Raw genomic sequence first — 144,179 nt, 5'->3', positions numbered from 1 at the left:
TAAGAACGAGCAATCTTTGTAACTAGGGCCCCTGCTTCCTTGAGTAGCTTGAATTTAATTTTCTCTCTCGAATTCACCAAGTTCCATTGAAATTGATCCAGCGGCTGTCTCAGCAAAGGGATTTCCGCGTTGTAGACGTATTTCATTAGGGGAAAGGAAAGTTGAATCCCGGAGCCAAAGCTTTCTTTAATACAAAGTGGTATTGGGCTGCTGAGCACGAAGTTGCGGGATCGAATCCCGGCCACGGCGGCCGCACTTCGATGGGGGCGAAATGCGAAACACCCGTGTACTTAGATTTGCGTGCACGTTAAACAACCCCAGGTGGTCTAAGTTTCCGCAGTCCTCCACTACGGCGTACCTCATAATCAGAAAGTGGTTTTGGCACGTAAAACCCCGTGATAATAAAAATAAATACAATGTGGAGTTATACGCCGGGCTGCACTTGCCGTAAAGTGAACGGTCTAAACGTTTTTCGTTCAAACTTCACCATAACTGGCCAATTACAACTCGTTTCGATTTCCCGCGCAAGTTTACTTCGCCTCTTCGAGAAATCCAGTTCAAGGAGTGGAATCGTGCTATCTACCACAGGTCGATTGAAAAAAAGAAAGACGTTTGCCAATATTTAGGGAAAAAAAAAAACAACGAAACAACCAAACACACCCGCTATGCTTGTGTCGCGCAGGTTGTCAGTCCGGGTGGGTGGGGTGGGGGATGGGCGACCTTGGAATTCGAACGATTCCGGGAGTTCCCAGACCCCCCCTCTCTCTCTCTCTCTTTCGTGACGCAATGATGACGTAAACGACTGCATAAAAAAAGAGGGAGAGGAGCAGGAAACACCCAGAAGAAGGCACTGCCGAGCAACGTGAGTCCGACGCGACATTCCAACGTTATCTTTCCAACCTAATGTCTGTTTTCTTTTTTCATCATTATTTAGTTTCATAGACGGCACGAGGGTGCGCTTCGCTTTATTGACAGTGAAACGATCCGCTGACAAGACAGCGAGGTGCAACGAACGAGCGCGCCGCGGCCTCACCAAGTCTGCGCATGCGCACGCACGAAGAAGACACAAACCGTAACACGATTATCTTAGCAACAACACGGCGGGATCAACGCCAGTGAGATAACGGAAAGACAGAAGGCATTCAGCGGGAACAAGAGGAGGCCCGAACGCTTTTATACTCATGCCCAACCACGTGCACACACACACACACACACACACACACACACACACACACACACACACACACACACACACACACACACACACACACACACACACGCACACGCACACACACACGCACGCACACACGCACGCACGCACGCACACACGCACGCACACACGCACGCACGCACGCACGCACACGCACACACACACACACACACACACACAACACATTACCAGTTCAACAGATTACCAGTTCAACACATAAGAAGCTTTACCTTGGGGCGAGGTCTGATTTCCGTACTCAAATACACATACAATAATAAAAAAAGAACATACAGAGATTTTCGTGGCATTATAGCACTGGACCGGTTTGAACGAAACGTGTTGCATTTCAGTGGAAAAGTTTAACTATAACAATTCTAGACGGGAAGCTTTTTATCTGGAATTTTTTTTAAGGAACTACCAGGAATTTGCAAGGAAGAAAAATGATGCACGATATTTACAAGTCCAGAACTCCGAGCCAAAATCAGATTTCGCTGTTTTGTAAGCTTCGGCTTTTAGAGCATAACGAGATTACAAACGTGATATGTGAATTTGCAGTTAACGTTGTGTGTTTACAAAGTCTCCGAGGGTTCTTCAAAAGTCCTACTCATAAAGCATAGCAGTACACTTCAGAGCGATGTACAACAAATCATTTTTGTCCCCTTTAGACGTATTATTAGACACTGTGTACAGAATTATTGCATTCTTTCTTTCTTGATTACCCACTCACAGTGTTACGAATTTCGTACTTCCGTCTTTTTTTAATTTTGCAGCTTTCAAAAATTTCGCACCATGAAGAAAGAAAACAGATGAAATTGAATTCAGACTCGACTTCGTGCACCTACATCTTAATTTCTTTTATATACAACAAATCTCACCGAAATAGGCGCAGTGATAGCCGAGAAAGACGATTTCTCCTTTGATATTGATGATGATGATGATGATGATGCATATGGTTTTGTGGTGGAAGGCTAGTAATTGCCAAAAAATCGCAAAGAAATAGTATGATATAGTCGATGGTGTGGCCAATGGCGAAGGGTATATGGAACATGGCTGCATAGTGGCCTACAAACATTAGGCTATAATTTGTCGTAAGATGTACACAATCCCTCCTTTACCATGCGCTTACACAGAGTCGCCAGAGCTAAAAATTCCCCTTAACAACACAGTTGGATTACCGCTTTGAAATAACGCAAAGACAAAGGCGTTCAGTTAGGACAGGCTCGAGACCGGAGCCTTAATTCACGTGCTCAAACGATCCTCGATTCGGGGGAAACTCTTCCTCCATTCCATGACGATGATAATATATTGGTGTCCCCTCTGAAATGGGGTGGTCAGAAATTCTCACCTAGCCTGCTCGAGCTGATGAGGTATGCTATACATGCTTTTCAGTCGATCATGTTTCCATCATCATCATCATCATCATCATCATCATCAGCCTGGTTACGCCCACTGCAGGGCAAAGGCCTCTCCCATACTTCTCCAACAACCCCGGTCATGTACTAATTGTGGCCATGCCGTCCCTGCAAACTTCTTAATCTCATCCGCCCACCTAACTTTCTGCCACCCCCAGGTACGCTTCCCTTCCCTTGGGATCCAGTCCGTAACCCTTAATGACCATCGGTTATCTTCCCTCCTCATTACATGTCCTGCACATGCCCATTTCTTTTTCTTGATTTCAACTAAGATGTCATTAACTCGCGTTTGTTCCCTCACCCAATCTGCTCTTTTTTTATCCCTTAACGTTACACTTATCATTCTTCTTTCCATAGCTCGTTGTGTCGTCCTCAATTTGAGTAGAACCCTTTTCGTAAGCCTCCAGGTTTCTGCCCCGTAGGTGAGTACTGGTAAGACACAGCTATTATATACTTTTCTCTTGAGGGATAACGGCAACCTGCTGTTCATGATTTGGGAATGCCTGCCAAACGCACTCCAGCCCATTCTTATCCTTCTGATTATTTCCGTCTCATGATCCGGATCCGCCGTCACTACCTGCCCTAAGTAGATGTATTCCCTTACGACTTCCAGTGCCTCGCTGCCTATTGTAAATTGCTGTTCTCTCCCGAGACTGTTAAGCATTACTTTAGTTTTCTGCATATTAATTTTTAGACCCACTCTTCTGCTTTGCCTCTCCAGGTTAGTGAGCATGCATTGCAATTGGTCCCCTGAGTTACTAAGCAAGGCAATATCATCAGCGAATCGCAAGTTACTAAGGTATTCTCCATTAACTTTTATCCCCAATTCTTCCCAATCCAGGTCTCTGAATACCTCCTGTAAACACGCTGTGAATAGCATTGGAGATATCGTATCTCCCTGCCTGACGCCTTTCTTTATTGGGATTTTGTTGCTTGCTTTATGGAGGACTACGGTGGCTGTGGAGCCGCTATAGATATCTTCCAGTATTTTTACATATGGCTCATCTACACCCTGATTCCGTAATGCCTCCATGACTGCTGAGGTTTCGACTGAATCAAACGCTTTCTTGTAATCAATGAAAGCTATATATAACGGTTGCTTATATTCTGCACATTTCTCTATCACTTGATTGATAGTGTGAATATGGTCTATTGTTGAGTAGCCTTTACGGAATCCTGCCTGGTCCTTTGGTTGACAGAAGTCTAAGGTGTTCCTGATTCTATTTGCAATTACTTTAGTAAATACTTTGTAGGCAACAGACAGTAAGCTGATCGGTCTATAATTTTTCAAGTCTTTGGCGTCCCCTTTCTTATGGATTAGGATTATGTTAGCGTTCTTCCAAGATTCCGGTACGCTCGAGGTCATGAGGCATTGCGTATACAGGGTGGCCAGTTTGTCTAGAACAATCTGTCCACCATCCTTCAACAAATCTGCTGTTACCTGACCCTCCCCAGCTGCCTTCCCCCTTTGCATATCTCCTAAGGCTTTCTTTACTTCTTCCGGCGTTACCTTCGGGATTTCGAATTCCTCTAGACTATTTTCTCTTCCATTATCGTCGTGGGTGCCACTGGTACTGTATAAATCTCTATAGAACTCCTCAGCCACTTGAACTATCTCATCCATATTAGTAATGATATTGCCGGCTTTGTCTCTTAACGCATACATCTGATTCTTGCCAATTCCTAGTTTCTTCTTCACTGTTTTTAGGCTTCCTCCGTTCCTGAGAGCATGTTCAATTCTATCCAAATTATACTTCCTTATGACAGCTGTCTTACGCTTGTTGATTAACTTCGAAAGTTCTGCCAGTTCTATTCTAGCTGTAGGGTTAGATGCTTTCATACATTGGCGTTTCTTGATCAGATCTTTCGTCTCCTGGGATAGTTTGCTGGTATCCTGCCTAACGGAGTTACCACCGACTTCCATTGCACACTCCTTAATGATGCCCACAAGATTGTCGTTCATTGCTTCCATACATCTCCTTAATATATATATTTTAATTTTTTTCCCTTCCTGAAGACTTCGATATATACCTCGTACCGTTACCTATACCTGTAACGGATCCAGTGCTATCAATCTCTTGCCTGCTTTTGTTCCCCCACCAATAGACCAAACGCTTCTTGCTTATCTCGACTGCTGACCGGTTAACGTTCCAGCAGATTCCAGCGCCGCGGCTCGGACAATGAAGAAGCATCGTTTCTCAGGAATCGCCATGAAATGCCAATGAAGCGCAGTAATTATTTCTGTCGAGGAAGGGTGCTGCAATCTTCTTTCCTCGAGTCAAGGGGAAGCAGGGAGAGCTCTAGAATACGCGTCCTGTTATACAACTGCCACACGTAGGGAATGATAGAATTGCATTAGCTGCCCGCTGCCATTTTGCTGCTCCAGCGTTATAGTTTCGATTTGTCATTTTCTCACATTACACGAAGAATCCGAACGCCCCAAACCTTGGATAACATCTGGCACGTGCCAGAGTTCCCTTCAGGTTCTGAATTTCCTTGCGTATGAGGTGCATTTCTAGTATTGATATCGCAAGAGAATGCAGGAATATAACCCATCAAAGCGCTGTGCCCCCAAATGTGAACGCCAAGACGGTGCATTTCAGAGCGAAATTGCATGGAAGGAAATAATACATTATTTAAGATGTGTCGGAAACACATTCAAACACTTCTGATTGGACCCGTGCTGCAAGTTTGAATAACATGCGTAAAGTGTTTTTTGTAAAACGAATTGGAATGTAGACTTTCTGGGTGTTTTCTCTCGGTATCGGTATGTCATCATGTAGCGGGCTCACTCCTCTTACTGTTTTGCCCAACGTTTACGTCTAGAATATATTTGAAGTGATCGGATATGTTTTTTTTAAATAAGCTAGCAAAGAAATAATTGATTTTCTCGCATCTGACGTTCCCGTAGGTACGCATTCTGTACACTCGAAAAAAGAAAAAAAAACATTCACTGAACGTTTGAATATGCTTAATCCATTCTGCAACAATACGTTTTTCAACATTTGAAGATTAAAAAAAAAAAGAACGCATGGTGAAACTAAACTTTCAATGCAAAACAAGAGAGAGGTTGACAGAAGATGAAAGCTCGAAGTGATGGACAGTGGTAGAACGAGGAATGTCACTCAAGCGAACGTTTCGGCAACAGAAATCGTCTTCGTCAGGGCAGCAAAGTCGGAGAGCTGCTACCCTGACCAAGGTAAGTCCTGTTCTCCAAACGCTCGCTTCAGTGACATTCCCACTTCAACCGGTGTCAGTCACTCCTAAACTTTCAAAGGATCAAATCGACTGGCACCCACAGGGGATAAGAAAGAAAGAAAAAGAAAACACGTTATTTCTCTTTGTAACTCGTTCGGCCAGAAATTTTTAGAACCTTCGTGGAAAGACTTTTCTTTTAACGGTCATCCTAATGGATTTCGAATCTTCCTGCAAGCGGAATGCGTGCGGAGAGATGGAGAGAAAGAAAGGCAACGGGAACGCTGTAGCGGGGCACACACACGCACGAGGCCCGGGCCACCACTCGGCCGTTTATTGATCTCTTTCGCGGACCCAGAGAACGACGACGACGACGAAGAGCGGGGAGCAGACGGCCGGCCCATCCGGCAGCGGGGGTAACTCTCCCGCTGGAATCCGGAAGTGGCTTGCGCAGCCGCCAGCCCACCCCTGAGAAAGCGACGGCCTCGCTTCGGACGAGGAGGAGGAGGAGGTGGAGGAAGAAGAAGAGGAAGAGGCCGGCTCCTTCTGCTTCGTCGGCCGCCGAACCACAGACGCCTCCCGTCGCTTCGTCTTCTTCTTCTTCGTCGTCGTCAATGCCGTTGCGTGTGCCCTTTGGAGCCTCGCGCGCCGCGTTCCCTACGCCTCAGGCTCGCTGACCGTCGGCGCCCGACGCCACTGTCCTTCTTCATCGAGCGGTCCACCGTCGCGCGAAACGCGAAGAGACGAACGACGAGGAATTGCCGGTCGCCTTCCTCCGCTTCTTCACCCTGCACTGCGGTTCACCCCTTAGCTACCGTTCTCGATTCGCCCAGCCATTTTTTTTTTGCTTCTACAGCCGCGCAATTCCCCTCGATAAAAAAACAAGGAACAAAGAACAAGGACTGCGAGAGACGACATACACTGCGCTGACTTCCAGCAATGTTTTACTGCGTTGCCTCATCACGTGTATACATACAAGAGGGGGGCACGCGCAGGAGATGAAAGGCAGTCACAAGGGGTGTTCCAACATCGTCATCGTACTAAGAACACGATGTGATCATGAACGTGATCAGGAACCCACCGCTGTGCGTCGTTTTTATCATGAATTAGGAACTAGCCAGAGCAACCACCCTAATTCCCTCGCTTTCAAAAAAAAAAAATCGCGAAATGTTCGACGACTATGGGGCAATACTGAAAAAAAAAATCAAGTCAGCCGGTTTATGGATCGCGTGCAGGCCACCATGCCCCAATATGTCCACTCGGGGAGGGCGAGGGCGAGGCGGGGGTGGCTACCTTGAATCTTGTCAAATTTCGCCGTATTGTCCGATTCGCCATCTTGACAGCGTCGTGAATGGCTCAGAGGACACGCTACGGCCTCTCTGATTGGCTCGCGGCGCCACCATTGCATAGTTTGGCAATGTGGCGCGATTTGACGGCGTCCGCAATGGCACATCCGTTCATTTTTTTGCGAATAAGCACAGTCATCTTCATCTTCTATTACACTTCATCCCTTGTATGCACATAGGTTAGGTTGGTTTATGTCTGGTTAACACAGAAAGTGGATAGGAAACTAAGGCCCGTGCAACAAGCGATGGAACAAAAAATGCTTGAAATTACGTTGGGAGACCAGAATACAGCGGTGCGGATCAAGATTAAAAGGAATAAATGGAGCTGGGGAGGCCATGTAGTGCGTAGGGCAGATAACCGGTGATCAATTAGAGCCAAAGGAAGGGAAACGAATTTCGAGGACGGCAGAGAACGTGGTGGGTGTGATGAAATGAGAAAATTTGCAGCCATAAGATTGGGGGGTCAGCTTACGCGAGACAGGGGTAATCGGACATCGATTGGAGAGGCCTTCGTCCTGCAGGGGACATAGATAGAATGATGATCATGATCACGACAGGTCATGTTAGGCCCGTTCTCTGGCCACTGATGACTTTTGGCGATGCAGTTCGCTCAGCGACTCTGTTGCCTATCAACGCTTACTTCATTGCATTTCTTGCCGTCCTACCTGCATGATCAAAAATGCCTGACATTACGTTGAGAGACATTGAGACAGCGGTGCGGATTAGGAAGTGAGGTAGCCGATATTCTAGTCAAGATTAAGAGGAATAAATGGAGCTGGGCAGGCCATGCAGTGCGTAGGGCAGATAATCGGTGATCTATTAGAGCCAGATGAAGGGAAGCGCATGTCGAGGACAGGCGCGAATTTGACGTCAGGAAATTTGAATAAAAACACATTGGAATAGTCTTACGTTATAGGGCTGCAGATTGCCGAAACCCTTGCAGAAATTATGGGCGACATTCAACTGAATTTCAACAAACAGTCTATTGAATGCAACATTAAGTCAATAGAATCAACATGCGCATCCTAGCATCGCACACATTGGCATTAACACATGTAAGTATATTCTGTTTTATTAAGAAAAAAAAGCTTGAAATCTGACAGTAGGAGCCCCGCTGAAAACTAATTTGGCCAGTCTGCGGCCAAATTCGGTTATACCTGGACATTTCCGTACAAGATGTCGTTACACAGATTATGTTGGATTCCTATTGACTAAATGTTGCATTAAATAGACTGTCTGTTGAATTTCAATTGAATGTCGCCCATAGTTTCTGCAAGGGTTTCGGCAATCTGCGGCCCCATAACGTAAAACTATTCCAATGCGTTTTTATTCCCATCTCCTGACGTGAAATTTGCGCAACCACCGACGCAAGCATCGGGCGGTGACCCGCAAGGTTGCCTGAACTGACCAACCAAACGCTCTCCTCGTTCATAGGAGGTCACTTTTGTTTGCTTGAAAAACGAATAACATTGCCTACACTGAGCGGCTTATCTTATCTAATCAGCTGACAAGAAGTGTGGAGCACACTCAACTGAAGAGGGGTTTGATGGGGCCGTGACAGTGTACTGAAAATTGATAACCGCATGAAGAGGGTGGTGCGGCGTCTGCGATTGGTCCGCTTTCCCTTATTTAGGTTGCGGTGGCTAGTCGAAAATCGCGGCGGCATGCAACGGAACCTTAAGAATGACGCTAAAACGGAATCTCAGCAAAGAAGAGTTGGCAGAACGAGGTCGTAAATGTGTCGAAAGTGCTCGAGAACACTACACGGCCACGCAAAAAGATTTATTATACGCAAATAAACCCATGCTCTTCTGCAGGTGCAAGAAGCCAGTGCCTGAGCGATCGACGGCAGCCATTTTTTATTCCTTTCGGAACGGGGCAGCCTGCGGTTATTCAGAAAAAAAATTCAGCTTTGTTATTTAGCATATTAATGCATCTTTAACGCGTAAACGTCACTTTGACGCCGTGAGTTTTCATTGTTTTGTGACGTCGCGTGACAAGCAGGTAAAGTGGGTGCGGCCCAAAAACTTTTGAGCAATAGCCGAGGGCTAATGGCGAAATGGCGTCGAATCAGAAATAACTGTCTTTATTTTGTTCGATCCAATCATGCATAATCAGTGTGTACACGTCATACCAGAAGGGGAGCTATCGCGGTTTTTGTGACGTCGCGTGACAGACAGGCGAAGTGGGGGTATGGTATGGTATGAAGAACTCTATTTAGGTCCCGAGGGATCAGTCTGGGACTGATGCGGGCCGCTCCCACGTCGGCACAGAGAGGCCGAGCCCCTCTGCCGTCAGACGGGCCCTCTGGACAGCCCTGAGTTGGTCCGCCAGCGCTTCACTGTGCATCATCCGCTGCCACCACTGTTCACCTCGAGAACCATCGCCGGCCAACTCCAAGCAGCGGTCCAAAAAACTTTTTGACCAATCGCGAAGGGCTGATTCATCATCATCATCATCATCATCATCATCATCATCATCGTCATCCTGGTTACGCCCACTGCAGGGCAAAGGCCGCTCCCATACTTCTCCAACAACCCCGGTCATATACTAATTGTGGCCATGCCGTACCTGCAAACTTCTTAATCTCATCCGCCCACCTAACTTTCTGCCGCCCCCAGCTACGCTTCCCTTCCCTTGGGATCCAGTCAAGGGCTGAGTGCAGAATTGCAATAGAAAATTTGGAGTAGCTTGACGTTATAGCGCCCCTGGAAACGATGCAAATATGTTGGAAGTATCCGAACATTCCGAACAAGTTTCTGTACTGGCTTCTTCACAAACCATTTCGGTTTCGATTCCGGGGATATCCATGTGTCGTGAATTCATTACCCGCAAGGTGGTCACGTGGAAGAAGACCATCGTGATGCTTTGGGGGCACTTGCCACGCCTCGTGTGGTCGTCTGTTATGACGTCACAGTGTCGCACGGTTTGACAAATAAATTGATTAATCGATGCATCGGTTGTGCTTCCCATGATGCAACAAGAGAGAGACCCGTTTACGACCCCAGAGATCCGAGAGACCCGTTTTGCGATCTCGATCTCTGAGTACTGTCAAACAATCGACATCGCGAAGAAGCTGGGTTGCGCTTGCATAATGACCGCACTTTTTTTTATTTTCTTTGTCAGCCGTTCTGGCTTGCAGATTTTCAGGACTTATCTTGCCTGCGAGAGCCGATAGAAAACAGTGATCTTATAACCCCACTCTGTATCATAACTATAACCTGTGCGATTGAAGGTAAGTTGCCTGACCGCCGCAACTATATATCTCGTGCGTGCCCGTGTAGAATACTAATAGGGCACGTTGGTTCGGCATTCTTCGAGGCACGTAACTTCAGGAGATTAACCGGTTAGAATTAATCGCCATTGAAGCGCTGCCTAATTAAGAGGAAAGACAACCGATCAGCGTTCGACCGGTATGGTTTCTGTAGAATGGAGGTGGCAGTGAGGAGGGGGGAGTGGGGGGAGCGCACGTGATCGGGCGGACTAATGCGACTGCTGGAGGCATTAAGGAGCTTGAGGCGAAACCTCCCCGCCGAAGATAAAGACGTTAGGAATTAATAGCCTTGCACTCGGGTGTACCGAGCTTCTGCAGACGCCGCTATGCCGACGAAGCGGCAAAGCTTGGTGCTGTGTGTGAACGCATGTTTCGAAGCGACGAGTAATAGTAGATCAGATGCAGGTAACGATGTGCAACTGCCTGTCTTACCCTTTTCTTCGCTTAACGATGAACCATTTCAAAATTTGTAATCACTGTCCTCATATCATACGTATCCTCTTTCAAGCAATCGTTCAAGTAAGTATTCAGGATCTAGAAAATCCATACAGAAGGGCGTCCCACGGGTGAATGATCCTATGGCTGTTTGTGTACTTTTAGAGAGCATAAATATATATAGGCATTAGAGCAGTGGTCCCAGTTGTGTCAGTTAGCATGCAATTGAGTCGCCAAGGTAAATTTCGAAATCTCATCATCATTACTTTAGACGTTCTACGGAAGGTGCGTGAAGAGTTGTCTACAAGGTCGATCAGATTGCCTAGTGCAGACATTTCGGCCTCATAATCCTGCCCATTTTTTGTCGACCAGAGTCTTTGCACGCATGCTGCAATGAACCAGTTTGCGCGTGTGAGTCGACGACCGTCAACTTCAAATGAAATGAGCTCAACTATTTAGAGAGCGCATATAGACCCAAACATTCGATGTTGTAACGACGCCTACGGCGTCATCAGTGACACCGCGCTAGATTACTAGTCGGTGCTTATGAGGTGCACGTTGGTTTCGACATTCAGTTTTTTTATTGCAACTCTTAATAAAGTCGCGTAAGTGTCGACAGAAAAGACGTTATATGCGAGTGAAGCTGGCTTAAGGAAAACAACAGAGGGAACTCCATGGCGTGCCTAAAATCCACGCGAAGTCACTTCACACTTGCAAGCTGAGAATGATAGACCACGGCTTATAGTACTGCGACGGCTCGCTGCGCTCTATTTCTACATTACTGACCTGCTGTAGCTTGAGCACTAGTGCGGATGTTGCCATCACGGTCGGTCAGTTACGAGGCCACTTGGTTTGCAGGTAGGCTGCATAGTTACCGCTGCGTTCTGTCTAGATTACAGGTAGGCTGTGGTGCCGCCTGCTGGCAGAGCAGAAGATTCTGGAACAATGAATGGTACGGACTTACATCCTGCTCGATACGCTCGGAATGCGATGTTGCTCCTGTTGAGGATACCGATGACGGTTACACGGTTAGCTGCTTGTCTTCTTGTACGTCTGAGCAGGTTTATTTATTTCTTCTTCCCCTACCTTCGGGTACATTGTGCATCCCGCGATAATCGGTGACCATCTGGAGCTTTGGTCAGGCTAGCCTGTGCACCTTCAGCGTTTGCTTTGTTCAGTCGAAATCTGTCTGTATGGCTTGGGTTGACGCAGACCAGCCTACTTAAGATGAAGGGGGAAATATATATATTTCTAGATATACTCTAGGAGGATTTCGAATCGGTTTGAAGCTCCGGATACTCCTCTGCTCAAGCGTTCGTTAACATGGACACACACACACAAACACACACACACACACACACACACACACACACACACACACACACACACACACACACACACACACACACACACACACACACACACACACACACACACACACACACACACACACACACACACACACACACACACACACACACACACACGCAAGTGGTAGTTAGTGGCACGATCAGTGCTGGTTGTATTATTAGCGCACACAATGTAAAGGCGCAAAGTCAGGAACGGCGAATTCCGATGATCCAAAATTATTGTTAGTGGTGCTGCGACCATTGCTAGCTGCAGCATGGTTCTAGAATGACTGAGCAGTGTTTCGTGTTACAAAACAAAGCCGTGAGTTTTTTACATGACTTCCAAAATAGCATCCGCGCAGGAACGCAGATGTTAGAGCCCGTGTTTTAAACGAAAGAAAATGACAGAACAGCTGCAGAAGCATTACCGGCCCTGAATTGAGAAAAAAAGGCAGATACCGCGCTATTTTCATATGGTTCTGGTTTGGCGAATAGCGGTACGTCAAGAAGGCACGTACCGCGTCACTATAATACACAAAGGGCGTCAGCATAAGTACAATCTATGTAAATGAGCCAAGTGTGTAGCTATTCGAAGAGGACGAAAGGTACACTCTAGGGGTTTGCTGAAGAAATGGGTAGTATAAGTATTGATACGCACGATGGTTGCATTAATTTTGTTCTCAGGCTGAAATCCTCGAAGGGATATCGGGGGTCTTTTTCATCAAGGTCGTGCTTACGTGTTCACAGTGTACTTTGACGGTGACTGCAATTAGTGACAGGTTCGTTGCGTCACGTCTGTCTCAAAAGTTGCTGTAATAGAACAAGGTATTCTTCCCTTTGTGCTGTCTCTACACGCCGAACTAGCGCAACGTTGCAACTGCACACGAAGGCAGAATAGAGCATCGGTGGTGTCTTCTTCAACAGCGGGCACTGGCGAAACGCATCTATAAGGAAGATTCGACTCAGTTGTACATTCGCAATATCTGGCTGTGAAATAAGCTTGGTAACTCATTATTTTTTTATCTGAGTCGGTTCAAACGGAACGTTCCAACAGTATCGCAACTTCTCAACCTTACGGCGAGCATCATTTTAATCGCGGAGTATAGCATGAGAATAGACATAAAGCAATCAAACTCAATCACAGGTTAAGAATATGAAATACCCTCACGAACTGCTCCAGGAATTACAAGTAAAAACAGCAACGGCGTCACTATAAAGCTTAAAGCAATAAGTGAGACGTCCAAAAGAATAACTAAGCATCGAGCGTCCACTGAACCCGGACTTGTCAGCTGACGACGACAGCCGCGCATCCGCCCCCGTGTCACTGCGAATGTACAAATTCACGACGACAGATCACGTGTCTTTTCATGAACGACGGTTGCATGCTATAAACGGGCTCAACGAGCGCACAAAGGGGCCCACAAGAGCACGCGTCTTTGAAGATGTCATCGGAAATGGACACCCAAAGGGAGAAAAAACAAAAAACAAATATTGGCAGGCTTGTGCGATTCCTTTGACTCTGCAGAACTCATTTACTGCAACCGGAGCCCATTCTCACAGCGGACGGCGCTATCCGTAGAGTTTCACACTACATTACCTAGAGGGAAATCTGGCGCTGCTGCGCTGTGGTATGCATGGGAATGCCGGTATATTGTGGATTCGGATTGGCATCGTTCTCGGAAAGCCAGGCAAGCACCGTTCCGTCTCTCACAATGATTAATTTTCTACTAAAAGAGCACGTCAAAAGCTGCTTTAGCTTTATTATTACACAAAAAACATGTTTTGTTTAACTATGGAAAATTGTTATTGCATGTACAATTATATGATACCTAAAGAGTATCAGCGGGCCGCTAAAGTTGGAGGACAGACGGCAAGATTCGCGCTCGCTTTGAAACAGTTTGTCGTCTGTTCTTGCTTTTCTTCGCTTTGTCATGCATTGTAGGTGAGTAAAGATGCAATTTGCGTGAATGGAAACATTTTATGAAGCTCTTACTTTAAGAACGCGTTATTTGTGTAGCCATATCCACGTTTTAGACGAAGCTTCTTACAACACCAGCCAACACAAGCCTCGCAGACACATATACCCTCATTCCCATGACGGCACGCCGCCCCTTAGGAAACTCCCATAGACGGTGGCGCCAGATTTCCCTCTAGGTGTAATAGTGAGAAACACTATGGCGCCATCCATTCGAGAACTTCTTCATCGCGATGCATACGGCAGTCGTCTTCACCATATTGCTTGCTGTGGCCTCCGAAAGGCGTGATCAGCACTGAACACTCTCAAGAGTCTGCGTGGCACCCTAATCCCAGAGGTGATTGACGAGCGCAAACGTTACACGATAGCTGCGTGCGAGAGGCATTCACTATCGTTTTTTTTTCCTTTCTATATCGTAGAGATTCGGTGTTCTTTCGGGAAATTCCGCCTTAGACACTTAGAAAAGAGGTGGACATTACTCCCTATTCAGGGTTTTCCACCATGTTAAGTACCTCGCGGACATTCGAACGACCGGTTTCATCTTGTTGGGGGAAAGGTGTCATCTAGGATGGTGCTGGTGGTGCAGAGGGGACGGGGGGACTGCAGGGGTAATTAGTGAACAAAAAATCGAATGGGGTATAGACGCCGTACCGGTGCAAGCCGAAATAAGGCGAACGTTGAGGTAGAGAAAGGAGTGTCCGCTACCTCAGCTTGTTGGGGCTACAGGGTCTTCGGACAAAAGTCGGCGGGGGTGTTACAGACGTGCAGACACCTCCAGATCTATACCACGGTCATTTTTTCCGTGAATCTGTATCGCACTTGTGCCGTAATGTGTACTCGGTGCAAGAGCACCTGCCATTGCGGGTGTTTTTCTTTTTTTGGAAGCAGGCGTCCTTCGGCCAGGTTGATGCAGGTCCCTGCTTTGCGTCTGGGTGTCCCATGCATTAACGAAAATAAATTAGGCCAGGGAGGGACGTATTCTCGGACAATCACTTTCGGAGATACTATCGCCCTTCGCGTGACGTAGTGCTCAAAACCAGCCAATCACCGGGCGCCCGGCGGCCGAGGCGATGTCATCGCCGAAAGTGATCGTCCCGGAATAAGCCCCCAGGCGTGTCTTTCCAGAGGGAATGCTGCTCTATTGCGTAGCGTGATCGAAACTTTCGGAGCCGTTAATTAGCGGCGTTAGCAACTGCAGTTGCTTGTGTTTTTTATGCCCAATTTTCTAACTTTCGTTGGACGGTTCAGCGGTGTGTGCGTTTTTTTAGAGTGTACATCTAAATGTAATAAAATAACCTTCGCTGGGCGTTACTGAAACAAGAGGTAAACCAAACCAGCTGATTCGTTAGCGCTTCCGACCCCACGCTACGCATCGCAGCAAGGGGCACGAATTCAATGTCCAGAGCTCGTGGTGGGCCAAATCTTTATGTTAAACAAAAAATATTATATATGGTGAAGACGGGGGTGGTGAATGAGGAAGTGGTCCGACCCCGACGACAGCGTAACGGACAAAGACGGAATCAATCAAGCCAGTTTCCAGCTAACCGCCATCACAGTACGTGAAGCAAACAGATACAGAAACACGGGAAAGGGAGAGAGAAGAATTTATTGAGTAAACGCAGAGGGTCGTCCTGAGATAATAGTCAGATGGGAGGAGGGGACTAGGAAAGAAAGAAGGGTGATGGTGAGAGTAGATCGACAGTATATCACGATAATATATAAACGTTCGCGTCCGCAGGGTACGTTCACAATCTTGAATATAACACTTTGATAACTAAACATTCGGAGAAAGCCTCGATGGTTCCCGTCCGGCTTTTTTTTTTTCTTTTTTCGTTGCGTCTGACTTTGCGCAGTGCTTCACTTATTCTCGCGCTTCTGTGCTAACCTCCAAGTTTCTGCCCCATATGTTATCGCCAGTACAATGACTGTACACTTTTACTTTCGACGACAGTAGTAGGCTACCAATCAGGATTTGGTAATGCCTGCCGTGTGCACTTGAACCCCATTCTTATTTTTACTGTAAATTTCTGTCTCATGATCGGGGTCCCCTGTGAGTAATTGATCTCGATCTGCCACTGCCTTCCTCATCACTCTCGCTATTAACCAACACTATATGCTTTTATTTCCTCTTTTATTCCTTTTCCCCCGCAAATTGTGACATTATAGCTCGCACGCTAATTTGCTCAAACCCAGTCCCACATCAAAGGAAATTACAACTTGCAACTTGTTCACCGTTCACTTCCGCTCATTAAGAGTACATCCGCGCAAAAGGACGATTTCTTAATTGGGTTAAAAACTAGTTGGTACAGTGAACAATTATTTCGTAATCTGCCTGCTCAATTATCCACAACTTGAGACTCGCTCCAGCGTACTAAAAGCGCTGCTGCGCGTTTCGCGTGCTTGTAAATACGACATTTGACGCGGTAAACTGAGCACATATAGCGTACCGCATTTCTTAAGTTCCGCATCGAAGGGCTAAGGACTCGCACAACAGCAACAAATAGCGGGCGTCGTGTATGCGCTCATCATGCGGGGCGGCTCTTTGCTCGAACATACGGTGCGCCTAAACGTCACCATTCATTTACCAAGGGCGGAGAAGCCATCCGGAACGAGTTCGTCGATTTTACCAAGTAATGCGCCGGAACCGAATGCCCCCCCCCCCCTAAGAAAAAAAGAAAGAGAAGGAAATTAATAAATAAGAACTGGCAACTTCCTGGTCGCATTTTGAATGTTTCCGGGATGTTCTACGCAGAACGATGGGTGTGTTTCACAGTAAGCTGCCCACGCGTGACATCTGAGTCGACTTGGTGTTCACCTCCAACGAGCCGTTTACGAGGAACCGCCACGTAAGAGTGAGCCGTGTGCAGAAGGACGCCTGCACGAATGTTCAAAGCTGCCGTCGTTACGCGGAAGCCGGTAAGGGCTGGTTGGGCGTCGTTGGCTTTGCTGGTTTGACATCGGTATACCATCAGTCGTTTATTCTCTCTCTCTCTCGAAATCGCAGAGAAACGTTACAGACCTCTAAGGAGTGAACACTCTTACGGGAAAAACGGTCATTTTTCTTTGTTTTTTGTTTATTGCCGTGATTAAAAGGAAAGTAACGGCAGACGTACGCGACCTTTCGTAACCACAGCCACGTTTTTAGCCAAGCTGTTCTTCTTCGCAGAAGTGTTAAGTAATATATATTTTTTTAATGCTTCCACTTAAAGCGCACAGTTTAAAATTCCTCGCCCGCACGTACCACCCATAGCATGGCCCCCATTCGCTTCAGGTTTAAACATGGCGTCACATTTCTTCCTACCCGCCGCGGTTGCTTAGTGGCTATGGTGTGGGGCTGCTGGCCACGAGGTAGCGGGATCGAATCCCGGTCACGGCGGCCGCATTTCGATTGGAGGCGAAATGCGAAAACTCCGGTGTACTTAAATTTAGGTGCACGTTAACGAAACCCAGGTGGTCCAAATTTACGGAGTCCCCCACTACGGCATGCCTCATAACCAGATCGCGGTATTGGCACGTAAAACCCGACAATTTAGTGTAATTTAAATTTAATTTCACATTTCGTTCTCCCAGGGCACCCGGAAGACATGCGTTCAGTGCGCATGCGCTGATGTTTCGAGGCAGGCAATAAGTCATTTACAGTAAAGGCGGTACTGAGCCGAGAAACCGTAAACGTTGCGCGCATACCATGCCATAACGTGCCGCCCGTTTCCACCAAGTTGGTGCTTCATCCAGTGCACCGAAGAGAGCGTGAAAGACGTTTTAGGCGGTACGCAGAACGCGCGTAGTAGTAACCTTAGGAGTGCGCGCATAAGTGTAAATTACTCCAAAGACGGTAATTCGCACGCATTCTAAACATTGTACACGCCTCACGCATCACCTGTCCCTTATTTCTAACAGGTTTTTAAGCTACGTGCCAGATTCAACTCTGCGATGACACCCCGCGGGAGGCTTTCTACACGCTTCGTGTAACCGACGGAAACGGAGGACGAGCATTTAGTAACTATCTGTGAAGCCAGTAATCAATCCGCGAACATTGAACACTGGCGGTCCATCATCCTTAACATGCCATCCGTACCCCCCCCCCCCTCCCTTTCTCTTCTCATTTCTACAGAATCGAACAAGGTGCCCCATTCAGTTCTTCTGCAACACTGGCAAACATTGCAGATAGCGGCTGCATAGTGGTTTGGAGCACTTGCGTAAGGATTTTTTTTTTTTTTGCGATACTAGTAATTAACTGACGCTTTTGAAACTTTTCCCGCTCATCCACAAAGGAATTTTTTTTTTCCCCTGCGATTGCAATCCCTGTGCATCATTCAGGAGCGTTGTGCAATATTTCAGGAAACCAGGCGGACATTCTGTGTGGTTCTTAAGACATTCTTCTGACGCTCTCGAACACCTGTGTAAGTTCTAAAAGGAATGTCTGAGCAAGTAGTTGGTGTATACGTCACATAAGAGATCGGTGGACTTGGGAGTGTTTTTCGCACCAGCCATTAATGCCAGTTTAATGCGGCGGACGCGTGTTTGTAGAAGCAACATAGCTGATTAAAATTGGGTGAAACAGTGTATACGACTGAGTAAAAGTATCGAAGGAAAAAGAAGTGAAGCGCATTTCTTGTAAGGTTTCTGTGGCCTTTAAGGATGTGAAAATACTTTCATGTGAGGCAAGCGACCCGTCGATGAAACATGACGTAGTAAGTGAGCGCACACACACGCGCCCACACACGCACACACACACACACACACACACACACACACACACACACACACACACACACACACACACACACACACACACACACACACACACACACACACACACACACACACGCGCGCGCGCGCGCGCGCCCGCACACGCACACACACACACACACACACACACACACACACACACACACACACACACGCGCGCGCGCGCCCACACACGCACACACACACACACACACACACACACACACACACACACACACACACACACACACACACACACACACACACACACACACACACACATACACACACACACGCACGCACGCACACGCACACGCACACACACACGCACGCACGCACACGCACACACACACACACACACATACACACACACACGCACACACACACACACACGCACGCACGCACACGCACACGCACACACACACGCACGCACGCACACGCACACACACACACACACACATACACACACACACGCACACACACACACACACACACACACACACACGACCCACAACCACCGTCACTACAATTGCATATGAACATATGGGGATCCCACATAAAAACCGCTATGTTGCCAAATACCAAATGGAGCACTACGAACATGGCAATACGAACACATAGAGATGCCATATAGGAAGCTGTATATTTACATATCCTCATCAGACGCGGAGACAATTAACTCAGCGGCATAATTGTTCTTCAAATCGGTTCTTGTTGCCAAGCGGTAAATTACGAAAGTGAAAAAAAAAGGCGCATTTCGACGCCATTAGAATTTCTTTAGGATACACTTCGCGCACTTTCGAGCGTGTCTCTAATCATTTTCCGACCATTTCAGTTCACTAAGTAGTTAGTGGTCTTTAATGGCATAGAGCATCGGGCCGGGGGAACCGGGATCCAAACCAACCGTGATACCAACTTGGGTATCTGGGTGTGCGCCACTGTTTATGTGCGACTATATTCAAGGAAAAAAAAAAGAAAATTCTTTCATGTTTCTCCCGTGCTAGGCGGAATCGATCTCACGTCGAATATATTTAGACCACGGGGCGCGTCCTTACTTCACGGCGGTGACGCCAGATGGCGCAGCGTGCCCAGAAGAGGGAGGGGGGGGGTTTGCGCGATACAGGATCCTAGGTGCACAAGTGTCTCATAAACTGCACGTTTGGACGTTGGCAATACAGTGTGTGTCGTTACGTTGCTTCAGTGTTCTTCTCGTTAACGCCGACATCTGTCCCGGGATGGTTTCTGCCAAAATATTTTCTCTTTAAAACGCTACGCTTATGTTCTGAAGGCAGAACCCCCCCGTACGCGGACAAAGCAACACTTTTCTCGCGTATCTCGTTTAAAAACCGCTTTTACTTGTCTGTATACGGAGATGAAGTTGAAACATCGCGTGGTAGGTTCTAATATTGGTATTGTGCATCTTGCGTTTTTCATGCCAACTCAAGGCTATTCGAAACGCGCTTCAGAGGTGCTTTTTGTTGTACGCAAGGACCTAACGGTATAAATAAAATTAGCGTCAATTTTCACGAAGACTGATGGCAGGAATGTAATTAAACCACTTCCGTGCAGCTTTACATGCGTCCGACTTTACATCCTTACCTTACGCAAAGTTATTTCTTCATATTTATTACAATATTACGCAAAGGTAATGTTTAAGACGATTAAAGTCATTACAAAATGAATAAGACATCTCACGAGGATATATAATACGGGAATATTTCATATGGTATTCTTTTCTTTCGACATGGCAGTCACAATGTGGCAGGTTACAATACGTTCAGAACCAGGCCATCCGCATTATTACTTTCCAGTCACCCCCATGTAGTGTATCTGCCCTTTTGCAAGAGCATCGCATTCTCACAATTCATAAACTATTTCAATTAAACGTGTCAATCCTTGTCTACAATTCCCTTCACTCAAACATTCCCCAAATAACTTTAAACACTGAACAACTTGCTAATCAAGATAAAACTCGATTTGCATTAGCTAACAACTTCTTATTACCTAAAATCAGAACTAATTTTGGTAAATTCACTTCTGCGTTCACAGCGATGTCTTTCTGGAACTGTATTCCAACGGACATAAAGCTGCCTCCTAGTATAGGCAGCTTTAAAAAAGCGTTTATTTTCGTACTTACTTAACTTGTGAATGCTGTGATGTAATTCAACATGTTCTGTTTGCTTCATTATGTGCGAACCATTATATCTCTTTAACATTTCACCGCATCTCGGCCCACTTGTTTCCTTGTGTCAGTACTTGTTAAAACTCTGCCTCTTGGCTACATTCTCACTTCCCCTGATTTGTTTTGTTTTTAATTCAGTACAATATGTAATTCTGTACAGCGTTATGCCATGTTTTCAGTTTACTTGTTTTTTTTTTTGCATTCATACATGTTAACAATTTTACCTTTTTCCTGTATTTGCAATAACCTGAATTGTTTTTTTTACTTTTTATTTGTTCAAAACGCAATTCTGTACACTATTAGATAATGTTTCAGTTCTTTTGCTGTCCAGTGTAATTACTTGTAGACAACTATACAATTTTGCTGCATTTGCTCTAAACTAATTTGTTTTGTTCTTTCTAATTAGAACAGGAGGTCCCCTTACATCCTAGAGCTTTGGGACCTCCCTCTGTATATCTTCTTACTGTGCTTTTATTTTCGTAATTGAATAAATAAAAATTCTTCTTCTTCTTCTCCTTACTCTATCACGCAGCCTCGACTGCGTTCCACAGATTAATCTCAGCGCTAAAGGCCGATAAGGTGATGAAAAAGATATAGAAACGCATCTATGAGATGTTCCAGAAGACCACATAGTAATGCCGTACGGGCACAAGTTGCCTAAACGGACTAGACTAGAGAACATGAGTATCCATAGTGGGGCGAAAACACCATTTTCTGCTGCGAATAAGTTTGAAGGTCTGCGGTTTCATGAAAAAAAATAAGTTGTCATTGTTGTTAAATAACAAATGCGAACGTAGGCTGCAGTGCAGCCGGCGCTACACCGAGAAATAAAGTTCAACCTTCGCTGGTAGCGGAGGTGGCGGAAGTGACGTCAGCACAGTCGGCGCAGTCTTTACCAGTCGCTACATTGAACTGCGGCAAAACGGCCACGCATCGGCCAAAGCGGTCGCTGCGTAAAACAAAAGAAGTCTGGCGGAGAATGACCCGTCGCAAAAGAAGCAATTGGCTTTTAGCTGAGGACTGCCGGGAATGAGGGGGCCAATTTGTTTTTGAAGACACAGGCAGCATCCTCGAGGCACTTCACATATAGACCTGCGCTCCTGGCCATGACGTCATGCAGAGGTTGCCTTCTGCAAACCTGCACCGGCCCTATAGCGGGTCCGTGATGCTATTGGTTCTGAGCAATTTATCGCCACACAGTGTAATCGATCTAAGCAGCAGATTAATGCAGCCATGAACTGAAGTGGATGAACGAGAAATAACTATAGTATTTATTTGCTGTTCTGTCAAATGCGCCTGCGCGATGGCGACGTCATGAGCTTCTTGTTCACAAACACGAAGCTTGTCTATAGGAAAGCTTAAGGATACATGTTACAGCCAGTCATCAGTTTCATTGCTACAGAAGAAAGAAAAAGTTGGCTCTTCTTTGAAGCACCTGTCCCTCGAGTAAGTCATTATCGTGTTGATCGACGCCTCACTTTGCGGTCGTCTGCGAAATTGATCACAACATGTCTTAGAAGAAGGGTTTCAAGAATGTTTTGAACGCTTGGATTTAATAAAAATCGGTTGCGAGTCTACGTGCTCCCGTGTCTGTCATATTACACGTTCGTGCCATCTTTAAAGAGACACTAATGAAAAATCTGGGTGGAGCCGTGTTTGTAAATTGCCCTTCTATGCACAGAGGCGGTGTCCCAATCCGCGTTCCAGCGACGGTTCTCTGCGCGTAAGTGAAACAGGACTCGAAGGCTATGCTCTTGGGAACTGTTTGCGCCGAAAGCAGTTTTGCAGCTCCAGCCCGCCATTAAGTCATGAATTTGGGCGGTGTCTGCAAGTACAGGGGCAACATTTTTTTTATCGGTAAATATGGACCACGCTATGATGCAAAGTAACCAAAGATGTAACTTAGCAAGCTTCGAGAATTTTGACACCGTTCATAACGATCCAAACACGAGAAAGACACGTTTACAGATGTGACGTACGTCACGATGACGTCTCTGACGCTGGGATTTCAACGTTAAGTTTACAAAAAATGAAACTTTTCCCTCTTCATTTCATCTTCTAATAATAAACGTATGCTTGAGATCAACGAAAGTAAATTTTTGAACGAATTAGCACTCTGACAGCACAAATCGACCTATGCACTCCCTCTCACAAGTCGTTTACGGCACTGCGGAAGCGGCAAGACTCCTTGGCCAGTATACCATAGTATGCACATACGTCATTCAACGATACTCCGCGGCTTCCGGCAGCGCCATGTTGGAGAACCTATAGGTCTATGTAGCCTATGCGCGCGCCTGTTGATAAGGTACCCCAAGATGGCGAAAGGTAGCAGAAGCCGACGACAGCAGCGGATGTGACGTCACGTGCATACAATGTATAGGAAGGCCCAATGCCCCTCGAGATGTGTTCATCCGCGCCGCGTCGTCTGCTCAGCGTCTGCTGCATTCGCGGCACACGACATGCGAACGCGAAGGTCGTAACCTGTCACTAATCGCTGTAATGCAACATGTACCAAGCAAAAGCAAAACTCTCGAATCCCGCCCTTAATCGGATATACACTTATATCCGGAACTGTATTTCGCCGCGCAAGGGGAATATATTGCCCGTGGACGCTTCGTACCTTCGGCAGTGCTGCAAACGGCTTGTGCCCCTTTAAGTTTGCAGTTTAGCGGAATGCACCCAGTTTCGGTACAGAAACTCGCTAGAGAAACCACGTGTCGACGAGGTCACATATCCTGGAGAACGTACGCGTCGTTGCAAGCTGTAGCTGCACACAAAGACACCAGTGACCGTAGCTATACAAAGCTCTGGCTGTTTTTGTTGTGAAGAAAAAGGCTTAGCGGGCACATTGAATACTTCGTTTTCAAAGCAGACAGCTGCGTTCTGTCTGAAGAACGCGTTGCAATCAGTGAGTTTAGAAAGGAAAATATTTTCGGGGAAAGTAAACTGAGAGTTTCGAGCGATTGAGAGCTTTCACTTTCGTGTTCGAAAATGCTGGGAGCCTTTCAGCGCACTTATAGAGTGTCACCGGTGCTGTAAGAAACTGCAGTCATTGCAACGAAGCGACTCGTTAAAACGAAATTCGTGGTCACGCACACTTTTCGTTATAAAGCACACGTCCTGGCTTCACCGTTACACGTTCTTGGCGTGTTTGAAGACAGCAGTCCACAGACTCTCCTAATGTTAAACTGATAAGCTTATTGAAGAGGGCACGTTCAAACACAGCTTCCTGTACTCCAACTGCAATTAAATCGCGATAACAACGATTTGCCACACTTTTCAACCAAAAGTCAACTAAAGCGACCTTTGCGCCTGTTTTCGCGACGGCAAAAATTCGGCTTGTAAACGTGTTCGGACCAAACGGAAACGACTAGGCTTTTCTGAAACAGCTGCAAAATGTATATTAGATTGCACGGCAATACTTGCTTGAATCCTCATAAGGTTATTTGGAAACGCAAGTACATGGTCGACATGTATGTTCAGTTTTCTATAGGAGTTAAGAACAAGTTCAGTAATTGTTCTGCGGGCCAGCGGCGGAATTCAAAAAGTATTTCTTTTTCTGCGTAAACTCTGTCTGACATTAATCGGTCACCTTCTATAATAACGTGTACGACGTTATGGGCTCACTGGTTGACTGTCCGTACAAAGAGTTCGAGTGTTAAGTACCTTTCCTTTAGAATGCGGGTATACGAGTCTCCATGCGCTTGCGTAGACGTTAGTAAATGAAAGGGCAAAGAAAAACGAAGGAGAGGGCCATGAATCCGAGAGAAGTGGCTTGAGCTAAAAGTCATCAACGTCACAGTAGTACGACCCGCGACAAGCCATGCCACTGCGAGTTCTGCCTCTTTAGAAATTGCCACCAAAAAATGCGAATTTAAAACACACGTCGTCGCAAACAACGCATTTTCATGGACGGTCGTCCCACGCCGACGTTCTACGCTCGCTGTTTGATTCACAAAACGTGAAATTAGTTAAGCGGCGCATCCTCGCTGTAGCGTCTCCGTGAGGTTAGCTGCAGACAACGCCTAAATTAACCAGCCAAATATCATTCCGTGACGAAAGAAGACGCATACTTATATGTGCGAGCTGTTACGCTGATTGGGTGATACAAAGCTTAATTGTATGGAATGTAGTTGCAAAATTATTCGGCTGGTTCTTTAGCGTCGCACAACGTCAAGACTCTCTACACGCCGATGAACGAAATCCAGCCCGCAGACGATGACACTGCAAGTTTTATTTCCCTCCCCCACTCGCCCGCCTCCCCATTTTCCGATATTCTTATATAAAATAAATCAATGAAGTTCCACTTCGCTGGACACGATGCATCTTTAGCAACCGTCATTCGCATGTTGTAATAACATTCTGTAGTAGCGTGACCTTCAGTGACCGGCCCTACTGCGTGTGACCTGTACTGTGTTCCGCTTTATTCTTTAGATTTGTCCTGTTGCTCATCCTTTCCTCTTTCCTCCCCTCCTTCCTATCTTCCATTTCTCTGTTGCTGTTACCTCCCTTCCGAAGAGTATAGGCAGGCGTTGTGCCCCTTCCGGCGGCAGTTGCCGGCCTGCTCCTCGCTTTACCTTTTCCGTTAATTGTATATATGTGTTCGAAACAAATAATAATAATAACGTTGCGGACTTGCTACGAAATCCATAAACGTATACGTTATAGTTAAGCGTGAGGTCATGGCTGACGCGTCTCCGCGGTTTGCTTCGTGCGACCTCTCAGTGAATTGATAAAATCCACTCAACATACCGAGCGCGAGGAGCATTCACGTGTGTTAACCGTCATTGTGAGGGGGCAGTCGAGCAGCGAGGTAATGGCACGGAGAGGGGTTACAAACTGTTTAGCAAGTTTCTAAGCGTGAGGCTAGTTCGAGACAGCTAAATAACGTCGCGAGCGGAAAGCCAACCAGCGCGAACTTTCGGGGCTCGTTTCGCGCCAACGCCACCCGCACGGGATCGCAGAAATGGTCGAATCAAAAAAGTTCGAACGAACCGCAGTGCCTGCAGCACGGTTCACCGATGAAATTCGTGTGGCATCATTTATACGCGTCACGTCGCGTCAACCCCGTTCCATTTCCACAAGAACGCCAGAGCGCGGCGCCCGCTCACGCGACAAATCTTTATCGGGACCGCGCCCTGCCGCTGTACTACGTAAGGCTCGCACTTTAACTATGCGTTATCGACGGCTCGTGTTATGGCAACATTTGGAAACTGACTACCGAAGCCGTGTGCCCGAAAACCACGCGAGAATGCTTGATCTTCGTCAACGCTGACAATTGTCGCCGCAAATCAGCGCACCTGTTACTTGTCTTTGAAACACGTTCTTGCCATAAAATACGGATATATAAAAAAAACGACACCACTATTTGATTAACGTTACTATCTACCGATATCATCATCGACCCCTGAAAGCACGGCATTCAAACTTAAGCGCGACAGAGGCGCGAAAGCGCGCGCAGTCCCTGCGAAGCGCGAGTACTTGTCGACGCGGACATTTTTACACTTTTATTTATTTCGAGAAGTCAACTAACGAGCGGCGATCTACACGGCGTAATTTAGGCGCACGTTAGACAAATACACGCATAACCTTCTCGTTTCGTCACGCTGAGGAATAAGCGCGGCAGTTCAGGTATACACAGAGCATCACGTGGTCCGTGGAGAACGTTCGCGGCGCGCTTAACGATACTCGCTGACACCAAAGAAGGAGTACTGTCGGCAAAACACTTCGCTATCGGTGCCTCTAACTTTCGCTTTCCAAAAAAAATATTGCATCTGCCGTTTCGTTCCACTCAAGCCATCGCCGCGAGGCTTAGAAAGCCCGCGGTTCCCCGATTCGCGCCAAAAGAACAGATTTCGCGCCAAAACTTTCCCGCGCGCGCGCCCGCTGTCGCGTAATTTCTTTCTTTTTTCTTTTCAAACGAAACGGCAGGCGATTCTTCGACGCTGCGCAAGAAGTTAGGTTAAAAAAGAACCTTCTCGATGGCGGGCTTCCGCCCAAATTTCGAGAGGCGTCGGTCGCGCAACTTACCGATCGAGGCGCACCTCCGGGTGACCACGTGACCCCGCGCCTCCACCACCGTCACCACCACGTGGCGTTATGGCGTGGAAAATTTCTAGCGCAAATTGGAGGACGAGAATATCGGGTGAACAGAAAAAAAAAAGAAGAAACGGAGTTCATTAACAAAACTACCTCTCTTATTTTTCCTCGCTTTCAAATTAGCGACTATAAATTTTCGCGGCGCAACAATGCCCCAAACTATGGAAATTTGTTGGGTGTGGCCTCGCACTCCGAGCAACGGTCACCGCAAGCTCCGTATTTTTTTTTCTTTCTTTCTTCTTGCTTTCGTTGCACTGACGTCGACCGAAGCCACTCTCGGCGAAGGACGCAGTGCATCGCAGGAGAGAGGCTATGTACCACGTGTACAGCACACGCATTCTTGCGCTTACAGCGCCACACCGACGTCGACGCTTCTCTTTCGGTTTCTTTCTCTTTTTTCTCTCTCTCTCTCTCTTTTTCTTTTTTTCGCGTGAAAGGCGGAGCTTCTTTATCAAGCGCATCTTGTGCGGTCGCCATTTTTAAAGACCTCCCGTCTCAATCGTTCAACACCGAAGCGCCTTCGACGTGTGTGCGGCGGCAACCTTTTAGAACCTCGACATAACGCCGCGGAATACTGCGAAAGCGAAGTAATGATCCGTCGGTAAAAAATCTTGGGTGACACTATACGTCTTATGAAATATATGTATTTTTTCGTGCTTTTTTTCAACGATGCTCGAAACTGCGTCAAGGAAACTCCCTGCGCCCGGCCTCAGCGCAATGTTAAATGAGGGGGGGGGGGGGGGACGGTGACGCAGTCAATTTTGATTTCCTAAATTTGGAATCTGCGTCGCGTCGTAGCTAGGAGCCCCAAATTTTGGCTTAACCGCTGCTATCAGAGTGGCGCGAAATGTAAACAAAAGTTTTGGCCGGAGCGTCGAACCGAGCGCCTTCGCTAGCCCTAGCAACCGTCAGCGACGATTGCAGACGAAACACTAGCAGAACTAATGGCGTCGGACATCTACGCTTCTTCTTTTCGTTTTCGTCTGCTCACGCTGCAGAGGGTCGCGAAGAACGAACGCGGTTTTCTCCGCGCGGCTGTGTACGATGCGAAAAACTTTTTTTTCCCCCGAGTTTTCCGCCGCCATGTCCATCCGCGAGTTTTCTCAACTTTCAAGCCGTCGTCGGGTTTTCCGAGAGCGTAGCGGCCGGCCCAAGCACACGTTCTGTCTGCGGGTCCTGCCACGCAGGATAACAATAGCATGGCGTCGCCCCTTTCCAACCTCCCACCGACGCCGTGAGCAGAAGCGTGCGTCGTCTGCACAGCGCCATTTGCACGCACACAGACGACGACGAGCGTGAGCGCGCACGTCTGCTGCGCCGCGCGCCGTCTGCTCTCGAAACGCGGCAGCGGCGGGCTTCCCGAAAAGAAGAGACACAAAAGAAAACGAAACACTCAAAAACAGCAAGCTGCCGGACGAATCGAGAGGGTGGTTTGGGGAGAACGAAAGAAGAAACTAAAAGCAAAAAAGAAAAGGTGGGACTCACCTGTGCACTTCGAAGCCCGAGGTTCGGGTCGCGCGGACGATGCGCATGACGACAGCGGCTGCGACGACGGGGGTGGTAAATAGCGAGTCAAGGACAAACTGTTGCCCCGCGCACCCAGCCAGCACACACACACACACAAACATACGCACGCACACACATACACAGAGAACGCCGCCGCCCCGCCGTTCGCGACTTTGAACGCACGACGCAGACGAAATGCGCAAGCGGAGAGAAGCAGACGACGGAAAGGCGCGCGAACGCGCGTGCGCGCCGCCGCCCTTGTTGCCAGCGTGCAGCCCATTTCGCCGCCAAGATTGACACATAAGACGACGGAGGCGTTGGCGGTTGGCTTGGGCTACACTTGCCGCTTACAGTAGCGAAAATTTATAACAGTTCCCGACCCCTTTCCGTACGCGACATCCAGGTCGTATAACAGACGTATGCGTCTAGAATCAAAAGGTAAAGCATTATGATCAATAATGTCGTTATTTTTGCTAAGTTTCAGTTCGATTAGATGTCTCAGGTGAAGCAACATCTTGCGAAACGCACAGCGGTTGACCAATTTTTACGTGTGCATTATTAAAGTAACTAACGCGTGGAAGCATATGAAGCCTTTCTCCACTTCGATGGTTGAAAGGACTAGCGCTCGAGATGTCACGAATTCTTGCTTGTTTGTCTTGTTTTCATATTCGAGGGGGGTTATCGACCGTAGCGAAGGCCCGAGGAAAGATAAGCGTGGGGATGCCAGATGAAGGCGGCTTCGCAGGACCCAGGAATGAGCACACTCGACGACTTCCAGGGACCACGCCGTGGAGGGGGCGCAAACAACAGCTGGAGTGACACTTGTCGCATTCGCTTTTCAGCGCGGCCAGAAGGCAAGGTGGGGCAGGAATTGCAATAGCGTAGAAAAGTGGGCCACTTGATAGACAATCTTGGCGGACCAGACGAAAGAGCAGACGATCGCATTTTTGTTCGTCTGCGGTTTCATTTGAAAACCGGACCACCTGTTCAACAAATCTTGGCAGAACATACGAAAGAACAGACAGTCTAAATTTTCGTTTGTCTGTCGTCCCACTTGTAAAGTGGACCAATTGGACAATGTTTGCGGAACGAGCTAACGAACAGACGTTCACGTTTTTCTTGGTCGTCTGTTCTTTTTTTTTTCATTTGGCAGTTGGATAATTTAATTTCATTCGTCTGCTCCATTCGCGCTATAAGGCATGAATGAGTCAAGAAAGATCTGTTCAAGCTTCGCAGAGCATAGAAACGCGAACTCCAAAGAAAGAATTAAAAGCCCAATGAGTCGTTAGTGCATTACGATTGGTATCTGTTGCATCACGTATCCATGAGGGCTGAGAGCAAACAACAAAATCAACGCAACAATATGCGCGCCAACCTTTCAGCTTATTTTATGTCTTGTATGCTCGGGGGGTGGGGGGGTGGGGCGGAGTTTCGAGGCTGGCTGTAATGAAAGGTAACTTAAGCCTTACTATCGCTGCTGATTAATGGTTACATAACGAGTAATGACTAATAACTGAACCGCTTTCTAAGTTGGCTATCGCAGGTTTCGCTCCCTCAGCAAGGCGAACAGTTGTATCCATACTGCGGAATAAATAAACTACCATGGTGAACTGTGAAAGCCGAGCGGTCCAACTATATGTAATTTGCTCACTTTCAGAAAAAATAAAGACAAACAAGAGAGACATAATAAAAGGGGTCTCGCCCCCCCCCCCTCCTCACTCCTCCCAAGGTGAATTGCAAACAATACCATGTTCTCAACAGCATGCGCGATGCTCGTGAACTAACGTTTAATTTGCATTTTGCGCATCACCAAGTTCCGACATTCTTGCTGTTTTTTTCCTTTTCCTCCCCTTCTTTCTGTGTTCCATTTCTAGGCTTCTACCTCCTCCTCGCTTTCCCTTTCCTGTCTGGTGTATACAAGTTTCTAAAGAAAAAGAAATAATAAACAAGACGTGGGAAGGAATGCTAATTAATGGGTATTATGCGAATGAATTTCTGGTAATGTAATCCCTGTCCTTCAATTCAGCACGGTCAAATATAATTTTTGCACGGTACTTGAAGAAATAAATAAAGGTCTGTAATAAACTGACCTCTCAGCCTTCTGCCGTGTGTTGTTACCTTTCGAAGTGTTATTGCGAGCCTTGTTCTATTGTGCCATATTTTTTTTTACAACAACGACAAATAGTCTAGTACTATGTCTTGGTACTTGCCAAATAGCGTCCTTAAAGGAACAACTATCTGTGTTATTTCTGCGAAATAAAGCGGTAAAACAATAGAAGTGACTAGAGCCAGAGAAAATTGCGGTAATGCCCTTTAAACTATTAGCGGTGCGAGTGCCTTTGCAAAGTGAAAAAGAAAGAACGAGAACTTTTGCGTACTCTCACTTTTAGGACTTGATATAACGCGTGCATATCAGGCAAACAATTGACTATATTGCATAAAAAAATATAGAGATACCAAAGGTAAACAAAATTATCTTCGCATGACACTCACTTGCTTCTTGTGTAGCCTGGTTCGGAAATATCGTATTACTTAATATACATTCCTACGAATAATATTATAATTTCGGTCTAGCATTACTTCAGAAATACCGGCGCTACAGAAGACATGCTCGATGGACTGAGCACTTAGCAATGCGTACCACGTACGAAGCAGCCAGTTAAGCTGGTTGGAAGACCAGGTTCAGATTACAACGAAGGCGCCAAATAAAACAACGGACGAAGAAAGGTAACACGGGACAACCACGTGTAGGCGCCTACGTGGTTGTCCCGTGCTGGCTTCCTTCGTCCGTTGTTTTATTTGGCGCCTTCGTTATAATCACGTATAACAAACTCGCCCAACAGGTTCAACCAAGCCTTTCAGCACACTATGCTACATTCGCGACGATTAAAGCCACTCGCCATTTGTGTAATAAGTATAAAGATACTGTGCTCGATAAACACTATTTTCAGCATCTGAAGGCGCCTATAAATCACATTCGTGGTAGCACGCTGGCGAAATTGTAGCTAAAGTTGGACGAAGAAAAAGGTACTTGACCATGTGAGAACGTTTGAGACGGGTTGAAGTGACGAGTGGAAATGACAGACGTTATTCCAAGTTAAGAATTCGTGGTAGTTGTTTGCCCGTGTCTGCTATTAACGTTTGCCAACTAATCCAGGCTACTATGTTGCTGTCAAACAATTTAGCAGGGATTGTGAAATTTTAAATATATAAAAAAAAGAAATTCGGCAGTTTCACCCATTGACAGGCGATAGCAAAGTTGATAGATGTAAGTTGAAAGATAGAGGTAATATCCATATCATAACCTTTGTCGCGTTTTCTCCTCCAGTCTTCTTCAGTGTATTCTCCTTGTTATTAATACATGTTACACGGAACATGTTTGAAACTCCACTTACTGTCTTTGTAAACATTATATGTAACATTTGTTAAACCTCATGGTACAACCGCATATGCTCGAATTACCGAGGGGATACTGGGCCTTTGTCAACTGTTGCAGAAGACTTTAGCCTAATCTTCGGCGGTTTGCAGTGTATACTGCGAACAGAAATTTAAACATTCACCGACGATTACAATACTCCCTAACGCCGATTTTAAGCGAAGCTGTTTAGGTGTTCGGAATTCGCGATACATTACGGCAAACAATTTGATTTTGAATGACAAGGTCCCCTCGGCGGCAGTGCTGAGCGTCTGCTCGGGCGGCTCGTTTAGCAGCAGCGGCAGACGAAGCATTCGCACCGGTTGTGTCGCTCATTGTTCACAAGGAAAGCGTGAACGCCGAAACGCGGGGCTCGAGCGGAGTGTATTCTATAGCGGCGGCGGCGCGGGTGAAGTAGCGCATGCGCAGGGGGTCCGAAGCCCACGCCAGCGCCTTGTTTCCATATATGGTATCGGTGTACGCGCTCGCTGCGGGCTTGGTTGCCGCCGCAGAGCACGTCTCGTGCGGCGCTCCGCTTTCCTCTCCACGCTTTCGCCATACTCTCCTCCTCCTCCGTTACTCTCCTCATGCTTCCACTGCCCCCTTCTTCTCCGCTTTCGTCCTCGCGCTTTGTTCGCTCTCGCCGTCTTTCATCGCCAGCTGCGCTCCGCGTTCGCTCTTTCATCCTTCGCTGTGCTCGTTCGCTCGGTTACGCCGAGTACGCCGACGCTGAACGCAGGAACGGGCGCCTGAGAGCTGCGTGCTAAATGTGTTAACGCGATAACGTTAAGGAGCCCGCATCGCGGAAAATCAGGCGTCCCGCGTCGTGTGTCGGACGTCGCGTCGGCAAAAATATTTTTTGAACCACGTATACCCAGGCGTTCCATAGGATGCAAAGAATTGACTGAACTAATCGAATTTTTTTCAAGCTAAAATACGCAGAAAAATCGTAAACTACGACTTGCGCACATCCTACAGACATGACAGCTCTCAGACTGGCACTTGACTATACGAGAAGACATAATTCTGTTACGTGAAAACTCAAAGAAACCCTTCACACACACAAACGGTCCGCGGCGTTCACAGACCGGCCGCGGCGTCCGCCATTTTGCGCGTGCCAGCGCGATGGGTGTCTTGGAGGCCACGGTGCGGCGCGCCCGGTTCCTTGTATTGACTCCAGCTGGCGCTCGCCTCTGCCGCATCGCGGCCCAAGCGAGATGCCATGGTTCCACCACAAAGCTCGCCTTCGTGCATAGCGTTCGCGGCAAGCGTTTCCCGGTAAACATTTCGGTTGCATACGCTCCAGTTGCCGGGAAGCGTGAGAAGCAGTCTGGGATCTTTGAATGCTATCGCGTTCCACTCTTAAAGGCGAAGTTTAAGCGTCCTCCAAATTTTTGTTGTTGCTTATTGTTGCACCTGCGCTCCTCGGACGGTGTTCAGGCAAGCAAACTCCTGCTGCGCAGAAGGAACATCGCCCCGGCACCCACCAGGCGTCTCATCACGCTGACGCAATGAGAAGTGCCGCGAGGGGTCACTGCAGGTGCCAATCTTCGGTCGTGCGCGCAGTGAGACCGAGCGGAACCCGTACGCTTTAGTCGAAACGGCCAGTGATATGCTAGACAACGTTAGCTTGACCTTTACTGCACACACCAGCGCATACATATACGCACGGCAGCTCGGCAGGAACGCTATAGTTTAACTTATGTTGTGCGAGCGCTCCACGTTCATGCCAGCGGCGGAAAACAGAAAGAAGCCCTAGTTCCACCAGCAAAGCCGCTCTCGAATAAGTGCTTTCGCAATAAAAAAATGGTCAGTCAGTTTCCCCAGCCATCTGCCATTCTACGAGTGTTCGTTCAGCTGAGCACTTTGTTCGAACGACGATCGTTCGAGTTGTATTTCCACTGTTACGTGAATAGCTTGCGAATAAGTTCATCACGGCAACGCTGGAACGCTTTGGATGAAGCTGAATGCAGAAGACCGCCCACTGCTCGCTTGCGCAACTTGATACACTTCCAGTGCCGCGGACGACAAAGCCGCTGCTGTGTCACGTCAGGAATTACAGAGGGTCGGCGCGCGGGCTGTCTGTATCTTCAGCTGCAGTTTAAAGTAGTACTAATCTTTTAGAAAGCGTGGTAAGATGTATTGAAACAGTCTAAACTGATTTAGTAATTTGAACGAGTGTGGTGCAGAAAGTGAGTTAATGAGAGATGATGTGAAGTAAGATGACTGTGACTATACAGTTAGATACAGTTCGCGGCTAACGAGAGTTTTCACAAGCTTACGCGCAACTAGCTTTACTGTTCAAACGTTCCCGGCGCTCGCTACCTCAATGCGCAGTGTGGGATTCGGGATAGCGTATTTGTGCAAGTATATGTACTAACGCCTAGCCCGGGACGCACATTATGAGACGGCTCAGTAGCGGCGAGGTGCCACGTTCATGGCGGGAAGCCGGCCCGGTCATCGAAACGAGCATGATGGTAAATGCTACTGCAAGGTTTGTGTGCGTCTCCAATGCAGATAGCATAAATTCATTCATTCATTCACCTTTCGATACTTGAAAATATTTCGTGTACGCCTAAAAGGAATTTACTTCTTTCACTGAGCATTCGCGGCAGCCACCGTATGCAATTCAAGGCGCCCCCCTCCCCCCCCCCCCCCCAGCAAGAAATTGCACATCAGTTTTCCTCATCGTTCTCTTTATTTCTTTTTTGTTACTGACACTTGAACAACTATCGCGGCGCTTATTGAGCAGTGCTCAATAGCGTAAAGTGAATAATTTGTCGTTTTACAGCTTTGTTTAGTGTTTTTTCCTCTGTACTCACTTAACGATCGACACACGTTTGCGAAAATACCCACGCTGCCGAAATAGCGTAAAATCACTTCATCATATCGTCCCTTAATCATTATGTGGAGAGCGGGCGAAAAAATAGTCGCCGACGTTTCTAAGTAGATCGAGACTGTTCAAGCGCTAGATGGATCGCTCAATCGAGCGATCAACGAGGATCGATCGAGCCGGACACCGCGCGTGTTTTCAGAGCGCTCAATGCCAGTGTCGTCTTAGTCGTCAGCGCTATAACGGTGGAGGGACAACCGTTTCTCTCTCTGTCTCTCAATAACTTGCCTGAAGAAAAGAAAACGGCTCACGTTAAGTTCGCAGCGATGCTCCGAATATTTCGGTGCATATTTCGAAGCACAGTCGTCGACGGCTCCCATGATCGTGACTCGAGACGGAGGTACCTCAGCCGCACAGCGCACAAGCCTCGCAGAGAAGCCAGCCTCTCCGTGGCACGAGGTGCGATAGCGCAGATGCGCGCGCGCGGAGTAACGCGAGTGGGACTGACGGCAAGAAGTCGTGACTGAAGTCGTCTGCCATCATAAGCCTCTTTAATGTCCGCTGCAGGTCGAACGCCCTCTCTCGGAGACACAAGAGTTTCCTCTGCATTGCGGCGGCTGACAATATCCCGTGGCTCCAAAGTTGCTAATCTCATCACACCATCGAATCCTACGCCGTCCTCGACCGCACTTGCCATCATTCCCTTGGCAACCATTCTGTAACTCTAACGGAGCGCCACTTATCTCTCCTAACGCATTACGCACCCTGCATTCGATTTCTTCCCCCTTGAGGTCGGCTATAGGGAATGTCGGCGATCCCCGTTTAGTCTAGAATACGCACGGACACCTCTGTGCGTATCTAGACCGTTACGCCCACACTTTTCATGTTCCATCGCTTACCGAGCGTTCCTCAGCTGTTTCTTAAGGCGTCTGATACAGCCCAGCCCTAGCTGAGTGAATGTCGCACTAGCATCTCTATAGTGTTCTCACTGTAGTGGTTTCCTTCGTTGTGTTCATTGTATATATATATATATATATATATATATATATATATATATATATATATATATATATATATATATTAGAGGCAGGCGGGAACGGTGGCCTCTTCAGAGGCCGTTGTCACACTGTATCTGATTTCACTATTTGTGTTTTTTGAAATAAATAAAGAAATAAATAGGTAATCGAAGGAACACGGGAAACAATGGAGTCGTCTGGACGCGAGACATACGAACAAGACAGATATGCTGTCCCGTAATCTCCGCATCTATCTTTTCGTCCCAGTGACTTGATCAAACACAAATCAATCAATCGGAATTTAAATCACGGTATTTACAACAGTCCCAAAGCAACGCACGATCTATGGAAGACGCCGTAGTGTGGGGGCCTCTGCATCGATTTGTACCCCCCTGCCATTGTTTTTTTCTTTTGCCACGCGCCTGCATCTAAGCGCACGAGCGTTATTATAGAGCTTTAGATTAGGGGACACAAGCTGGCTTGCGTCCCCTATTCTAAAGCTCTATAATAGAGAGCTTTAGTTTAGGGGACGCAAGCGGCTTGCGTACGCAAGAACTAGAGGCCTCCGTACTGCGCATGCGCAGACCCCTACGTCTGGGTGTGCACATGCGCAGTACCATGGTCCCAGTTCCAGCGCACGTAAGCTGCTTGCGCCCCCTAAACTCTCAATTGTCCCGAGCCGCCCCATCGAAACGTGGTCGCTGCGGCGAGGGAGTCGAACCCGCGTCCTTGTGCTCGACAGCAGGACGTCGCAGCTACTGAGCCCATCGCGGCGGTTATAACGAAGTAATTAAATGTCGCCAATTACCGAGGAACAGCTGTGAGGCATTCATTCTGGCGCACTGCTATATAATGCCTCTGGTATTTACACAATGCACGAAAAAAAAAAAACAACACTGATGACGCGCGTGCCACGTGTTGAATAACTAAACTACAAGAGCAATGTACCAACGAGAAATACGGTAACATATAAATGCCAGACGTACAGGATCACTAGGGTGGTTGCTTGGGCTAGTTGGTAATTCATGATCAAAAATAACTGTGACTTGCTGTTAGAACATCCCTTGTGACTGTCTTACATTTTCTGCGCATGCCTCTTCTTGTATATATACACACGATGTGGCAACGCAATAAAATATTGTTGGAAGTCAGCGCTGTGTATGTCGTCTATCGCTGTCCTTGTCCTTCGCACTGTACGTTATTTTTGTACAGGATCGCAAGTTGGACGCGGTTGGCATTTCACTGGAATGGGGCACGCGCATAGGAACGTGAAGTGCACGAAAAAGAATGGGGCGCCTCTGTAAACAAACGTTCGTAGGCTGGTGTCATTTGAAATCTAGGCTGTGCAGCTTCGACATATTAACAAAAAAAAGGGGGGGGGGGCGAGGGGAGTGGATTTGCGAAGACGTCGGCGTTTGCAGAATTCTAATTGCTTGCATGTCCTGTGATGTTGGAACAAGGTACTACTACTACTACTACTACTACTACTACTACTACTACTACTACTACTACTACTACTACTACTACTACTACTAATAATAATAATAATAATAATAACAAAAATAAGAATGCGCTTCCGTTATGTCGTATTTAATTGCGATGGCCTTGTCAGTGAACGAAAATATGCAGATCCAAAGCGCGCGCACTAGAAATTTCACATTAATCAATCACAGCGGTGTGGGAAAAACATTAAACTCACTGCACGCTTCTGACGGGCCTTCTCTGCTGTCTTCGATCGACGCGACACCGCGTCATTCTGGCGAAACGCCGGAAACTATGCCTCATTCCGGTCTAGTATTGACACGCATTACATAGGTCTACTTTTCCCTGCCGACCGTTCTTCCCCCAGATTGTTACTGATGTCGAGTCATCGTTGGGCGCTGGACGCCCATCTAGTGTAGCGAAAATTCTTCGAACGCTGTTACTCTATGGCGAAGGAGACTCGGCTAACGAGATCGTGCGCGCGAATAAGCGAACGGTGTTTGCACATCCTCGAATAATGTTACGCCGGGACTCGTACCTTCGACCTTTTTTTTTTTTCGCGGAGCAGTTTGTTCTAGAGAAACGAGATGGCGCTTTCGGCAGCGCGCCACTCGTGGCCTCAGCGAAGGCGCACGAATACGAAACCACTGCCGCTTCCACCTCACTTCTGTGCGATCAGCTGTCGGAAATGCAGCTGAGTTTTCGTTAACGCGCTGTGCCTCCAATCGTGCTGCAAATTGTGGAGCGGTGTATTGAAGACGTGTGCAGTAGTTGGCTGCAAAAAATAGTGACTGGCGTATTATTGACTGGAACGAATCTGTGGGACCAATCTCACGGACCGCTGCTTTATATAAGGACAGACTGGGCTTCCGGCCCTTCGCAAGTGGATGACTTTCCCCCGAGAATAAAAGGCTGCACTCACGCGCCAGCGTTGTATCGTCATAACCTGCAAAGAAAGGTCTTCAACACCGGAACGCCGGAAAGAGTGAGTATCGCTCGTTAAACAATAACAAAAGGAAGCAGCGCCACTTCCTCTCATAATACGTTTCGCGCACGTTATCTGCACAGATCTGCCCCAACTGACGCGCAAATTTAAGCCCACTCTGTCGCCAGTGTATCAAGGACAAGTGAACAGGCGCACATTTGAATGTGTGCGCACTATAAATGACGGACTACACCGACAGCTAGCGCACGAACGGTCAAATCTTAATGTTTCGTGACGGCCCACAAGAGTAAGCGAGTTAATAGCGATAATACATGTTTGCTACAAGGTGTTACAAACTGTAGCACGCAACAGCTATGTTTCAAGCATTGTGCACAGTAAGAACCAATCCATCGGAACTGAGCACACGCGCGAGCGATCAGGCAGAAAATAAATAGTGACCGCACCGAGGAACTTTACTGAGAGAGAAACGTGACAAGCCGCTGCTTCAAAGTATTTGCCGAACAAAGAACGAAGAGCAAAACACGATGGTCCTAATTGAATTCATAAGAGGAAAGTTAAAAAAGGAATTATGGGGTTTTACGTAGCAAAACCACGATCTGATTACGAGGTGCGCCGTAGTGGGGGACTCCGGAATAATTTGGACCATCTGGGGTTTTTTAGCCTGCACCTAAATCTAAGTATACGAGTGTGTTCGCTATTCGCCCCCATCAAAATGCGGCCGCCTTGGCCGAGCATCGATGCCGCAACCTCGTGCTGGGCAGCCCAATACCCTGTAGCCCCTAAGCAACCACGGCGCCTTTCACGGGCCGCATATCTTTCTGCAGGGAAGGTCCTGCAGGGAAAGAAAAGAAACGCGGATATTTTTGGTAACAATTGTTGCTCTGTGGCAAAAAAAAAAAAATACAGAAGTGTTGTGCACATTTTTCTAGAGTGTACGGAATCACTTACCTTCACTGCACGGAACTAGAGGTTCGGGCTGTCGTCTGCCCGACGATACTTAGACGACATGCGACCCAAAGAAGCACTATAGCCACGGTGATTCGGTCCCTACGGCGTCATGCTGGTGAGCCTTCGAGGTCGCGGTTGCGAATCCCGGCCACGGCGGCCCCTTTCCGACGGGAGCGGAATGCAAAAGCTGTCAAGCACTTAGGCTCATGCGAACCCCGTCTCGATAAATTTATCCGGAGTTCTCGACTAATACGTGTTTCAAAGTTCCCGCGTTGCAGAGGGACGTTTAAACCGCATGAATCAATTAACTTTTTTCTGTGATTGAAAGCCTTGTCATCGCAAACCCCCCACTATTTTGGCAATACTTTGAATGTCGTGCAGCAGTTTTTCCGACTGCCTTCAAATGTTTGTTCCTTCTGCTACTCTCAAAAAAAGGCGTCGCTGCATGTTACGTCTTGTGATTTGGGTCCAACGGTGATGGCACGGACACAGCGTTGTGGGCACCACCTGTTGGACCCTTTGAGCAAAACTGCCAGTTAGGACCGTAGCCTCCGAGATTTGCAACGAAACCACCGAGGCCTCCGAGATTGACGTTGAGTTGACGATCTCGGAAACCACGCCAAAGCGCACGGCGGGCTTTTCAACGGCGTTTCGAGGAAAGTGCACACCAAACGAAGGGTACTTCAGTGGGCGAAAGGAAAAAGTTGCATGTCGTGTCCTTGAACCGCAGCCGTATCCTCCAAACATGTCGGGATGCATGCAAGCAGGTTTAATAAATAACAAAAGAACAGACAGGTGGGCTAGCTCGTACAGTATAACTTGAAGTAAATCGCGAAAGAGCTCGTAGGACAACAGACGGGAACGAAGCGCTGCGTCTTCGTGTCCTTCTGTTGTCGTGCGTGCTTTCTTGCGCTTTGCCAAAAGTTAATTAATAGATTTCAGTTATAATTTTTTCAATTACTGCTCTGTTCGTAATCGCTTCTCATATCACTGGCGAAACTGTCTTGCGTGACCAGGGGAGGTATTCTCCAAGAGTCCACCTAGTGGTCATGTCTGTTTCGTCTGCTACTCAAGCGCTGATTGGTTGTGACGCCTGGCTGCTGTGTAAGTGCAGCCTACCTCAGCCAATTACCACATCAACAGCAGACGAACTGGACGTGTCGCCAAGGTGGTCCCTTACAGGATACCTCCCCTGTTCGCCTCGAGGAAACGGTAATTTTTATGATTGCAGCATACTTACAAGTTACAAGCTGCCTAAAGAACCTACGTTCTTTATGTTAGAAACCTAAAGAGCCCACTTACGTTTCGATAGGTCTATGACAATGATAGGCCTACCTATCGAAACGTAGGCCAGCCTCTCTTTGGCAAAGGCCTTTGACAATAATAGGCCTACCTATCGAAACGTAGGCCAGCCTTTCTGAGACCATTTATCTCTGTTTATTATCTCTGTTTATATAACCTTTATATCACACTGTGCAACTCATCTGTCGGCCCCATTCTTGATTTGTGAGAATAGAAAGTGTTTCACAAGAGATCGCTTTTCCGTGCGAAAACCGACGAAGTTCTAGAAGTGTCCTTATTTTTCGTTTTTTTCAAATTTTCTAACAATGTTGCTAGTTATTTTATCATCTATTAACGAATTTTGTGCTTGTATTTTTTTGTTATCGTGGCCCTTGCCCCTCAATAACGCTTCTTAAGGAAGCCCCGTGGGTACAATAAATAAATAAATAAATAAATAAATAAATAAATAAATAAATAAATAAATAAATAAGTAAATAAATAAATAAATAAATAAATAAATAGGCAAATAAGCACATAAATAGCGAACACCTGGAGGGCGCATGCGAGAATGGAAAGCGTTACAAAGTTAGGAATGTGTCTGCACGTACATAGCTCCTCAATGTGTCCTCGCGTACGTAAAAGCAAACCTTCAACTGAAGCTTCACTACATCAACAGTGTTCGCGCGGAGAAGCCAACCAATTTCCTCTATTTTACAGGCGATACAGGCAGTAGATTATTTTACACAAAGCGTTGCCGTTCCACCGTTAGTGTTATCCTCTCATCCCAACTGCGCAGGTACAGCAGGGGAAAATCGGTAACGGTTAGGAAACGCTAGGGCAATATAATGTAAGCTGCCGGGCGTAATACTAGGACCAGCTTCCGAAAATGGCTGTCATAGGAACTGTGACGTGTCAGCGATACGCCCAGTGTCAGTTATGCGTGTCCAAGCAGAACGTTGTCATGGCAACCATAGGTGGTGGTTTACATAATTCAGCGATTAGATACAAGTAAACGAGCATTGAATCCGGTCAATTTGATTATCAGGCCGACGACGGGCCTACCGCACTGTGAGTAGGTCAAACACCTACACAGACTCGGGACCCTGTGCATTGCAGTGAAGTTTGTGGCGCGCTTACGGCAGGATAGACATGGATGACGGTCGGATGATTTGGGTAACGATGAGCTTAGCATTTCCACGGTAACGTTAACGTTGGCCACCGACGTGAATGGTTTCACTACATCTGCCGCTGCTTATACACTCGCAGTCAGAATTTGCCGGAACAATGAAGACAATCTATGGCGGTTCTGCATGCTTTAACACATACGGGCTGCAGGGAGTAAGCATTGAATGCTGTGACGCACTTTAATTAGCACTCTCCGGCACGGTCCGCATGAGATGTAAAAAAGACGCTCGAGGCGTGTTCAGATTAAATGCGACGGCGACTACGCTTACTGGTCACTGCCAGTGTAACAAGGATAATGAGAAAGTTGGACTTCTCCTCAGAATGCCGGACGATGCGGAGAAGCCAGATTGCAAGGCGAGCTCCCGCATACTAGGCGGATGCTCTACCGCTAGGCTGACGCTGAGGGCAATCCCACAAATTTCCGGCCCGACATCTAAAGGTTACAACAATGTTGAAGCGGCCACTTCATCTCTTGGGGAGGCTAGTTCAACTCGGCGCACGCGTTCGTCCGTAGCTCGCACTCGCCTGACAAACACGAGTCACGCTAAATGACGGTAATGTTAAAAAAAAATCTAGTATCGAGCCGTTAATAAATTTCTCACTAAAGAAGGGGTTTCTCCAAGCTGCTGATGATGCAGCCAGGAGTTCCGTCCGCGAGCATGCTGAAGACAAAAATCCTGACTATTTTTTGAAGGGCACAGAAACGTTAGTGCAGAAGTGTGATAAAATGTGGTGAAGCGAAGGGAAAATAAATTGAAAAGTGACACAGTTGTTTCATTTCTATATACATTAAAAGTGGGTCATACCGGAAACTTATGGTATTACCTACCTCCAAGCCGGAACAATAGCGAAAAAAAAAACCTCGATTAATATATTTGCGGGCCCCGCTTATTAAACAAGCAAAACCAAATTTGGCATCCGTCCACCCACAGTGCCACTGCTTCTTGCTTATGGATGTGGCTACAGTGGTCGGCCGGATGACATTGCGGTTGTGTCACCTTTCTAAACGAACTAGCGATGCCAGTCGCTGGGGTAAGTCGGAGAGAGAGAGAGAGAGAGAGAGAGAGAGAGAGCGAGAGAAATACTTATTTTCCCAACCATTTAACTGTTAGTTGGCCCTTACTCTTACGCTATACTCTGAAGACGCTATACTCCGAATACTCTGAAGACGCAAATGTAATGTAACAACATTTTTTGTTTGTTGTTCCTCAACTAACGCTCCCGTGGGTGGTGATACGGGGCCTATACCTACTCCTGCCCCTTTCTCTCGCCGCGTATGGACTACGTTCAGGTGCCGCGCGACGACGCTTTTCGTTCCAAAACTTCTCCGGTAGGTGGTGGTCGCTCGCGAGGTCCCATGCCGCTTGAAGCCCCGCAGGTCTACATCGCCACTGCAGCGAAATTCGAGAGAGACCGTGACGCTATAGGTCACCCAAACCGCACTCTTCCCGCCACAAGACACCGCGACGACACGCTACTTCTCTGCGCCTGTGTCTGCTATATCTTTTTTTTTTCTTTTTCGTGAGTGACAGCAATCCGAAGGAAGCCTTCTTTAGGAGTCACTACGTCACCGCAGCTGCACTCTTTATCTCCTTTTGAAGACAAGGTCTTCAAAAGGAGATAAATGCTGACGTCACTTGGGTTTGGCACGTTGGTATCTGAGTATCTTGTAACAACTTTCAGAAAAAAGAGCGGCCCTTTCTGGCTGCTCAGAGCATCGTGGAGGGTCGCAAGTGGTTTCAAAGTGAGGGTATCAATGATAAAAGGAGCAAGGCATTGGTGGCAGAGTAGTTAAAGGTGACGATACTGGCGTAAGTAGCGTCAACACGGTAAAAAAAAACCCACCTTGCACTATACACCTGTGAAGGGTGCAGTGCTTTAAATAAATAGATGTTGAAGCAAAGCAGCTTTCTGGCACAATTTTGGGGAAAAGGAGCGAGTTCGTTCGCACTAAGGAGTGCCTGCGTGAGGCAACGTTGTTTGGCAGAATGCTTCGGTGGTGTCCACACGAATCAATAATTAGTTGCACAGTGGGCAAGCTAACGGTATAGGCATAATTAGCGCCAACTAAGTCGAAAAATTAAGCACGTTGCAGCATAGGCTGACCTATCTCCGGGATCGGCCCACCTCACCCGGTAAAACAAAACAAAACTGAAGTTGTCGACCAGGTGTCGACGCTAAAGGAGACAATGTAGACGTACTTGCGGTGAAATCCGACACAAATAAGAATAAGAAACGAGTGAATAATGAATTCGGAAATAAAATAGAGAGAAAGAGAGAATAGAGAGACGCAATCAAGATGTCTTCGTCGTATCATTTGAATCACCATGTACGTCGACTTTGTTTCGCCTAACGTCGACAGCCGGTAAACCTTTTTTTTTCCCGAGCGACTCATGTATTTGGTTCAAATTTACATTCATACGCTCAAGGCCAGTGCAGGGTAAGTGCTGCGCTCATATCCTGTGGATAAGAGGGCTTTTCCGAGGCCTCTGTGAACGGCTCTAACCGGAACGCCCTTCGTGTGTGTGTGTGTGTCTCTCTGCGTGCATTTTTTCAACCCTTTCCTCACTGTTCTCTTTCTAACCCCTATCTCCCAACCCCAGTCTAGGGCAGCAGACCGGAGACTAGCATCTGGTTAACCGCTCAGCCTTTCCTCTTCATCTCTATCTCTCTCTCCGAGGTATTTCAAGGCGCCGTATTGCCGAGCACACAATCGTGTCAGAGCTCTCACGAGGCAGGAGTCATATAGCCTGGGACACGTCACCTTATTGCAAAAGTATAACTAGCGTGGCTGTAGCTTTTCAACTTCTAATAATCGATAGGCCTTTTTTTTCTTTTGCAATTAGTAGGCCCTGGAGGTAATCTCTATATTCCCAAGCAGCTTTTCTTTTTTCTAGCTGCGCATCGAAGAAAATCTTGAATTAGGCATGTATTTTATACATATTTTTTTAGCGTAGTCGACAGTTGCATTTGTTAGTGATCAATAAAGAAAGGATATGAAAACCCGATCAATTTACTGAAATGTGCAGCCTCTCGTAGCGTTATTGCTGCACGACGTCAGCAAATATTGTTCCGTATCTTAACCTCAGCTTCGACATATTTTGAGAGCAACTTTTGCACCAAATTAAAATGCCAGATAAGTGTTACCTAATTTTCACACTTGCTAGGGGCAATTTTTTTACGTGTGAGAAGCGTCTATGCGGCAATGTTGCTAAATTTTCGAAAAAAAATGGCTGTGGCTTAGCTAAGGTTAAGCCCAGGATGCGAAGCATACTAGCCTTTATTTTAGTTGTTGAACCACTGTTTAGCCTGGTGAACTGCTGTTGCTTGGCTATATTTGGTTCGGCTAGACGAAGAAACAACTCATGCGTTACTCTGCTTCGCCTTCAAGAGTGGAACGCGACAGCGTTCCCGTCGACCCGCCAAGGGGTGTAAGACAATGGGCTACGGCGCAGCGACTACGCGCCCCGCATTGGACGCGGTGAGCGTCGAGCAACGCAGCGTTCGCCGCGGCAACGAAATGTGCGCCTGAGCAAGCGACGCACGCCTGAGCCTTAGAAACAGCTCGTTTCTAAGGCAACACCGCATTCACTAGAGGCGCTTTTGTACCGCTTTGAAGCATCGTACTCGTGGCTCAGTGGTAGCATCTCCGTCTCACACTCCGGAGACCCTGGTTCGATTCCCACCCAGCCCATCTTGCAAGAGTTGAGCCAAAGCCACCTAGAAAATCAGTCTCTGTAGCACGCCGCAACCTTCGCTTCTCATTCCAACGAGCAGCTCTGTCTCCAGGAGGCACCTCACCTCGTGAGTGTCTAGCAGAGGCAAGCGCAGCTGCTTATATACCGCCGCGACGCCGCGAGCGACGGCGCGAGTTGGAGCCCCGTTTCTCCTCTGTCGTGACGTCACGGTGTCACGTGGTATTGAAGGCGACACCGCCGCGCCTGAGGAGCTGGGTTGAGCTCTCGTAATATGCTTCGCATAAAAGATAAGAAGAAAGGGAATTGAGGGGCCGGATATTATTAGTCAAACATAAAAAGCCAGCCGAGAATGTAGCTACAGAAAATAATTTTAACGGGAGGTTATTTACAGTCCTTTATCGAAATGCAACAACCATCATCACATTCATGTCATAACGAGGGTCTCGAATTCGGCAGGTTTGATAGCTTCAGGTAGCATATCGGGGTTTATTAGTCAGCTGCCTGCTCAAAATAAGTTGGAGTACTACGCGGCGCCATCTGTATAATGGATGTTCCCCATTTGCTGGAATGTCTGAAGTGGCGCTGGCCAACGCTACTAAAAGTCACACAAATATAAGTGTGAAGGTGGTGGGTTCGGTTCCCAACCGGCGGAAAGATGTTCTTTTTCGTCCACGTTCAATGCCCTTTAATTTAACGTTTACAAACTTCCTTGGCGTCCTTGGCTTCAGTTATCTGTTGTCTTTTTTATGCTTGATTAAACCTTAAAAAAGTGTGGCAGCCCTTTTTTGGTGTTCATATCCACCAACACACCAAACTTTCCGTTCCCACACGGTGACATCATGAAGGCGACATAAAGTCAGCACCGGTTCCACGCCACGTTTCAAGGCACACATCCGTCCAAGATCACCATCATGCCGCTGGACACGGTGGAAGAAACTGAGTACAGCTTGTACGTTTCACGACGGCAAAGCGCATTCCTTAGGCGTTTGCCACGAGGTGACCCGCCACCCGCTTCATCAGCACCTATCCAGAAGTCGACGCAGCGCTGACGCCGATTGCCGACGGGAAAACAAAGGGGCTCGCTTCGAGTTGACAACAAACGCCGCCTCCCTGACAAGCTGGACTAATTGATGAAAGGGGCCAACGTCGAAAGCTACCGCGGGAACGACGTCGACCTTGGCTTCCCTGTCTGCGAGGCGATTGCGGCATCTGCGAGGGCGAAGGTGCAACATCGGGGGCGGAGCTATCGGAACGGTGCGTGCGAAGACAGGGGAGGGATATGGCGACCGATTCAACGATTGTGATTGGCCGAAACAGAGCCATCCGGTTCCCTTGTCTACACACCTAGGGAAATGAACTGCTTAAAAGACGGACCTGCGGTGCAGTGAGAGAGTGTGCTGACGAATCCTGATGTGGACTAAGACGTTTAAAATACTCCTCCACGGAGTGGGCTTCCGTGTCTGAAGCCAATGTAAATGATGCAAAATAGGACCGTTCTTCCTTCATTCCTACTATCGGACGTACTTGTCAATGGGCTCGGTGGATTACTGTCCCAAACGCCATCTCGAGCAGCAACAAGCTACAGCCGAGCCGTCGGCGCCCCGTGGACTCTCCAGGCTTCGAAGCTGAGTGCCTGGACTACAGCGACAGCGGAGGTAGCCGTGAAGGTTGGAGACGTTCACGCCTAGGCAGCCATGACCAGCGTGGCCGACGCCGGAACCACTACAGTACCGTCAACAAATGTTCGGCCTGATGTCACGTTTCTCAAGGATGCGCCTCTAAACAAAGGAAATTAGTGGCATTGAAAGAAAATTTGGTAAATTTCGGTTTGGGTGGGCATCGAACCCGGACCTCGGCGGTGCGAGGCGAGTGTGCTACCTCGAATACAATTTTTTTCTTTGTTTGATCGTATTAATTACAGTTGCATTCAACCCGACATTCACCAGTCGGAGAACGGAGGGCACAATGAAAGTCACACACAGAAAAGACAGCATTCATATTGCGGGCGGAAACGTCGGTTCCACTTTAGGAGGGTGGTAAGGATAAGCACCCCACCAAAAACGGGGTGCTAATCCGGTTGTATATCGAGTCCATCATAAACATGTTTTAGGTTTAGTGTCATCTGGATGAAATGTACCTTCGTAGGTGCAACCGTTCCGGCGTTTCGGTCCAACATTCGCGTTTTGCACAAACTGTTCATTTTCATGAGAAAAGAAAGAACATATCAAAAGCTGCGTTATCATCAGAGGTCGGCAGCAGGTATCGAATAGTATGAGCTTTAATGTCAAAGTCTTTTTTTTTAAACGTCTGTTGGAGGACGTCCCAAAATAGCAAGGCTTCAGTGCAGCTAATAAAACAATGTTCAGTTGTCTCAGTCGCATCACAAAAGCGAAAGTTAACAGAGGAGACCAAGATACCCTTTTTCTGTAGCCACGTTTTTACCAGTGTGGTTTCGCTGTGAAGTTTATAAAATAATGTTTTGCAGCAAGGGGACATATACACTTTACGAACTCGCATCAGTACATCACCCCCACAAGCAGAAACGCGAAGAAAAATTGGAACATACAACTAAATCATGTAACCCATTAACAAGTGTGATTTGCATGAATGACCGAATGATAGGATGGGAAGTATCGCGAAAAAAAAAGAAGAAACGAGATAATTACGCCCGTACCCCAAACCCCCAAGCCCAGCCCGCCTTCAGTAACAGGCCTAAAAATATTGTCTCGCCTCATGGGCTCAAAAGTCGAAGACCGTACGAAGATTGCAAACATTCGGTGAAAGCGCTGGTTGTAGAGCCTGGTACAATGAATAACTTGCAATACATAGTAAATTTTTGTTGCCAAATACTTAGTGCAGGCTTCGGCTTTTCCAAAAAATAGAAAATGGGTGTGGAACGAATGTCTGGGCGTAACATTGCAGGGCCGAAACCTGTTTTTTCTGATAGCGTGCGCTCAGTTTACATGCGTCTAGCGGCACATCAAGATCCTTTGGTGGGATTGCCGCCTAGACCAGCTCGAGCCCTTCCGAAACTCGTATGGATAACGCTTCGAAAGGGTGCCTGTTCACGCTCCTCGCAAGGTTCGCAGGGTTCCCGCATTCCCTCGTGTAATTTGACACCTTTAAGCTACACTGAATGACATGAGCTCTGCACCAACTAAGATTTCCCCAATGCCTTGGATGTAATCATTTTTTTACCGATCGAAGCGCTTGACGAAGGACCAGGTCCATTGCCACGTGTAATGCCTATCTTTGGTATGACCTGGTAGACGGTATACATTGCGATAATCGCTGATAATCGGTTCATATGCGAAATACCGCCGGCAGGAATTTCACCCAGGTTGGCTGGAATCACGGATGAAGTTGCGGTCAGGGTAGAATTCCACGTGTTCCCGTGGGGTCGCGAAGGGCAGTAATTGCCCATTTAGGAACAGAGTTCCTTCGGTTAACGGTGAGAATTTTAGGCCCGTTCATGAGAGACGCTAGCTGGAGCCGCCTGACTTAGGGGTAATCTGGAGCCAAGAACTCGTGAGCGCGCCCCGTTTAAGAACAAGTTCCTCCGGTTAACGGTGAGAATTTTAGGCCCGTTCATGAGAGACGCTAGCTGGAGCCGCCTGACTTAGGGGTAATCTGGAGCCAAGAACTCGTGAGCGCGCGCCGTTTAAGAAGACAAGTTCCTCCGGTTAACGGTGAGAATTTTAGGCCCGTTCATGAGAGACGCTAGCTGGAGCCGCCTGACTTAGGGGTAATCTGGAGCCAAGAACTCGTGAGCGCGCCCCGTTTAAGAACAAGTTCCTCCGGTTAACGGTGAGAATTTTAGGCCCGTTCATGAGAGACGCTAGCTGGAGCCGCCTGACTTAGGGGTAATCTGGAGCCAAGAACTCGTGAGCGCGCGCCGTTTAAGAAGACAAGTTCCTCCGGTTAACGGTGAGAATTTTAGGCCCGTTCATGAGAGACGCTAGCTGGAGCCGCCTGACTTAGGGGTAATCTGGAGCCAAGAACTCGTGAGCGCGCGCCGTTTAAGAAGACAAGTTCCTCCGGTTAACGGTGAGAATTTAGGCCTGTTCATGAGAGACGCTAGCTGGAGCCGCCTGACTTAGGGGTAATCTGGAGCCAAGAACTCGTGAGCGCGCGCCGTTTAAGAAGACAAGTTCCTCCGGTTAACGGTGAGAATTTAGGCCCGTTCATGAGAGACGCTAGCTGGAGCCGCCTGACTTAGGGGTAATCTGGAGCCAAGAACTCGTGAGCGCGCGCCGTTTAAGAAGACAAGTTCCTCCGGTTAACGGTGAGAATTTAGGCCCGTTCATGAGAGACGCTAGCTGGAGCCGCCTGACTTAGGGGTAATCTGGAGCCAAGAACTCGTGAGCGCGCGCCGTTTAAGAAGACAAGTTCCTCCGGTTAACGGTGAGAATTTTAGGCCCGTTCATGAGAGACGCTAGCTGGAGCCGCCTGACTTAGGGGTAATCTGGAGCCAAGAACTCGTGAGCGCGCGCCGTTTAAGAAGACAAGTTCCTCCGGTTAACGGTGAGAATTTTAGGCCCGTTCATGAGAGACGCTAGCTGGAGCCGCCTGACTTAGGGGTAATCTGGAGCCAAGAACTCGTGAGCGCGCGCCGTTTAAGAAGACAAGTTCCTCCGGTTAACGGTGAGAATTTTAGGCCCGTTCATGAGAGACGCTAGCTGGAGCCGCCTGACTTAGGGGTAATCTGGAGCCAAGAACTCGTGAGCGCGCGCCGTTTAAGAAGACAAGTTCCTCCGGTTAACGGTGAGAATTTTAGGCCCGTTCATGAGAGACGCTAGCTGGAGCCGCCTGACTTAGGGGTAATCTGGAGCCAAGAACTCGTGAGCGCGCGCCGTTTAAGAAGACAAGTTCCTCCGGTTAACGGTGAGAATTTTAGGCCCGTTCATGAGAGACGCTAGCTGGAGCCGCCTGACTTAGGGGTAATCTGGAGCCAAGAACTCGTGAGCGCGCGCCGTTTAAGAAGACAAGTTCCTCCGGTTAACGGTGAGAATTTTAGGCCCGTTCATGAGAGACGCTAGCTGGAGCCGCCTGACTTAGGGGTAATCTGGAGCCAAGAACTCGTGAGCGCGCGCCGTTTAAGAAGACAAGTTCCTCCGGTTAACGGTGAGAATTTTAGGCCCGTTCATGAGAGACGCTAGCTGGAGCCGCCTGACTTAGGGGTAATCTGGAGCCAAGAACTCGTGAGCGCGCGCCGTTTAAGAAGACAAGTTCCTCCGGTTAACGGTGAGAATTTTAGGCCCGTTCATGAGAGACGCTAGCTGGAGCCGCCTGACTTAGGGGTAATCTGGAGCCAAGAACTCGTGAGCGCGCGCCGTTTAAGAAGACAAGTTCCTCCGGTTAACGGTGAGAATTTTAGGCCCGTTCATGAGAGACGCTAGCTGGAGCCGCCTGACTTAGGGGTAATCTGGAGCCAAGAACTCGTGAGCGCGCGCCGTTTAAGAAGACAAGTTCCTCCGGTTAACGGTGAGAATTTTAGGCCCGTTCATGAGAGACGCTAGCTGGAGCCGCCTGACTTAGGGGTAATCTGGAGCCAAGAACTCGTGAGCGCGCGCCGTTTAAGAAGACAAGTTCCTCCGGTTAACGGTGAGAATTTTAGGCCCGTTCATGAGAGACGCTAGCTGGAGCCGCCTGACTTAGGGGTAATCTGGAGCCAAGAACTCGTGAGCGCGCGCCGTTTAAGAAGACAAGTTCCTCCGGTTAACGGTGAGAATTTTAGGCCCGTTCATGAGAGACGCTAGCTGGAGCCGCCTGACTTAGGGGTAATCTGGAGCCAAGAACTCGTGAGCGCGCGCCGTTTAAGAAGACAAGTTCCTCCGGTTAACGGTGAGAATTTTAGGCCCGTTCATGAGAGACGCTAGCTGGAGCCGCCTGACTTAGGGGTAATCTGGAGCCAAGAACTCGTGAGCGCGCGCCGTTTAAGAAGACAAGTTCCTCCGGTTAACGGTGAGAATTTTAGGCCCGTTCATGAGAGACGCTAGCTGGAGCCGCCTGACTTTAGGGGTAATCTGGAGCCAAGAACTCGTGAGCGCGCGCCGTTTAAGAAGACAAGTTCCTCCGGTTAACGGTGAGAATTTTAGGCCCGTTCATGAGAGACGCTAGCTGGAGCCGCCTCACTTAGGGGTAATCTGGAGCCAAGAACTCGTGAGCGCGCGCCGTTTAAGAAGACAAGTTCCTCCGGTTAACGGTGAGAATTTAGGCCCGTTCATGAGAGACGCTAGGTGGAGCCGCCTGACTTAGGGGTAATCTGGAGCCAAGAACTCGTGAGCGCGAGCCGTTTAAGGAATAGTTCCTCCGGTTAACGGTGAGAATTTAGGGAAGCCCGAGTGACTCTAGCTGGAGCCGCCTGACTTATCCTGGGGACACGAATGAGGTTCAAAGAAATGGCGCTTCAAATAGATGGCGCTTGACTCGGCTCCTCCGTTACAGAAACTCATATTAGAGACTCGGAGCAGCCGCCAGTGATTAAGAAGTCTGGGGTGCACGCACGCACGTGAAGTGGAAGTAGCAAGATACGTCCCGAAGGATGCAAGCTTTTTTTGAGAGGTTCTTGGAAGTAATGCCGAAATTATCCTATTCTACCAACAACAACGGGATGTCAAGGCTAGGAGCAACGGGGAACAAACAACTGCATTTATAAATGCAGTTGTTTGTTCAAATCAGCGGTACAGTCAACACTCGATGGCAACCAAAGGTCAGTGGGACGCCTCGCCTTGGGCGCTTACAACAAGCATGTGCTTGCTGCGGTAAAGCTATGGAAACAATGGAGCATGTTTTATTAGAATGCGAAGATATCTCCTCGAAACTCTTCGTGCTATAGGGTTAGCAATATAGCTTGGAAGGGTATGGCAGCATGACCCTAAACGCATCATCTTGAAAATGGAATATGAAGTTGCGAAAGAGAGCGAGTAGCGCCAATCCAAACTTTGAACGCTGAATAAATAACAAATGTAATAAAAAATGTCGAGGTAGAACTTGGCAAATGGCCAAGCAATGAGTGATATAGACAGCTAGGTTAATATTCTTACGGTGAAGGGAAGGAAGAAGTTGGATTGGACTAGAGGAAGACGAAGTCTGGCAGTTGCCTTACGCAAACTAAATCTGTGAACATCGGCGGTAGTAATTATAACAGATTCTTTATCCTTATGTTCCTCGCTCACAGCAAATGGTGTCACTAACCTTTTACGTACATTTCATTTTCTAGTGCCTGCCCACATAAATTTAATTAGATTGCTTTGGGTGCCTGGACATAAAGGATTAGTCATGAACGAAATGGCTGACAGTCTCGCGAGAGCGGCCCTCAGTGGCCCTGTATTACCATTACTTCCTACAATAGCTTACCTGACGACTACTAGATTCAGGAGATATACAATTACTCAAGACTTCTTGAACCCAGCTGTAGCAAATTTTTCAGAATATCGACACCTCCTATTCCCTTGGCCTAAAAATTCCTTTCACACCAGAAAAACTGAAGTCATCTTTACCCAATTACGTTGTCGAATACCAAAATTAAACTTCTATCGTCACAGGGCTGGTCTGTTGCCCTCCCCTCTGTGCCCAGTCTGTGGAGAAGACGAAACAATAGATCATTTTTTCATATTCTGCCGCCGTTTCACTTCTTTAAGAAAAAATCTAGAATCAAGATTTGCACAGCTTGGTTTGAGCTTTTCAATTATAAATATCCTTTCTCTAGGAGCCTCCTCTCTTGGACAGTGCCACAGGGATATTTGCTCAACCGTGGAGGATTTTATAATTGCTACAAAGAGATTATCTTGAATTCTTAAACATTTTATTTTTGTTCATTTCCTCCAGTTAGCTTTACCATTTTCAGTTTTTTAGTAAAGATTGCCTAATTTCATCCAAATCTTGGCCAATCCCCCACAGTGGGTGTGCGCCATCGCATAAGGAATACCATACCATACCATACCATGCCTGAACGCCATTAACTTCAGTTGTAAATGTACATTATTTTACGCTCGTGGGCCTACTTTCTTCCTGAAACAATATAGTTAGGATTGAAATAAAGAAAGAGAAGTGACATTCTCGTTCGAAAGGAAAAATATAGGTGCGAGAAGCGATTGCAGAAGGGCAGAAAGCATCACGAGAGCGCAGGCAGGTAGAAAAAAAGCGCAGCAACAATTTTAACGTCTCACCTCGCCTAATTCTAGAGGCGAACATGGGCGAACTACCAAACGGAGTGACGTACCAAACTGAGCTACCAAAGGGAAAGCGCGAGCGGCTGGATCAATGGCCTGGATCAGTGGCCTGCCTGCGCCACAGCACGCTTGTGACTGCTACCCATTCGCCTGCGCCCGTTGCTAATAAATCTCTTAGCAAGGTGGACGTGCTGGGTTTCGACCACCCTGGAACTTCGGGATCGCGCACTATCTCCATCATGCCCGACGACGCATGCACTCCTCCAACTCCTCCAACGGCGCCGGCCACCTTAGTTTGCGCCGGTGCCTTGCGTCAGCGAGATCCCCCTATCTTCTCCGGCACAGCTGACAAAGACGTTGAAGATTGGATCGCCTCTTATGAGCGAGTGAGTGCCCATAACCAGTGGGACGATGTTACCAAGCTGAGAAACGTCGCATTCTATCTTACGGACGTTGCAAACCTAGGGTTTCTAAACCATGAAGCCGACCTCACTTCGCGGTTGGTCTTCAAGACTAGCTTTACCCAAGTTTTCGAAACTGTACGAAAGCTTCGTGCAGAACAACGTTTGCGCACACGATCCCAAGAGGCTGGAAAGAACTTCACGAACTACATTGACATTGTTGACCTTTGCAAACGGGTGAACGCGTCGATGTCAGACGAGGAAAAGATCAAACATATAATGAAGGGTATGGAGGACGACGGGTTCCAAATGTTATCGAAGAGTCCAAATCGAAGAGTCCTCGCACTGTCGCTGAAGTGATAGAATTGTATCAGAGTTACGACGAGTTGCGCAGGCAACGGCTTCACACCCGACGTCCCACTCCGCCCGCCAACTCTCCGTCAAGCCTTGGAGTCGACGACAACTATGCTGCTCTGTTCATAAAAATTCAGGAATTCGTTCGCGCAGAAGTCGCCCGCCAATCTTTGATATCTTCTGTCCAGGAACCGCCACCCACTTTGCCTCCAACGATCCGCGACTTCATTCAACTCCCCAACCGCGACTCTGGCCTTACCTACCAGGCCTTACCTTCGATGACGGCCCAATATGCTTTCCTTGTGGTGGTGCTGGTCACGTGGCGCGCCATGGTCATCGGAACATCCGACGAGCACCACTTTTCCCCGCTCCGTTTTCCTCTTCGCCTTCCAGTCTTCCTACCTCTTCCTTTTCCCCTGACCGCCCGACTGCGTCTACCCGCCGCTCACCATCTCCCCGTCTCGCTCGGTTTCTCCGATGCGGCGCCGTCCCGTGTCCACCGAGCAGGAAAACTGATGGCCGCAGTTACCGAGGCACGAACTTCCTCCACGTCGCAGTGCCCAAGTCCTCGTCCCTCTCCAGCCAACGTAATTGAAGTGTCTGCCGAAGGAATCGCCGTCCTGGCACTTGTAGATACAGGAGCCGCCGTATCCGCAATTTCCGCCGAACTCTGCCGCACACTACGATCTGTCCTTCCGAACCGCGAACGCTCAAAATATTACGCCTCTCGCTGCCTGTACTGCCCGCGTCTTGATTCAAGGACTACTGTATGCCGTCGAATTCGTCGTGCTGCGCTCGTGTTCCCTTCCTTGCAAATAATAACGCCGTTATTCACTGTTGTCACGCCGAACTCGACCTTTCTGCACTTACCGATCTTGAGGCTATCGAAAACGGCCCTTCTAGTGCTAAACTGTTTGTGTCCGAAGACAATGCCGTCCATCCACGCTCTTCGCTCCTTGTGCCTGTGTGGTGCGCCGTTATTTCTGATGGCGCTGTTCTCCTTACGCCCTCTGAGGTGTTGATTCGCCGCCGATGTTCTCCGCTGCCCTTTCCTCTCTTTACTCTTCGCAGTGGCGTCACGAAAACGGTCCTCGACAATGCCACGGCCTGCCTTTTACCTTTATTTCATGGTGAATGCCTACGCCTCGTTCAACCGGTCGACACCTTTTGTATTTTTGACGCTCCTGCCGTTTCTACTTCTGCGGACCTTGGCGCACTTACTTGTGACCCTGCGGTTGATCAGACACTCCTCGACGCTTTCCACTGCTCCATCGACGATTGAAGGTCATCTTCAGAACGAAGCCAGCTGATCGCTCTCCTGCAGAGATTCCGCGCTTCTTTCGACAGCCATGCTTCCGGTTTGGGCCGCACATCGACCGTTTTTCACCAGATATAGCGGCAGTCGTGCACTTTTACGGCAACGCCCTTACCGAGTGTCCGCCTCTGAGCGCCGGGTCATTGACCACCAAGTTGCTGACACGCTCAAGCGTGGCGTTGTGCAGCCTTCCAACAATCCCTGGGCATCACCGGTCGTTCTCGCTAAGGAAAAGAATGGCTCTATTCGATTCTCCGTCGACTACTGACGTCTGAACAAGATAACGCGCCAGGACGTTTACCCGTTACCGCACATCGACGACGCCCTCGACTGTTTGCGGGGAGCGGAGTCCTTCGCTGGATTTACGTTCTGGATGATGGCAAGTCCCTTCGGCACCATTTGATCGACTTAAAACAGCATTTGTAACACGTGACGGATTATACGAATTCATCGTAATGCCTTTCGGCTTGAGTAACGCTCCAGCGACTTGTGAGAGAATGATGGATAATATTTTACGCGGCCTCAAACGGAACACATGTCTATGCTACGTGGATGACGTAGTCGTATTTTCCGCTGATTTCCGAACACATCTCAGTCGTTTCGAGCACGTTCCAAAATGCCTTACTGACGCGGGACTTCAACTCAACTTTAAAAAAAATGTTTCGGCGCCCGAGAGCTCACTATTCTTGGCCATGTTGTATCGCGAAACGGCGTCCTTCCGGACCTAGCCAAGCTCCGCGCTGCCATCGACTTTCCACAGCCAAAGAAGTTAAAGGAGCTTCAATGTTTCCTTGGTTTAAGCTCGTATTTCCAATGTTTCATTCGAAATTTCGCTTCCATAAGTGCACCCCTGACAGCCCTTCTTAATGGCGACAAAGAACTTTCCGTCTGGTCGCCCGCCTGTGAGGCGCCTTCACGAAATTACGCCACCTGCTAACCTCGCCACCTATCCTCCGCCAGTTCGATCCTGCAGCCCCCACAGAGGTCCACACCGGTGCCAGCGGCGTCGGACTCGGCGCCGCACTCGCGCAGCGAAAAGCGGGAAGCTTTTCGGGAAGCTTGTCGTTGCCTACGCGAGCCGAACTCTAACAAAGGCCGAGGCTAATTACTCTGTTACAGAGAAAGAGCGTTTAGCCATTATTTGCGCCCTTGGCAAATTCCTTCCTTATTTGTGTGGTCACCCTTTCGATGTCGTCACTGATCATCACGCTCTTTGTTGGCTGTCTACCCTTAAGGACCCATCTGGCCGACTTGCTCGCTGGGCCCTTAAGCTACGAGAGTACGACATCCGCGTCCCTACCGTTCCGGCCGCAGACACACGGATGCTGATGCCCTTTCTCACTCACCGGTTTCCGCTGACTGCGCTTGCCTATCCGCCCTTGAGCACCCGCTTACATCTCATGCACTGCGCAACATGCCGTCGAAGCAGCGCAAGGATCCCTGGATCAGTGCTCTCACAATTACCTCTCGTCAGCATCCTTTCTGATCCATCCACCTCTTCACCATCTCGCGCTCTTCGCCGATAGGCTACCCACTTCTGCATTCGCGACGGCCTTCTGTATCGTCGTAATTACCTCTCTGACGGTCGCAAGTGGCCTCTTGTGATACCCCGCCATCTCCGTGACCTTATCTGCGACGCTTTCTACGCAGACCCTCAGTACGCACATGCCGGCCTCTTAGAGACCTATGCTCGACTACACATCCGATTTTATTGGCGCGCCATGTATAACAAAGTCCGAAAGTTCATTCGCTCCTGTGCTCAGTGCCAACGCCGAAAATTACCTCCCGGACAAGTGTACCCGTCACAATCCCTTCCCTGCCCTAGTCGGCCCTTTGGTCGTGTCGGTATAGACATATACGGACCGCTACCCTCCACTCCAGCAGGCAACCGCTGAATTATTGTTGCAGTGGATCACTTAACCCGCTATGCTGAAACAGCCGCTCTGTCGACTGCCACGGCCCTCGACGTTGCATCGTTTCTGTTACGACATTTCATTCTTCGCCACGGTGACCCTCGCGAACTTCTGAGCGATAGAGGCCGCGCCTTTCTTTCCGATGCTTTGAAGGCACTACTCGACGAATGCCGAATCGTCCACCGCACCACTACAACGTACCAATTTCAAACTAACGGCATGACTGAGCGCTTCAAGCGTACTCATGGCGATATGCTCTCGATGTACGTCGCCTCTGATCATTCAAACTGGGACCAAGTTTTCCCTTTCGTGACGTATGCGTACAATACTGCGGCTCAAGCAACTACTGGATTTCCCCCTTACTTTCTCCTATACGGACGAGAACCTTCTACTATGCTCGATACCATTCTTTCATGTACACCTGACGCGTCCGAAAGTACTCCGCTATCTGAAGCTGCTCGTCATGCTGAGGAATGCCGCCAGCTTGCCCGCTCTTTTTCCAACGAGGACCAGTGGCAGCAGCAATCTCATCAACCTGCCGACCGTTCTACACCAACTTTTTATCCCGGCTCTCTCGCATGGCTTCGGGTAACCGCCACCACACCCGGCCTCTCCGCAAAACTTGTCGCAAAACACCTAGGACCCTACCGCGTCCTGAAGCAAACGTCCTCCGTCAATTACATCGTAGAGCCCCTCACGCCATCGACGGACCTACGCCATCGCGGCCGCGGACTTGTCCACGTCTCTCGCATTAAGCCGTACTACGACCTCTTCACCTTAAGCCGCCAGGATGGCGCCTTTTGTTGCGGAGCGCGACTGTAACGAAGAAGAGTAGCCTGCCTGCGCCACAGCATCATCGCTACCGGTATGAGCTCGTAGTTGCTGTCCTTGGCCGAACGCTTGTGACTGCTACCCATTCGCCTGCGCTCGTTGCTAATAAATCTCTTAGCACTACCTTTAGTTTGATTCGGGGGCATGACGGAAGGAAAAAACAGGGTAGAGAGCTACCCCATCCGCGGGCTAGGAGAAACGTGTGGAGAAAGTCACGTGGTATTTTATATACTTTTTTTATTTTGAAGCGCTCACACGTGTTGCTCCGAGAGTTTAGTACCCTGGAAAAGGCGTCGTGTGTGCAGGATTGCGTTAGTATCCGCGTTTTGTTCCGCTGTGTTATCTAGATTGTGCTCTCCTTGCCATTGTTGCGGCCAGGTGGGACTAGAAGCAAAGTGTTGAACGTGCACGCATGCAACGCCACAGACGAATTACGACGTGGGGATATTTCTTCCGTCTTCGGCGGAGTCATGCTAACGTGTCATCACAGACTGGTACTGCTGTGCTTCATATTACGTACGACGAACACCTTGCACGTAGGTGACAGATGTGCAGTGTTCCTGCTTTTGACAGCGGGCAATGCATTTGGGGCACGTATGGAACGATGGGAAAGAAGCGGCTGCCGTGAGCAAGCAATAAAGGGACGAACCGCCTTTACTGCGGTAACCTTTTCAGTGTGCTCGAGGGGCGCAGGGAAGTGAAGGTCGGCGGTTGCGGTGCAAGAGTGAATAAGGCTCGACATGAGAAGGTACGCCTGCACTAACGTCAAGCGGCTGATGGCACGTACTGTTTCGGATCTATACCAGGCATGTTGCGTCCAGGGGCGTTCCACTCTGCTTCACTCCAGGTAGCACAAACCCATCCAGAAGACATCTACATTTGCGCTTGTTCAAGCCGAAAGATTGTCTACAATCTGGCTTGCACAAGCTGAGCAATAGCCTTGGAACTCCGCAAACACTCCTGAAGATAAGCTAATGCTTCCTCCGTATTCGTCTTCAGGAAATCTTGGCAAGCTCTTTGTTAGACTATGTGTAGAACTCACGTATGAAGGTTTATTTTGCTGGCCCGAGAAAATACAGGGTGTTTCGGCGAATACATTCAAACTTAAAAAAAATTTCCTGGGGCACATAGCGCAGTTCTAGTCCATGAGCTTGCCCACTCGAAGAGGCGGGCATTACTTGCAGAAGAAATTGAAATGCATAATCGATTAATTAAGAAAATCACTAATTGAGTTTTAAACTAATTGCGTTATGTCATTTTTGTAATTTAGAAATTCCAACAGGTGAGACAGCAAGGCATATCCACTTGAAAATAATTGTGTGGATGGCACCATTTACGAGATATGCGCCGTCAAAGTTGAAGTAAAAATGCACGGTCGTTTTACTTAATTTGCTGACAAAATGTTGTTTAATGCATTGAAGTAAAAAAGTAACTGGAAAACCAATGCATTTCTGCACGGAGTTCGGGAATTATTATCTTGAAACTGATGTCATCCTGGGAAGTCGTTCCAAGTGGGTCCGCCTTGCAAACTCACTGATTAGAATTTGTTAATTGCAATATGTTCCATAGGGTAATTAGTTAAAGACTTATTTAGTGATTTTTAATGAGTCAATTATAAATTTACTTTTTTCGTGAAAGCAATGTCCGCCTCTTCGAGTAGACCAGCTCAAGCATTGGGCTATTTACAGCAGTCAATTATGAAGCATGTTTATCTTCACAAAAGTCGGTAAGAGCACGGACTCGACCTCACGGCCCAATCTGCTAAGTTCCTTATGAACTTCTTTCAACACGACTTCGGTAACGTTAATGCGCTGATACATCGAGGTTGCATCCTTTGGTTCAGGACTGCTGCAGAGCGCGGGTCCGAGCAGCCCGGTCAGCGCGGCGCGGCGTGGTTTCGCGAAAAACCTAAACAAGAGAGGAGAACCGGCCCGAGACAAAACCCCTCGAACTTCGTAAAGTAGCGGCACGCTTTGAGGAATGCCGCCTCCTCCACGCGCGCTCTGGCCGAGTCCGACGCCGTGTCGGTATTGGCCTAATAGCATCACGTGGGTCCTCGCGCCGTGCATCAGCGCCATTGTTTGCCCGAGAAGCGTTTACGGAGTGGCGAGGAGCGCATATTGGCGCCGTTGCTACGCTCGAGGAGGGAGCGTGAAAGAGTGGAGAAACGAGGAGGAGTAGAGGCGGAGGAGGAGAGTGTCGCCACTTTACGAAGTTTAAGGAGCTTTAACCCGAGATGATGGTGGAGCGACGCCAAATTCAGGCTTGGCTTAGCTTCACAAAGAGTGATGTCAGGGGCGAAAAGTCAAAGGCAGAGCGAGGGCGAGCTTGAGCAATGCCCTCTCTGAAGGCTTTCGGTCACGTGGTAGGTCGAGGCGTCGAGATGCCGCCTGCGCCGTCGCACAGGGGGAATTACAAAATCTTAATCTTATCCTCCTCCTCTTCTGCCAGTGGCAGCGCCAATTAGCCCCTGAAGGGTGCAGCTTCGTTCTCGCTTTTTTCGTGTTTTATGAAGACTGCGCGTCTTGTGTGTCTGTACAAGTGACCGAACTTGCATTTGCTTCGAGGGATTGGCTATGACCAACATCTGGAACGGGCAAGCGCCAAATGCGATTGTTTCGGAACGGCTGCGCGTCGAAGAAAAGAATAGGTATTGGTGTTGCATTTCAGGGGAATTGCCTGACCTGCTGCGGACACTTTCGCATTTACTGTGCAGTATGATTTTGCTTGTACAGGTGTGTTGTACGGGATGCGTGCGTACAAATGGGTGTACGTATATGTGTGTGCAGTTGCAGGTGACTCGTGGTTTTCTAGGCGTTCTCTTTTCTACCTGCCGTCGCGAAACGAAGAACATATAGCAAAGCATGTTCACACCTGTAATAGGACGCCGTACAGTTAATTGTGCTTTAATGTTTTCTTAGGCCAAAACTAGCTTATTCGTGGCCTCAGGGTGTCAGCGTTTTGTTTTGACAGCTGTGCCTCCGTAAAGGAAAGTGACTAAATTAAACATGCACTGTTACTGCGACTTACGCAAAGCTTGCTTTCCTTCGTCTTATGATAAAACGATCTGTCTAACATTCGTGGAGTCTATTTTGTTCTGATGATTGTGACTTGCGGCGCAATTTGTTTATGAGCAGTGTAATTGAATGGAATCTGACAATACTTGGCTTACCTCTTTTAAATGGTGCACATACGTTGCTGATTGTCACAAGGTACGGGGATGCGAGGTTGTAGCGCCTTTAAGCTGTCAGAGCTTCAAGTTTAATTTAACTACAACCTGGCACCGAATCACGCGCTTCGGGAAAATTAGTTTCTGCTTGCTAGTCGCGTTGCTTAATTAGTAATTTACCTATCTTCTCCAAAGTAAAAAAAAAATCCTACGTGCATGTGTGCTGACATTTTCATTTAACACGTTATTTTATGCGCTTGTTACTTATGCCGATTTTCATTGGCTCATCTATAGTCTTTTGCGGTCTGTAGCACTGTTGGCATATTGCTTCTTTGAACCGTATTCTGCTCACTTAGTAAAGCAATGAACGGGGCTAGTTGGTAGACTTTCATGATTATATTGCGCTTAGTGTTACACTGACGAACAAAAGGGACAATACGCGGATGTACGTAGCGCAAAACGACAAACCTTTTAATACGCTGCCTAATGACAGGTTACGGGAGCACAAATACACGTGCCAGCTTCTGACACCACCTAGCAAGTTGGCTGCGCACTACAAACAGTGCAAACGCTCTCCGCCACTAGAAAGCACCACAGTCATTGGCGCATCGAAAACAAAAAACGAAGCGAGAAATATGGGAGGCACCTGCGATAGCAAAAGAAAAAGAGATGTGCGTAGGCACTCCGTCCGTCGTGCTTATCGAAGCTGAAGTCGAGTTTGCCAGGGCGAACGGGTGCAAGTGAACCATGTTTTTCCGGCCCAGAGTATCATCACATGTCGTCACCTTGTCATATCGTTTTATACCCCCCCCCCCCGCGCCACATCTCCTTGCATATAAGCGTGTCTTTACCAGTATTAAACAGTTGGTAGCTTGCTCTACGTACGTCCGCGTCTTGTCCCTTATGTGGGTCAGTGAAACACTATAAGCGCGATATAATCATGAAAGTATTCTGTTCCTTGAATAAATGTATTCAAATCATTTTTTCTTAGCTGTTAGGATGTATTTAATGTGCAGTGTTTGGGCAGATCATTTCTGAATTTATTGAATATCTTACTGTTCATTTTTAACGCGATCGGTTGTAGTTTTTGGTTTCACGACTCGCGATCATGCACGGCTGCCCTGCTCCACAAAGAGGTGACTTTTTTTTTTTGAAGCTGAAGCGGGCTGATTTATACTATCGTATGTATTTCTATGTTTGCGAATAAATACAACGTGTTCAATATTCCAGTAGCTGCACCACATTTAGTTGAATGCTTCTTCCATATGCATAAACCAATAAACAGTTATTGTATTGTGTGAATTGTTTGGTGCCATGCAGAGCGATTATAATACCCGTTCGGACGATCGACTTTTCCACTCCGACCAAGCTCAGTATTGCCTGTTGCCACTGAGAAAGGAATGCGCAAAGGCAAAGCCCGCATATTGTCGCGACAAAAAGCGGCATATCTTGCCACTATGAGTTGGCGCCGCACTCGTGTAGTCGCCATTTTGGCCGACAGTAAAAAAATGCTGCAATATATGTCCGGGTCCGTGTATTCCTGCGCTTCGCGCAGCAAGAGCTGTAGTGTCGATAAATGGTTGTGCAGCAACGATATGGAAATATTTCACCTTCTTATGAAAAAAAAGTAGAAACAATAAAACCAGCCACTTAGCGGTATCTCTCTCAAAAACATTGAACACTGCAATAGCAAAGCGTCAGTGTACAGCGCATTGCGCCCGTGTGTGTGTGTTTCACGCGCATTTACGCACGTCCTTGTACATATTCTGAACCAAATTGCATATTCACTAAAGTTTTGATTGATATTGGCCTATGCACGTACAAGTTGTCAATCGTGTGTAGCGTTATTATTTTGCGCTCGATTCGTGCTTCCTTTTGGTGATGTACGTATAGACGCTGTGACAGGGGACCAAGAAGTGCGCGTATTTACACTAGGTATAGTCATTTTGGGATTCCAGATATGCAACAGCCGTCGAGAAAAGTACCGAAATATCTTATTTTAGACATCCACAGATTAGCACAGACATTTTACATACGTTTACGCAAAATGTTCTCAAGCCGTCTTATGACGACATTTTGAAGACTTCTTAGCAAGATGTAAGCAGAAGGCATCTTAGCAAGATGTCTCCTAGCCGTCTTTTGCAGAACGTCTTCCAGACGGGCGCAAAAAGACGTCTTGTAGACGTCCTGAATAGTAGACGTTTTTGTTCATTTTGGCTGGTCGAAGACGTCTTCAAAACGTCATGTTCAGTGGCAAACCTGGTTTATTTCACTATAATGTCGTTTTTAATTATTGTCCACGATCAATATTCTAGCAACAAGAAGAGTGCATAAAATTACACGATACGATATTGTCACAGACAAAGCCACAAAAGACTGCGGTCGACGCTAGAGATCTTTTATATCTATCGCTGTCCTGGCACCTTCGTCGTTCTCTTCTTCTCGGAGCCACCCAACGTGCCTAGCATGTGGCACCGACTTGCACCGAGTGGCTGTCAGCTGTGTCGAGGTCGTGGCATTACCCCCCTCCCTAGAAGCATCGTCTCGATGCGGAACATTGACGCACTGGAGATAGCGACGGTGATACTGTTAAGACAGACGTAGATGGTGAGAGAGGTGCGGAGCTTTGCGTTCAGCGGGAGTGGTATAACTTCAATCTAGAGACGTGAACGACATCGGACAGGCCTGGGCGTCGGGGACGGCGAGTGGTGCGTTCTCCTTCAGGAATCACTTCGTATGTGACGTCGCCGAGTCGTTGAACGATCCTATAAGGTCCAAAGTAGCGGCGCAAAAGTTTCTCCGACCGACCACGCTGGCGGATCGGTGTCCACACCCATACTTTGTCACCGGGTTGATAAGTGACGTCGCGGTGACGAAGATTGTACCGGTCGGCGTCGTTGTGTTGTTGGTGGCGGATACGCATTCGTGCGAGCTGGCGTGCCTCTTCGGCACATCGAGCGAATTCCGCAGCATCAGTGACAACATTAGAACAGTAGGTGGGTAGAAGCATTGCGTCCAACGTTGTAACAGCTTCCCGGCCGTGTACTAAGCGAAAAGGGGTGAAGCCGGTAGTTTCTTGAACGGGAGTATTATATGCAAACGTAACGTATGGGAGAACGTCGTCCCAGTTTTTGTGGTCGACGTCAACATACATGGAAATCATATCAGCGATCGTTTTGTTTAGCCTTTCTGTGAGCCCATTCGTCTGGGGATGGTAAGCAGTGGCTTTGCGGTGAACTGTACCACTGAGAAGCATGATATCTTCTGTGAGCTGCGCTGTAAATGCTGTGCCCCGGTCGGTTATAACCACTGTTGGAGCACCGTGGCGGAGTACGATACCATGTACAAAGAAGGTAGCAATATCATTAGCAGTGCCTCGTGGGAGTGCTCGGGTTTCAATGTAACGTGTAAGGTAGTCTGTGGCAACAGCAATCCAACGGTTACCAGCCCTCGACGTGGGGAATGGCCCAAGCAAATCTATGCCAACCTGCTGAAAAGGGATCCGCGGAGGATCCACGGGATGGAGAAGGCCAGCCGGACGCGCGGGTGGTGTCTTGCGTCTCTGGCAGTCGCGGCATGTCTTCACGTATTGCTTTACGTCACGGCGAAGGTTAGGCCAGAAGTACTTTTGGCGTATGCGTGAAAACGTCCGTGCGAATCCCAAGTGGCCCGAAGATGGCTCGTCGTGAGTGGCCCGCAGGATATCGTCACGCAGTGAAGACGGCACTACAAGAAGGCAGGCGGTTGCAGTCGAGTGAAAACCCAGTTTGTAGAGAACGCCATCTCGGAGAAAAAAACGAGGATAATTTGCGGATGAACATACGAGGCGGCTCTGGTAGACGGTTCTCAAGGTAGTCGATGAGAGGCCGGAGTTCTGAATCATCGCGCTGTTGCTTGCTGATGTCTGATACTGTGATAATGGACAGAAATGCATCCTCTTCATCAAAGTCGTATGGCGACGGTTGAAGTGGAGCACGTGACAGGCAGTCGGCGTCGGTGTGTTTACGCCCGGACTTGAACGCTATCGTCATATCGTATTCTTGCAAGCGAAGACTCCAGCGTGCAAGACGGCCAGATGGATCCTTGAGATTGGCGAGCCAGCACAATGAATGGTGATCTGTCACGACTCGAAATGATCGGCCGTACAAATATGGTCGGAACTTAGCAATTGCCCACACAACGGCCAAGCATTCCTTCTCCGTAGTGGAATAGTTCCTTTCAGCTGGAGACAAAGTGCGGCTTGCGTACGCAATGACGCGCTCGGCTCCATCTTGCCACTGTACGAGGACGGCACCAAGGCCAACGTTGCTGGCATCCGTGTGCAACTCGGTGGCACTGTCTTCGTCAAAGTGTCCTAGAACAGGAGGTGTGTGCAGACGTTTCTGGAGTTCACAGAAGGCCTCTTGTTGGTCCTGCTCCCAGACAAACGGAACATTATCCTTAGTCAACCGTTGCAACGGTTCGGCTATTCGTGAAAAGTTGGCCACGAAGCGTCGACAATATGCGCAAAGCCCTAGAAAATGGCGGAGTTCGTGTTTGTTCGAAGGTGTTGGAAGCGAAGCAACAGCAATGGTTTTGTCGGGATCTGGTCGAATGCCCTCGTAGCTGACGACATGGCCTAAAAATTTGAGTTCGTCATACCCGAAATGGCATTTTTCAGGCTTTACAGACAGGCCAGCAGTACGAATTGCGTCTAGAACTGCGTGTAAGCGCTGGAGGTGCTGCTGTACGTATCGCGTATCTGCCGTTGAAATTCTTGCCAGGTGGTGATGGATGGCTCGTGGTTAGCGAACCATGTTCGGGCAGAGTCCTCTAGGGCGAAGTACACGTTCCTTAACTTTTTCTGCTCGTCCCAATAATTGACGTCAGCCACACGATCGAAGTCGTCGAGCCAGTCTTCCACGTCCTCAAAAGGCTCACCATGGAACGGTCGCGGCCAGCGTGGGGTGTGGAGAACCAGCGACGCAGGAGGCTGTCCCGTACCGTACGTCTCCTGTGTCTGGCTTGCGGTTGTGGTGGACATCCTCGGCAGATCTTGCAGGCCGTATTCCGGAGGCAGTCTTTGAAGCCGTCGGCTTTTGCGTAGGTTGTCCGCTCCCTCTTCCTGGGGGTCAGAGTACATAGACGCGTACCCCGCACCTCCACCAGTTTGTCACAGACAAAGCCACAAAAGACTGCGGTCGACGCTAGAGATCTTTTATATCTATCGCTGTCCTGGCACCTTCGTCGTTCTCTTCTTCTCGGAGCCACCCAACGTGCCTAGCATGTGGCACCGACTTGCACCGAGAGGCTGTCAGCTGTGTCGAGGTCGTGGCAATATCAATAAAATATTTTTTGTAGCTTCGTGTTGCACATAGGCGGCTTCTGTGGCAAAAATCATGTTACTCTTAGAAAACAGTGTTCAACATAGCAGCTCTACTGGCTAAAACTATAATTGGTACCGGCCAACAAGAGTCGCGGGCACACCAAAGGAAGTAAAACAATAAAACATTTTACAGACTTTCTGCGAGGAAAACTGGGTATCCGCTAGCGCCTGTGCAACGAACTGGCTGGCAGACGACCCACTTGACAACGACAGCAAAATTGAAGATGTCACGTTGTATAGTCCATGCGTCAAATATGTATACGTAGCCAAAAAGGTGTCTATATAAATTTGCAGTTGAAATAAAGCACCGTTATAAAAGCGTACGCGTGCAATCGGTCTGAGCGCCCGTAGTAAAAGTACGTTGATTATACCGCGAAGCACGTCTCCATTCCAATCCAGTTCGCTCGCAGGGTCCTCGCAAAATTTTTCCAGACGCGGCACCTCAGCTGGACATCGCCGTTCATCCCACTCGACCATAGTCTAGTTAGTGCAGACTTCCGGTAGCTTCACAAATAGTGACGTCAGGGCACGAGACGTTCATTCGAGGGATCGCCAGCCGTTTTTGCGCAGCCGTGAGTAAGAGCGGGCGCAGGAGAGAAAATCTGGGAGCTTTTGCTCCTTGAATATATGACTCTGCCTAGGCACTACGGAAGTTTCTTAGCGCGTCTTGTATGCGTTTGTCCCCTAGACATGTCGGCATTGCGGGGTGCGGTCGAGTTTGTTTACGCAACGCCGCTGGCTCCCTGCATGGAGAGGCAGTGGGCACGGACGCCCCATTTTGTGATCGCTGCGTCTGAAGGGGCAAGGTTCTGACTAGTGTTGTATAAGTCGCGGGTCGCTTTTTTCGTCGCGACGATAGACTGGATTTTTTACAAGTACTGCTCCAGGAGGGCACATGCAACCGGCAAACAGAGGCCTCAGGAGATCACCTGAGGTTATAGTAAAGCAGGCAGCGCAGGATCTCCAGGGCACCCATGGGGTGGCGGGGGGATCAAAGCTGGAAGCAGGGCGGCCCGTGGGTTGGGGACGCGGAGGCCCAAGCGTGCCAGGGGGTGTTCGCATAAAAAATTTGCTGTCCGCGATAGCGGATAGCCGATCTTATACACCTCTGCCACGCGCAGGCCTCCATGTTCTTCCTCCATGTTCAGGGGGCTCACAGTACCGCTGCTGCTCAGTACCGCCGCCTGTTCACTAGAAGGAGCTTATGGTCGCGTATTATGGCGATAGAAATAGAACTGAGCTGCATGAGCGCCTGTGTTACTCCGCATACTTAGGAACAGCGTAATAGCGACATTTTTTGCACCTTCTTCAGGATTTCTGATGAATGTAAAGAAATCCCGAAATGTTTTGCCCTGTACGAGTAGAGCGCAGAACATAGCATCTATTGCTTGCGTTAAATATATTTACATGTGCCTCCGCAGCGACACATAAGTACTGCCACGGTCACCACAGGAGAATAATAAATGCGGTTTATTCTGACATGTGTACATATACAACAATGTATCATGCCAACGAGATGAGGCAAAAGGAAACAGACAAAACACCTTTCCTGTTGTGTAAAGTTGCGTAATTCCAAACCATCAAATTCACTATACCTTTGGAATTAACACTCTTCGTATTTCCTTGGTGAGGGTATCCACTTGTATAATGTGTGTACTCAACCAGAACCAAGTGACCCACCTCTCAAGCGTTTCATAAGAGTGAATATGCTTTAGTGACATTTACTACAATACACATTAAAAATGCGGTGCATTTTTGTGTGTGTGCAAATGATGTATTGCGGTGACACATATTGCCAATACATCACAATGGTTTAAAAAATGTTCGTCAATTTTGTTTTCTAAAGTCAGCTTCGTCCCAAAGTCCCGTTATGCTGCGAAGCATACCAAACATAGATATGGCTCCACTCGACTACTGTCTTAGTACGAGAACTGGTACGCTTAAGTGTACTGGCAGGATTTCAGAACAATTTAGGAGGTGGTTGCGGCGAGCTGAATCCTTCGTTTCGTCCACCTTACTCCGCCCACAACGTCCCTATACACACGAAACGTCATTCACGGCAGGATACTAGTGCTCTAAAAGCCAACTTCCTGCTGAACAATTGAGTTACAGAACGCGGTGCCGAAAGAAAAAAAGATACCTCAGACCAACGGCACCATCCGGCTAGATGCCTACACGTCTAAGCAAGAACACTGGTATCCGGTAGCAGACGACAAGAAACAGACGTGTAAACAACTACCTTCAGCTTGTCTGTCTTCAACTATCTTCCGTCAGCGGACAAAAACGAAAAAGAAGCAACGACTACGACATGCGCTGATCAAGCACTCCTCCCTTCAGCACTTGCCATCGTGGTTCCTTTGATCGTCTTTGTCTATTGGCCGTGCTGTGCAGACCGTGATGAAATACCAACTAGCCCCCAGTCGAACACCTTGGTCGACATTAGGCAACCAGGCTGCCTTGACTTCATCTGGCGCTATCCCGGCATAGATGTGTGAAACCCCCTATGTAAAGAGACGTAACATTTTTGCTTAAAAACACAGTCGTGGTAGACAGTTTACAGTTCCAAAGAGGCGAACAGGTTCGTCGTGAGCATTGCCAACAACGCGCATCACCAGATACAAACCGGCTCGCACAAGGGGCTCTCACACCAATGAACTGTCGGAATTCGTTTAACAGATGTCGCCTGTTAACGCTCGCTTTTCTGTTAGCCGCAAAAGAATACCATATGCGATACCTCAAAATTAGGTGAAGTCCACCTGTACAGCCATTGCATCAAAAATATGTCAAATGTCACATTAAGTGGTATATTTTACGTCTTGTTTTACTAAGGCTTAAGGTAGTTGCATTTGCCACAGGTGGGGCTAGCAAGCTGGTAGTCTGGGTCATGACCTGTGTGCCTCTTCTGCCATTCAGGAACACGTTACCATGGGTACACAAGTTCAATGTTGCATGTCTATGCGAGTAGAACACGCGGAACCTGCTTAGAGCTATCTTTAGTATTTTCAGCACTTCCCATGTTCGTAACAACGTCTGGCGGAAAGAAGCCTGCAGAAAGCCTCTTGTTTGCAAGTCGTTACAGAGACTTCTTTTCAACATTGAAATACCAGCAGGATTAAATTAACTGTTCCACATTGCCTTCTTTTCTTTTGCATTCTGTACATAACGGAGAAGAAGCTCAGCCAGTTTTGATTGTCCATGTTGGAGTGTGGGCTGTTCATATTGCCGCAACAACTTGGTCACATTCAAGTTGCGCACCCTGCGTATTGGACACTGTGCACGCCGTACCGTGGTATTGTTCAGCAACAACAGGCAACGATCTTCGTGGCATGGATAACCGGTTGGACCCGGCTCGCATGGGCCACGCGCACGAGATATGAAGCGAGAAGAAACAAGAAGACGGTTCGAGGCCCGTTTGAAATCGGGACTGCCGGGGATTTGTTCACGACCGCAGTGACCTTTAGTTGGGGGCACAGGTTCGCCATTAATAACTATCATTGTTTTGTACTGGAGAAGAACGAGCAGCAGAAACGTGCATTAGAAATGCGAAGATACAATGGGATATACAAATGCGAAGGTACAGCTTGATAAAGGGCAAAAAGTGTGACTGGAAACAAAGTTCATTACACGTAAACACGAAACCTCGCAACAAGATATTTAAATATACGTATAAGTCTCCAATAAATCTACGTAGCTAAGAAAAAGTCGCTGCATATAATGCGTCAAACAAGGCAAATAAACATGTTGCGCGATCACAGATTCACAGAATCCTAGATTCCGCCCCAATTCCATGCACTCCCCGCGATGTATATCGCGCGCGACGGAAGGCGGCGCGCTTACTCCCCGCTTTTTTCCTTTGCGCACGCACGACTGAGCCACCATCGGCAGCTCAGCCATTCCCACCCCCCCCCCCCCCACGCTTTCACTCGCACATACAGCATGCGGCACGCGGTCACGACGTTATCGCCCTTGGACTTTATGCGGAACATGAGGGCGACGGCGACGGCAGGAATGCGCCTGGAGTGTCCATATAATTGCTATCGCAATAATATAATAAGAGTATCTGGTAACTGAAGCGTCCCGTGGCTCATTACTTTCCACAAAAGAAGAAGTAACAAAATCGAACTTTCACCATGCGACAATTCGCTGCGCCGCAACAATGTATTTTTTTTTTCCTTCTGCGGGGCGGGGGCACCGAAATGAAAAAAAAAAAACGCATAGGAAAGTATGTTGGCCACAATCGAATGCCTACTTTGGGCACCTAATGTGGCTACGGAAGGAATATCGAAAAAAACATGAGGCGCTTGGTCCACTGAGAACCAACCATACGCATACTGCTCGGTATCCTACACCGGCGAGACAAGACTTTCCGGAGAAGTTCTGCAAAAGCGAACGCGGTGCAATCTGTCGAGTCCCCACAGTGATGGCGGCGAGCGACCATTGTTTCTTTATGTCGTCTGCTAGCCAGAAAGTGTCCAAAACTCTGCCAGGCGAAAATCCACTCGGCCAGAGAAAACCGAAGGCGCACCGAAGTGCGCCGCGCGGTGGTCGGGGCCACGCGAGAAAAGCGTATATGCGCTCTGGCTGGCTCTGGCAGCCCGCGGGTATGGTAGCGAGAACCAAAAAGAAAAAAAAAAAGACAAGAGGCTCAATGTGTCCTCGCGAACAAAAGTCAGAGTAGCAAAAATAAATAAGAACGTAGTTAGCTTGGCTGGCTTCAGTGCTTTGACATGGATGTTTTCGCGTAGGTTAAAAAGAATGTTATTTTTTTTTATGTGACATGGCGGCACAAATGAACCACTACAACGCTTCGTCTCATTGAACCTCGCTGCGTGCTTTGTCAACTTGTCTGCTAGTGTGTTGATTTGACTTGTCTCGTTGTGTGCTCCGATGTGAGACTTCAGAAAAGTCAATGGACCTTTGGCGTCAAATGTTCCTAACATTAAACCGACAAAGTTCCGCAATTGAAAATGTAAAGTACAGCTTTGGAAATGTCAACGCACTTTTCACATCAAGAGTTTATGAGATTTATACCCATAAATTTTCGGAATTGACATCCATGCGCTCCATAGATTCCGCGGCCTCAGCGAGATGCCGCGGCGAGCCCGCTCACCATCAAAACGCCCTTGAAACTTTGTGGTCGGATGGGGCTGCTTGGCGTTATGAGACTCCCGGTGCATGGGCGTTGCCGCGAAATCCAGCCCGAGTTCGCTATCGTCGCGGTTAAATGTCTGTTCGAGCGTCAAAAAGACCATTCTAGACACAATCCAGAATGATTTCCGGCGCCAGGTGTTGATTTCGTCGGCGGTGCATGGACAGCACGAAAAAATTTCGGGGGGGGGGGGGAGGGACTGAAGCGCCATAAGCCCGCCCCCCTGGCTACGCCCCTGCTACTGGCCCAAGTTATTAGCATCAGTGCACCACTATGTCAAGACTTGTCGCGAGTGTCAAAGGCGCAAGACTCCATCGGTAAAACCGGCAGGCCTCCTCCAGCCAATAAAGCCACCAAAAGCCCCATTCCAACAAGTCGGTATGAACCTCCTAGGACCCTTCCCAACATTATCTTTAGGCAAAAAGTGGACAGTTGTGGCCACAGACTATCTGACCCGCTATGCAGAAACTGAATCCTTGTACAGTGCAATGGCTGTCGAATTCGCAAAATTCTTTGGCAACAATATCATGCTCAGACATGGCGCTCTCACAGTTGTTATTACCGATCGTGGAACAGCCTTTACTGTGGCCCTAATGAAATGCTTGTTGCAAATGACAGATACTGATCAGAGGAGAACTATGGCGTACTACCCTAAGACAAATGGCTTAACTGAACGCCTCAACAGAACACTGACAGACATGCTTTCGATGTATGTCGACATTGAACATAAGCTGTGGGGCGAAATTTTGCCGTACATCACCTTCGCCTATAATACAGCCGTTCAAGAAATGACACGAGTAGCCCCGTTTGAACTTGTATTCAGCCGAGCAGTAACCACACTTTGGATACTATGTTGATACTAGATGAAGAAAACAATAACTCATCTGACCTAGACGATTTCTTGCAAAGAGCCAACGAGGCACGACAGATGGCAAGGTACTGAATACGCCGCCAACAACGCATCGACTCCAGCCGGTACAACCTGTGCCGTAGTGAAGCTCATTATCAGCCCGGTGACAAGGTGTCGGTATGGACCCCAGTGTGACGCCGTGGACTGTCTGAAAAGCTTCTCTGCCGATACTTCGGCCCTTACGAAATACTTCGGCGTATAAGCGACATCACTTGGGCTCTCGTGTTCATCAGTCCGCTGAACACGAGAGCCCAAGACAGCGCAACTCCACGGAAGTTGTGCATGTTGTCCGCATGAAACCCTACCAGGAGAGGTCATGAACAAAAAAAAAAAGTGAGAGCCCACAGGAACCCCTACTTCTTCTCATGCATTGGGCCGATGCGGTAAGGAGGAGGATAATGCCGCAACAACTTGGTCACATTCAAGTTGCGCGTCCTTCTTATTGGACACTGTGCATGCTGTAATGTGGTGTTGTTCAGTAATAACAGGCAGCGACTTTCGTGACACGGGCAGCCGGTTGGACCCGGCTCGCATGTGCCATGCGCGCGAGGTGTCACGCGAGAAGAAAGAAGACGGTCCGAGGCCAGTTTGAAAACGCGACTGCCGGGGATTTCTTCAAGACCGCAGTGACTTTTAGTTGTGGGCACAGGTTCACCCTTAATAAAATATCGTTGCTTTATTAACATCGTCACAACATATTATATAAATTGCTGTGGTTTCCAAGCGGTTAACTCCTTTCCCTAGACAAGGCTCACGAGCCAGGGGCCAAAGCTACTGAAAGTGGCAGTGAGTCAAGTCCTTTGGGAGCCGGTGGCTGACCAGGACTCCCGACTGATAGAGGGCTTGAGATCGCTTCTTGTGCAAGCGCGATGCTTCAGATCAAGCACACGCTTGCTGCGCAACGAGGTTCATCCAGCATTTTGTCACTTTCAACACTAAACGTGCTCAAATATCTCGTGGCTTGTGCAGCACCTATGTCAAAACGGCCGCATGAGAAAATTAAGTGCATGAGACTAGCGTCCATTAAAGGGCACTACCTTTCCTGTTGCCCGTTTATACTTGAGCGCATGTGCGAACTACAAAAATGAATATGTATAGCACACCTCAGTTTCTCAATCCTAAAGCGTACCAAGCTGCTCTTAGAATGACCAACATCGAGACGTGTCATAAAACGGCCATACTCATCAAGTTGCTGACTGCAACTTGCAACTTTCAAGCTTAACACATCAGTTACTCCGACATATATGTAGGTTCACATGATCATACTTGGTATAAGCTTTCAGTACAACCCGCAGATGCCATAAACATTACCTAAACGTACCCTACCGCAATGGTCAGCAGCAGTGCAGCTTTTTACTTTTTTTGTGTGTGTGTAGTCCGTGCTTCTCTAGAAATCTCAAACATTATGTGCTCACAAGATTTAAGTTTAATTACATTTAAGCACCGCGTTTCTAGAATTGTGAACAGGCTGGTGCTACAGTGAACAGAGGCTTGGCAAGTGACAAAGCAACGCAAAAACAGAAACGGATGGAGATGATGCCACTTGGGACATTCTGGCACTAGCTTGTGCGACATCGCAGATTTTGGCAGCGTCAACTCGATGCTATTTAATTATTGGCTTATGCCACGGAACTTATGATATGTACTTGCTGGAATTTTTAGTGCAGTACATTCAGATGGTGACAAACACACTTAGTGCTCGTACATTTAGTTTGGCATGCTTGTCATTGTCGAAACATACTGCACTAAAATAGTAGAAGTGATAGGGTACCAACTAGCCTAAACTAATGTTTCGCTTAGTTAATGACATACTTTATTCAAAAGTTAAGCAAGCACTCAATCTGACAACCTTTAGAAACCTTCTCTCATAAAAACAGGCCAAACTGCGCCATTCATGACGTCATATGCTACGTCACTAGAGCCACTGTCCAGATTTCTTAATTTGCTAAGAGAAATTTTCAATATTTAAAAGAAACGAGCTGTTTTCGCTGCGCACTCCAACAATCTAAGTGAATTTAGCGTCCCTCTTTAGCTTTCCTGTAAACTGTTACCAAACTCACCTGTGCTGGAAACTTTCAACCTCGTAGACTGTCGCTAAATAATGCTCAATGAACCAGAAAGCAAGAAAGTTGTTTCACGTTGCGTAAAATGACGAGGTTTGAACATAGAGACAAGATGCAAAGGGCATTAATCTCTTTTTATTTTCCACTTTCATTTGCACCAAACATAAAAAGTCAAACAAACAAACTTAACCACTTCCCATGACTTTACAAAAGCAGATGACCCCACCACGACAATCACTTGCAACGTAAACAACTCGAGATGCTTATCCAACAACACCACCATAAAACTTGCAGGTGTGCTTTCAGAAATACTAGAAAGATAAAAAAATTAGATGCCCCTTCCTCTAAAGGCCAACTGCAACAAAATTTCCACCTTCCTAAGAAACCTAGTTACATGTAGCGTACATACGGAGCAGCCTCCATGCAAAAATTTATGGTTGAAACATGAGTGCATGCGTCACCGAAGGCTTTGCAAAAGCTTTTATACCGAAACCTTTCTTTTATACTGAAAGTACAAAAAACAAAACAAAATGAACACACACACATGCATGCACACACACACACAAAATGCTGCTATTATCGCTTGTCGAAAGTGATACACGGTGTAGAATGCATTGTTCCACAGCATGACCTCAGAGATTATGTGGTGCCTGCTTCTGCCTATGGGTTGCTCCAAAATCTCTGAGGCAATGTGCCGGGACTTGCATCACATCTGCTATCCACCATACGCACACGCTATTTAAAGGCTGCTAATAAAAAAAGTTAGACAATTACGAGCCCTGAAGCACTGGCAAGATTGTTTCAGTAGTCAAGCTGCTCATTTATAACCAATCAAGCCAAAGCAAAATTTTGTTGCAGTTGGTCTTTAAGTCAAAGGTACTGTAACAGCATTTCTTTTTATGTGCCACGGGCACTGTAGCAAGTACAACAGGCCAATTGAAATGTGTGCAAATGCCCAAATTTTTGCCCAAATTTTATTCGTGCAATTTCAATTCTTTGTAGCAATAAAATATACCACACTCTACAAACATATATGCATGAATCTAGTGCGAGTCTAGCAACAATTTAGTCAGCTATACATCTTAATAAGATCAAGTTAATACAGACAGGGCCATTTCAGAAATGGCCCATTTCAGTATGGCCCGATGTAAATAAATAATTTACTTAAAATGTACGCCTACTTTGACGCTATTCTCAGCAGTATCAATCGGCACACGAATAGTGATAATAAAGGGTCAAAGGAGCACAACTGTCTTATCATTATTACTTCAAAGAGTGCCTTTGCAGTGTGCGCCAGATTAAAGATTACACATAACAGCATCTATATAAACATTTCTCCACAAGTGTGCTATGTCATACAACTTAATAAAAACAAACAAAATTAACGCATTTGTTCCTGTTTACATTATTAGCTAACACAAGGGAATGAGCAAAAACCAAACACAGCTTGAAATGCACGTGACAGACCTGAACACCACTGCAACGTGCAAGACTAAACGACTAGCTTAGTTATATAAACTAAAATCAAACACTGGCCTTACACACATCCTCTGCGCACTTCAAGAATGACTTATTGAATCAGTGGGGAAAAAATGCAATTGAGGTTCAAAACACAACACAATGCTGGGATGTGCCATTTTGTAGTCAAGTAACACGAAACCAATGCATACCAGTTACAATACTGAATAACAACGGCAGATACCACCATTGCACCATCAAATCACGTGCTACTAATTGCTTTCGAAAACAGTAAGAAATTTACATATGCAACGAGTCCGAACTGCTACGCTGTTCGTAAGCGTACTGCACAACCAGATGAAGGCACAAGCATTCTGCCAAATGCTGATGTCTTCCGAGTCGACGCAATGAGCAACATGGATGAAGCACGGAGTGCACAAGATAAAGAAAAAAAAGAAAAAGAAAATTACACAAACATGCAATGCAATGCACAGTGTCCCATTTTGATGAGTGAGAGACACAGGGTCATGCAAATGCATGGATTTCCTCTGAGATAAGTACAGTTTGCAGTTTGTTGGCTAGCACTTCCCGCCTTCACATTTGTCTTGCCAGCGTCATTCTACTGGCAGGCAAACAGTAAAGCTTTTCCACAAGTGAAGCTTTGCAGAGCTTCACCCTTCCTCGTGTTCCTTGGTCCCAAAGGCACAACCTGGTCCTTGCAATATGCTCGATGTAATGGCCTATTATGATGGTATCTGTGCAGTTCAACTGAGGCCGACGTCCAAGGCCATCATAACAATAAACCCGACCACGGTGGTCCACGACGCCAGTCGGCCATTTGAACTGCAGCGAGACAGGTTAAATACGTGGCATGAGGTGTGTTTGAACCAGAGATCAAAGTTCAAGCACAAGATCGCCAGGGCGCAGCGCTGCGATCTCAGAGGCTATGCACGTGTGCAAGTGTGCGGCCCTTTAGTGAAAGCTTTTCCCCAAAAGCTTTTATGATTCAAAGCGGCGCTTCAGGCTTTACACGAGTAAAAACGGCAAATTATTTGTTGGCTATTCCTACTGCACGATAGTGTGGCCATCAAAGAACACTTTATTTGCATCTTCCTGCAACATTCCACTTGCTGGTTTCTACGCCCAGCTAAACCACCCTATCTAGCCACCAAGGCCTTGCTAATAGAACGTGCTGCTGGTCTAGTTGGTTTGTGTTTACAGGTTTAGATAAGCTCACACTTTGAATAAAGACAAAGAGAAAGACACAGGACAGCTGCTACTTTTGCTACATTAGCAACAGTATAGTTGCAAAGAGAACATGTTTTTATTTCTCGGGATTGCACATCTGCCCAAGTAAAGGCGGCAACTTCATCGCTTAAATGAAGATGAAGGTACAGTGGAATCTCGATAAGTGGAAATTGCTTAAACAGAACTGCCTCTTAATTGGAACATCATCCTCATGGTTGGCTGGGTTTGTATTTGTGCAATTGTATTCAGCTTTGTCTCTCAGTAAATAGAAAAACTCCTGACAAACTGTGCGCTGTGCGTGTCAAATGTGCCTTTATGTTGTCCTTGTCATTCAGCTTGAGCTACAACAAGATAAGATATGCTGTATCAACAAGCCTACCTATAGCTTTCCTCATTGATGAACGGACCCAATCTCAAGGGTCCCTTGAGGTTCCGTTTAGAGAGAGCCCACTGCACAGTGAACTAGAATATACTGGCAGTACGCCGAACAACATACCTCTCGGCTTCTCGTGTGTGTTACGCGAAGTGCTGCTCGTAGCAGCGGCGCGGTCGTCGCTAGCTATTGAATTCGTCTGGCAAACCATGGCTCTACACATGGCCTGTCTGGATGCGCATCTGGTCAGACGTATGCGTCTGTTTCAGACCAGCAACATATTTCACTGCGATACACCTTCAATAGTTACCTACTGCAGCCAGCTGCCCCTAGTGGCAAGATGAAAACACGCCAGGCGGAGAGCCCTGGCCGCGGCACTCAAAAGAGGTTCTAGTATACTTTAACAAAGCGCTAGCTGCACATTTGTCAGTTCTGTCTCTCCCAGATATTTTTCGTCACGACAGCCATGTCAACCTTGTCCAGGTCGTAATATACAAAGAAACTGTGTTTGTACACGCTGTCTGCAATACTGACTATGCCGCCATTAACTGGGCAAACTACCTTGCAGACAACCCAGCTTCACTATTACGAAAAAATTCTATAGAACCCTTTGGCGTTCTTTGGAGCATGAGCCAAGTAAAAAATTACAAACAGACCTTGCACTTGTGGTGCTATCAAAGGTAAAAACGTAGAAAGAGGCTGCAAGTGAACAAGGACCGACCATCACATTGTCAAAAGACGGGCAAAATTTGGATGGGGTAAGGGAAAAGAACTTAATGCGGGCAATGACACTATATTTAGGTGGTGCCCTGTCTTTTAGTGATGGTTTTTCAATGCCGTAGCTGAAGAGACGCATTCTGCCTTCTGTTCTTGTGGGAAGGACCATCAACACTGGTGACGGGGGCACCTGTCCGCACCCCTCGAGTTATATTTTTGCTTCAAGCGCAAGTTTCACTGTTCTGGCTTGAATGAGACAAATGAAAGAACAAACACGCTGCAGCATTTTTCGAATGGCAACTTTAATGAACCCCTCATCAAGCTCCACCGAATCTGATTGTAGTACAGCTGAATTTCAATTTTAGAAAGGACAGATGGAGTTGCTAGAGCTATCCGGTGAATTACAGGTTGAATAAAAGAAGTGGATAAAAAAAAAACACAAAATTCCCTGCAACTTCCATTTTGCAGTATATTTACTCACTTCTGATGCATGCCCGAATATAATGCACATTCAGTTTTTATGGGTTCAAAGTGGAAAACAATGGGCACCTTAATTTAACAAGCCCTCGATATTATAGCAAGCGTAAGGTAGCACGCCTCCGATTCTGGCAATCAGAAAAGAAGTCAGTAGAGTTTACCTTCCCAAAATGAAATTTTATTTAGCCTTACTCTCCATCGTCATTGGTCCGAGACAGCCTTTTATCACTGTCGCAATAAGAGAGTTTGAACCCTTTGGTGCCTACCTTTGTTCCATAACAATAATCATTATCTATCTTGTGTGCCTTTCCTCAGCAAGACATGGCATTGCTCACAGGAAAGTAGCGAGTGCCAAGTTTTCAGTTAGGTAAATGCAAGCAAGACAGATGACAATTATAGTTTCAGAACATGTGCCCCAGAGGGAGCAAACTTTTTTGTTTGTATTTTACAGTGATGGGCAATAACATGTTCTTCGTACAGTCCAGTGCATTTGATATTTGGCATTTGCTGAACGATTCTGGAACCATTTCAAATCGGACAGTGGCCCATGCCTAGACTAGTCATTTCACCAGCACCTCATGAGGTGCAATACTCCAGCCCTCCGAAAGCAAGTGATGCAGTTCCACTGTTACTAGTAAGAATAGTATGTACGATGCAGTACGTCCAGTGGGGCCCTGGACTGAGAGGCTCCGACCACCCCTCCTTGAAATCGTTTCCATTGCAATAAAGTTTCTATCTATCTATCTATCCACTGTTACTAGCTTAGCACCTAACATAACTCCCCTTTTGAATGGACTTTTTGTAACGATAGCAGTGCTTCATTGTTGGAGACCCATGTGAAATTTTACTGTGTCGCCATCTTGTGATGAAAACGCGATGACACTAACCGACAGTTGGCTATTGCCATTGCTGGAAACACAGTTTCTGTTTCATATTCGGATGTAACATGGAGGCTACTTTCGGACAAAGAAGGTGCACATTCAAATTGGGTAAATACAATCTTTCCCTGTAAGCTGCTGCTTTCACTTGAAACTCTGCTAAGGACAGGCTGAAAAATGCAATCTTTGGCAGGTGATAGCCTAGCATGTCCTATAGCCCTGCCATCAAGACCTTATGCCAATGGGGCAACACTGGGGCCAGCTGCATGTGTGTTGACCAGTCTAGTTCCAATTATCCAACAAGATCGAAATAATGAGCCTTGGCTTATAGTGGAATCGCACGGGGGTTGATCGGGACCTTCAGTCAGGATTGAATTAACCAAAAATCAAGTTATCAGTTTAAGGGTCAATTTATTTTTGCAGAATTAAATTCTTCAGAGTGACTTATGTAAACAGAAACTACTAAACACTTCTTTTTTTTTTTGGTGACATTAAAGCAACAAAAATATATTAATGCTTGCGGTGTTATACAAGCACGGTTTAGTCTTCAATATTATGGATAAGCCCATGGCTTATCTATGCCTATGCCTTAACTAAGCCTATGCCTTAACCGAGACTTGGGTTGTCACCTCATGTCAGTGATGAATAACTTTTCCATTGTGTGCAAAATTTCACTGTATACCGTTGCGATTACACAGTGCTTAGAGGAGGAGGTGTTCTCCTAGCAATAGCGAAAGGCTTACCTTCACCTGCAATCAGCGTCATTTGTGAACTTCAAACAGTCTGGGCTTCCGCTACCCTTGGTCATCAAAACATAATACCAGGTACATTCTACTGTTCTCCCTCTACCTCCTGTTTATTTAATAATGAATTCTACGACACCATTTGCCATCTTTGCAACCGTTTTCCTTCATCACCGACAGTGGTCCTTGGTACTTTCACGCTTTCCAAACACTGCGTGGAACACTGAACCACCCTCATCGTCACCTTTTTCATAAGAAGCTAAGGAATTTTTAGAGACTTGCTTTTCTTTTCTATTTCGTAACTGGTAACTGATCCTATGCGATGCAGTGGTAATATAGCCTATACCACTGACCTAATTTCAGTGCTGCATCCCGACCTGGTATCTGGAATCGCGCATTCACCTGGCATAGGCGACCATTGCCTCCTTCATTTCTCTTTTAACTTGTCTAGTCCTAAATCCGCCAAACGGAATACCACAGGCGACTACAAAAAGGCTAATTTTGATGCAATTAACAGAGAATTAACCTTATTTCTTTATGTATCTTAACAAGATTTTGACAATCATTCCATTCAATGTAACTGGGAGTCGTTCTCAGCTAAAGTAAATGAATTAATCAATAAACATATACCAACCCACATTAATACTTTAAACCCTCAAGCACCTTAGGTGCCTCGCTAACAGAAACATTCCCCCCCCTTTTTTTTTTGCTTGGCTCAAGAACTCAGTCACTAAAACAAGACAGTCTGCTTATAAAACAGCATTTGATGCTCATGTTACTGCATTCAACCTTGTTAAGATTAATTTTTATCTAGCATTCTTCCATTGATAATAACAAGTAATGCTAATAAATTTTGGAGAATCAACAACCCATCACCTGGTGATCTGATTATATTAAACATTGAATGACTCCTCAGGTAGCTGTATTCCTCGTGACCAGCATGCTACTGTTTTAAACCAAACATTTGCGAAAGACTTTTCCAACAAATGCAGAAGTGTTTTGCCAGCCACACTTGAATATGACAATGTGCAAATGCCTCCAATTATTGTTGAAATGCCTGGTGTTCTAAAGCCTAATTAATTCTCTGAATGTTTATAATCCTAGGTGTGACTCAGCTGTTAACACCAAATTTTTAAAAGCACTAGGGTTCATTTCAGTTTACTTTCAAAGCTTTTTTTCAGAAATCTCTACACACATCTACACTACCCAATGAATGAACAACCAGGAAAGTGAAGTCAGGTAACAGAAACTCGTCTATTAATTACTCTCCCGTTTCCATGACTAGTACCTGCGGTAAACTACTGGAGCATGTAACTTTTTCTAGCCTTGGCAATTTCTCTCAGTCTAACTCGCCGTTCGCTCTAGCATAGCGTGGCTTTAGAAAAAGTTTTTCATGTGAAATGCATCTAGCTTCTTTCACGGATAAGTTGTATCAAATCTTCGATCGTTCGTCTTACGCCAACTGTATTTTCTTAGATTTCTTACAGGCGTTTGACAAGGTTTGTCACAAACTTCTGTTGTTCAATCTAAGTAAACTAATTTTGGAACCTAACTTCATCACCTGGATTGAGCATTTCCTAACAAATTGCACTCACTTTGTTGTAGCTAATGGATACAGTTCTTCTTTCAGTGGCATTCATTCTAGTGTACCCCATGGTTCTATTCTGGGCCCTCTCCTATTTCTCAAATATATAAATGACCTTCCGGCTACAGCGTCCTCAACATACATTTGTTCACAGATGATTGTGTTATATTTCGTGCGATAACCAATGAGGTCGATGCTAACCAACTACAACTTGATCTTAACTCAACAACTAAATGGTGTAACTCTTGGTTAATGGCACTGAATATTAACAAATGTTAAAAATTATTTAACAAAACCTGCACCGTAACTTTTCTTGAACTCCATCTCATTTAAAATACCCATTGCATAAAACTTTAATGTGGCCTAAATCAGAATATGCTATATCTATGTGGGATCCTGGACATGATAACCTACCGTGTTTATTCGAACCTAGGCTGGCCCTGATTCTAAGCTGATACCCGAATGTCCAAAGCCAGGAAAAATTTTAAAAGCTTACCTCGAACGTAGTCCGAACAAAAAAGTGAGGACAGCGTTCACAAACTGAAAACAGCATTTATTTAACATGAACATGCTGAGCTCACTCTACGTTATCATCGCTGCTAGCCTCTCGCACGCATCGAAACGCGGCACAATCTCGACGAACAGCTGCTCTCTGTTATCGCGCGCTTGTTTTCCTTATCGCTGTGATCTCCTCATTGCGGCACATGCAATAAGCGTCCCCTGTTGCCCCCTCCAACGACGGACGTTTTTCTCATCGATGCTGAAGTCCCGCCTGGCTTGAATGTTTGAAGATGTCTCTGTGGCTAGCACAACTTTTCGTTTGAAAGTGGCACTATAGTGGCATCGCCTGTTTGGTGCCATTACGATAACGCCACGCTATGGGCCATGCCGCACGCCGATATGACACACGTCAAAATAGCGACGTCTCTCGTGCACTTCAGTTGGTTACTGGCGTGGCTAATAGCAGCTGTGATACTGACTCCTCTAGATTGCGCTAGCTGTGCACCATATTTATCATTTTTCTATTAAGACCTGGCACGTTCTTTAAAATGCTCGAATCTAAGCCGACCCTAGAGTTTGGCATATGATTATTTGAAACAAAGCTACCGGCCTAGATTCCAACAAATGCGGTAATTACTTTGTAGAACTTGTCCAAAATAACACTGTTCGTTTGATCTTTTCAAACTATGACATAACCGCAAGCATTACCTCAATGAAATCCAATATCGGTCTTCCTTTGCTGTATTTTTACCGTAGGATTGCATGTTTAGCACTTTTTCACGCTCTTTATCATTGTGATATGTGAAGTGGACGAGATGGTGCCATGGTTGTGAAATGAAAGGAAGAGGACGACAAAGAGTGTGCGAGTGGAGGTGAATCCCACGCTGAATGGAAGACAACAACATCAAAGAGTGTCGGGCACGAGACCGTGTGGTGCAAGATGATGAAACAAAAGGAAAGTGACCCGATTGGGAACGTCCACAGAGCTTCCAGGGGCCAATCCCCGAAGAAGACAGGGCTACAGGGGTCACCGATCCGGAAGAGACAAATCGGCGAGCGCGGCAGCAACAGCGAGGCACTGAAGCAGACGGGGTACAGTTCTAGGAAGCGACGCAAGGGTGAAACCGGACCGGGAGCTGAAGAAGGCCGTCGGGTTCAGGACCCGAGCGTCCACGACTACACCCGACCGGGGCCTCCTATCAACCCGTTCCCATGTGTTGCAACTCCACCCGATCACGGACTGCTGCTAAGGCCGGTAAACTCCTGAGCCCACAGGCCGAATGCGAGTAGCTGGGCTACGGACCCGAGATTGCGCCCAGCTGCTTGGCCAGAACACCGCCTCTAGCTGCGTGTGCTGCCAGGCTGCCTGCGTCCCGTCTCCAAGCAGCAGCAGCTATGCTGTGGTCGCCTGTTTGTTGGTCAATCACCTCGACCTTTAGGCGAGAACATCGCCGCTTCTTTCGTTGCCTCGCCTCTGCCCCCCCCCCATGTTGAACTGTAGCGTGCGATGACACTCGCGGTCTGCCCTAACTTTCGTTGCGTCGATACTGATCCAGCTTTGAGTGCATTTGTTTCTTGATGTGAATTTTTTCACTGAGTGTTTATTTCACGCAGCTCTGTTTAGATTAGCTGTACTAAAAGTTTTGTGTTTGTTTTAGAACAAATCACTTTGTCCTCAATTGGGTTCTTGGAGGCTCTGCCTCAGGGAAAAGTTGGAAACATTAAAGAAAGAAAAGAACCTGCATCACAATCATCATCTTACCTTGAATGTAGAGTTTTTTGAAAGACTACATTATGTATACTATCGTACTGGTCCCTGTCATAAAGTTAGGACGGAGCTATGCTACACAAAGCATTTCTCTCAGTCTTTTTTGCCTTGCACCGTCTATAGATTGGTACTACCTTCCCGCTGATATTGTGGCTGTTAATGATGACACCATATTTTGCGAAACTATAGCTAACATTGTAACGTTGTAAAAATAGGAACTCTTGCATTTTTTTGTTTGTTTTTTTCTGACGTCTAAATAGTATTGTAGAGCAAGAAACTTCTGTAGTTGAGATTACCGTATTTACTCGAATCTAACGCGCACTTTTTTCCGACAAAACGGGTCCGAAAATTTCATGCACGTTAGATTCGAGTACATCCCCAAATCTGCGTCACCGTATCGCCATCGGCATCTCAAAATGACTGCCTCACATGCGCTTGCCTAGCTGCCGTAGCTTCTTCTATGTGCTGGAGTACGCATGCTTAGGTTAGTTCCCCGCCCGTCTTCCCGGTCCTCCAGTTTTCCACATTTGCTCTATCAGCATGGAAGTGCCGAATGCAAAGACACGCCAAGTTCATCGTGATGCCGCAATTAAAAGGAAAGTGATCACGTGTGTGGAGGCGGACGGAAATGGGGGCTGCATCATGGGCATTTGGAGTTCCTGAAACTTGCACACGGGACTGGCACAAACAGGAGAAGTTTTCAACTCCTGCCGCTGCTACGTATGGCACGGCCGCGTGGTCCCTATCTTGAAAGTGATCTGCGATGGAAACAGAGTCTACGCGTCTAGGCGCACCACACTGTGTTCTCGACGCTTAGGGAGCGTTGAAGCGAGAAGCTGCGCAAACGTCAATTCGCTCGCTCCTGGTACCGCACTTCTCCACTCCAGCATTTGGATGAAGAGTCTCCACGGTCATTTGATGCCATGCTTGTTAACTTAGTAAGTGAATGTCTAAAAGTTTATATGGCCAATAAAACTGCTACCCTTGCTTTTCGTACAGCTGTCTACAAATTTGCTATCGTAATTGATGCTTTGCCTTGAGAGCGAAACTGTGATTTTTTTTTATTTATTGCAACTTTAGTGTATTCGGAGTAATTCTTTGTTTTTCCAAATGAGAGAAAGTTGTATTCTTGTATGAAAGAATGAGGTGCACAGTACTGTAAAGGACATTTATTTTCTTTAGGCCGTGGCAAACGGGTGAGTGTTACGACCGAGGGCAATTTTTCTTTCTTTCTTTTGGTCACCGAAAACAGGTGCGGGTTACAATCGTGGGCACGTTAGGATCAAGTAAATACGGTACTTTCTTACTTTGCCTTTCTTTTTGTTGTTGTTTACTATGCACCACCTGCTGTACCACTACCCTCTATAATGCCTCTGATCCAGAGGGTATGACAAACAAATTAATAAAAATAAATAATAAGTATTTTGCGACAAATACTGTATAGCAAAATTCACACAACCTATGTTCATTTTCAAAATAGGCTTCGGACAACCGGGGCAATATATATTCTATTAATTTCATTCTCCATTCTTATATGTTGTGCCACGTGGCTGACCCCAGCGAAACTGACGTTGCGGCAGCCTCCAAGCCACATCCAAGCCAAAATAAAAGGGGAAAAAAAGGAAAGAAGAAACTGAGATCGGAAAATAAAGTGGATTGCTAGAGACTACGGCTCCAGCATGCTACAGCCACAGCAAAAGAAAGTGTGCAATGCCCATAAGGAAACCCTAGCAAATGAGAAACTTGGTGATGTTTTTGTAAGATGGATAAACAAGATACACAATGAGTTCTTGTGCATCTCAGGAAAAGAGACGCATGCGAGGCAGTATCCTTACTTTGCAAGCTCTTGCCTATAAACAAAGCAAACACGTCCTTACGGATGAGCAATGCAGTAGAGCCTCTCGTGGTAACGCATTGAGAGATAAGAAACGAGACAGCGGTCTCTCTTCGGATGCCCATAACCTGACATGGAGCAAGCATGGCAACATCATATCTACAGTGCGCAAGCACAGGCTTGAGCAGGTGAAGAGTAAGGAAGGTAAAGGATTACTACACCAAGGTCAACAATACGGTAGCCACCACAGCGTAAAGTTAAAAATAAATTCTGGCAAAAAGAGAGAGGTGGCAGCACAAAATCTTTTTTTTTTAACTTACAGGAGGTAGCAGAACCTACGAGGTGGCACTAAGCTGCACTTCATAATAAAACGCTAAATTCTTGAAAACATGCAGTCACTGTCGTACATAGACCTCTTAGAGCATTTGAGACTGTTTCCAATGCCACAAATATACACTGATGACCCTGGAAGGCTTAACAGAAGTACAATGTAAACTACAAGCTGTAACGCACCAGGAAGCATCGTGCTGCAACAATTTAGGTGCTACCAAGAAATAATAGCCTGTTGTACAATATGTCATCTGCATTTCCAGTCTGCTGCGTGAATGTGTTCAAAAGCCAGACCGGGTACATACCTCTCGTGGTATAAGTGATTGCCGCGTGCTTGTCCATCATGTGAATTGACCCGTAACGGGGGTCACGGCCTTTGAAGACCGAAATATCACCCAAAAAAAAGTAAGTAGATTTTCGGAAAACCACATATTTGGGAAGTGTGTGTTATGAACTATCTTCTCTGTAAATATCAACGCCTAATTCCATCCCGAATCTAGTTCTAATAAAATATATAACAAGCCACGGCAGCACCCGAGCTTCTCTTACCAAGCTTGTGCCTCCGGCACAATGTCATCGACGACGACGTAGACCATTGCCCCAGCAGCAAAGGCGAGGGCATAAGGCAGCAGGGGCTGAGCCATGGTCACCGCCAGGCATCCAAGGATGCCAGCTGCTGGCTCCACGACTCCACTGAGCTGGCCATACCTGAGTCCAGGCAATGATACAGCCAAAGACGAGTTACAGGCAATAGCCTAAACGCAGGTAACTGTGCTAGATTCTCTTCCGAGTTCCTCATCATCACGAGTGTGACTTCTTGGGAACTGCATAAAGAAAGGGACTAGACTAAACATTAGTGCCGACTATCAACCGTCATTCATTTGAAAGACACAAACATATGTGGAAAACCAAGGTGCGTGAGCACTCAACGTTCCACGCTTGGGGCACCAAAAATGAACAAAGCAAAGCAACATTGCAAAGCAACATACAAAGCTGAAGTAGCCTAGCAACGTGCTCATATGAATGACCTGTCCAGGTACTCCAACCCTTTGTTTGAATCAAGCATGCCTAGAAAATTTGTCATGTTCTTTTACCTTTTACTTCCCAGGGATCTCGCATTGCTCGAAACGGTACGTACGACCGCACAAAAGGGGTTAAACTAGTTCTCTTCATGATGCAGTTCCCTAGAAATAGAGCAATACACAACAAGGTTGGTTGGAAAACCTTTTGCCATCATAAGACTATATTAGTTCGCTGCAGAACAAAGGCCTGTCCCAGATGTGGCCCCCTGTGAGAAGTCAAGGGAACTCTTTCAACAATCAAGAGCACCAGCTTATTTTTTTGCACTTGCATGCACAGAAGGAGCAGACGCAACATTTGAATCAGACTAATCACAAGGACATACCATAATTTCACACACAGAGCCCTTCTCTGCATAAAAACTGTGCCCTAAATTACAGGGACATCAGAGAAATTTTAAGTGAACATGGACTGGTAAATTATACATTATGACATCAAGAATATCAGCCTTGCTATAAGCGAAGTCTTAGTAAGCAACAACAGACTCACACACAAGAAAAAGATGGCCTTAACATTATCTCGTTTATAATGCTAATCAGTGTGTTTCCTGTAGTCTAGATGGTATTTTTTGTTAAAATGTATTCCACTTGACTGAAATGAGATCCCTGTATACAGCAGAACCCTGTTGATATGTTTTGCACGGGACGGTCAAAACATAACTTAATAGTCGGGATAGTGTAACAGTGAGGAAGGTCCCAAATCACCACAGTAACACCAGAAATAGCTCTGTGTGCATGTATAATTAAAGGACACATACTATGTTCCGTGACAGTGCCTACTTTCCACTCTTAATATGCTTCATCGCATTACACAGCTGTATTGTGGTGAAGCTTGTTCAGAAAGGCGTTAAAAGCTACAACAGCACTGTGACAGATTCATCAGGCCAGACGATCTCATACCTCCTGTATTTTGTACTTGCAAATTTGCCTCTATACCACTAAATTTACATGACCACTTTGTTAAAATGCAATATAAGATGGATGAGGGAATATTACAGGATGGCAACGTATGGAACGGGAACATAGTACATAGGAGTCAGTGGGCTTTAGGTCAGGAATGCAGAAATGCGATGCACCATCAGGGAAAACACAACTGTGAGGAACGTATTAACGGGGTTCCACCATATTAGTCTGCATGTCATGAAATTGTGTTTGTGCTACATACCTCCTGCTTAGTTTCTTTGTTTCATTAAAACAGTATCCTACGTATTATGCTATAGCACCAGTGTTTCTTATACTTCTCCGTTGTTTAACCGCTGACTGTCTAATGTACTACCCAGGATGTTGGCCTTTTTCAGGAGGCATGCAGCGTGATGTCATAAGATTTGCAGTGCTGGCTTGAGACTAGCTAGATGTTTTATTGATAAAAAAACATTACATCGCATTCTAGAAGAGTGAAAATGCCATATAGTTAGCCCTTGTATTTTTTTTTTATGAAGAAAAAATGTCCAAGCATGAATTAATACTTCAATATCTGTGATGTACCAGCACTGCTGTTCAAACATGAAATTAAGGAAGGGAAACTTTGCTATTTCTTATCCGTTCTGGTAACCAAGCCTTTTTCTGCCAAATACACGCAGTTCCCTTCTCGCAGAGATACTTCACCAGACTAAACAAACTTAATGTAGCTTTTTAAGGTTATTCTTGAAAGCCTCTAAAAAGAAGTGTGAAAGAAAGAAACTGGCAAATATAGTTTGCTCAAATGCTGCGATACAATAATGCTGAAATTTTTATAAAATCAACCCAGCACAAGTCAGAGCTCTAGGGACAACTAATGCCTTTCATGTCCACATGGCCAGTGTTGTTGCTACTGTTAGGAATGGCCTGCCGAGATGCGGACCTGCAAGTTTTCTCAGCCAGCTGCAGCTGTGAGCGTTGCGAGCTTCCCCGAAGAGAACCAGCGAGGACAGCGCTAACCAACCATGAACTTACTTCAGAGAACTGCGGACTATGGCAGCGTCAATCCACCAGGCGCATCGTTCGGAGAATTAGTGGCGACTGCAGGAGAAAGGCAGCTCTGGAATTTAGAGGTGCCGGACAAGGGACAACCAGTGGCCACGCTGCGGGGGTCAGCTCGGGGAACAAACGTGCCTTTCAAGACTCAAGATAATGGGCAAGCGGCGGCTCGACTGCATTGATGTTTGACGCTGCGAATCGGCAGTGAAAGCTGTGCATACGTGTGTGAGTAAACCCTCTCCCCCCTTCACTCAAAAGGGGGCCGGCTGCGATGACGTTGAACGTTTTGCCTCACCTAGGGATCTAGGGAACACGAAGTGCTTATAAGCAGCTGTTGTCGGCTGCTAGGAGGGTGCTCGTGAGATCTGTGCTCGTGCTCGTCTGTGCTCATCAATGTAGTCATGCTTGTACTCGTCAGCTGCGTGCTCGTAAGCTGTATGCTGTATGCTCGTCTTGCGTGCTCCATTTGGGAGCCATGCTAGACTGTCGATGCATCTCTTGTTTAAAATTTAAATACTGTAAATAAATCCTGCACGCCTAAGTCCCGACGAAGAGTCAAGGTCCTCCCTACAACTACAACCGCCAACTCCTACAACTGGATGACAGCGGTGAGATCGACCTCTAAACCCTTACAAATGGTGGAAGCGGCGAGATCGTACAACTCTAACACTACCTGCAGAACCATGAAGGGCTTCCCGGTAATGCACAGTGTGTTCACACACGGATGTTGCCTTTTGCTTTGGCTTCACGGCAACAGAGATTTTCCCTCAAAGGGACACTAAAGGAAAACGTTAAGTCGTGCTAGATCAATACAGTATTCATGTAAAAGCCTATCATCCTTTCAATGTGCCACTATAGACCATTTACAGCACCATACCCATGGGCGCTGCCATATGTGGCGACGTGACAGTGCCCGCCATTGAGCACCTTCTGATAGGCGCTCGCTCGCTTGTTTACAATGGTCACAGTGCTCGCCTGCACGACTCAGATGGCTGCTATTTGGGCACCACAGTGAGAAGAGTCGGTGGAGGACAAAACAGTTTGGCTAAAGCTGCAGGGGCAGCGTAAACAAACCTTTCATTATGCGTTTTGTCTGCAGTCTTGATAATGTGCAAACTTACCGGCTGAAGGCGGGAAACGTAGCAGCGTAAAGTTTGCTTTTACCGTTTACAATCTATTCATTACAGCAGTAGATATGTAAGGCTGCTACAGTCATGCCGTTTGTTGTCATAACCTGTTGTAATGTTACTAGATGGATAAACAGACTGCAACAGTTCATCGCTGCATTCATGGGTGAGCTTCCCCCTCTTCTTCTTCTTTTTCTTCCATTTCCTCTGGTCACTGACTATGTGGATCGCTACACCTGTATGTGCACAACTTCCTTATGGAATAGGCGCGTACGCGCACACGCAACGTACCTGTTTGCAACCTGCTCCTGCAATGATGGTTGGTTCCGACCGCCTCATTCTTGTCACCAGCACCAGTCAAATAACTTCGGAACGGTTTTCCCGATTACTTACAGCACATTCAAATGTATTCGCACAGCCATGGTCAAAAATGTTGCAAATGGAAGAGCGATCGCTTGCCTGCTGTCAATTCTCGGTGCAGAAAAAGAAACTTGCGGCGCTCAATTTTTTTCCACGCAGGAGTGGAGGGGAACAAAAGGGTGAACGCTTCAGCTCAAGTGCTAATCAACGGAGTGGAGCAAAACCAATCGTCTCATCAATCCCCACCCTTTACCTTCGTGCCCCTGCCGCCCAATTACTGCGACCGACTCGAGATCCAGCGACTCAACTGCAGGATTTATCCTCCCCCTCACAGAAAGCTCAGCACTGAAGAGGCCGTAGCTCTCCAACTTATTCAGACCTACACATTTCTAAACCAACAAAAATACAGTAAAATGCTCCCACATACATATCGCGGCATCTGGCCCTGGTGCAGCGACACACGCCCTACATTCTTTCACATCTCGTGGGGGTGCGGGGGCAAACGTCAACACTTCAAGACGCCTAGCACGTCATTTGAGCGGTGGGAGGTACAGCTGACCGGCGATACCCTGGCGGGACAAGAAGCTCTCGTCCAGCAAATGCGTCGAGCAACCATGGCCAGTGGAGTCGTGGAATGAGGATGCCACCCCCTCGACCTCAAGAGCAACCACCTCGATGGTCCGAATAAATGTTTTCTCTCTCTCTCCATGTCCGACTTCGCTGCTATGGCAAGTAAAGTTGCTTGAGTGTGTCAGTAGCGCTTGCATGGGGAGGAAGTAGTGGTACATTGCATGCTTATCAAAGTTCAACATTCCGCGCTGCGGCGGTAACGCTGTTGCTGCAAGCAGTGTTAAAACCTGGCATTCACTGCTGGCAATTGGTTGCCACTCATTGCTGGTAGTTGGGTATCGGGAACTGTAGGCTGAGCTTGTTATGCTTGCCTTGCGGAAAGCTGTGCAATGCATCATGAATGGTCGTAAGCACGGACACTGTGGGGCGAGGTGGGTGAAGCTCGCATGCGGTATCATCCCACACCTTCTAGTTTCTGTCTGTTGCAGTTCTCACAGTTCACGACAAAGCATGTCTTCCCTCCGTACTTTCACATTTTGAATAAATAGTGCTAAGCGATCCATGGCCTCTCAGCAGAGTGTTGCTGGAGCCCTAGCGGATGGCAGTGCTAGCTTGCTCCCGATACGGAAGGCATTCAATGGCGGCGCACCTGTGGCGGTCCCAGGTGCGTGGTGCACAGACTGCTGGCTGTACAAGGTCTATGTAACCAGATTCCTTGGATGCCAAAAGCGAGATGGGGAGTTGGAGGTAAAAACAAAATGAAACACGTATTCCAGGCTTTGTTTATGCAAAAAAAAAATAAGGATCTCCTCTGTAAGCTGTTGAACAAATCTGCACTTGCCTTCAGGCATTATTCCCCGTGCCTCCAGCACCACATGTGTGACAGGCAAGACAATATGAAGACAGCATGGTTAGTTAACTTTAGGTTAGTTATGTGGCTTGTCAGCCAACGCAATCAGAAGTCTGTAGGGCTTTTGTCAGCAAGAGCGCCATTCTGACCAAGCATGTGAGGGCAAGTGGACGGCTTGCCTCTGAAGCCGTAGTAAAAGTTCAGGGGCTGCTGCCCCACTTGTGGCGGTGTTTTGTTTTGCCGTCTGTCTCTTGAGTCCTTTTGAAGATGGCATCACCGCACCCAAGAAAGCCAACACTTTCTCGGGTGTGGTACATTTTGGGACAACTTCGAGTCAGCAGAAGCAAAATCGGGACGAAATGCCGTCCCACACATCACATAAGCTGTGGGACAGCGGGACCACAGGGGTAAAAGCAAGAAGTGTCATGCCTAAATCGGGATGTCTGGTCACCTCGACTATATTTTTTTTGTTGCGCCGAAAATTGCTGCTGAAGGTGCCGCTGCTGCTCCCTGATATGAAAAACGATGGGGCTCGCAGTGGCGGGACATCGAAGCCACTCTCTGCAAATCAGCCAATGCTGATGTCACAGGAGAGGTACCACGGTCCGCAACAGCTGGTGCCGCTTGGAGAACATTCTCGTCATTTTCTCGCTTACAAAAGCTTTGTTTTGTTGCAAATAACAAATTCATTACTACAGAAGCCTAACCTTTTCATCTAGCTTGACTTATTATTTTCCTTTAGTGTTCCTCTAAACAGCTGCTTCACAGCAATGCACTCAGCATCGCCATGAAGCTCTAACCGAAAGCAAAATTTTTGTGTTACTACACCTTAAAAGAGCACGTACGCACTCGTTTAAGGCACAGTAACACCGAGTCGATACAAGATCAACAAGACATTCATGCCAACGATTGGTCAACTATTCAGCGCAGCATGTCACTGAGACCATTTTATCGTACCAGGCCGACAATGCCGCAACTGACGAGCACGAGCTGTCGTACTGGGACAGGGTTCCTTGTTGACAGCACCGATAAAATCAGCGTGCCAACCGTCGCTTGACTGAGCCTCGCGCGATTGGCGGTCGTACCAATAATGAGATAGCCGCAGGCCTTCGCTTATGTATATAATTAATTGTGCTTCTTAATGTGAGTCAAAACATGCCTACAAACTTGAAATGCACAAGCTTGAGCCCTTTTAAGCAGTGCACGTGAAGTTCGAGCCAATGTTGATCCTGTTCAGTGAAAGTTGGGCCTAATGCCGTTGAGTTCAGGTCCGCTTTTGGCGGACCTGAACTGAAAAGTAAGCAGTTAGGAGGAAGGAAACTGCTTGCATGGTTCAGTTGTGGTCTTAGTGATTTGAAATAAACTCCTCTTCACTTTGCATGGCGCGTACACAAGAAGCAGCGAGACAATGTTGTGCCCGCATATGTAAGCGTCACTGTTCCCGTAGGCCGCCGGTCGAATTCGCTAGAACTGTGGGTCTGTATGCATTGTCATGCTGACACATTTCTTAATTCCACAAATGCACTGTTTACCTCTGCGCAAACGCGAAACAAGAGACGGAGCGCTTTGTGCAGCAGCATAAACAACCTCCTGGCTCAGTTATATACGAACAGTGTCGGCGATGGCATCCGCACTTTTGTGAGAGACCGCGGCCTGCAAGCGAGTGCGCTTTTCTCTAATAATGCTTTCTGGCATGCGCAAACTGTAAGTACAGTGAAGTTAAAGAGAAGTGATAATCAGTAATAAATTAAGAGCCACTAATACATACGTATCTGTTTCACAGTTGCTGTTGTTTAAATGGCTCGGCTGCTCGTAGTGACTCGCCTCTGCGTGGAACAACGCGGCTCGTATGCGCAGATATGCATGTTTTGCTACATTTCGAGATCACCTCAAATCAGCGATGCACCTTTCCCCAATATTTGATGCTAACAACGATCTGCGACTGTAGACATCGATGTAAACAAGTGCACTGCTTTGATAAATATGATGCGAGAGGCTGCACTCGAAGACTTCTTGAATATGCGAAATGTCAAAAAAAGAACACACAAGAAAGAATTCAAAAAGGGAGGTAGGTGCAAGTGCAGAAATGAGCGTCAACAAACTCCAAGGCAGCTCCACCAGTAGACAGAACTCAGCGTGCCTTTATCGGCTGTACTCTTAACCCGACGGCACACCCAGGCCTGCTCAGTGAGTGCTACATGGCTTCCAGGAATGAAATCCTGCCCTGGAGAAGTGATTAAGAATCATTTGCGATCCACAAAATGCACAACCGACATGCACTCAACTGGGGTGCAGGTTCAGAAATCAACCGGCGAATTCCCAGACACTTTTCCAAAATGATTCTAGTGGTGTGCGGCAGAGGGCAGCACAAGAAAATGAAAAAAAAAAAGGCAGACTGCACGACAGAGGCAATTTTCAGTCTAATTTTTATTTATTTATTACGAAAGAAGGGTGCGCATTAGACTCTGATGAATACTGTAATCAGTCTTGAAAATTTTGCTAGGGCAGGCCGAAAATAGGCGTTTTTGATGGGGTATAATGTGTGTTCGAAGCATTTCCTGTCACCTAAGCTCTGCCAAAACCATGGTGTCTACTAAATTACTTAATAGATATTCCCTGAATTTTCCAGGTTTTCCCTGATAATTCCAATAAAAATTCCCTGAATTTTAAAGAATGTTTGAGAGTCGAACAGAGGCACAATTCACATAGACGATTCCACTCACAAAACAGTTTATTGCAGTGCCAAAGCGAGATTATGAGCACATTTATTCACTTTAAAGCGTCAATTTCTTCCTGGAGAAGAGAAGCCTCATTCTGTGCTTCAGTGATGAGCCTTTGCTTCTTTTGTTGGAGTTCCTTGATGCGGGTGGCCGCCCTTTTCCTGTTTTGTTCAGCCTCAAATGCATCCAGCCTGTCTTGCTTCTTTTTCTTGAGCTCCTCCTTCCATCGAATACTTGCGCCACGCACCATTTCCACCATACTGTCTGTAATGTCAACATTGGCTACACCACCTGCCGCTGAAACTCCATCATACACTATTCTTTGCGCAATGAGAGATTCTTCGTTCAGGTTCTCTATGAGGCATTCTTTATTTACAGAAAAACCTCTTTCGACAGCAGCATTGCCATGGGACATGGTGAGGATGATCTTGGCAAAGATAAGTAACTCCTTATGGTTCCGTGAGCACAGCTCAAACCACAAGGTGTCCAGTCTCTGTGCTGTCCTATCAAAGTTCTTCAGAAGTAGCTGTGCAGAGCTCAGCGAACAGACTTGCACATAGGATCGGTGCGCCCGTTCTGCTTCTAAGCCGGTCAGCCACCGGTGCTGTGTGAGTATTTCCAGGGCAATCGCTAGTCGTCTTTTGCCAACCTCCACTGACAAGGCGCAGACTGGATCCAAACAACTCACTCCTGTTGTTAGCCTGTATTTTAGAGGCGACCTCTCCATAATCTTCTGCGAGCACACCTTCAAAAAAGAAATGCATTCCTTCTTGAATGTAAGCAGTGCAAGTTGAGATGGTTTTGCAGCTTTTCGAAGTTCGCTCTTGGCAGCAAAACCAACATCAAAAGCGTTGACAAAAACGATGTTCTCGGGCTTCTCCAAATCTATTTTAAGTAACTTGAACGGCGTGTCAGCGGCACGCAAAATTTCTTGCTTAATGATCCTTCCCATCAGTGATCGTAGGACAGCCTCCAATGCTGCGGCAAGGAAGGGGACCATTGGTTCGTCCGTTTGAAATTCGGTCAGGAATGGCTTCAATTCCTCAGCAACTGATAGCATGAAAGCCAGTTTTGCCGGCAGCATCGTGTCAGCTACTAGCGTCTCGACTGTGGTGAAGCTGGTGCACTTTGGCTTGCTCTTGTCTTTAGCTGAACACTCCACATACTTTATTAAGTGTGGCAGTACTTGAAGAGCTCTTGAAATCACCATACTGTTTTCAAGCCATCGAACCGCACAGAATTTGAGCGGAAACGATGTGCTTGCTGTGATGCGAATGTAATCAGCGCGGCGCGCTGGAACATACTTGAAAACGTTATAAATACTCCGCAGAAATACTACCAAATTCCAGCCAGTTGCTGCATGGCCTGTTTTGAAAGCACCATGAACCACATGTAGGCCACAGCTTCCAATTTCCAGGATTTGTCGACTGTCGTGACAAGCGAGTTCTTCCTTAAGGGACCTAAGAAACTTTAAGTTTACATTTGGTCCATCCATTGACACTTGCAATATCTTGTGCTTTATGTCCTCTGTGGCTTTCTTGAAAGCAAGTGTCAGGTCTTCAGAACAGGTGTGGCCGAGAAAACATGAAGTCAGGTATCGAGTTTTTACAGTAGCGTCAGCCGAATCGCAGTATCTGACCAGCACATCCATTTGTTCTTTCTGCGCTACTTTGTTTAGTGATTCATCGAATGCTACAGCTATGTACGGTACTTCAGAAAGAGCTGATAGCAGCTTTTTTCGGAAGAATGGCGCGATGCCATGACAGATAGTATATCCCACTTTGTCTTTTCCTAATTGCATTTTCTTGGCAATTTCACAAGACTGGAACATCAACGGGAAGAGCGCCGCCGATGATGCCACGCAACGGAGGGATGCATGAGGCATTACAGCATTCATGCACCATACGATCTCAGCTTTCGCAACATCTTTCTTTAATAAAAAACCACGCACCGTGATCTGTGCAGGCGCTGATGTAGCAGGAGGCATCGATGAGGGGTCTGCTCTCTTCGCCCGTTCGTCGACGGTCATCGCGGTTGACAGGGCTGCACTGCTTGGCTTGAAGAACGAGAATACACGTGTCTGGGAGCCACTTTCCAGCGCCTTCATGGCGTTCTTATGCTTTACACTTGCAGCGTGGCTAGAAACTGCGGTTTTTCCCATGTTGCTCAAGCGAAACGTCTTGCAGCACACTGCGCATTGTGCGCTATATACATCGTTGGGCACAGGCTTAATCCAGCTGGCGAAGTCGGATACGTTGGCATTGGTCCAGTCAGCATTGAACGAACACTTCGTCGACTGTGACATCGCCGATTTCGAGTGTCTTCAAAAACAGCCTCACCGCAAAACAAAACTATGAAAACGCCGCCGCCACGAACAAAGCACAACATACACAAGTGCACCCACGAGCACGTCACGTATTACCACAGAATGGAGAGATGGCGATACTCATCCGATAATGATGATGACAGTTGCCTCTTAGACCGCTTGCTGCTAGTTGGTTACTGGCGCCACTTAGTGGCAATTAAACTGCGGAGAGCTACAATGCATGGAGTCGGGGATCTACGGCTCAATCTCGGAGGCCGTGTGTAACAGCGCCGTTGTTGCACACCGCCTCAGAGATCTTCGCGGTATTCGTGCCGGTTTAGGACGCTGTGTGCAGCAACGGCGCTACTGCACGCGGCCTCCGAGATTGAGCCGTAGATCGTATTCATCGCTTTGTCGATCTCACCGGCCACATTCCCTGATTTGGTCACATTTTTTGTAATTTCCCTGACAATTCCCTGAGTTTTCCAGACATATCAAGAATCCCTGATAATTCCCGGTTTTCCTGGTTTTCCCGGTTGTTAGACACCCTGCAAAACAGATGCTGCCGCTAATGGGGTCATTAATGGGGGTCACCACTGGGGTATGGCATGTGTGTGCTGAGCAGCCAAGTTTGAATTACCCAACAAAGGCCAATTTGGCGATTGAAACAATGGAAATTCGGGGCCATAGGAACATGTGGGCACCAGACAGGATCATCGGTCGGGATCGAATTAGCCGAAAGCTTAAATGAACCGCAGTCAAATAAGTGAAGGGCACTGTATGCATATTTGTGCCGTACCCTTCCTTTTAGGCGCACTAAGTCAAAGTCCTTGCAGAGGCGGTACAGTTAATGCAAAAAAATTTGCAGATTGCGGGATCAGGGAAAACACTGAATTTCCGAGTATGTGACCAGTGCCAGCAAAAAACTAGACAACACGATGCTGTTTGCATATTTTGGTACAGGCTGGAAATACGAGTACCAGGCTGCAGAAATATTCAGCTTTTCCTCGTGTATCCCATTCTGTAAACTTCCGGCACTTATTGCACATATACTTCACCACTGCTTGCAGAAGCCACAGCGCAATTTTTATAACTACACTTCTGCACAATTTCTCCCAGAATCATACAGAAAACCTATGGTGTTTTTGGACTATACATATGGACCACTTCAGTATGGTACGAATTCCTTAGAATCAAGAGAGCAGCTCACCAGAATGACTTCCATTTGGAGAAGCCAGCCCCACGGAGTGGCAAGCTTACAGCCAGTCCCTCGGGGAAGTTCTGAATGCCTATGCCAAGCGCCAGGTTCCTGTTTGCGAGACATGAGAAAAAAAAAAAAAACTTTGTACAGGCCCGCAATGAAACACATTGTCACCATCATCAGCCTGTTTGGTATGGCTATAGGAGAAACGCCGCTGCTAGCAATCTCCAGTGTCACCACCATATCTTGTGCGACCTGATTACATCAAATGCCTGCACCCTCGGCACCTCGAAAACAAATGCGCACAATCAGTGTATTCTACTGGTGCTAACATATGGGGCAGAAATATTGAGGCTAGCAAAGAAGATTGAAAAGAAGCTAAGCACCATGCAACGAGTGATGGAACAAAAAAAAAAAGAAAACTTTCAGCATAACCTGAAGAGACATAAAAACAGCAGCGTGGATTATTAGATACCAAACGGGGGTAGGCAACATTCTAGCTGACAATAAAAGACAGAAATGGTGCTGGGCAGGTCACATAATGAATAGGGCAGATAGCCAGTTGTCTGGGTTACAGAATGGTTGCCAAGGGAGGAGGAGAACAGTCGAGGACGGCAGGAAGTTAGGTAGCATGATGAAATTGGGAAGTTCACAGGCGGAACTTGGAATGAGCTAGCACAAGACAGGAGTAATTATACATCGCTGGGAGAGGCCTTCGTGCTACAGTAGGGGGGGGGGGGGGGCAAGTTCACCAGCGCCTCCTTTTCTAGCCCGGCGGCATGACTAAGCTTACATGCAGCCCGCATGTGAGGTAACCTACCACTACCACAGTCCAAAGACTGGGTGAGGAGAGAGGGTGTGGCATTATGTGTACTGTCTTCCCGTGAATTGCATACTGTCAAGTTTCAGAGACATGAATTACGAAGGAACAGCGCCAACGAAGACGATCATAAGTGGGGAGAACGACACAGGCGCTTGTCCTGTGTCGTTCTCCCCCCTTGTGATCGTCTTCGTTGGCGCTGTTCCTTCGTAATTCAAGTATGCACCATCTAGCCCAAATGAATGTTGTACTGAACTATGTTTCAGAGACGCGTTTAAGCGATAGGCAGACAAAGCATTCGCTCCTCGATGTCAGCACTTTTCATGCTAGTGTTGTCCCACTGTAGGGGACGTCAACAGTCGTGGAGGTGGAGTGGACGTGAAAGCGTGGCTCGTTTCGCTTTGTGCCACCGAAGTGGAGATGTCAACGCGGCATGCAACCGTACCTTGGTCGCCGACTCTCAAATTCAATAAAATTATTAATTTCTTTTTTGCCCAAATTAGATTTCCTTTTGTCAGTCTTATAATTTGGAAAATCTTGCGGTTTGTAAAATCTTGTGGCCCTCTCCATATAAGGAAAATTCATCGACGCCTGTACTTATTCGCATAAGAGGTCGAACTTCAATATAATGGCCATAAGCTCACACAGTTACATTCTTTGGCACATCCTAGAGCTTGCTGTTCATGCCTGGGTTCATGGGCTGCCAACATGCTCATCAGTAAGAAAGGAACATTTATTTGCCAATCAAATAGTGCAGACAGAACTCCGGTGAAAGCCAAGCATACACTAAAGAAGCCAAACAAACAACCATGATGACCCACCTGGCAGTTTCAAACGTGGAATGCTCCGAGCTCCCGGCTGCACCAAATCCAACGCCCACTGCAAGACCCTCTGTGAACACACACACACACACACACACAAAAAAAAGAGAAAACAGTGTAAACAATATACTAGCTGCTTACCACATTTACTCCACTATAGGCCAGCTCGGATTCTAAGCCGACCCCTGAAAGTTCAAAGCCAGATAACTTACGGTACTTTGAATGTAGGCAAAAAAAAAAAAGTGAGGACAGCATTCACAAAATGAAAACAGCACTTATTGAACAGGAACACGCTGAGCTCATTCGACGTCACCACCGCTGGTGTGGTAGCGTAAATGCCATCCTCGTTGTGGCTCATGCACAAAGCGTCTCCCATTGCCCCATCCAACAATGGACATTTCTCTCATCTCATCAAGTCCTGCCCGGGTTGAACGTTTGAGGATGCCTCTGTGGCTAGCACAACGTTTCAACCTCTGTTTGGGGCCATTATGATAACGCCGCACTGCGCACCGATACGACACAGGTCAGAATGGTGATGTCGCTTGTGTACTTCAGTTGGCTACTGACATGGTTAGTAGCGGCTGCAATACTGACTCTTCTAGATGGCACTAGCTAAGCACCATATTTATCAATTTCAATTAAAGACTGGCGTGTTTCTTTAATATCCTCGAATCTAAGGCAGCCCTAGAGCTTCGTATATGATTACTTGAAGAAAGACTACTGGCCTAGGTTCAAATACAAAACGGTATTATACAAGATGGTATTATACAAAATGTCGACCACTTATTGTAAACGTAAAGCTTAACAGCCCTATACAAGAAAAATAAATAAAGAAAAGTATCACTGACGAGAAATTGAACATTGCAAGAAAATGAAGAGCATCGTCAATGAGCCGGGCTTGTCCATGGCCGTTTTTGCCAGATACGCAAAGTCGTACTAAGCTGGTCCACTGCATGAGAAATTGTGCCTGGAAATCTCGGCAAAACAGCATTCGTGCATTTCACCCTGATCAAAATGTGGCGGCCACAGCACAAAATAAAGCTCGCGATACCACGCTCAGCAGCGGGAATGCCACTGAGTTCTTTCAACATATTTTCACATATAGAATTTAGTTTATTCACAGAGACTTGTCTTCACCCGACTGCCACTGTCATCTATTTCTCACTTGGCACAAGACGCGCCTTGCTGCAACAGTGGGTTCTCTAAAGTTGTCACAGATTCTGCAGCAAGAAAGTCTTATCTAATCATACTGCGCACATGACGTGAATGCCTGTGTACATTCCTGAATTTAAGCATGCAAGAGCGATTATTCTGGAATGTGCTACGACACATTTATAAACAGAGGAATGACTGGAACCGTGAGATTAGATTTCCACAACTGTGCTCACTACTTGTCGTTGTGCTTTGGGTGTATGTTGGTTTTCGGGGCACAAATTCCTCAATAATGAGTTAGATTCATGACTCGTAGTCTTGGCACTGTCTGGTTCTTCACAGTCATTGCAATGCGACAGTATACACACACCAGCATCTTTTGTATGTGCTGATCAGTGTGGCTAGCCGACGTCGTCGGCGAGTTCTTACCGGGAATGTTGTGCACGGTGACGGCAACCACGAGCAAGAAGATGCGCTTCCACCTCTTGAGGTTCTCGGCCGTCTCGGCGTCGTTGACGGTCGGCATGGTGACCTGCGTTGCCGTCAGTGGCTTCTTGCGCAGTTGCACGTTGGGATCTGCAAGGTGAGGCAATGTGATGCCCGTGTGATGGTTAGCGTGAAGGCGACGACTGCTGTGACAGCGAGACCACATAGACTCGTGTGAGGTCCGCACGTCCTTTTTTCTTTTTCACAACTTTGATGAAGTGCAGTCCTCGCGCTGGACCGAAACTTTTGGTCCTAATGTGCTGGCGCAGCCAGTTCCTTGTGCGCACATCGGATCCCCGGACGTACCATTACCTCGGAGGTCAATGCTAGGCTCTCGCCATTTAGCAGCGGCATGCGGAAGCACGTAGCGCATGTATCGTTGGGGCACCGAATGCGACTGCTCCACTGTTGGAATTTTTTTCTACAAACTTTGGCCTGCCAAGTTGGGGGTGATGGTCTTTCATACAGATGCAGCCCTCAAACAAGTTTATACAGTAATTACAGGAATCGACAACCAGTTTTTATGGTACCTATATTTTTCTTTTTGTGCGTGCAACGTAACGGCTTACCAGTCAAGAGGTCCAGCTTTAAAGTGGTAACACACCAAACATTGTAGAAATTTTTTTTATCTGAACTTTTTTATCTGTCGGTCGCAGTCATGAGGTCGCACACTGAAAACGTACCGGGGACTGATAAGTGAACACGACAATTATTTTACGTTGGCACTGCCAGGATGTGCTAGAATGTGCCAGTATAGTGCTATTCATGTAGTGTTGGTTCCCACTGGCGGCTCAGTTAGCCGATGGTATTTTTAATCTTACGCGGAGACAACAGAACTCTGGGTACTCACAGGCGTACAAGAGCACTCGTGTGTGTGCCACCGTGCAATGAGGGGCACAACAGCTCACGACATTTACGCTGTTCCCCTCAATGCCACAAAGGTAGCGCTGCTTGTTAGTGTGGACTTTTCTAGATCGTAATACACATAGAAAGAAGTACAAATGCCTATATAATATCAAGGCTCATTTTGAGCGATACATATGGTACACTTAATGACAGCAGACATAAATGCAGAAACTCTGGCTTGAGAAGTCAGCATTCAGCTCTAGTACAAAGGTATCCCCGCAAGGTGGCACAAAATGCTGTCTTTGGCGACATTCCGTGCCAACTTAAAATGCAATTACCAATTAAACTGAGAGCAGCGTGCTGGATTCTATCACTAGAATTTGTGGCCTTTTCATTTCTGTCAACATCTCACGAGATGTTCTGGCAGTTGTCGGAACACATGAGCGCAGTAGTGGACATAAAGACACTGTTATTGTGGTTTGTCTGCAAAAAAAAAAATTCTTCAACAACATCCAATTATTTTTTTTTAATGTTGTTTTAAGCTTTTGATGTTGGCATGACAGTGATGGACAACATCGCATTTGTTGATGCCACCGTGGTTCCACTTTCCAGTTTGTTCATTCACGATGACCATCATTGCCTATACACACTTGTGCTTTGCTACACAGTATTGGTCAACGCCTACGGTTCCCTCGTGACTCATTCTCAGAATAAGCAAGTTTTGCAGACAGTGAACATGTGAGTTTGTTCAAAAAGCGCGGCAGTGAGCATTCAATGGGCTTGCATCTGAGGCTAGATATCTGACGAACTGCCACGCTTTCCATGCACTTAAGCTCACAAGGCCAATGAAATGCGAAATATGATGTAGTTTAGTGCGACTAGCATTTTTTGGGGAACTTTGCCCACTTTGCGGTCCATGTCCGTTTGTAGCTAACCTCTTTCACACAGCAGCCCAAGGTGTCTACTAGCTATTGCACTACTGTCTTACCGAGCAGACATGGGCCACAGGTCGCGGGGCCAAGTAGATAACTTGCTGCTGGCCTGATAGATAACTTGAGTCACTGGGTATATGTGCCTGAACGAACAATGTCGGCACCGTGTATATGATATTGGTCGCACGCCCATTCTTGCTGGACCATCCAGAATGAATGTGCCAAGGTGACACAACGGGTATGTCGCCTTAAATAGTGATAGTGCCCCATCCATGACACACCACTGCAACGAAGTTGCAGCCGGGATACTAGGGATACTACAGAGCTTCAATGGGGGTGCAGCAATTACAAAAAAAAGATATACTGTGTCGTGGTATTATTTGGCGTTGTGGTTGGTAGTGAGATTGCCAGTTCGTGCGTCCGCATTGGCAATTTGGCGTGTTGCTACACTGTTAATGCTAATCGAATTTATTTTGACATCCATCGTGAGATGGGGGTCTGCCAGAATTTTCTTGTTCGCCGCTACAACTATCACTGTAGCTATCGCTGCATCACCGTAGTGTTAATAAGGATTCGCATTCCAAAGCAACACTTAAGTCACGAGGACCATGCTAGTGGCAGGCTCCGGATCGTTCAAGACCACGTGGGGTCCGTTAACGCGCGCCGAGATTATTGTACAGCGTCATTTGCGCTTAGGGAATGTACATCTACGATATTAAAACACATGCGTAAACCTATATTAAGACTGGGGGGTCTGCAGATGAAGTTTCATTAACAGGTACCTGCATTGGGCATCCTAACAGCCACTTCTTTCTCGTAAAGTTGAAGAAATGCTGAAGTTGCACACGCTCGATTACTAATTTATTTTATTTTTTACTTATAAATACTGCAACCCCAAATGTGGTTTTAGCAGAGTGGAGTTACATTTGTTGGGTTTCGCAAATTGGCAAATAACTGTAACATCAAAAGTACACGGAAAGGAAGTACATAATTTGGCAATGTAAACATAATAATATACCGCAACCAAGCACAAGAGCATATATTAAGCTTAGTGCGACATGCGAGACAAGTCCCTGCTGTAGGTGTACAGGAAAAAGGTTTGTGGAAGGTTGCGAAACGACTTCATTAGTAAGTTTATTCCATTCAGTTATTGTCCTAGGAAAAAATGAATGCTTAAAAGTGTTATTTCGAGTGGAAAAAGGAGTTATGGTCAAGACATGTCTGTGCTTTATGGCATATCCTGCAGAAAAAGAAGGTGCCTGCGATATGTCTACCTTATAACAACCTTCAACTAGCTGAAACGAAAATTTCAATCTCAACACACGATTTTTTTGCGTTAGTGTTGGGAGGTTGGCTTTTGCTAATACTGATGTGACCGAAATTCGCCCAAATCCGTTAAAAATAAATATCACTGCTCTCTTTTGCATTTTTTCAATTTGGTTAACATGGTTCAGAGTGTACGGGTACAAAATTATAGATGCGTAATTTAAAGTTTTCTGAACAATTGCTTTAAATGCAATAAGGCGAACAGCGGGAGTAGAAAGTTTGAGAGCTTGTCTTAGATAAAAGAGTTTATAATTAGATGAGCTAATTACAGCGTTTATGTGTTTCGTCCACCTAAGGTCATGTGAAATCCAAAGACAAAAATACTTGTAGTGATCTACTTCTAACAGAAAGATGTTACAAGCTAAATATGTGTCATGAAGAGGATTACGTTTGTGAGAAATTTTTATGAAAACGGTCTTTTCAAAATTATTAGGCATTTGCCATTTATCCCACCAGCGAACAACCCTTTGAAGTGCTTCGTTCAAATGAATTTGACTTTGCTGGCTTTTCGATTTCCGAGTAAAGGATGCAGTCATCTGCATATAAGTTAACTTTTGCAGGTATGTCTTGTGTTACACCGAGTATAAATAAAAGAAACAAAAGGGGCCTGAGCACAGAGCCCTGAGGGACACCAGAGTAAACTGGTAATATGTGAGAACAGTGATTATTAAAGGAAACATACTGCTTTCAATTTGAGAGATAAGCTAAAATCCAATTTACAAGCCGAGAGTTAAACATATCTAATTTAAAGGGTAGTTTATTGTGAGAGATGTTATCAAAAGCATGCGTGCAAGTATTTTATTAGCGTACAGGGTGGTAAAACACCTGGTAAAATGCCTTACAAAACGGAACATGCGAGCGCGTGGGCTTTGATCTGCGGAGGCTGCATAGAGCGTCAGCGAGGGGAAGCACGTCCGCTTGTGGCGTCACCTATTGGTGGCCAGAATAACCAGACACGGCTGATGGGCAAGTGCCTGCTGTACTACCTCGTACGCCAGATGGATGTGCTAGGGTCGGCCCTGCAACATAGCATCTGCCGCTAGGAAAGCCGCGCTCGGCACGCTAGTGCACTGGAAACGTTGAAGAGCCAAGAGAAGCCCGCTAATTAATAGGTACTCCCAGCTTATTTTAATGTGCAAGCATTCTTTATAGATTACACCAGCGAGATCTGTGCATTACGCGAAAAGTTCAATGCCTTGTATCTGCCCAAAAATGCGTAATTTGCGAATTTATGATATTTAATGGTTATAATAGTGCATATGTAGATGACTGTAGCTTTATAAGCAATAAGGAACAATTAAAAAAATATTAAGATCAGAGAATACCCATAGGGATACATAGGGTGCCATAGATAATGTATGGGAAAGCCTATAGCAGGGGTAGGCCAAGTGAAATTTGGGAGTGAAATTTCGGTGTGGGCCAACTTGAAATTTCGGGGTATGCTTATGCATACTTAAGACAATTCCAGTGCAGTTTCTGCATGCTTTTTTCAGTATGGAGCTCTGGCTCCCCACTTCCCCACATAGCGTGAATAAATCTAACCTGATTCAGAGCAGCTTAGGAGAGAACAATGCACTTTGGCTTAAGCAATTAAACCGAATTAATTATTTTAATTATTAGGCTTAGATATTTTATGACATTTGGTATAATCACTTAATTAGTTAAGCCTAATCAAAGGTATGAAGGTATTCGTATAAGTGATTAGTTAAGATTACTTATGTCAAATTAATCTCAAGCACATTTAATTATTATTGATTAGGCCCCATTGATTTAATCTTAGCTACTCTTGTTTAGCCTAATACATGAACAAATTATTTTATTAGCCTCGCTAGTCTTAATTACCTGCAATTAATTTTTGTTAAGCTTACATAGCTTTACCTTAATTAATCTTATTAGTAATTATTAACCTTAACTGCTCTTATATCTCTTCAGCATTCACTACATGTAGTCATAATGATAAACCTGAGTAGTCATACGTAATCATAGGGCGTTCTCATACATACCTCCATAGGACCTAGTGTATACCTATGCATGCAGTGCACTGGATGGACGGACGGACAGACAGACGAATGGATAGAGTTCTGAGAAAAGTAGCACTAAGATGCTTACGCATTCATATAAGCTGGGAGCACCTAATAACTACTGGGCGTATGTTGGCGCTTCCACGTTTCCTGTACATTTGCATACCCAGCACGATTCGATAACAGCAGACACTGCATTGCAGGCCCCGCTCTTTGTGCAACAGTCATGAGGAGGGGTGCCCAGCCAATTCTAGCGTGCCCCTGCGTATCGGCCACGCCTGGTCATTCTGGCCAACAATAGATGATGCGACAAGTGGACGTGCTTCCCCTTGCTGCCACTTGCTGGCGCTCTATGCAGCCTCCGCAGAGCAGCGGCCACGCGCTCATACATTCTCCTTCACCAAGGACCACCGTGTACACCTCTTTAAGTGAGGCCGTTGCAGCCAAGGACTGAACCCGCAACTTTATCATTAATGAAAGAGCACCACAGGTGCTAAGCAGGTATGGAGGGGAACATACATGGTTGCCATCTGCCGACTGAAAGTTTACTCGAAGTTTTTGCGTGTTTGTGTGCATGCATAAAATTCATAAAAATTAAAATTGAACTGTTGGGTTAAATGTCCCAAAACAGCAGAGTGGGTTATGAGGAACACCATAGTGGTGGGCTGAGAATTAAGTTTGGCCATCCAGTGTTTTTAATAAGCACGCATATTTTGGCAAGTTAGCATCTGTGTTTTCCATCCCTGTTGGAATTTGGCCTGTTGGAAGCAACGTAAGGCCTTAGACACCGAGCCGCTACGGCAGGCACCCTCCTGCACGCATGCAGCTATGTGCAGACGATGGTTATGGAATAACAAGGCACTGTCAGGTGTGCAGAGTGGCCCACTGTCAAAGGAAGCATTCTGACATGCTGCTTGCACTCCGATGGCACTCTGGTTGCAAGAGCCAGCTGCAGCTTTGTCAATACAGACAAACCATGATATAACAAACAAAGGTATACAATGAATTATTGAGCATAGGAAGGCATATATAAAATGTTTTTCACCAATATCAGTACAATGCAAACATATGCTAACAACGAATATCGGATATAATGACGGCACCTTTATGTCAGATCCAACTTTGTTTTATCGAGGTTCAACTGTGCACCTGTGTACGCATGGAATGATCCCAGCACCCCCAACTGCAAGTCATCATCTGCAAAGCTGTTGAACTGTTCCATGCAGAAGCAAAAGCTTGCCCATTCTCTACAGTCGTGTGCTCCTTCTAATGGGAGACTGCATTGTACCAGAGGTGCTTGCAACAAAACAACAACGGTTTGCACAAACTGCATAAAAACGACTGTTTTGCCCGGGACTGCATAAACAATGCGCATACGTTGGCTGAACAAGCGGCTGCAGTTTACTTGTCTGCCTCAGGTGGATGACAATTTTTTTTCTCCTTTCGTGAAACTGCCTCCACCCTGTGGATTCCCGTGTACCTGACTTGCCATTTTCATTGCTTCTGTGCTTTGAGTTGTGAATGAATTCAGTTTCACTCTGATCTGCAAGCCTCCTGGTTGGCTCAGATGGTAGAGCAATCGTCCCTGAAAAGGCACTGGTTCCAGGTGTGACCCTCAAAACAGGAAACATTTTTCTTCAACTGCAACACTTCCTTTCTGAGAAGCCCATATAGGTTTTATTTGTTGGTCTCATGCTACTCTTGGGTGAACGATCTTGGGTAGCTGACAACCTTTTGCTTTCATGAGATTTTCTTCACCTAGTGGATTTCCACAAAATTGATCCGCTCCATCAAGTAAATATTTTTTTCTTTACATTATTGCTCAAGATCTCAAAATGTATTTCTTATCTGATGTTTGACCGATTATCTCAAAGAAGTGAAAAAAAGAACAAAGGCAAATTTTTTCTGCGTTATCTCTATCATCATCATCATCAACCTATTTATGTCCACTGCAGGATGAAGGCCTCTCCCAGCGACCTCCAAGTACCCCTGTCACCTGTACCCCTGTCTCCTGTACACCTGTCTCCTGTACACCTGTCTCCTGCACACCTGTGTTTCTTTCAGCATGTCCAGTGTTTGCTAATTTAAGTGTTAAATAGAAACATGGGCTCGGGCGACTTCAAGCGGTTTCAAGTGCTGTCAACTCAACCCTTCATGTGTGCGCCAAGGAAAGCGAGGGAAGTGCCAGACAATGACAGCCGTAAGGAAACCCACGATTATTATGCTCTCACAGCACGGCCGTCATTTGTTATGTTACCAGGGGACGTGCATTTGGGGCACGCATTGACTGAACTTTCCATCTACTCGTAGCAACAGCCTGACAATGGTTCCGATATAGACTGTCTAGGTCAAAGGCAAGCATATTGTATTTTTCCGTGTGCAACCCGCACCCCCAGTTATAACAGTCCAGAAAGGAAGAAAATCTGAGGACACCTAAGAACTTCTGATGAGTTGTGCACGCTCTTATGAGCGGCATTCATGTCCAATTGAATGCCACCCAGTGGTCCTTCGAGTTATGAACGACTCGCGGGCAAGCGAACATGTTGAGATGCTTGGTGTGTTTTGATTTGGCTATACTGAGGCCCAGTTAGAAATGGACAAGGAACACACCGATAACACAGGCTCCCGAGAGCGGTAGTGAGAGCGATATAGCGCCGCCACGACACCCCCTGCCTTCACACAACACCTGGCGCGCTGGTGTTCCGTTTCTCCCACTCTGCTCCGTCGAGGCATGCTCGTGATGTGGCATTGCAGCCATTGGGAATTTAGGCTGCTACAGACGCCGGACGCTGGCTTTTTTGCCCAATGAGCCCATTTCGCATTCCGAATAAAAAAATGTACCCCCGCATATAATCTGCGGAAATAATTGCTGAAACAGTCTCCATACACGGATGCATGACTCGCCCAAGTCATATTTTTGGCCAGTGGTTCTAATCCCACATTCTTCGGCGATGGTGACAAAGCTGGATTCACAGGCCGGACATTATTGCGGAGGAATCAGTCATGTGATATGCGACGTGAATCGGATTACCGTTAGCATTCACGTGACAGCGGATGACAGTGCGGACAAAACAGCACTCGCATGAGCAACGGCGACGGAGCAAACGCAACCAAACGGAAAATCCCAAAGGTGATTTGGCTTGCCACCGTATCGCGAAGCACTTTGTGTGGACCGAAGGAGCGCTGCGAAAACAGTTAACATATGAGCTTGCCGGTGCCATGTGTGCTATTCGCCAACTACTAAATGCAAAATGGCTACCCGTAAAGCGGAGGTGAATGGGCGACCATGAAAGAGGAGAGAAGGGAGCTTCAACATACACGAGTGGGGAGAGAATGGAGTTCCCGAGGAGATAAAAAATATACTGAATGGCAAAGAACCTTGACTTGAGATGCGGCTTCACGGCAGTGCGACGCATGCTGCCGTGAAGCCACACTTAAAGGCGGAATTTGCATATAACCTGCACCCCGACATTACTGCAAAATTTTTCGTGAAATTTTGCTGTGGGTTATACGCGAAAAAAAATAGGGTATGCGCATGCAGTAATGCATTGACAAATTTGAGCTGTATTCTCGAACGGTCAGTTTGGAACCACTTACGTGCACGTGACTAGCACACGATGCATTGACGGGCGACAGCATTATGGGCACTGCCCCAAGAATGCCGTCACTCATAGACACCAATGCGTCTTCCACTAGTTACGTTAAATTGAAGGCATCCTCGAAAGTGACCATTCAAGTATACCTCTATTGGCCACTTGTAGAATAAAGTTACTTATTTTCTGTTGAATCTAATATTTCAGATTCCCGATTGTTCAGACCTTTTGGTGGTCCCCGTTGAGTCCAAATTATTGGTTGGCAACTGTAGTCAAATATTTAAAATGATTGTGTTGGTGGCCAGCATGCACATTTTCGTGTTTGCCATAAAGCTTTGTCAACAAAACTTATAACTTCATGCAGAATTGGCCATTTTTATAATCAGAGAGAGAGAAACATCCCCTTCAGGGATAGTTCTTGCTGAAATGAAATAAAAGAACATTACACGAAAAGTGTGCGGCTCGCCGCAGTGCATGAATTGCAGCAGTGCCTCTCAAAACTTGTCCATCACTCAATGGTTATAGCTGTCACCGGACTTGAGTCTGCCTGCTCCGACTTTGAAAGGAACACAGGATGATGGTTAATACTTCGCACTAGGTGCACACAATTGTGACAAGGAGTGCCCTTCGATCCCAGCTGTCAAGAGAAGTGGTTTGTTCCAACTCACCTGAGTACCCATTCCGATAGGCGAGGGCCGACTCCTCGCCCGTCTGAATGTGGCGCTTGAGCGTCGACTTCTTTTCCAGCTGCATGGCCAGGGCCAGGTCTGCCTTGTGGCCATCCTGCAGAAGGCAGAATGTCATCATCATCACCCTCTTTATGGTTATCCTCGTAATTATCGTCTCATTTTTTCAAGCGAAGCTTTCTCTGCAAACCATTTTTTTTTTTGTGGCTTTGCTGATCACGGTTGCTGCTGGTTGCTGCTGCTATTTTGTCGAATGGCTCAACAGACGACAGCAGACATGATAGCAGACGTATGATAATGAGTTGGCACACATGTATAGACATCTGTACTACCGTTATAGATGTGCAAGTCAGTGGCTCTACCCTCTGTGGAATGACGCAGCAAAACAACGAATGCTACCTGAATATCCTTACTGCTAGAAAAGTTAGCCTTCAAGCACGTCATCTCTACAATAAACCAAATTGATTTCATTGGCGCTTTCTCCAATTTTTGTTCGTAGTTAAACGGTGGAGTATCCTGCCTCAATCCTATTCTCTCCTGCCAATGCCAACTGAGCCCTTTGAGATGCACCTGCTGTCACTTGAGAGCTTTGTGGCATCTGAAGGTTTTTTTTTTTAAATTCTGTGTTTCATGGTGGCACTGCGTCGTGTTTCTTCGCTACCTGGGCTGATATCGTGCTCCTTCTGCTTAAACGTCTAAGCCACATTTAGTTACCCCGAAATATTTATTTTTATTGACAAAAATTATGTGGATGTCACCATGGTGGAACACTTGCTTCATCTTCATAACAAGTTTTCCTCATTCAGGTTATTACTGCTCAAAAACAGTTGCTTTTGCAGGCAACATATTTTTGAAATCCTGAAGTAAGTTGCTGGAAAAGTGCACAGCAAAAGTTATCTTCTGTGTAACCTCTATTAGCTTTCAACAGAAAAATCCCAAATTCAATTGGTGGGCCATTAATCTGCCATTTTATTTCTCAGGATCAATTAAAGCCAGGCCAATGAAACTTGCCTGCAATGTAGATGAATGCTTCCTCTGTCTGTGGTGCAAAATTAATATTCATAGCAAGAGCTTGGATTGGCTGGCCACAAACAGTAGATGATAAGCAAAGCAAAGAATAGAATTATACGGAGGGAATCCTCACATTAAACTAATCCATATTTGCCCCTGGGTAACATCGTGAGAAACTCCACAGTGGCCACACTTGGGAAACAAACAATCACAGTAAGTGGTAATGTGATGACAGAGTGATCGCATCTGCTGGCAGTGAAATGTTTCAAATGAAGGCAACTGTGTCGGAGCCAGCCAGTCAAAGCAGCCTCGGAGAAACTTACATAGGACGGGATGAGCTTGTCCATGGCGTAGACAAACAGCGCCCCCAGAAAAAAGCCGAAGCCAACGGGAATGAATGCCAATCGGCCGTAGCCACCCGCTGACTCGGCAATCTCGATGGCAGGCGCAAGGAGGGACCAGAATGAAGCTGCCAGCATGACCTGAACACGTGAAAGCACAGAGGAAGTAACCAGTGAATAGAAGAACCGAGATTTCATTTTGGGAGGCGTTAGCACCATCACTGGCCTATCTTACGGCCACTGCAGGATAAAAGCCCCTCCCAATTAGTACCCCGGTGTTGCATCAGCTGACAATATCCTATGGCCATCTAACTAACTCTCCTACAGTCCTTGACTTCACTTTCTTCATCTTGGCCACCCATTCTGCTTCTATAACAGACTAATTGTTATCTCTTCAACGCATTTCAAGGCCTGTCAAACCCCATCACTTCATCTTGGAGTGTGTTCCAGTTATGGCCAGCGCCAGAGACAGTCTACATAGACAGCCAAGACAGCAGATAGGAAAGTGCGACTACACTTTCTTGTGTGCAGACAACTTTCCCGTCAAGTTTTCAAGCTCCCTGCATAGCAGCCATCTTGTGTGGACAGCAACGCAGCCTGTGATGTTTCCGACTACAATGCCGTCTTTGCAAAGCTGTCTTCTTTGACGGCTTCGTCAGAACTGAAATGAGACTTAAAGCGGCCATTGTCCACTTTGCCATCTACTCAGTGCCAACGGCAGGTGCTGGAGCCCAGCCTTAATCTCAAGTAGAATATCAGCCACACGTCTTCCCTATAGTCCACACTGCTGTCTTCCTGTCTCTTTACGAGCTCTTATAGTCCATAGTCTGCCACATTAATCTGTCTGTGTCCTTTTCTTAGTGCTGTGTGCGTTACAATTATCAATGCGTTCATGGGGCAATTCCAATTACTAGTTCTGGTGTACGTATCCTAACAAAATTTGTATCATACATCACTCCTGCCCACATTGGTCGCATGCACCTGATGGCAAGACCGAGAGTTGGCTAGGTTTTCTGCAACAGAATTCGAAAGACTGCCGAGCACACATGTGACCTGTACCTTGAATGAATGAGTTGTGCTAGCCACCGTCTGTGCTCCATTCTTAAAATCCCTCAACTGCCAATGACTTAATTCGTCATGAACTTTTCACAATTTTTGCACACGAGCATATGTGCAGTTTCCTTTAATTTTTGACAAATAAATAATACACCCATGACTTTGCTATTCCTTTCCAATGAGACCAGTAAAAATGCAAGAGGAATTCATGGTATGGACAGTGTTTAGAAAGGAATGGCACAAAATACCATGCAGGTCTGAAAACAATTCCACACCTATAATTTTTTTTCTTTTTCAATATTTGTCGTGGTAGTTTACAGGTTTAATATTATTAGCAAGGGAGCGACAGTGCTGTGCGCTGACACCTTGCCAAGCTGTCAACAAACAACAGGCACAGGACTACAAGTGGCCCTCGGCGACTGTGTTCAACTTAACACCTCGTCTTCAAGGAGTACTGGTACATACTTGCAAAGTTGTACAAGCTCTACCACATCTTTCTTGCATGTAAAATTATGACACATAGCAGGTAGTGTCAGGTAATGACACTTAGCAGAATCAATTTTATTCTACTGTACAGCTGGTCTGAGCGCGAGCGACACTACAGTGCGATATTTTCCCATTCTCCACTTGCATTGCATTCTTTGCATTGCACTTGGATTGCCTGCTGTTGTATGCTCTCTTTTTCTCCATTTTTCTAACCATTTATCCTCCCCCTATTTGCCTTTCCCCAGTGTAGGGTAGCAAACTGCATATTCCCATCTGACTGACCTGGTTGCCTTCCCCTTTGTCTCTCTCTTCATCTTTTCAGAGAACAAGCACATATGAATTATGCAATAAGTTACTTGTGACATCATAAAGTGTCAGCCCAGTCATTTGGTGACAATTCTGGTGCCCAAGAAGGCTGGGGTTTGGCTTAACGATATGTTGCCACGCACTGCAACGAACTGCTGACGCCCACCAGCTCCTTGGTCTTCACTGGTAACTTCGAAGTGCATCACCAGCTATGGCAAAGCATCAAGGTTAGCTTCAGACAGCAGAATGACGGCAGCCTAAAATATCGGCAGAGCACTTGGTCGGACTTGACCAATTTCCAGGCGCTTTGCTGCGTGCGCACACAGTGTTCCCTCTATCCCGCTTTCCACTTTCTGTTCCCCTTTCCCTTCCCCCAGTGTAGGGTAGAAAACCGGGTGCTCGTCTGGTTGACCTCCCTGCCTTTCCTCTCTATGGTCTCTCTCTCTCTCTGGTACCCAAGAAAGACATCTTTTTTTAGAGGCTCGATTCTCCATTGCTGCTTTAAAGGAACACTAAACAGAGACACTAAAACATTTTACAATCATAAAAGCATTATTTCAAAACATTATTTTGGGAATCTTGTGGTAATAGGTTTGTTACTAAATGGGAAAGTGAATGTCAAAGTATCCGTCTAAAAAAAAAAAATTAGCAATATCCCAGCGCCAGTATGTCAGTGTGACATCACGGATTTCAATGTATATTGTCGTACTTGTGTTTTGGTGGCTGAGCAAAAAATTCTTGGAATTTCTCAAGTTCAGTCGTCAACTATTTTGGAATACAATTTAGTCAACCGTTACTGATAAAAAATAAACTAGGCCCGAGCAGACAATGTCAAAATATATGACATGACGGCAAGCTATTGCGCAAAATTCAAGGCTGCATCACCACGTCTCTTCGGCTCTTGGATCTTTTCTGGCTTGCCATGACTCTTCTGACGGTAAGAGTGCTTTTTTTTTTTATTGCAGAACAGTTATCTGCTAATGCTGCTCAACTTCTTTTTTTTTCTTTAGTGTCCCTTCAAGAAAAATGCAGGAGGGTTGTTTCGATCATCGAAGAGTATGATTCAGTCGATACACTAGTAGTGTCACTGGGTGATCCCTTTAACCAGTCAGTATAAAAGTACAACAGCAACAACAATGACAAAAAATGATAGCAGCACGTTCATTTGAGCTGGTTTGTGCATCCTGTCAAACAGCAGATTGTTTGGACAGCATGACACAGGACGAAGACTGTCCAGCACCTCTTTTCTTTGTCCTTTGTCGCACTGTTAAAAGAAACTGCTGTCAAACAACAAAGAATTTCGTTGCTGATCAGGCAGCAAAATGATAATGCACAGCTTCCAACTTACCCCGGCGGCGAATCCAAGGCTGCCATCTAAAATTTTTCGCTGCGGAGACACACAAACAGAAAAAGAATCAGACAGCTGACCCATAACTGCAAGTTTCAACCCAAATAAGAAGCATATAATAAGAACAAGAATATTACTGTTACGGTCCCTGATGGGAGTGACAGCAATGACAAATAAATATATATATATATATATATATATATATATATATATGCTTTAAAGATGCAACAGACACAACCAATAGTAAACAATGTCCATGTACTGTTACGTCACTCTACAGTTTCTGCGACTGCAATTAAACCTAAAAAAAACATTCTGATTACTTGCAACATTCATACAGCCATTGTTCGTGCCTCCTGATGACCTCGTCATATCTATGCCATTATGTTTTTGTTATTTACCACTAAGTGCACGTGGGTCAAGAAATCTTTAAATAGGAGATGACAAGGGCAGGAGCTATAGAGTATCACAATGGGTTAGACATGCTGCAGAGAAACCACGTAAGCTTTAAAGTAAATAGCCAATGAAGAAGAATATGGCTTGCTCTTGAGTCCAAAAATTTGTCACTGAAAATGAAAAGATTGGGTAAGATCTTCCTTTTAAAAAGTTGCAACTACCAAAGGAAAAATATTGGCACAATTATGCCTTTGAAGACGAAACTCACAATATGGAATTGTGATGCATGTTCAATACGATTGGTCAATTGATCGCTTGACTAAAAGGCTGCTCCTTTGTTATCCTTCTCACGGCCAAAGCCAGATGGTAGCACTGCACTGGCACGACTAGGTTCGACAAATATCAAAATGTCACCCTTCTTAAAAACCTTCCCAAATGTTCTTAACAGCTGTCATTCTCAAACGGCAGACGTCTGTCACCGCCCTCAAGAAATGAACTATGACGAGAGCTGCCACTGAGGCATCCTGAAATATGACATCATTGAGAGTGTCACAGTTTTCAAGCCGTAATTTTAGGTTAGAGCCGTTGCCCCATCCGTCAACGTCTCGCTTATGCAGCGTGCATGACAGAAAATGTTGCAAAGCTAGGAAGAAGTGAACTCGGCGAAGGTTAAAAATAGGTCTTTGTCCTACTACACAATCCAGCAATTCTGATCCCGAGCTTTTTAAAAGAATACCAATGTATATACTCGAAATTGCGGAAATTCTTGCCAGACACTTCTAGTGCATACAACGATCATACTAAGCAGTTGTGAAGGTTGCAAAACACTCAGATTTAATTTGATACTAAAGTTGGTCTTGAAATGCAAAACCTGGCGTCATCAGCATTCTCGTGGTGCCACTACACAGGGCAAAATTTGCTGACATTGTGAAGCAACGAAGCTAGGTATGATGACACTGCTCACAAAGAAATATCCAAGCGTGCTGCATGTGTTACTTTTAGCTGTGCTCACATGTGCCGACTGCATCGTTCACAGGAACAAAGTGAGCCAGTAGTGTGCTGCGATGTCAAAATGCATCAATTTCCTGGATACCAAAGCTAAAGCAAGTGTGCAGAAGGAAGTGCAGACGGCACTTCTGCTCTTTCTTAAACTTCATGGAGGACACAGGGCTTCATAATTGCATTGTGTTGTAAAGGCGCATAGCTTGAAGTAGTTACCTCAGGACGACACCAGACGGGGATAGAGCTCCCTCGTGCGGTTCATTTATAGGTTTTGTTGCTTCAAGCATAATTTTGTATCTGGCCTCCTTGCTGCATTACTCTCTGGTAACATGTGCAAAACGCCCCTGCGTGTTCACAACAAACCTTAGTTGGAAGTTAGCACTCGTTCCAGTTGAGTGTCGTCTTCTTGTTACTGCTCCATGCTTACGGTCTTACAAAACAATGAAACACCAACTGACCCCAACCCACTCTGCTACAATTCTAATTCGCAGCCACATGTAGCAAAGTCTATAGCAGAAGGGCGACCCAGTGAAAGAACAGCACAGTCCAAGCTCATTACAATGAAGACGCATCTGACACGATATACCTTTGTTATATCCTATATTCGTTATAAAAATATGTTGGTTACATACTGATATCGGCGAGAAATACTTCAGATTTCGTTGGTTACATCCAATAATTCATTATATCGAGGTTTGACTGTATTATAGTAGTTAACCATTTGTCCACTCCGATGCTTACCAGTATTTTTCAATAGTTTAGAAGCCTTGTAGCTTCATTTAACACAGAAAAAGCAAAGACAAGTCGAACCTGTCATGTCAGTGTTCCTCTAACTAAGCAATGTCCAATCCAAATCAAGGAAAATTAGAACAACTTGTTCAACTTTATTTTTGGTCCTGTGGAATACACTAGTAAAAAAAAAGCAACAAACAATGAAATGTTACTTGAGAAAATAGCTAATTAGTACATCAACGAATTAATTAGTAATAATTTTCCTGTACTATCCACAACTGAAACATCACTCCAGCGCAATCCAAATGCGGCTGTGCACTAGGTACCTCATGCTTAAATAAAAATTCAGAAGCGCCAAACATGGCGAAGCATACATAATATGCTGGGCATTACCGGACTAAAATTACAAGCAGGTTTTCCCCGAGAAGCTTGTCTTGATGGCTGCCAGAGGTACACCCCCTTCCTGTCGCCTTGTTGCCACTGTCGCAGACCTCTCATCAATCACATGGTCAAACCAAAACTTCTAAGTAGCGAGCTTCACTTGAGGTTGCAATCGTTACAGCATTCACAAGGGTTTTGTGAGAGTCCTATTCGCAAATTAGCTATATATTTCTGAGTGCTGTATATTACATCAACGTTGCCCACATTGAAGTTTCAATATATGAAGCTTGCAGCAGTGTGATATCGTTCTTATTACTTAGTTACAAAGTGTAAGCTTGACCTTCCATTGTATTTTCTACTTTGCAATTTTCAAGGACTAGTAAAAGAACTGATTGCCTGTATCGAAAATCTACACCACACAATAAGGAAATTTTAACTTTTTTTTTTTAATTTGCAACAGACCTCATCCAAGTTCAGTGCAGTGAGTGCCTAAAAAAATTACCTCTTCTGTCCATGTAAACTTCAACAAAGTTCACACTATCCATTAAAGCAAGGAACGTTTTTCTCTGCCAACATGTTTTATTATTATTTCATATTTCCACTCGTGCTGTTCTACAGGAACACAGGGTGGCAAGAGGAAAGAACATTGCATATAGAAATATTTGCTTGAATAAAATTTTAAGCTAAAGACTGTAAATTAAATATAAAGAAGAGAGAGGAGTGCATCTATTTCAAAGAAAACAATAAGAACTTACAATTTAATTATAACTTGCAAGTGAATAAGCTACTGCCAAGTGGTCCACAACTTCATTATTCCTTCACAATGCGATCTTCATCTTGCTGAATATTACGGGTGATAATTCCGATGTCCAATTCCAATTATGAGGAAGCTCTGCCTCACAGTCTCCAATCTAATGCGTAGGAGCAGAAAGAAAGTATTTTTTTCGGCATCCACTGCAATGATTTTAATGTTTGATTAAGCATTTGAAGGAAAAGGTTTATATTAACTGAATGTGGTGGCTAAATTGTTGTATTAGGCCATCAATTAAAAAATGTTGAAAGTCTCAAGCTTTAGATCTAACGAGGCCTTGAACTTACCACTGAGCGACAAGGAACGAAATCACTGTTCTCTGAACTGCACTTATGAACCGTAATTTTATCTGTTTTTAGTGCAGAGTTAGAGATTAGTAAACTTTATGGTTCAGTCTTTTTTTCTCCCAACTTGGGACAACTTTTTTTAAATGCTGATGTCTAACCAGAATCACACTTTTTTTTTTTACAGTTGGTAGACCTTTAGCTTTACATCTTAAGTTCAAGAAATTTCGTACAAATCAGTTCAAGGAGAGCATTTCTCCATAGGACCTGGTGGTATGACAGACATTCCATGTGAGTATGACAGAAATGCAAATCTAGACCTGCTTTTTGTGCTGGAGAACTGAGCTTCTCGACTTCACTTGACATGCGACAGTACAAATGTCTAGCTGCCCACTTTTCTGTAAGAAGCAATAAGCCATGTCGAGACCGCATACCGTAATGCTGTAATGACATTCCGTAATGACAATCCGTAATGCTGTAATGGCATTCCGTAATGCCATTCCGTAATGCCGCAATGACATTTCACTGTGCACCTGCTAAAGAAGCCGTAGCTTTTCAGAAGTTGAATTCATTGTGCTGTTAGGTCTCCGAAGCATTTATCACGCTGCAACAATTAAGGACATGTCACAACAACAACCAAAAAATTGTGTTAGGTACTTGGGATAACAATACACAAGTAGGCGCTGTAATTAAAATCCATTGCCTACTTTCGACTCAACACCCATGAGTGACGACATTCTTGTACAATACAATATATAAACTTATTTTAAATGCGCCAAAGGTACATATGGGGCAGTGGATGGAAACAGACAATGGCTACATGAAAAACAGAAAAAAGCATATTAGGAATACAATAAAAGCGAAATAATAGAATGCAAAACTCTGCACCGTATTGAATTCTAATAGAAAAATGAACGCCAGTTACATGTTCACAGACATAAATCAGATACAATGACGCACAAGAAAAACAAAAATACAAAGAAAATTGACTGTCCTGAGACTGTAAAGCACCGTATATACACTAGCAAGGATAGTAGCATGAGTGATCAAGAGTGCTGCCAGTAAATATGGTGTGTTCTTGAACATAAGCACCTTTCCCAAAGATTCAAAGGATATTTATTACACAAATCTAAGCTTTCGAATGTGCAGTGCCAGTGTTCGAATCTGAGGTTGCAGTGGCGTCCTTTGGATTCTGAGGTGAAAGGCACGTAGAGAATGACACACATACGAGAAATGCGCACACACGCAGGGCGCCTTGTATGTGTATCCCTCTGTAGGGTCCGAGGTTAGGTCTACAGCAAAAATGTTGCAGTCAGCAAGTGAAAGGCCTGAAAACTGTTCGGACCGATGACGGGAGCCAACGAGGCTGATTTTTATACTTCTTGTGCCTCGCACTGCGAGGTCACAAGACATGCACGCCGGAGCGTGCCACATATAAAAGGTGGCCGAGAAGGATGACATGATGATGGCTGCTAGACCTTTTATGTGTGTCGTCGTCCATGCGCCTTTCACCTCAGAATATGCTAAACCAACATGCCCAGTTTCTTATCCTAACGTTGAATTTCGAGTGGCAAGCAGTAGCTTGCAAAGCAGATAACACTTCATGCATTTAAAACGAGACAAGACAAGCATGTGCCGCATGGTCACCTGTGCATGTATTTTCCATTGTTTTTTTCTATGCAGAACCTATGTGACTACCTCCAGCTGCTTGGCAGTTACACTGCATTTGAAAGCGGCTGTGATTATTCAACTTGCACAAGTATCACTGGGTTTGGTAACAAATAAGCGTTCAACAACACTGAAACACTCGAGATGGGAAGACAACAGTGTCACTCAGAATGCAAACCTCAGCAGTTTGTGCACTTTAGTTCACAGTATGTTACAGTAATAGTAAAAAGGAAAGTTGGAGAGCCTGTGTGCTGTGTAAAGCCGATATCTCATGGTGTTGTAGAGTTACAGAATGGGTGTCCAAAATAAAAAAAAAAGAGGAAAAGCAATGACGGATGGCAAAGGGTTAGGTAGTACGACAAGATTTGTGGGCACAGGTTGGATACGGGGATAATCAGAGATCTTGGCAAAAAGTGCTCGCCCTACAGTGAATTTGAGAGGTCGTGATCACGATGGGAGGATAAAGAGCTTCTCCCCGAAACCAGGACACTCGACCACAGTGTGCAAGGACAGAATGGACCGAACGCAAGAATGGAGTAAAGTCGAGAGAGTATTGCTGAATTCTTGCGTCATAGCAGGGAGAATGTGTTCATCATTATCAGCAGCAGCAGTAGGAGTCTACTGCCACTGCAGGATGAAGGCCTCTCCCATAGATTTCCAATAACCTAGCATGTTGCGCCAGCTGATGCAACTTGCAAATTTACAAACTTTTTTCACACCGCCTAGTTCTCCGCTGCCCTCAACTGTGCTTCCCTTCTCTTGGCACTCACTTTGTAACTCTGATAGCATACCAGTTATCTGCCTTAAGAATTACGTGGTCCGTCCAGCTTTATTTCTTTCTCTCAACGTCAACTATAATTTCGGCTACCCTGTCTGCTCTCTAAGCTGCACTGCTGCCTTCCTGCCTCTTAATGCTATGCCTAACATTTTTTGTTCCATTGCTCTTGCATTGCCCTTAACTTCTCAAGTTTTTCTAAGGGTTAACCTCCAAGTTTGTGCTCCATATGTTAGTACTGGTAGAATGTGATGATTCGACACTTTCATTGTCAAAGGATAGCGGTAAGCTGCTGGTCATGACATGGTAATGCCTGCTGTTTGTGCTGCAACCTATTTTTGTTCTTAGTTTCCCCTTACGATCAAGGTCCCTTGCAATTAATTGGTCTAGATAAGCATGGTCTTGCACAGATCCTAGGGGCTGATTGCCAATCATGAATTCCTGTTTCCTTGCCAAGCTATTGAACATTGAATTTCAGTAACAATAACGTCTACTATTTCAAACCTTTTGTGATGCATTAACTCGTTTTTCAAACGTAAATGTTTGCAAGGAGGCTGCTTTGTGTCTACACTACCTGAATCTAAGCTTTCTATGTGGACCAAATGTTTGTTGCAGATGGCTTTTAAGATGCCAGTTTAGAATACACATATGATGGGCAACTGTCGCTCAGAAATTAATTTCGTGTTCCCTTTCGTAGTGCTCCCAACTGCACACTTGACGTGCGTCTCGATGCATAAACAAGGCAATGTTAAAGATTGTTAGCAGAGGTCTTTGGACTTGATGATGGTTCATGGCAATGAATATATACATGCATTCTTCTAGAGCGCTGCAGATTCGTGTGCTAGGAAGATAGCACAGATATTCTATACACTTCTGATTGCATGTATACGTGATAAATTTTGGAAGAAGCTAGTGTCAAGAACACACACACAAAAAAGAAATAATGTTAATTTCCAACTGATAGTCAGGAAATGTCCCGTAGGATCAAGCATAAATTTTGAGGTAATGATATTTATTGCAAACCAAACAGTAGAGAGACCGGCTAGAGAAGCCTTTCAACTATAAAGAGCAGGTCAGCACCGATTAGGACGCTGTGCCTTGAGGACAGATCGAAACGTCAAATCGTCAGAAACAAAGGGCCTTCGCTTCGAACCTTAGAGCAGCACATGACTGAACTTTGTGACACCTGTGACGAAACAAACATTTTCAAAAATCCAACACGCGCCCAGCACACAAATATAAATATCACACAGAAGGTGAACAAGATGTCGCTACAAACGTGTCGGAAAAACTATTTCAAATGTCACCACCATTAAAAGCCGGCCAAGTCTAAATCGAAGGACAGCGATCAGACTTGCAATGCACTTTATCTAATACATTTCTGCTCATGTCATATGGCTTTTTAACTGTGCCATAGAATAATTTTTTGTTGTTGCAATTTTGTACGTGCAGGACATTCAGTGTCTTCTGGCCTTTGTAAGCTTGAGAACACACGAAACCCAGGATATAACAGTGCCCTGTTGGGGTGGGGAGGTTTAGAGTAAGTAAAGACATTTATTTACCGCTTTAGTTGCTAGGGGTGAATGTTCAGAGCTCTCACACAAAAGCCATGTTCACAATGAATGCCACTATCATGAGCCTATTTCATACACACTGCCGGACAAATGACCATCCCAGCAATTTCCAATTATCCCGGGTCTTATGTCGCCCTACTCTATTTTAGGCCTGCAAATCTCATTTCATCCCACCAATGAGCTATATCCTGTCCTCTAGCGCATTTTTAACAGGGATAAGCGGGCTAGTTGGTGGTCGTTATTGGAATGCATCATGTAACCGCACAAAAACGTGGCACAAAAACGTGGCAAAAACGTGGCACAAAAACGTAGCGCATTTCCCTTCCCTCGGCACTTATTCTGTTGCACCAAGATATCACCGGCTATCTGCTCTATACATTATGTGGCCTGCCCGGCTCCATTTGTTACTCTTAATCTGAACTACAATACTGGATATCCCTGTCTGCTCTGCAATCCAGACTGCTGCATTCCTGTCTCTTATTAATGTCCTACCAATCATTTCTTTTGTCCGACAGCTCATAGTGGAGTCCTTAGCTTCTCATGATTCTCTTGTTATTGTGCAAGTCTCCACTCGCTAGGTTAGCACAGGTAGAATACAAAGACTGTACACTCTTCTTTTCAGCTACTATGGTTGTTACTGTTCACGACATGGCAGTCATGACAATGAATGCATGGTCGTAAAACAGTTTCTTACATATGATGCACGACATCTCCGTGACACCTAGCACTGAGGATCATCAAAAGCCAGATTTGTGCAACTGCAAATCACGCTTGCAACTCATCAAAACGCATATACACAGTCACAAGCTCACAGGTGTGCTTGCCACCATGAAAGCAGACCTTCTTTTGTTTAATTCTATACATACACATGGGTTTTCTTTGACTGACTGATGGGAGAAATGATTGACTGGGCCTCAACATCGCAAAGCAACACAATAATATAAGAGACGATTTACTAAAGATCACCAGAGTAACTTTGACCCCCTGGGTTTCTTTTGATGGAATCATCACTCATTTTGCCTTCCAGACTGGGGCATTACATTTACATACATATACTGTTACCTCGATAATGTGAGACAGCGCAGAATGGGCACAAGAAATACATAAAGATAATCACGGCATGCAGACTACACATACAACTGCATTGCCTGAAAGTGCAGTGAAAAAAAATTGAAGAAAAAATTATGCAGTGCTGATAAACAATGTGATTAAGCAATTCCTGAGCAAATGAGAGGAGCGTGAAGTGTGAATGTGTAACACAAAGTAAAAAAAAAATCACTTGTGGGTTATGACAGTAGCGCAAAGAACACTGTAAAGATAGATGCAGTTCAAAGGTAGTCATAGCAAGAATCGTGGACGTAGAAGTGTTAATGAGAAAGAAGAAAGTAAGGACACAATAAGGCATGATACAAGAAAGTCTTTAATAGAAAATTTATCACAGCAGAAAATTTAAATTCAAGGCAAAGGGGAAACTTGTGGGAGATGTGCTATCAGTTTGGATTGGTTTCAGTTTATTGGTTTCAAGTGCACAGTGGTGTCATTTGCAAACATGGAAAAGGAGGCCTCTGAGTGACAATGAGTTATGACAATGAGTTTATTATCATCATCATCATTATTGTTATTAGTATTACACATTAATATAATTACAAAGGAAGCGTAATACAAAAGCAGCTCCCAAAGTGAAGCACTGTGATTGGGCCTGCTGTGACGACAAAAATCAAAGCTTAATTAGAACAGCAGCTGAACAATGTGGTTAAGTACAGAATAGGTAACAAATATAAACAAGCAAATACTGAACAGGGGAAAAGTATCGGGATCAAAACAGGAAAACCAAATATGTAAGAGGACCAGAATACAGCATCTTCTGCTATGCACTATGAGGCGCCTACCTTCGGCAATTGTATAAAACTTGTGGCGCCCACAGTGTGGAACGGCAAGCCATTCTAATGCGCTGTAATCAAGTCTTATCAGCTATGCGGGGTTTTGCTCCATGACAACCGACTCGGGCAATCAATTCCAGTCGTCAAATGTGCTTGGAAGAACGCTTTTGTGAGAAGAGTTAAAGCCCGCCTGCGAGCTCGCGTAATGAGCGAATGCATTAACTATGACAACAAAGCACTTGCGAGTAGAGTCGCCTAGCGAGCAGCGCACACCGCAAGTGACGATTTCATGTGCCGTCGGTAGTACATGCCTGAAGCACGCAAGTCGAACGCAGCAGCAGTGCGAAATCGATCGCAATGTACCGGTCCCTTCCTTCTTTTATTCGACAGTTTCCGGTGCACACGTTACGGTCGTAAAGCGCCCACTGTGAGATGAAAGCAGCACGCTGGTCACGAGGCCGCCGTCATCGGCAGCACAGCCTACGATAGCGAGATCCGATACAGTTAAGAAAGCACGCCCGATTAGCGCGTCGGATTGCGCGCAACGCCAACTTTAGACGTCAATTACGCGTTCTTCGGACACAACCGTACGAAGCCGGAAAGCGCAGCTGGCCCAAGCCGCGCACTGAACCATTCGCGACAACGGGCACGCACGGAGGAAACAGCTGTTTGAGATCGCCGCCGATCCGCTGGTGAAGCTGTCGCAGACTCTCACCTTGGTGGAATTGAGTACGAAGACGAGTGCGGCACCGGCCGCGGTCATTCCCCAGGTGAAGAGCGTCCCCAGGACGGCCTGGTTGAGGGGCGACACTCCGTGTATCATGGCTAAACGGGCGTAGTTAACGGAGAACGTCTCCGTTCACGTACGCGAACTGTGAACACACGCGGAACGCCGCAAGCTACGAGGCCGCCATGCGATAATGGATGGATGTTATGAGTGTCCCCTTTGGAACGGGGCGGTGGCTTGCGCCACCAAACTCTTGCTACTATGCTGCCTAATATCCTACCTTGGTTAATCAATGAGAAACAAAAAAAAAGACACTATGAACTACCACGTCCAAATTTTCTGATACCCTATTGCGAACTGTGCTTTTGTACGTCTCCGTCTTTTGTCGTTTCCCTACTTTTCTTCCACCAATCCTCCAATCGCCTCTTACTGATGTCTATTGCGGACCTGTTTGCTTTACCACTGCTCCCGCTGAACCCAAGGGCTTCAAGGAGGCCAGTGGTGCCTAAATCGACCGCTGGATAGACGTCTTCACATTCTAATAAAATATGCTCCGTCGTTTCCCTAGCTTTACCGCAGCAAGCACATGCTTCTTCTTCCTTCTTATATCTCGCTTTATAGGTGCGTGTTCTAAGGCATCCCGATCTCGCTTCGAAAAGTAATGAGCTTCCCTTTGAGTTATCATAAATGGTTTCTTTCCTAATTTCGTTTTTTCCCCTTAAGTAGTTACTCATGGCAGGTTTCTTTTCCATTGCCGCCACCCATGAGATTAATTCAGCCTCTCTGACTTTCCGCTTGACCTTCTTTGTTGCTGTGTTGCCCACCCCACAGGCCGCATACTTGCTGGTAAGCTTCCTAGTTCTTTTCCTCCACTGTGAATCAATGTTTTGCCTGTACAGATACCTGAACACTCTCCCAGCCCATTTACTTTCCTCCATATTCCTCAGCCGTTCTTCATACTCAATTTTACTGCGAGCTTCCCTCACTTCAAAACTAGTCCAGCCCATATCCCCTTGCACAGCTTCATTTGTAGTCTTCCCGTGAGCGCCCAATGCGAGGCGACCCACTGACCTTTGGTTCCCGTCGAGTCCTGATTGTACCCCTGATTTAAAGCAAACAACCGCATTTCCAAAAGTAAGTCCTGGAACCATTACCCCTTTCCACATACCTCGGAGGACCTCGTACCTATTGTATCCCCATAGCGCTCTGTGCTTCATTATGGCTGCATTTCTCTTCCCCTTGACTGTTATGGTTTTTTCCTGTGTTTCCATATATCCGTTGCCTTCGTTTATCCATATACCAAGGTATTTATATTCTGTTACCCGAGGTATTTCTTGGCCCTGTATCTCCACTGTCTGTTCACTGTTATCATTGAATACAATAACACCTGATTTTCTAACACTAAATTTCAAACCTAAATTGTTGGCTTCCTGTCCACAGATATTAGCCAGACGTTGCAAATCACTTTGCTTGTTTGCGAGCAACACAATGTCGTCCGCATAAAATAAACCTGGGAGTTGCTGCTCTATTACTGTACCTGCCTGTTTGTATGATAGATTAAACCCGATATTACTTCCTTCTAGCGCCCTCTCCATCCTCACCATGTACATCATAAACAGCAGCGGAGATAAAGGGCACCCCTGCCTCAGTCCCTTGTTGATATGAACTTTCTCCGCGCTCCTCCTCCCTTCCCATTCAACGCAAACAGTATTTTCTAGGTAAATCTCTCTGAAAAGCTGTATACAATCGTTACCTAAGCCTTCCCCTTCCAGAATATCCCACAAAATGCTGCGGTCTACGTTGTCGTATGCTCCTGTAATGTCCAAAAAGGCCACATACAACGGTCTGCTTTCTGCTTTTGATATTTCAATACACTGAGTAAGAACAAACAAGTTATCATCCAAACGCCTACCTATTCTAAAGCCATTCTGAAGCTCTCCCAAAATGCCATTATTTTCTGCCCATGCTTGAAGCTTTAATTTGATTGCCTGCATTGCTAGCCTGTATATTACCGATGTAATGGTCAACGGTCTATACGAGTGAATTCTGTCTTTCTCCCCCTTACCTTTATAAATTAAATTCATTCTACTTTGTCGCCAACTGTCTGGTATTCGTCTATCTTTTAAAGTTTTTTCAACTGCTTTCACGAGAGCTTCCTTACTTTTTGGTCCCAGTTCATTTATCAGCCTAACGGGAACCTCGTCTAGCCCTGTGGCTGTGCGCTTAGGAATTTTCTCTTCCGCTTTCTTCCAGTTTAAATTTGTAAGCACTAGCTCCTTTCCCCCTTGGGTCTCTTTCATGCTCTTTTTTTCTTCAAATACAACCTCGTCCTTGCCTTTGAAAGATTCGGCTGTTACTTTTTGGATGTAATTTATTGCTGCTTCTCCTTCCAGTCTGTTTTCATCTTCATCTAGGATATGTTGTTGTATTGTTGTTGACTTCCTGCCTAATGATTTTATGTGATTCCAAAATATTCTAGGTGCGGCCTTCTTTTTCTCACGTATTTCTGACAACCAACTTTCGCTTTCACCTTTTAATTTTGCTTGTACCAGTATTTGAACCATAGACTTTTTCTCCCGGTATATTTCCCATTTACTGGTTACTTCATCCTGTGGCAACTGCGCCTTCTTTGCCTGCCTGTGCTCTCGAGATGCTTTCTGTCGTTCGGCGATCGCTTCTCGTATCTCCTTGTTCCACCAGCTTTTCGGTTTCTTTTTTCCTTTCCAATGAACATGTTGTTTCTCTTTCCGTAATTCTGTCGTTACTACACTTAGAAGCTCACCATATTCCCACCCCTTACTTGGCGACTTGCCAATTTCTTCCTCCACTCTAGTGACTATATTCGCTATTTGTTCAGCGTTCAAATTTGGACTGGCCATTTTGCTTTCGTTGCTCTCTTTCCCAACTACATATCCCATTTTCAAAATGATGCGTTTATGGTCACTCCCTATGCTGCTAAACCCTTCCTCATCGATGACCATTTCTCTCAACTTATCATGAATTCCTTCTGTCATCAGACAGTAATCAATGGTCGATTGCCGGTTTCCCACTTCCCACGTGATCTGTCCTTCACACTTAAGCCCTGTATTCACGATCACGAGGTTATGTTGCTCGCAAAGGTCTAGCATTGACTTCCCGTTATTGTCGGTATAGCCATCTAAATCCTGTATGTGGGCATTCATGTCACCTAATAGGATTATCTCAGCACCATTCCCGAAACCCCTAATATCAGCGCTTATGCATTCCACTAACTCTTTATTCTTCTCTGTGCAATTTATTCCGGTCCACAAATACGTAACTCCAAGCCAAGTTTCTTTCCCACTCATTGTACCTGCTAACCAAAGATGCTCTTGACATTGTGAATTTACTCTCTTCCATTTGGCTCCCTGATGGATGAGCATTCCGACTCCCCCTCCCTTTCTTTCCGACTTAGTTCCGAGTGACGAGTGACCGACGGCGCCGCGCACCTAAGCGGCATCGCGGCGAACTAATCGCATCGTGAAATCGCACCCTTTGAAGAAGAACGCGGGGAATGCGCATTTGACTACTACCGACACGACTGAAGACTGCGCCGTTTTGGAGAAAGCCGAAAAGGACGTCCTCGTCTCCTGCTTTTTTTCCTGCAAGGTCAGGCAGCACGGCTATGGGTAGCCGAAATTAACACATTTAAGTGCAGTGTTTCTACTTCACTTTTCACTACGGCAAACTTTACCGCAGTTTACGATAATAATCTTGCGTAATTAGTGAAACGCAATCTCACCGGTTGGTATACCTACACGCGAATGAGAAGGAAATAATCTATTTGCAGTATATAACGCATGTATCCCATTGCATCAGAGTGGGTTGTTTCCAGTGGGACATTCTCCATGTGTTGAATTTCGTGTGTTCACTCATATTGCCATAAGTTTCCTGAGCAACTGATTTCTATACCAGCCGTCCCGTAAGACTATCGCTTTCAAGAAAACCTTCGCAGGAGCAAGCGAATTCACCTGCGTTACGGTGGCTAGAACCATACTTGTGTGCTGTCCCTCGCTTGAACACCAACGAAGCGTCGCAGATCGCTTTCAAGATACGGATTGCGCCAGACGTAGCCGCTGCCAGAGCACGGTTGATAAAAGTTTCGTAATGGTTTAGTGTACCTCATAAATGTTGGATGTATTTCCTTCATTTGCTGCGTCTGCCTGGTCATTTCATCTCACGTCGATATCCGCTGCGGGCTATCTACAAGGCCAGAGAACATTGTTTTTACTTGCCTCTTCTACGTCGTCTGGTGCGGGTTCCACCTAACAGTTCGGTGTTACGACCGCACTTCTCCGTTCGACGGCCCTTTCGCGGTCGTTCTCGCAATTATACGAAACACACCGGTATACTAATACGACACATCCCGCCTGCACTACGACATGCTTGCGCATAATTTAGGTAACTCCCAGAGGAGATTCTGCGTGGATTTATTTCTTTATTTTGCAATGATTTGCTAACGCCTCAGAAACACAGAAATATTAACTATATTCTAAGTAACCCATCACTATAAGTCATGGCATCATGTCCTACATACAGCACGCCAGGGCTCAGTGGTTGTAAAGACCAGCACGAAGTATCTCGAAATTGCTAATTATTTTCGGGAGTTTCACACATTTTAATGCTTGAACGCGTGCCTGATTGTAATCACTTTGTTGTTATTGTGCACGAAAGGCCCGAAAACAGTTCTTCGCGCTCGTTGCACACAGTTCTTCATTGCACCTGAATGACCTCCATCTACTTGATGGTCGCTTCGTAGGATTTATTTTCGTCATAGATGGCCGGTTCGAACAGGTGAAGATCTTCACCTGTTGGGCAGCAAGTACAGTTTCCCATGTTGTTGTTGTTGTTGTTGTGGCCTGTGATGCATGTGGCTCCTACCCACGATGGGGGATTGGCCAAGAGATGGGTGGATTATTCGAAATTATTATGCCTGTAAAAGCGAGCACTTCATCCGGCACTTCATCATCGTCGTCTGCTACCTCCGACACGCACCATATTCATAGTGCGGCAAACATATTTGAGTTCTTGATACACGGACTTTTTCGCTATCGGAGTCCCATTGCCCCCAAGTACAGCAATTCAGGCTGATTTATCACCTCTGGAGTAATAATAAAGAAAAAAAGAAATCGGAAGCTACTAGAAGCAAGAGCGCCCTCGATGCACTTTCAGCCCATGCAGAGCCCTTGACGACCACTGAGCCTTGGTTGTTCTATATTAAGGACACGCTCATCATGGCGGACCGCGGATTACGCGCAAATGAGAGGCAAAAGCTCCCGATATACATAAACTTCTAAGCATGTTAGAAGCAACATACAATATTACGAGCGCTACCGAGACAGTAATAATTGAGTAAAACAATGAAGGGACGTGGCTACTGCTGCAGTCATTTCCTTCGCCTTCCATCACTTTGCATTCACCGCTAGTGTGTTCTGAGGAAGACAAGCAGGAAGAAACTGCTGCCTATGCTGGCATCATCATCATCATCATCATCATCATCATCATCATCATCATCGTCATCAATGCTGGCGGAGATGTATCAAGAATAGCTCAAGTTCTTCCTCGAGTTTTCTAAGTATTTCTCTTCGTGTTCTTTTTATCGGGCACCAGGACCGAAAGGGCTAAAGTCGTGTTTCTGACGTAAGTCGAATGCGCAGATAAACGCGCAATAGTTTATCGGACCGGAAAGCAACGCAATACTTTATAAGTTATGTGACATGCTGTATACGTCTCAGCTAGAGCAACTTTACAGCAGCAAGGAATAAAAATTTGCGCAGCAGATTTGACCAATATTTGGAGCTAAATTTATGATTTCACTCTTTTCGGATCGAAACACTGGGTATGATGCTGTTTTGGTTCGAAAATTATAGAAAACGACTTTCAAAAGCGGTACGATGTGATTTCAGTAGAAAAGGCTTTAAGCATTGGTAATAAGGGGCACTGCTATGCTCCATGAACACTGTAAATAATATATTGAGAGTGCATAGTTCGTCTTGAAAGCATAAGCAGCTTTCTTTGTATTCTCTCACAGGATTTCTTTAATGCGAAGCGTTATTTGCGAACTTCAGGCGCTTTGAATCCATCCATCCATCCTCCTACGTAGTGATGCCATCGTGGTCATTTCTTCAACTGGATATATATCAGAAGAGGCATGCGGTGGCACGACATGCGTGCATACATGTCATATTTGTCATGACGTATATGTCATGAAATAAATAGTGTGAATGACATGATGCCGTCGTGGTCGTTTCTTTAATTCAATATATATGATGATATTGAACGAAATACATGCATGACCTGACATGAATAATAACGTGCAGGACTGGCACAACCGTTGACAAATGGCCTTGAACCCTAACAAGTGCAAATTTATTTCGATTTCCCGCCGTCGTAATCCTTATCTCTCTACTTACACAATTGCAAACGTCCCAGCAGAATCAGTTCTAGCTTATAAGTACTTAGGCATAACCCTGTCCCACGACCTTTCCTGGAATGCGCATGCGACTAACGTAATCACCCGGTACGTTAGTGCCAAAGGAAAGGATTACTGGAAGAGTAAAATTCAAGCCAGGGTTTCGGAAGGGTCCTTCTAAAAATATTTTCCCTTGAATAATGAACCAGCGACTTGTTGTAAAGAAGTGTTGGAGATGTTCACTCTGATTGCATAAAGGACACAGAGGTGATTTAGCGAGACCAGACCTGTGGAGGTAAAAGTTCAGTTACTTCATTTTTTTTTATAGTGGAGCACCATTTGTTGTCCCAAGGAAAATTGAGATGCCGGAAATCAGGTGTTGACAATGATGATTTGGAGAGGTTATTCATAGTAGTATATTTTCCGATTTGCACCGCATGCAATGATGAAGGCTGACGTTGCAATTGGTAAAATGGGCATTACAGGACCATCATGGGATGCTACTGCGAGTACATCAGGCATATTCATTTAAAGCTAGAACTTTGTGGCCTGCAGCCCCCGCACTAAAAGATGCGACCGAAATACCTTGGGACGAGAGAAGAGACTGCTTGTAACGAATTTGACTACAGTAAACTCTCAGTTGTACGAACGTCGGTTTATCGAATATTTCAGAATAACGAACTTTTTAAAAATCCCCGGCAGTTTTCTTATAGATTCTATGCAAAAATGTTTCACTTAAACGAATTTCGGAACAGTCAATATTTCAGTTGAACGAACTTGCTCAAAGGACCAAGGCTTATTTTTGTCATCAGCTGGAGGTCGATAGCAATACTTTGTTTGAAGACTATGCAGAGTGTGACAGTGCACTGATTACCTGTGCTGGACAGACGGATCTGGAGGTTGTTTTCAGTGTTCGTCCTGAAGAAGAAGAGTGCGATGAAGAAGAGGCAACTGCCGAGCCAGTTTCAAGCCCTATAACTCTAGCTGAAGTTGTAGGGTACATTGGAAAGTTGAGAGACTTTGTGTCTCAACAGCAAGCTGTGCCAGAAGAAGTGTACAAAAACATTGACTCTTTGGACAGTTTTGTTACTTCCTGTGCTTTAAAAGTACAACTGCAGAAGAAGATTACAGATTTTTTTTCTAAGTGAGAAAGGCAGCATTATAACTGTTATGAACCTTGTACTTGTTGATATCTACAAATTCCATTTCACATATTTCTAACACTATGGATGCCATGTCTTTTGCTCCATGAATTGTACTTCAAACTTTTGACTCTGTATGCCATGCCTTATGTTGGTCTAGTGAATATTCAGTTTAGTGAACTTTCAGTTAAGTGAACTATTTCCTTCGGTCCCTTGAAGTTCACTCAAGTGAGCGTTCACTGTAGTTGGACGTGGTTAGGGAAGAACAAACAGACAAACCATCGGTTTAAGTTACGGCTGACGACAGAGACGATGGTAACGTGCGTAAAGCTAAAACAATTTCCAATATTTCCACCTGAAAGATAGGCGTGAGGTCAGGTAGTAAAATGGAAAAAAAGACCAATTTAGATAGGGTGATACAATGCCCATACTTGGCCTTCTCTTCACAGACGGAAGCATCAGTCGCTATCACGGTCATTGTATCGAGCTTTGTGAGGTGGACTTCAGATATACCATTCAGATAGTGATAGGGTAAACGTTTAGTACTGGTTTTGAAAAGTATCCCCAAATTCATTTTTAGCTACTGGAACCGAGAAATTCAGTAAGGCCACCTCGCATAGGTGAACGTTTCGTGGGTCCAATGACTTTTGCACGAAAACAACTTGAGGGCATCGTGAGCGAGACCATTCATGGGTAAAAAATGAGGCCGATTCAATAACGAAAACATATTGTGACTTCCTCTGTGGAGATGCGTATAACTTTAGGAAATTTTGTGCTGTTAGAATATGAAATCGCATGAGAAGAGAAGGCAGGCCTGCTTTTTGTTATAAGATACCATTCGCGACAAATTTAGGAAGCCCAAGACATAAAAGTAATACCTCTCCTTCTAATAGAACCAGAGGCCGAATTTTGTTTGCAGGTCTGCCAGAAAGCAAAACGCAGCCGAACTCCATTATCGGGCGAACATGCGTTCAATAGGCCATAATGACGTCATGCCAGCGCAATCCTGATCAACTGCTGCTAAGTCTACGCAGTACTTTTACTGTGCCTGCTCCCTTTGAGGTTATGTGCTCTACATGCGGATCCCAATTAAGCATTTCGGTGTCTCTGACAGCTAACTATTTAAGTGAATTCACATGCGGAATACTCTGTCGTCGATAAAGAATCGAAATTTGCACTGAAGCGCTTTGAGGAAAAACTAGGATGACGCTTTTTTATGATATTAAGAGAGAGATTAATGTCATCAAGCCACAATTCAAGGCTACTTATATATAGAGCTGTAGCGTTTGGTACAATATATGTAAATCCACTGATGCAGCAAAAGATTCAATGTCATCGGCGTATACGTATAGGTGCACATCCTGTTGCAAAGGCGCAGTACTCAGTGAAACATTAAACAGCAATGCCAATAGGAGTGATCCTTGGAGTAGACCTCTTCTGTTTACACGTCAATGAAGACAATGCGCAATGATAGCAGTGAAATTCCCTGCTGTTAAAAATTCATAAACTCACGCGACAAAATAATTTGGCAGACGAATTCTGAAGCGTGTTTTTTAGGTTTAAATATTGTCACCCAGCTATTACAACTAAAACAGTTTGGCAAAATACCGATTGGCAAAAAACGTCTGCCTTTAGCGATGGCTGGTCCTCGGAGCGCCCGCGCGCAACCACGAACTTCATCGTTCTCGCCTTAAGGGTCCCGTGTCAACGCGTGCAAACTTATTTCGCGTCATTGCTCCCCTCTCAAAACCGACCGGCCCGGTCGCTTCAAGAGCAGCGGGCGCGCACTATGGGCAAGAGTGCCCAACATGAAAAGACATAAAAAAAAACATACAGGAATGTACACAATGCTGAAGCGGTTTCTGAGGGTTGCTTAGCCCTGGCGTGCGTAGTACGGCTTCATCCGTACTACGTGGACGACTTCAGCACGGGGACGGCGCCGCTTCGAACCAGGATCAGAGCTTTGAAGCACCACCTCGTAGTTCACATCACCGAGGCGGAGTACAACTTCGTAGGGGCCGAAGTAGCGGCGCAACAATTTCTCTGAGAGCCCACGGTGTCGGATAGGTGTCCACACCCACACGCGGTCGCCTGGTAAGTACTGGACATTCCGCGGGGTCCGGTTGTAACGGTAGGCGTCGGTATTCTGCTGGGTGCGGATGCGATTCCGAGCAAGCTGGCGAGCTTCCTCGGCTTTCTCGACGAAATCTTCAGTGGTGTCATTCCTTGTGGTTCCGTGGTCTACCGGGAGCATGGAATCTAAGGGGGTTGTAACGCGACGTCCGTAAACAAGCTCCAATGGTGTAAACTCGGTGGTCTCCTGCACAGCGGTATTGTAAGCAAACGTGACGCATGGCAAAATTTCATCCCATGTTTTGTGTTCCACATCAATGTACATGGAGAGCACGTCGGCTAATGTTCTGTTTAGGCGCTCTGTTAAGCCGTTAGTTTGGGGATGATAGGCTGTGGTCTTTCGGTGGTCGGTGTTCGTCAGTGTGACGACTTGTTGCAACAACTCCGCTGTAAACGCTGCACCGCGGTCAGTAATGAGTACAGCGGGTGCACCGTGGCGAAGCACGATGTTGTGGACATAGTCATACGCCTTAGTGATATCCGAAGTGACTTTTATATCTTTTTCTGACATCGAGTTAGTTGAATTCCATTTTCTAGGTTGACATGGGCACATTAAATCGAACACCCACGTCTGAAGCCAATTCGGCATGTGCTCAAAATCATGTTCTCTATCAGCCAATTGTCTATGTGGTCGTGTAAGATTCTTTCGATGAGTTTTACTAGGTTAGATGTAAGAGATATTGGCCTAATATCATCTAGGAAGTAACCAGCACCCTGCTTTTTTTATTAATGGAGTTACTTTTGCATGTCTCCATTCTGGAGGAATTCAGGAATTTTCAGTAGAATAGGTTATACTGTGCTAAGCAGTACGTGAGGCAATATCCTAACGTATTTATTATTGGCGTAGTAATGCCATCGGGACCTGGCGCTGAATTGGGCGACTGGCTTTCTACATTTGTCAGCTCCGAAACTCCAACTTCAAGGTATTCACCATGGGTAGGCGGCGTGGCGTGATAGGGCGAAATAGACTTAGTGCGACCTTCTAGACAGAACTGCCAGCGTAACAACCACGAAAACTAGCCTTTCTCCTCCATCTCTTGCAGCTCGACGTAAAGTTTCCCGCTTATCATTATTGCACAATATGTTTCACCACACAACGCTGCGTGATGTATTCATTCATACTCCACACTACGTATCTGGTCGCATCGATCATTCTTACAAGGTTCCCGTCCCTTGTTGCAGCACAAATACATTTTCCCAGTCATTCGTGCCTCTGACATCACTAGAGTGGAACCACCTTCCCGCAAACATTGTATCCATCAGCGATAATCTTTTGTTTCGTGATGCCTTAACCAACATTACTTGCTAGAATGCTGTTTAATGTGCTTGTACATATTGTCCTTTTTTGTAATAGCTTTTGTAATTGCTCATTGTATTCCTACTGAATTATTTGTCGAATTGTATTTGTATGTCGTATATTTTTCTCTTGTAAGACTTACTGTTTGAATTTACTTGTAACCCACTCCCCTCTGTAAAGCCTTCACAGGCCTTGAGGGTATAATAAATGAAATGGAATGAAATGGGTAGGCGGCGTAGCGTGATAGTGAAAAATAGACTTAAAGCGACTTTCCATACCTTTAGCCACACCTTCCAGTAATTTTGCCAAATTGCAGGGCGTTGGAGCCACAGAGTCGACGTTTATTTGTGCCGGAATTACCGTTTTCTTTCTCAGAAATCGAAAGAATGCTTTTCTCTTGGTGTTCTTTGGAAGAAAATCGAAGTGCTTGCAATCAAAGTTGTCTTTCGCCTTTACAACAGTTATTTGAAATATTGCTTTTGCAAGCTTTTCAAGTGGACCACCGATATCCTATCAACGCGCAGGCATGATACAAGGGACGTCCTACTAGCACGTATTTTGTTTATACTAAAGAGCCGACGTTTTACTGACGACTAACCTTAATCAACACCTACTGACGACCGGCTGTGTCGTATCGGTCGACTCTTTTCTCTTGCTCGACGTGTATCATAGTGTCACAAGTTTTTCACAGTACGTTCGAACGTCTGGTCAAATTTAGTACCGCGCCATGACATTTATGTTCGGGCACATTTGATACATTAACCAGACACAACAAACCTTTATTTTACATTTAGTCTATCTTCTGCACTAGATGATCAATAGGAGTTGTGTTTCGTGCTGATCCGAGTTGGGGGCGACCACTCTTTCGAGGTTAACGGAGAACTGACGGTACTGGACATATTTCTGACACCCCCTCCTTCCCCATTTTTTTTCTCTTTCATGCGGTGAGCGAGTGTTCGAAAGCTTCGAATGAAACATCGACCCTTTTCGCGGCGTAGTTTGCTCTAGAGAACCTAGATGGCGCTTTCGGCGCCGCGCCGCACGTTGCCTCAGCGAAAGCGTACGAATACGAAACCATCGGCGCTTCAGCCCTGCAACTTTGCGATAAGCTGTCGGAAATACAACTGGCTGTTAAACGCTAACACACCGTACTCCATTCATCCGGCAGAATCTGGAGCGGTAGAAGGAAGAGGTGTGCAGCAGTCGGCTGCAAAAATATTGACTGGCCTATAGTGAGTGGAACGAATTCGTGTGACAAAGTCCACGGACCGCTACTGCATCAGGACTGTCCGTTTTGCCGGACCTTCGCGATATGTGACTTTCACCGAGGATTTAAAAAAAAAAAATTCATCCTTCCGACAGCGTTGTATCACTAAATTAAAAAATAAAATAAAAAAGTGATGAACCCCCGGTATGAATGAGAACCGCTCGATACACAGAGACAATGCAGGTAGCGTCGTTTCCTGGCATAGTAAGTTTCTCGCACGATATCTAGACACATCCGCCCCAACTCAGAGTCAAAGTTACGTCCATTATCTTGCCAACATACCAAGAATAACTGAACGCGCGTACTCCTGAATCCATGCGCCGAAGCATGGGTAAATTGTATTAAAAAATAACCAAAGACTGAACTGAATTGGCAAGCTTGAAAAACTTGTACTGAGCCACAGTGGCCCCAGTGCGAAAAAAAAGAAAAGAACGATACCTTGAAATTTGTCACGTCAGACTGATGTGGTTTCGGCACGAAAATAAAAAAAAAGAGTTGAACTTCGACCTTAATTTTCTCGTTCAATAATTATAGTGAAATTACATTACAGTGAAATTAACGGAAATAGAGTTTTTAAAGAATATTTTGTCTGTCGAAACTACTTTCGTGTTTTCATTTATTTTTCATTTAACGGTGGAAATGTTGTCGTGACACTAAATTGAAGGCCATAAAGGAACCGCACACCAAACCGCATAAAACGTGCATTGCACGCAAGGTCATCTCGACGTTTCTTTGAGACAGAAAATTAGGTTACCCAAATTGCACTAACTCCCAGGAAACTAATGACGCAACTGTCCGCAAGAAAATCGCGTAAGACTTGGTCAGCTTCTCTCTGTATATGGCTGTGGGACAGAACCAGGGACCGATCATTCTCTTCTTTTTTTTTTTTTTACAAATAATAAAGGACACCTACTTAAGGCGTCAAGACGGTCGCGAATCGTCTCCCGATGTTTGTCAGATTGTGGACACTCGACGAGGATATCTTCTACGGAACCTTCCCCGGTGCCACAATGCACGCAGTCTGAAGAGCGTCTTTTCTGTACACGACGTAGAAAACAGGACACGTACACGTCATTTCAAGACGTATAGACGACGTAAGCGCGTGCCTTCTAAGGCCGGTTCCATCTTCAGACTCTCATCGCACAATTTAAGGTGGCGTCAGTCACAGAGCGCACCCTCTTTGCTCTAAACTCTGTCTTGCACAGTTTCGAGAAATATACTGACTCGAAATGGTGTTTTGGTCAGTTGGTTATGTTTGTTGCGCCGCTGAGCACAAGCACGTGGGTTCGACTCCTATCCCGCTGCGGCCGCATTTCTATGGGGGGCGAACTGCAGTAACGGTTGCGTACTGTACTTATGGGTACACGTTAAAGAAGTGCAAGTGGTCAAAATTAAACCGGAACCCTCCAACATGGCGTCTCTCCTAATCATAACGCGGTTTCGTTACGATAAACCACACAGTTTTCTTTTAAACGTCAGTGTGTTCTTCGACATCAGAAAAAAAAAAGAAATTTGCTACACGTAATTCCGAAGCCCCGCATTCCGCATACAAGAAAAAAAAAGAAAGCGCGAAAAAAGATCTGAACTAATTTTCTTGGTGTGTCTGAAATACCCCCGCTCTTTTTAAACATTAGAACCTTACTTTACCCTTCATCATGAAAACTTTTTGCTACACGTTGATATAGAATCCTACCTCCTGCATGAAGTTAAAATACAGCGAAAAAAAAGGCACAATTAAGTTTTTTTTTTTTCATCGACGTGGCGTAAAATGGAATAATTTTTAGTTAGAAGTTTTCGGGCACAATATATTTTTCATGGTGAGAAAAGATAGTAAATGGAACGGCAATGAACTCTGGCGACGGATTTTGACTGCTTATATCTCGACATTACCGCTATAGACACAGAGTTTCTAGCAAAAGGGTTCGCTTTAATTGAGCGCTGACAGACTAGAATTCTGGAAGTAAAGAATGCGAGTAAGTCATTTCTTGGCATAAATGAAGATGTCTCGATCTTTCCGCAAGGACGAACTCACTTTATACATTGACTCATCACCAGTGCATTTCAGGACAGATGTTACTGTGACACCCACGGCGCCCTTACACACAGCTCGAGTCTCGGCAAACTAAAGCGACATTTACTGACCAGTAAAGTTTATTCATGCATGGTATAGTGTGTTATTTGGCATTTCCAGATTAGCCTTTTCCGTTTCATTTGCCAATAAACTGTTTAAAAAATGGACACCCTTTGGGTCGTATCTTGCTACACAACGATAATCGTCATCCGTTTTGCTTGCGTTTCCTTTCTTGAAAACACTGCGCTCGCGGGGAGGGGGGGGTATTCTGTAAGAGTCCACCTAGTGGGCTGTCCATTTTGGCCGCTGCTGATTGGATGCAGCTGTACGAGAGAGGAGGAGACGAGCGGCCCTAGCCAATCAGCATCGGCCCAAATGGACAGTCAACTAGGCGGACTCTTACAGAATACTCCCCCCCCCCCCCCCCCCCGCTTTCCTCTTGAGAGAAAAGCTTTCCTGCTTTCCTCTTGAGCTCTGTCGTGCTGATAACATGCATCCCGTTCGTGACTTATAAGTGCCGGGCTCGCAGTGTTAAAGAAAGGAAACGTGGAAAGACAGACGACGATTATTGTTGTGTGGCAAGATACGACCAAAAGCGTGTCATTTTGTGTAATAGTTCAGAAAGCACTGTGCTTAAACGACCCCTCTGAAGAGGGACAGCTCTATAACGAAGTGGTTAGTCAACGCTGGTTGTTCGTACCCGCCCCGGCGATTGTGTTTATATTGAGCTATAAATTCCGTTGCAAGCACACACAGGTCACTTACTGCTGCAATAATCGTTCTTCTAAGCGCCAACGCGAGCGATACAATATCGGGCACCAACTGCGTCCTCATGCAGGAACGTGTTCCGATATGGCCACTATACGGACATTCACCAGAAGTTCAGTAGCTTTTTTTTTTAAAACTGGCCTGGAACTGTCTCTTCTACGAGTATAGCGCAAAGAGAGTCACAATGTCGGCTTGTTCGTATGACGTCGCGGAAATCTGTATTCCGTCTCATACGCCAGCGTGCGACGCTGTGGAGTCTACAGCAAGACTGCTTGCAGCGCTGCGTTCGCAACAAGAAATAATTCGGCGCTCTTTTCGCCTGCAATTATCGAAACTATTCTTTATTTAGGCTCAATAATAATAATAATAATAATAATAATAATAATAATAATAATAATAATAATAATAATAATAATAATAATAATAATAATAATAATAATAATAATAATAATAATAATAAAAACGTACCGATCATCAAAAAGTAAGTGTTATGCGGCTGTTAATACGCTGCTCTAGATATCGCAGCTCGTTCTTTTTTCCTCTTTTCCTTCTCGGCCGGAGAAATCGGGGGACTTTTTGCTGAGCAATCTTGCTTGTAGATATGCCTATGCGTAATCTCTGGGAACGTTTTTTTTTTTTTTTGCTGGCGAATCTTGCTTTTAAGTGGCCTAGACGCCACGGAGGATGACGTGCTTTGCTCCCGTTTCGACGCCGCCTAAACTTCCGCCTGAGCGGGATCACAGCGACGGTCACAGAGTTCGTGATAGCGAAGCGCGGGTTTTTTTTTTGTTTTGTTTTTTGTCTACCGTTGTCGGCTCGTGTCACTAGGTATCACGTATATCATAAGGTTTGGCGCTTCGCAATGCCGGTGCCGTCGGCGACGGGAGGAGTATGTATGTGCCACACGGGCACGCTATGCGCATGCGCCGTCCAGTCGTGAACAAGAACTGCGGCATAACCTTAAGAAATTAATACTTTATCATGAAAAGAATTCGAAGTAACAACGTGTCGTTACTCATTGGTCGGCGGCCGCTAAAGCGGCATGTATGCCCAAGCCGTCGTCACGCCAGGTGCGAACCCGCGACCTCAAACTGAGCAGTGCAACGATAGCCACTGCGCTGACGAGGAGGGTAGAGAGAGAGAAGAATCCATTGAAGAAGGGAGGAGAGATCGGACTTAGAATGTGTTCTTTTCTTTCTTTTTTGCCGTTCCAACGGCTGACGTAGTAGAGGACTTGAACGCACGGCTGACGGCTACCCCGGCTGACGTGGTAGCTCACTTTCGTGCAGAAAGGCGCGTTGTATAGACGACTGGGTCGCCTAGTCGGCTACTCTGCTCAGAGGAAAGGGGAATAACAGAAAAATAAAGAGAGGGGAAATGAAGGTGACGTTGAAGAAGGCCAGCTTATAGGATGCAATCATACGTCCATGTTCGGAGGGCCCGTTAACAGCGTTAAAATCTATAGGCCTGTGTCAACTGATATTCTAAAGGAGCCTCGATGGCTCGCTTCGCTGACACCATATCAGGTCAAGGGCCCAGCAACACCTTTTCACTCAGTGGTCTGCTGTTAATTGTGCTAATGAGCTTTTTTGCCTTTCGCCCTTCGAAATGCGGCCACTGCGGTAGGGACTGAACCTTCAACCTTGAGCTCGGCATTGCAACGTCTTAACTCTACACTACGATACCGCGGCGGGTTGTTTGTTGTAAGAATTTGCATTCAATCAATCAATCAATCAATCAATCAATCAATCAATCAATCAATCAATCAATCAATCAATCAATCAATCAATCAATCAATCAATCAATCAATCGGTTGATGAATCAGGTAATTAAGCAACCGAAATCATCGGAACGGGAACTTGATGGCGGCGGGTCAGTCATGCATTCTGTGGACGTCTTGATTATTCGGTGGCCACCCGTAAATCCAGTGGCAAATACACTGCTGTACAACTCAGAGTGTTCAGATGCGCCCGCCAATTACACTCGCTCATTCGCGTGACGTCACTGCGGAGGCGAATTCCTTCACATCGGAGTTCCTCTGAAGCTGCCTTTCTATGGCGGAGGCGTAGACTTCGTTCAGATTAACTCGACCCGAGCGGGTCGAGTCGGAAGTCGAGCCTACCTAGCCCAACCCGACCGCGTTAACATGCATAGCCAATGGAGTTTGAGGGAGGAAACATGCCCCTTGCGAAGGGGGTTGACCGAACTCTATAGCCTGGACGCTCGTTCGGTCCAAACCGCTAGCGTTTATATGAACCCGATGACCGGATTACGTGTCGGATAGTCGACTGGACCCGACACTGTCGGGATCCTGCACACCCAGGTGCATGTGAGCAGCGCGTGGTTGCATGCAATAAACTTGCACTAGATT

The 144,179-nt window shown here is 46.1% G+C and overlaps 1 protein-coding gene across 3 annotated transcripts; it reads right to left on the bottom strand.

The window, feature by feature from the left end:
- Positions 1-75,274: 75,274 nt before the first annotated feature.
- On the bottom strand, positions 75,275-134,135 carry Zip48C (Zinc/iron regulated transporter-related protein 48C). 3 transcript variants are annotated; one of them, XM_075702110.1, is made up of 9 exons: positions 134,005-134,135; positions 116,471-116,509; positions 113,257-113,415; positions 111,905-112,019; positions 102,462-102,608; positions 100,881-100,950; positions 99,249-99,347; positions 87,621-87,779; positions 75,275-77,460 (listed from the first exon to the last, which is right to left on the bottom strand). In XM_075702110.1, the coding sequence occupies exons 1-9, from the start codon at positions 134,131-134,133 to the stop codon at positions 77,382-77,384; spliced, it is 996 nt and encodes a 331-aa protein (XP_075558225.1). In that variant the 5' UTR covers positions 134,134-134,135; the 3' UTR covers positions 75,275-77,381. The 3 variants fall into 3 exon arrangements, with proteins under 3 accessions (XP_075558225.1, XP_075558226.1, XP_075558227.1); XM_075702111.1 differs by lacking the exon at positions 134,005-134,135 and adding an exon at positions 126,689-126,888; XM_075702112.1 differs by lacking the exon at positions 134,005-134,135 and adding an exon at positions 117,135-117,236.
- Positions 134,136-144,179: the final 10,044 nt, after the last annotated feature.

The sequence above is a fragment of the Dermacentor variabilis genome, chromosome 8, assembly GCF_050947875.1.
Source record: "Dermacentor variabilis isolate Ectoservices chromosome 8, ASM5094787v1, whole genome shotgun sequence".
Taxonomy (NCBI): Eukaryota; Metazoa; Arthropoda; class Arachnida; order Ixodida; family Ixodidae; genus Dermacentor; species Dermacentor variabilis.
Note: the sequence above shows the minus strand (reverse complement) of the source record. Positions and strands in the feature narration are given on the sequence as shown.

Coding starts and splice junctions, on each gene's coding strand:
- Zip48C (XM_075702110.1), bottom strand. CDS start 134,133: ATGTACCCTACAACTTCAGCTAGAGTTATAGGGCTTGAAACTGGCTCG. Junction 99,348..100,880: donor TCCACGTTTGAAACTGCCAG/GTGGGTCATCAT, acceptor TCTCGCAAACAG/GAACCTGGCGCTTGGCATAG. Junction 77,461..87,620: donor GTGCCGGAGGCACAAGCTTG/GTAAGAGAAGCT, acceptor GTCTCGCTGCAG/TTCAAATGGCCGACTGGCGT.